General features: G+C 40.3%; 1 protein-coding gene across 1 annotated transcript; it reads right to left on the bottom strand.

The window, feature by feature from the left end:
• Positions 1-14,452: 14,452 nt before the first annotated feature.
• On the bottom strand, positions 14,453-104,118 carry Lgr5 (leucine rich repeat containing G protein-coupled receptor 5). The gene is made up of 18 exons (XM_035451361.1): positions 103,982-104,118; positions 71,179-71,250; positions 60,213-60,284; positions 57,307-57,378; positions 41,939-42,154; positions 39,411-39,482; positions 36,179-36,247; positions 35,008-35,079; positions 31,484-31,555; positions 31,255-31,323; positions 31,043-31,114; positions 26,700-26,765; positions 25,205-25,276; positions 23,070-23,141; positions 22,126-22,251; positions 20,995-21,140; positions 18,294-18,377; positions 14,453-17,012 (listed from the first exon to the last, which is right to left on the bottom strand). The coding sequence occupies exons 1-18, from the start codon at positions 104,116-104,118 to the stop codon at positions 15,925-15,927; spliced, it is 2,649 nt and encodes an 882-aa protein (XP_035307252.1). The 3' UTR covers positions 14,453-15,924.
• Positions 104,119-118,915: the final 14,797 nt, after the last annotated feature.

Genomic DNA, 118,915 nt, shown 5'->3' with positions numbered 1-118,915 from the left:
TCAGTGAAGCTAGGTATTCTGGTTGGAGAAGAGTGAGCTGATAGGTTTGCACTGCCATTAAGTACAGTGTTCTCAAAAACATAGTTGTGTCACTTAGTTGTAGTTTGAGTTAGCTACCTGGAGATGTTCTGGCTTCTGTTAAATGTGCCATTGTAAAGATAACCTGCTGGTTTACTGAGGTTTGTGTCTTGCTAGAATAGTTAGGGCCAACACAGTGCTTTAAATATGGCCTCAGAGCCAGCTCTGTGTAGCCTAATTGTGGGAGGCAGAGCAGCAACTCCTTAACATGACAGTCAGAGTGATACAACCTAATGTTCCTGTAGTGCTTTTTCCAAATAAAAACTAATTTGAAGAAACACTATGTTCCTACAAGATAGCACATAATTTGCTAGCTAATACTGTTTGGCTTGGTCAAGAGTGGACCCATTTGTCTAGTGTCTTTCATTTAACCAAAACACAAGACATCAGCTTTTGTTTTTGTTTTTTGTTTTTTTTTCTAAATCGAAAGCAATTTAGGAAGATAGGAATCCTAACAGGGTACCCTTCCACTGTATGTATTTCAATATTTGTTATTGCTCTGATTATTTGAAGATGATGCTTATGTGTTTAGCAAATTCTTCATCATGATGTTCTGCAGGGAAGCTGCAGCCTGAGCAAAGCTAGCAGCCCATGTAAGGGTGGAAGGAGAGAACTAAGTACACAAGTACCTGCCTTGGCTTCTGCTCTACATACATGTAGTAGTGTGCACCTTTCTTCACCATCATAGGCAAACTTATTTTCCATTTGCTTCTCTATAATTTAACAGTTGTAATTGAATCATCTCAATTTTTAGAAGGGTCAGGTTTTAAGCTTTAAAATGTTTTTCTTGGCTTTATTTTATGTGAATTAGTGGGGTTTTGTTTTCGTTTTGTTTTTGGTTTTTCAAGACAGGGTTTCTCCATACCTTTGGAGCCTGTCCTGGAGCTCACTCTGTATCCAGGCTGTCCTCAAACTCAGAGAGATCCACCTGCCTATGCCTCCCACCTGCTGGGATTAAAGGCGTGCACCACCACTGCCCAGTGTGTATTGGTCTTTTGCCCATATATATCTGTGCACAGCGTGCATGCAGTGCCCTCAGAGGCTAGAAGAGGTTGTTGGATATGGGACTGGAGATATGCTTGGCTATGAACCACCAAGTGGGTGCTGGGAACCAAATTCAGCCAGAGCTCTTAATTGTTGATCCATCTCTCCAGTTCCCATATTTTTCTGTTTTTTTGTTTTGTTTTGTTTTTTTGTGGTTTTTGTTGTGTGTGTGTGGTGTGTGAGTGTGTGTGTAGTGTGTGTGTGTAGTGTGAGTGTGAGTTAGTTTAGTTAGTTAGTGGTTCCATCCACAATAGTTATTTTCTGCATATACACACACCCATGTCTTTTGAACTGTTGCATGCAGAGCTCTACTTAATATTATGCATGAAATTCTGGATACCATCAATGAAGGATGTGCATGTATGTACATTGTAGTAACCTTAGGGTTTACCATTCACATGCCATATAGGAATATCTTTTTGTTTGTTTTTGTTTTGTTTTGATGAACAGGTGTTTTAAATAGGAAAGTACTCATGCGACGGAGTCAGTCCCATACAACCAGGTGGACCATGGAACACAGAGAGCCGCATGCATGCGACCCTCATATTTAAAGTCTTGCTATGTCTCTCTGACCATGCCCCAGTATGTGTGGTCTGCGGTCTGCATCACCTGTGCCAGCCCCAAAGAGGGTGTGGCTAACATTTCCCCCACAATTCCCCTTTTAGACTAAAAGAGGATTAAAACTTAACAGTATAAATTATCATTAACAGTCATAAGGGTGAATTACAAGAAGTTATAATAATCTACTAATGTCACATCTTAACTAGAACCATTCTAACTAAACCTTAACGTCATCTGAAAGATGTCCAAGCTTGAACACCTCCTTCCAAACCCAACCTTAAACAATAGGAAACTAGCCCTAACTAGGTGTCAACAGTGGGGAAGGGGGCATAGTATTCTCCAAGCTACTTCCTGCTGAACTGGGACGACCACAGCCTTGGGTCCTGTGGGAAGAACTGTTAGTGTAATGAAAGTCTTGAATGGGTTATATCCAGTCTGTGTCTGGTGGGAGATGCTTGATTGAAGGTCCAGGTTTAAGTCCTTATCTTTTTTTTTTTATTCAAATTAGGAACAAGCTTGCTTCACATGTCAATCCCTTCTCTCTCCCTCCCCCCATCCTCCACCTGTCCCTCCATCCCTCCTCCACTCCCCAGGGCCTTTGATGGGGGCTCCCCAAAGTCCACCACATCATCCTGGGCCAGGCCTAGGCCCTCCCCCATGTGTCCAAGCTGAGAGACCATCCCTTTATATGGAATGGGCTCTCAAAGTCCCTTCTTACACCAGGGAAGAATACTGATCCACTACCAGGGGCCCCATAGAGTTCGAAGGCCTCCTCATTGACATCTATGTTCAGGGGTCTGGATCAGTCCTGTGCTCACCTCCCAGACAGCAGTCTGGGGTTCATTTGCTCCCCCTTGTTCAGGCCAGCTGTTTCTGTGGGTTTCACCAGCCTGGTACCGACCCCTTTGATCTTCATTCCTCTCTCTCTGCAGCTGGAAGGGCCAGGATCTCCTGACCTAACTGGGAGCATGAGGGTAGGGGAGAGGGAGCTGGCAGGATGAGAGGAAGAAATGGAAGAGCAGAAATGTTGAGTGGAGGGAAGAATAAAGGAGAGCAGGATGAGAGATACCATAACAGAGGGAGCCAAGGAGAGATCTGGTACCAGGGAGATTTCCAGAAATCTACAAGGATAACACGAACTGACAATCTAGGCAATGGTGGAGAGGATAACCTAAATGCCTTTCCCCTATAATGAGATTGATGACTATATGTCATCCTAGAGCCCTCATCCAGTGACTGATGGAAGAAGAGGCAGACACCCACAGATATACACTGAACTGAACTCTGGAACCCAGTTGTTTGTTTTTTAATCAGTTGTCAGATTGCTAAACCATAAAGGTTTCTAATATTGCCTGTTTTCCTCTGTGGTTTTAAAGACACAGTCTCACTGTGTAGCCTGGGCTGGCCTCACACTTGTGGCAGTGCTCCCACCTCTACTTCTAAGTACTGTGATTGCAGGTGTGTGCTCCCTTTTTCTACTAATGGTACCATCTTATGTTGGCCTTTTTCCTGTCATTCACAAACTCACCTTCCATTTAGGCAAAAATAGCAAACATTCCTTAAGGATAAGGTTCCTATTCCTTCAATATTCATTACTTGTTTTTTGTTTGTTTGTTTGTTTCTTTTTTTTTAATTAAATGCTTTCAACAATAGCTAAAATTTAGGTTAAAATTGGAATGGATAACATGCTCTATGATCAAACCTAGAGAGAGGGGGGGGGGATCAGTGAGAACTGCATTCTCCTGCACCCTCTGCTTTGTCTGGAAAGACATAGAAGAGGCATTTTATGCTGTGGGACTTTATCTGTGGTAGAGGAAGTGCAGTAGTAGATTACCTTGAATTTTTATGTGTTTTTCCTCATTTTGGAGAATAGCTTAATATTTTTATTTGTCTTTTAACGGAAAGTGGACCTTGTAACATTTTTTTCACTGGATTATCTAGGGCGGTTTGCTTTCAATGAAAGGGCATATAAACCCACATCATAAAGTAAGCAAGAATCTCCAGGTGCAACATCTAAGAGTTAAAGGCGCTCTGCAGACAAGCAAAAGGTGATTGAGACTGACAACAAATACAGAGGGACTTTATTGGAGATTATAGTTCAAATATTTATTTAGGGCTTTGAAAAGGTAGGAACATGTAAGTAGATTACAAAGTGGTGCCAATTTTCTTAAGTCTGCTTTCATATTTGTGTGTTAACAGGAGTGTGAGGGGGAAATGGCAAGATATGCATTTAATCACCTTTAATGTTTGAGAATTATGCCTACAAATAATTAAATTCTCTTTTTTTTTCTGACTCCCCCCCCCCTTTCCTTTGCAAACCTTCCCTCCACCCCCATATGCCACCCAAATGTCCATTCTTCAAGCTTTCTTCAGTTGTGCATTTCACTATGGAGAAGGGGGCAGTGAATAGTCATCAAGGGTTGGCCACCCACCCTTCCCTCCTCTCCATCTTTCCCCGTCATGTGCATACCTCTCTCAGTAATGATTTATGCCTTTGGGCAGTGCTGTTAGGTGTTTGCACACATACCTCTCCACAGTAATGGGCAGTGCCTTTGTGCTTTAGTCTGTCTTCCACAAATAGTAAAATGGATGTGGTTTGTCTATACTTTTCTCTTTCATGGCCCTCACAAGAGGGATGCCACAAGACCTTCAGAGTCTTCTCAGAAGAGCTGGGCATATTTTCTTTCCAGAATCTGTTTATGCTCTGTGATAAATTCAGAGGTGAGTAAAAATGTCCCCATAATTACAGTTCAACAAACGAAGAAAAGAATATGCCAAGGAAACCTCCCAGAGCAGCTCTGAGCTTGATTTGGGACTTTCTGGTGGAAGTCAGATATTACATCTCATGAAGGAGGAATAGTGAAAGCCAGTGTTATTTGGGATTTAATATGCCATTAAACCTGGGTTGTAGGAAGGTTTGTATGGGTTTAGAAACAGACATTAAAAAGCAAGCAAGCAAAAACAAAAACAAAAAAAAACCAAAGAACAAAATTACCTGGGGACCACCTAGTGCCACACCATACTCAGGAGGCTGAGGCAAAAAGTTGGTGAGTTCTAGGCCATAGTAAGGCCCATCTCAAAAAGAAGCAACATCCTAGAAGAGCTTCTTTGACTTTGTTTAGAGTCATTTTCCACCTATTGCACATAGGGTGTGAGAATGCCACAGCATCCTAACTGCCAGAAAGGTGTCCTTTTGGCACCTTGTGCTTAGAAAGTCCACACAGATCTGACTGGAATCTAGGTAGGGAAAGTATGGTTGAAACTAAAGGTCCTACTCGCCTCATTCCTTCCACTTCTGATTTGTTATATCTTTCATGAATAAAATGCTACTGTCAGCATTTTTTCACACATAAAACATACAAAGCACTGTTTCAGTCCATTGGAAGCCATGTGATTGTTTTCCATTAAGTCTTAAGAGCCATGCTTATTTCTCTTTATGAAAGAACTACCAGAGTTGTTTTTGTTACTTATAAATAAGTTTTCCAATTTTAGCTCAGTATCAGACATGCCTTCAATCAGTTAGAAGCTAAATAAATCCAAAAATAAAGTGATTCTGTTAAACAAAATCAATTGCACAAGCTTAGAATATGTGCCTTTATGGTTTGGACTGTCAGAGGTCAATAAAACGTGATGTAATGAGTGCTGGTGGGTCAGATATGTTCCTCCAGTTCAAAGACAAAACTTATTAAATAGAGCCGGGCAGTGGTGGCGCACACCTTTAATCCCAGACTTGGGAGGCAGAGGCAGGCGGATCTCTGTGAGTTCAAGACCAGCCTGGTCTACAAGAGCTAGTTCCAGGACAGCCTCCAAAGCCACAGAGAAACCCTGTCTTGAAAAAACAAAACAAAACAACAAAAAAAGTTTACTTAGAATGTGTGGAATATGTGAGTCAGTTGTATTTCAAAAAGTTATGTATTGCTTGGCAAGTAGTAAAGGCCACACAAAGTATATAGAAATACATCTCTTCAAGGACCCCTTTCAGTGAGTTAAAAGCCTAAATCCAAATAAAAAATTTCCCAACCAACTTTAAAGAGTTTATACTTCATTCTCCCTTTTAGGTTGGTAATCTGAAAGCTTCAGGGCTGATTATCAAGTCAGCTGAACAAAGGTGGCTTTACATTATTGCTTGGTCAATTAAACAAGCCGAGTCATGTACATCTCATTACTTAGTGGAGTCAGTCAGTCTTGTGAAGATGGCGAGCCCACAGCTTGAAGTTGCTGAGTGATAGATTGCTGTTGGTCTGTTTACTACATTAGTGGAGATAATCAGAGCATCTTCTGCTAAAGCCAAAACACTCAACTTGGCAAATCATCAGTCAATAGACTGCCTGGGGATGGAGTTGGCATTTCATGCAGGCTTAGGTGGAGACTAAGAAAGCTTCAGGGAAGTGGAAGGGTGTAAAGCCATGAGTTGGGGAAGCACCTTTCTAGGAACATCTAGATATTAAGTAGACTGCCATCGGCCAGCTCTGTAATGACAGCCTACTTCATTGCTGCTTGTTTCATTTCCACAACCATATCTATAAAATATAAAAAAGAATGTACTTACATTAGGAGTGCTAAAGGGTCATATAATAGAAATTATCCTTAAAAAACCTAAAGCATAAATAGTATTTTGAATGAACAGGGACACTAAAGTAACAGTTTGATTTCCATGGGTGTAATTTCATTACTCTTACTCAGTGACAAACTTGATCCTACTAGGGATTAGGTGTGATTTCATTGCTCAAAAAAATACATTAGAGGCCTTGGGGTATGGGATACAGCTCAGTGTAGAACACTTGCCTAACTTTAAGTCCTGGGTTTTACCTCCAGCATTGCAAAACAGCAACTAAAAACCTATCTGTGTTCATGGTTTCTTTCTAACATGCAAACATCTATTAAAGGTGCTTCCCTTAGTTTATTAAGCCAAAGACAGTTGGTTAAAAAAACTTCTCATCTAAATTACCGTTGTGATGGTTAGACTGATTTTTGCGGTATAGGGGATTAAGACCTCTTAATTCAATAATCAATAATGGGTTAAGAGTAGCCTATCAAACCACTTTACACTTTAAATTGGCATGGCCAATTTTTTGCTTGCAAGCAGAAATCATAAAAGGACCTCATGAGGCAAGAAGTTTATATAAAGCTTGTGTTGAAGGCACATTTAAGAAAAATATTACACACCACACCACCCCCCTGCCTCCCAAACTATGACTTCAGTTATGCCAAACTTGGCTGAAATTCTATTCCTAAAGACCCACCAAATGTGGTTGATGCAGTCTTGCACATGGGTGTGTGGCGGAAAGGCTTCATAGGTAATGACAGAGCTAGACAGTTCTGACCTTGTTCTGTCCTGTGTGGTGGGCTCTGTTCCCACAGAGCTACTAAGTGTGGTTGGTATCATCTTACATATGGGTGCATGACCAAAAGGCTGAAATGGGGAATGAAATTAAACCTTATCTATTCAAGCACCATGGGGCCCTGCTAGTTTAGTCAACATGGAAGTGGGGTGCCTTCTGGTTCCTGAAGAGAACACTTGACAAATGTGTGTCTGCTAAACTACATCACTGTGGGAGATGTTGGTCCTGATGATTTTAAGTTGCTTCCCCAAGCCATCCTTTTCTCCATATTTGGTATGGCAGGTAAGAAAAATGAAAGTACAACAAACCCTGACTGGAACATTTCACGGAAGTTTGACACCATTTCTGTTCTTTTCCCTGTTACTCAGAAAAATCCCTTGGCCACTGCTGTGGGAGCTGCACATATATTTTTAGGTTCTATGAAGACAACAAAAACCCAAGTATGAATAGTATGTGTTTGGAGTACCTCTACAATATCACTGTTATCACCATCAATATAAAGACTCGTGAAATTAGTGTACTAGCTCTAAAAACAATGAACGAATTTCAAGCTTAGGTGGTTATGGGCTATTCAATAAAAACACTTGTGGTTTTACCCTGTTCTATGTGTTGAGGTTAAAATTCTCATACCCATATAAACACTGTAATCACCATTTTACAAATAAATACAAACTGAGTAACAAAAATATTAATCCAAATCACAAAGGTAGCAAATGAGTCTAAGAAGGTGACTTAATAAACTTGGTGCATTGAGAATTGGTCCTGAGACCCTTGAAGGAATTATTGAGAAAGACTTTCTTGTTAGCAAGCTAGTTGACTAGAACCCTGGTAGCTGCCTCAACACAGCACTATTGTTGGAGCCTTCTAGGAGAAGCAGCAGAATTGAGAGGCAACAATTCATGGTGACACTTGAATTTCCAACCTGAAACACATCCCTAGATTTTAATATTTTTTTTCACATTGCATCCCTTTTTACTGAGTTTCTGAGATTCCATGTTTCTTTTTGTCTTCTAAAAACTGGGTTAACTCCATTTAGCTAAACAGTTGTGGCATGTCCTGAATGTAAGGATGACAGACAAAAGTACATATTTAGATATGTGAGAGGCTAAGGCTGAAAAGGCTTTTTGATACTGCTAAAGGTCTTGGATGCCAAACTTACCTGACCTTAAGGGATGTGATCAGGTTGATTTGCTTAAAACTGCTGAGGACCCCGGGGATGGGGTGAGGTGGCACAGGCCTTTAATTCCAGAGCTTGGGAGGTAGAGGCAGGAAGATCTCGGCGTTTGAGGCCAGCCTGGTCTACAGAAGGAGTTCCAGGACAGCCAGAGTTGTTACACAGAGAAACCCTGTCTCCAAAAACCAAACCAAACCAATAAAATCTACAGAGGAAGATCAAAAGACCAAGTAGAAAGTGACTTAGTGTCCTAGGCAGACAGATCTCTTGAATTCAAGGATAACTGGTCTACATGGAGAGTTATAGGCCAGCCAGGGTTACATAGTGAGAACCAGTCTCAATTTTTTTTCCTCTTTTTTTTTTTAGCTTGTCAAAAGGAAGTTCTAATAAAGGCTTGAAAGCAAAATGATGATGAATGAGGTAACATGCAAAGAGATGAAAATAGGATTCTGTTGGAGACTTTCCAGTGTAAGGAATGCAATGTGCTAATGGTTAGAACATTGCTCATGTGGTTTGTACCTACAACATCAGGATGATAAAAATATAGACTTGAACATGATTCAGCAGGTAGAAAGGCTCTTGCCTTCAAGTCTAGAGACCTAGATTCAATCCTTGGGATCCACATGGAAGGAAAGGATTGACCCTTCAAAGTTGTTCTGTTTCCCATACATACACAAAGGCATTCTCATGCCTGCACTTAAAAAATGATGTCTGAACTTCACCAGATACAACTCATACAATCCTTTAGGCTTATTCTCCCATTAGCCACTGCTATCTGTTCTCAGCCTTTATGGGTTCAAGTGACTTGAGAATACTTTTAGAAAATGCATCAAGTTGGGCTTAGTGCAACAACACTTGTAGTCCCAGCAGGAGGTGGAGGCAGGAGGTTTGCTATGAGTTAAAGGCCAACCTGAACTATGTAGTGAATTCCCCTACTTCCAAAATCCAAAAACAAAAATGCAAATAACAGACCTTATATTATTATAATTTCCATGATACAAAAACAACTATTGCCCTATAGATACTGAGAGACAATTATACAAGACGTGGCGTGGCCCTGATAATTTTCAGGAACACAAACTCCTAATATTTACATTACCAGTACTTTTTAGTCTAAAACTGTCCCTAAGGAAAAAATCACAACTTCCAAAGTTTTAAACAGCTAAGTGATCTTGAAATTTAAGTAAGCCATTATGTGTTCATTCTTGGGAAAGTTCAGTTACCTACTGCAGTGTAATCAATTACCTCCCAAATTAGAAGCTTAAAGAAACAAACTTCCCAGATACTGGGTCAGAAATCTTGGAGTGTCTTAACTGGGTGGTGAGGTTGAGTATCTCATGAATTTGGCCAGGGATTTCAGTGTGTTCTTTATAACTCTTGATTTACTTCCCAACTTGCTTGTGTATGTGTTTGCAGGCTCCAGTTTTTCTATCTGTAGGCTAAAACAGGGTAGCAGATCTCTCAGAGGGAGTGGACTGAAAGCAGCAAAGCTAGAAGCTTCATTTTTTAAAACCTGAAGTTGAGACTGCCTTGCTACCTAGCCCTGAGAATGTCATACCATCACACGTTTGATCCATTATTGGCCTAGTGCAATATGAAAGGAAATCACACAGATGTAAGCAAACCAGCAAGTGGAGATGAGTGAACTCGTCTTGGGCCCTGGCTATGACAGTGGAGGGAGAGTCTCACCTGTGTGGAGAGGAGGGAACACACAAAATGTGCAGGTCACACATCCCTCTTCATATTAGCAGCAGAGCCATTAGTCAAAGCAGGAGTGGATTTTCATCTTAATTGGGTGTGGATGATGGAGTGTGGAAACACCTATTTGGTCAAGGCTGCCTTTGCATCCAAACAAAAACTATGCAGAACTCTCCCAGCTTTTCTGTAATTCATGACTGTTGTAATTTAAAAATGCAGCATGAGAGAGAAAGACACCATTTGACAGGTCTTGTGTGGAGGGTTTTTTTATTAAGGGAAAGAGAATGGGAAAAGAAGGGAGGGGAGGGAGGAGACTGGCCTCTGGGGACAGGAGCAGCAAAAAAGAAAATGGTGGGTGGGGGCAGACAGGCAGAGGGGATGGGAAAACAGACAGAAAGAGAGAGATGGGAGGTGGGCAGGGCCCTTTTAAAAGGAACATAGTGAATATGCACAGGTAGTGCTCTTAGTGGCAGCAGCTGAGGGTGTATCCTGTCAGAACAAGGGCAGGCCAGTACAGATGCCTGAATACTAACACTGGCTGTATCTGAAAATGGGAAAGGTTGTTTACTTGGGTGATCATTCTTCTAAACAGGCTATATCTGCTGGGCATTCTGAACTTTTTTCAAAGCTTGACATAAAAAAAAGAGAATACAGAGCCAAAGAACTAATAATAAATGACAAGTATAGTCAAATATTGGGAAAGCTTCTGTGACTACTGATATAAGTCCTGCAAATAGTGAAACAAGCTTCTATTCTTTGGTACCATTTCTCTTTGAAATGAGGCTGCACCTTTTGGCCTTAATTGATAGCACCTACTTCTTAATCATCTTGGTATATTTTTATCCTGTCCACACTAAACCAGGCATATCAACTATGCATTCCACATCGTGACCCTTTTATGACAGTTCTGTGGAGTTGTTCATCTCCATTTTATGTTGGCAGGGATAGATACTTCCAGTTATATGAAGAAACCTTAAAATGTTTTTATACTATCAAGGAATCCAAGGGAAACTGACTATTCCAGAGATTTAAAAGGGCAAAAATCAGCTACATAATCTTTTCCTAATTACTGGAACAAAGCAACATATGAAGAAATCTTCTTTTTCCTTTGAGAATTAAAAGTATTTCCTTAGAAACAGTGACAATTGTTCTAGTTTAGATCAAAGGCCTCTCTCAGTCCCAGAGGGCCAATTCTACTCTCATTGGAACAAAAGCTTTGAGTAAAAAGTACAAGTTTTTGGTTTTTATTTCTTCTTTTTTTTTCAGGCCATTTCCTTATTGTTGCTTCAAATGAACCTTTCTATGATTGACAAGTTTTGAATAAAATATCATGCAAGTTAGTTTGCTAATTGTGAAATAGAAATGTAAAATTTCTTCTGTTCATTGTATAAAAATCAGACATAAACAGCAACCCCTCCACCCAGGCCTAAACTTCTGTAACTACATATTTTACTTATTTTAGATTCTTTTTAAACACAGATAATCCTTTTGGGGATGCTATATCAAACAAACTGGGTGGCTTATAGGCAATATTTCTTACAGTCCAGGACGCCTGAACTGTAGGCAATGATACAGTTAAGAAAACGGCAGAGCCGGGCGTTGGTGGCGCACACCTTTAATCCCAGCACTCGGGAGGCAGAGGCAGGCAGATCTCTGTGAGTTCAAGGCCAGCCTGGTCTACAAGAGCTAGTTCCAGGACAGCCTCCAAAGCAACAGAGAAACCCTGTCTCGAAAAACAAAACAAAACAAAACAGAAAAGAAAAGACGGTAGATTTAGTGTCTGCTATGAGCCCACTCTTTATAGACAGCACTTGCTAGCTGTGCCCTCATACTGTGGAGAACTAACAAGCCACACAGGTTCTCTTTTTATCAGGGCACTAATTCCAGTCATGAGGGCAGAGCCTCCTAAAACTGCTAACACCTAGTACTATTGACTTGATAGCATATGGTTTTTGTTTTTGTTTTTTTGTTTTTTCAGCAGCACATGCATGCAGAAATAGCAGTTGGACAGTGAACTCTGCTGGTTGATGTAGTGTGATGTGGATATTCCATCAGTGACATTTTTGTAGATCTCATGACCTATTTTACACCCTGAAGAAAGGTAAACAAAATTGCCCAAGCACACAACTGCTGAGGACTGGAGTTGGGATTTGAACCTAGGCTCCCTGGCTTCATAATCAGAGTGGTCACTATGCTGTATTGCTCTTCAAAGTAACCATGCTGTGAATGCTCACTGAATAGTCTCATTATGTATTTAGAATTTATGAGTGCTACATAAATTCTCTGAAGTCAAGTATAACGTGGACAGAATTAGCATGTTTTAGAAATCCCATAGTCAATGCATCAGCCATCATTCCCTACCAGTTTTCTTTTTGTAACTTGCAATTTTTCCTGTTTCCCCCATTACTCCTTTTTTTTCTTTACTCTAAGTGACCACCTTTCTTTTCCTGTTCTCTGTCATCCCAAGAATGATAGCCCAGTTCCTCTTTGGACCCTAGGTCCTGCACATGTCAGACTGCACTGGCTCTCAAATATTAGCCTATAACAGTATCACCCCCATAGCACAGTAAAACACAGATTGCTGAATGCTACTTCTTCAGATTGTAAGACTGAGTGAGGCCTAACAGCCAACTCTCAGGGACTGTTCTTTGAAAAGTGTTGCTGTAGCTGTTAGCAGAAATGTATCTAGGACTCAACACCACGTGCAAGTTAAACCCCCCCTTTCTTGCCGCCTCCAAAAGAAACACGATAATGAGATCTATCTCATAGGCTGTCCTAATTAAATGACATGTTATACATAAAGAAGCCAACACAGAAGATCAAGCTCACATAATAATCATTATGATGGGCTGCCAATCCTAGACAAGCACACCTGATTAATAATTAAATAATTAATTTATTTAATTAAATAGCTACTCTCAATAGAAAGCTATTATTCATTCTTCACACTTCTCATTAGATGGAGCTGTGTTTGTGTTATGATCCTGCCTTCTCAGTGGTCTCCTAGGTGACCACTTCTCTCTTGACCATTTAAATGTATTTTTTAGGTTTCTGTGTGTATATTTAAGTGTGTGTGGGGTCTAGAGGACAATCTTATGTATCATCCTCAGAAACACTATTTCCAGACATCAAACAGGACAAAAACAATAACCAAATATTGAGGACTGGGACAAGCAGGTTCCCCCCCCCCCCCAAACAGGGTTTCTCTGGGTAGCTTCGGATCCTGTCCTGAAATTTGCTCTTGTAGACCAGGCTGGCCTCAAACCACAGAGATCCTCCTGTGTCTGCCTCCTGGTTGGCTGTTAGTTTTTAAAATTTGTTTTCACGACTGTTCACCCTGGAAATCTTCGTTGTATATTTTCCCTGCTGATGTTTTCATCTGTGGAGACGGGTCCAGTCTTTCCTACACTGCACTATATATAGTGGAGAACATTCATCAGACACTCAAGGGCAGTGTTCTGTGTGAGGTGTAACTAGTGTTTTGCTATGAAAGTCATAACGTGTGGGTAGATACAAATGTTTTCCCTTTAAAAAAATTACATTATTGGCTGTGCTTCCTTGAGCATGATATGCTGGTAGAACTTGTTGCTAACTTAGATTGCCCAAAAATAACTGGATTGAGAAGAAAGATTGAGGTCCATTCTGTGTCTGTTACCTAGGCCAAAAGGAATGGGATATAAGAGGAATAAGCCCCTATTGTACTCAAAGATTGAGTAGGGAGTAGGGACTGCTCACAGGATCCCATTAACTAGGCATACCTGTTATCTAGGTTTGGGATGCAGCATATGGGCAGAATCCCATTACCTAGGCATACCTGTTAACTAGGTTTGGGATGTAGCATATGGTTAAGTCTGATGGACAAGTGGTTAACAGTGTCAGGAATCCTGGGAATGTGCTGTTAAACATTGGCTACTTTTAGCAATAATGTTTACTTTAGCAATAATGTTTTAGCAATTGTATACAATGTCCATTGTATACAATCCAGAGAGGCATAGATCCCCATGGAAGCTGCCAGTTTGACACAGAAAATTAACTACAATTTCTGATGTTTTGGGCAAAGGTAACTGAAAAGTGCATTTCATTGTGTACTGGGTGTGCATGTTGTTGACATGATCATGAAGTATGTTTACATTCAATTTACATTCATAAATTAATAGAACACTCATGTCCATCCTCAACAATTTAAGATTGGTTTGTTTTTCACACTTTTTTTCTAATTGGATATACAAATGTTCTTTTCTTCTATCACTAAGAAATTTGGAACTAGTGTAGGCTATAAAATCCAAATTATCACTGAAGACAATATATTACCCATGACTTACCAGCTACAGGGAAGATAATTCAGAAGCTAAAATGTCTTCTGATTTACTCTCAAGAAAGATGTATTTAATATGAGTCCAATATATCTAAAGAATCAGAGCACAGGTCTATAGAAAGCACACACTAAAACATTAGATCATATATGTGTCTGTACTATCAATCAATAGACTGGAAGATATTGTTTGTTTTGCAAGTCACACATTTTATTAAAAATTTATTTTGTGCCCAGTAGAAAAGCAAATTTTGAGGCTATTTACAAGCACTATGTATTTACATATATTATATACATTTGATGCATTTAAAGAAAATGGGCAGAGAAACAATATATTTGGAAGAATATGTCACTGTACATGGTTTATTATCATGTTTTTTAAATGTCACTGCATCTTTGCTGTAGTAATAAATACAATTCTATATGTACACATCTTATAAAACATCTCATAAATGTATTTTTAAAAAATTCCACATTAAAACATCTGATCAAAATAAAACATGCTTATATAAAAATAAATCTACCTAACAGCCTTTTGGTTTGGGTGCAATGAAGCTAATGTATGATCACAGAAGTTAAGAATAAACATTTTCACTTTTCAAATTTAATAATTTGGATTAAAACATCTAACACCCGTGTTAATATGGAATAATCAGAGAAGTAATGTTCATTATTATCAGGTGGTTGATCCAAAAAGGACACAGCTAAAACCAAGCTACATAGAAAGAATAATACTTTGCCCAGTTTCTGTTGAGTCCAAAGTGCTATGAGGCATTGTTGCTAGAGCTACTAGAGATGGGTGGGTGTGTGAGGTTACTCAGTGGATGTATGGACTTATGTCCTGTCTGACTTTGAGAATCTTACAATGAACAACCATTTGAGGCAATGATAAAACGTTATCTCCAAAGCATGCTACCACTCAGAAACAAACACAAACCCTGCAATCGCTTACTATCTTTCCTATGTAGGTCCACTGCTGGTAGTGAACTTTCTGAGCTTTGGACACCAGGAATTTAAGAACGAATCAGATAAGTCAAATTTTACCTATACATAATTGCATTAGGAACAATTTAAATTAATAATTAATTTTCCTTTAAAAAACATGTAGCCAGTTTTATTTTATCAAGGGAGAAGCACCAAGTGCTTGCTTATTAAACCCAGTATCTTAAATGTATTTATGAATGAGTTAAAAAAAGTCTCATATTATTCATCCAAGAAACTCGGGTGTTGGAAGGTTCCTTTCTGACAAGAGGACAAAAAATATCTCCATATGGCCATTAAAATGAAACCCTGTGGGCCCATTTAACAAAAGTCCTTATATTGCCTCATACTATTAACTTTCTTCTAAGGAATTTGTCGATTTAAATATACCCATTGTGTCCGTTGATGAATCCCCCACTACCAGTGATTATGCTGGTGAGTTTGAAGAGGATGCAGTGGAAATGAGAGAGTTTATTTTTGGAAGAGCATTTCATCTGCTTTTCAGTTCTGGGCTCATCGAAGTAACGTAATGGACAGCTGAACAAATTATACAAGCAGTGTTTAGACTTACACGTCGCTCTCAAGTATCAGTAAGGCATTCACTTTTCCGTACTAACCTATAGATGTTTACGTATGTTATAAGCCAGGTTTCAGCTCAGCTCTTCTTAGCTACTGCTCTGATTTCAATCGTCTTGCAGGTTCCCAATTTTTGCAAACAGTCCCTCCCATATTGCCTAGAGACATGGGACAAACACTTCTGAAGAAAGGTGACAGCTTTCTGTCATTGGATAAGCTGACGATGACCCAGAGTTGGAAGGCAAGTCGTAGGCTATGCTGGCATGCGTAAAGGCTACCAAGGCTTGGGTTGAGTCACAGGATCGTTTTTCAACATCATCAGAGTTGATGGACAGCAGACTTGGGTGTTTCGATCTTGTCCAGAAACAGGTCTGCTTCCCTAGGCTGCCCATATCCTCCTTAAAATGGGGGTTAAAAACGATGTAGAGAAGGGGATTGAGGCATGCAGGAAGTGGGACGATCACCAGAAGGATAAACTTAATTACCTCAGGACTGATAAATGTGAGGTTTAGCAAAGAGGAGAATGATAAGAAAGCCACGGGACAGTAAAGGATACAGTTGGTAAAGAGCAACAAGGCAATGTGTTTCACCATAGAACAGTCCCAAAGATTCTCGAGATCGCCTTTCTCCAAATTGCAGTAGAGCTTGGTGTACGCAATGGTCATTATGAGGAAACAGAGGGAGTTGAGCAAGACGAGAGCCACCATGTAGCCTGTGGTGCTGGGCTCCCCAAAGGGCAAGGGCAGGCAGAGTGGCGAGGCATTGAACTCACTGCCTCCCAGCAAGGGGACAGTGGCAATGGTGAGGGCCAACAGGACACACAGCAAGATGATCACTTTCAGGCTAGACAGGGGAGTTTTCGTTTCAAACTTTGAAGAACATTTGACAGAAAAGCCACGTTCCAGGGCTGCCAGAGTGAGCAGGAAAACAGATGATTCTGAAGCAAAAATGGACAGGAAACCAACGACCTGGCAACCAACTCCATCTTCCCACCACGCACCGTGTTGCGCAAAACTACCGAATGTGAACGTATCCACAACGGCCAGCATAGCGCTGGAGACCCCCATGAGCATGTTCACCACTGCTATCACCCCAATTAGCAGTTTTATGGAAGAGATGTAGAGAGTGGTTCTGAACACTGTTGATGTCACCAAGGCATTACAGGAAAGCGCCAGCACTGCGATGGCCCACACTCCGATTCTGATCAGCCAGCTACCAAATAGGTGGTCACAGGGCTTGAAGGGACCTGAGGGTGGAAGGAAGAGAGAGAGTGAGAGACTGTATCAGATTGGGTCGAGAGATGTAGCAAACTGGCCAAGAAAAGGAGGTCAGTAACAGCCACTGTAACCACCGTGTCCACATAGCTTGCTCCTGTTTCTCAAATTAGCGTGAGGACCACCTGGGAGTTTCCATAGCACTGACTCATTGATGCCCCAGGTTCTTGTGTTCCCAGAGGATACATAGAAGAATAAAAATTGGAAACTTCAGTCCCAAGACATAGCAGTGTGGCCAATGTGAAAAGCCAGGTCCCCTGGATTTCTCAGCAAGACCTTCAGAATGATTTTTATGGCTCCACATTCCAAGAAAGAGACTCCCAGGAAAAGTTCTTTGGACATAGTGCAGGCAGCCGGAGTGTGCATTTCACGGAAATCTTAGGGGACAAGGAACATTTATTTATTGAAAATAAAATATTAATCACTGCCTTTCAATCACTAAATTATCCACTTTTTTTTTAAGGAACAGGAAAATTAAATGAATTCATTTTTTTTCAAGACAGGGTTTCTCTGTAGCTTTGGAGCCTGTCCTGGAACCTGCTCTGTAGACCAGGCTGGCTTTGAACTCACAGTGATCCCCCTGTCTCTGCCTCCTGAGTGCTGGGATTGAAGGTGTGTGCCACCACTGCCGGCCTGAATTCAATATTTTAAAAACTCATCTGTATATTATTCATTTTCACATTTTTTTAAAGCCATGGTCTCCCTACATAGCCCTGGCTGCTCTGGAACTGTGTAGACCAGACTGGCCTTGAGCTCAATGAAACCCACCTGCCTCTGCCTCTGAAGGGTAAGGAAGGGACCAAAGGTGTGGACCACCATACCTGGCAGGCCAGAGCCTTGAGCATGTTAAACAAATACTTTATCATTGGGCTAAATTCCCAGACCCTAAATAGTTATTTGTAGAAAAAAAAACTAAATTACTAAAAATATTTATTGATTATACAAAGCAAGGCTATGGAGTACCATCCCATGCTAAATAGCAATATTGCCTTCTAAATCATATATGCCTTTGAGTATATGCCAACTTTTTAGTATGTATTAGCCTGAATCAACAGTTCTCCACAAAAGTTCTACCTGTGAATGGAAAATGACTCTAGTGAACAAAGCTTGCTTGTATTTTATAAGTTCGGGTTGTCAGGGACAGTGATGACCCATGAGGTGGCAGAGAGTTTGCTTCTGAAGTGTAGCCACAGTGGTCTAAAGCCTCAGAGTCCAAGTGGTTTTGATATTGACAGTTTTGATGGCTCTCTCACCTGGAGACGGTGAACACTGCACTGAATGAAGGGATTTCAGGTCTTCCTCAAAGTCAAGAAGGAAATCTTCAAGGTCCCGTTCATCTGCAGGAATGAGAAATCCTGGAGTGGTTAGTTCTCCCATGAGGAGAGAACTGGGATGCCCGCAAGACATAAATTGTCACAAAGAGAAATGAAGGCAAGATTTTGCTGTAGGTTCCTTAGAAAGTCTCTTGTGGATGTTCTATTCACTCTACTCTGCCAGTGTTGCAGCATAACTGCTGTGGAGGAGAAATGGCCCTGTACTCAGGGTGAAATACCCTCTGATTCCATTGTTCCCTGGAGTTAGTGATGGTCCAAAATTTCACAGACCTAAATCCAGGGTAGCAACCACATTTTTTCCAGTTTTCTAAGGACTTGGGATGTAGCTCAGTGGTAGAATATTTGCTTAGCATGATCAAGGCCCTAGGTTTGGTCTCCAGAACCAACTTTCTTTAAGATGGGAGAGAGGAGCTGGGCAGTGGTGGTGCATGCCGTTAATCCCAGCACTCGGGAGGCAGAGGTAGGTGGATCTCTGAGTTCCAGGCCAGCCTGGTCTACAAAGCGAGTTCCAGGCAGCCAGGACTGTTGCAGAAAGAAACCCTGTCTCAGGAAGGAGGGGGTAGAGAAAGAAAAAGAAAACAAAAAAGACAGGTCAGAGGAGAGAACAATTTTCTAACACTACAATAGCTACAGTACAAATGTTGGATGGAAAATCAGTTTTGGTGCTCCTTGGGGAATTCTGCATAACAAGAGACAAAGTAATAACAAGGAGCTGTGGTGATATCTTTCTTGCACAAATAAAGCCTATCTGGGCATCAGAGAATGGAGCTTGCCACTAGCTAACCATAAAGGTCTGTAGAGACAGACAGGAAGTGAGATTGCTAGGCAGAAACAGGATATAAGCAAGGAGAAACAGGAAATTGCTCTCTTGTCTGCTGAAGACACTAAGGAGGTAAGGTGTGCTGTGGCTTGCTCCTCTCTGATCTCTCAGCATTTCCCTCTATATCTGACTCTGGCTTTTTATTATCTAGACCAATTAAGAACTCTTCTTACAAGATGCTTGGTTTAGGAAATTATCTTCTAAAAAAGGAGTTTGCGATTTAATACACTTTTCCTAAATATGTACATTTTCTTGGTTTTGTGTGAGACTTGGGCACCAGTATTTGTGTGTGTGTGTGTGAGTGTGTGTGTGTGTGTGTGTGTGTGTGTGTGTGTGTGTGTGTATACATGCATGCACGAGGATGTGATCACTCAAAGGGACACAAATGGACAGTGTGTTTGTGCATGCACATGCATGTGATCATTTAATGGGACACATGTGGATGGTGTCTGTGTGTACAAGTATGTGTCTGTGTGTGCATGCACAAACTTGTGATCACTCAAAGGGACACCTGTTCAATGCTCAATACCTTCCCTTCTTTATCTTGTGAGACAGGCTCTCTCTCTCACTGAACCTGGAGCTCACCCATTCAGCTGGACTGACTGATTATCCACACCACTAAGGTTACAGATGCTAGCTGCCACATCTCACTTTTTAAAACCGTGGACATTGGAGGATCTGAGCTCAGATCCTTGTGCCTGGGCACCAAACACTTCACTCACTCAGCTAGCTCCCCAGCTCTGGCATCACTGTTTTTTTCAAACCCTTTTGTGTTATTACAATACATGGCTCACAGTTGAGAATCATAGATCTTGAAAATGAATTCCGTGAAGGATATTAGCGCTATTATGCAGTCCCAGAGGCTGATGGAGTGTCTGGAACATACTGGGCTCTATGTTTTTACATTTTAATTTTTAATGAATAAACGTAGAAGAGACTAGAGCTGATGGGGCAGGAAGAGTCAGAAATACAGGAAGAAGAAGAGCAAGAATACTACCTAAAACGAACAAACAAACAAACAAACAAGGCGATTAGCTCCTTCAGCTGATAGGCAAGTGGAAGAGTTAAGGAAACTCACAGACAAGCTGAATTACACTTTGGAATCAACAAATCACCAAGACTCTAAGAATGAGCAGCTATTCTGTTAGGCCTTGTGCAAACTCGCAAGGTTGGCAGGGAATGGAGGGGGGTGCTGCCCAAGGCGCCTCTTCATCCCCACAGGTGTGGTGGAGATACATTGCTTTCTGTTTAAGTAACGTCTTACTGCAAGGAAAGCCAAGGCTTTACAGACATGATCTCATTTCACCTTCCTGACAGATACCCCTGTGGGGGACTAGAAGAACACCATTTGGAATTAGTTGGTCCAGAAGCTGAATTCTTAGGCCCTTCTGCTTGAATATAGAGGAATTAAAAATGTCTGTCTATCCACCGCCCCGCCCCCCAGCCCCCACTTTTTCCAGGCCAGGAAAATAGGCATGGATTTTTTTCCTCCTACAGAAACAAGTGCAGAAGGATATTTGAAAAAAAAGATAGGATCATCTAAAAAGGTATGAAAATATTGATAATAGTAATCATCTTTGGGGACTGTGATGCAGAGGAGGAGCTAATAAATACAAATGCCAGGAATTCACCCACAGGATAGATGGCAACTCCTTCTGTCCTTTACAGTCTTTACAAAGTTATACTGACTCTCCATTTGCTGGGCAATTACACGAGGACTCCTGAATTTTCCTGGTCTGTTTCATAATATTTTTGAGACCTTTCTGGCTACAATTTCCTCACCTCGGCAGCAGTTCTTACCTTGAACTTGCAGTAGCCCAGTGTCTTTCTTATGAAGATCATCCACACTGCTGTTATCACCTTTATTCCATGGAGTAGAAATTTTATAGATATTCTCACACACTCCAAAGGCACAACACTGGTAGGCATAAGGCATTTCAATAATCCTTTAAAGAAAGGAAGCAAAACAAAAAAAAATACACTTAAAAAAGGTAAATCGTGAAATATAATGTTTATCTTTTCACCCAATGATTCTACTTTTGGAGTCCAGTCTAAAATAAAGAATCCAAAATATATGCTATTTGAATAAAAATGTCCATTCTAGCGATGATGCTTGTGACCAGTTACTAAAACTTACCATCATGAAATGTTTATAGTTGATTGATGTGATTTAAATGATGGAAAATTCCTGTAATAAAATGAGTGAATCGTAGGAAATGAACAAAATGAATTTTAAAAAAATGAATGGTAGGAAAATTATGGCAACATTATATTAAGTCACTAAAGTATGCCATAAATGTCTATGCAGATGTAGGATTCTAATAACTTAGATGACATGAAACATAGCCCAGAAACAAACAACATAAAAATGTTTTAAGGCAGCATTTTGAAATAAACTTTTTTCTGTACGATCTTTTGGGGCTCTATTGCTTTCTTGGTATTAAAGACATGCAGACAGCACTCCGGTTTAAGGCATATATATGTACACACAGAATCTTTAAAACACTCCTTCCTTGCTAATATACATAGCAGGTTTTAAGGAGCATTGATCCCTCAAACAGGCATTAATTTAGTACATTTTATTAAAACACATGCACAATAGATGAATCAAATATTGTAAACAGGAGTGCAGTGATGTTACAACGTTATTTAATTACATGGCCCAACAAAATCCCATGGATCAATGCTTTTTAAACTCTTTCCATGAACTCTGTGATTCCAGGAGGCATCTTTGAGAGGGAAAGGAAATGTGGTCAGGAAGAGAGTCTCCCACGTCAGCTTGTCCTAACAGTGTTTCAGGGGTGGGGGACTCAGGGCATGAAATGCAATTCAAAAGGGTCTCATGACCTTGTAAATTTAGAAACTACTATAACATGTCTATTATTTCGCATGACCACAAATGTATCTTATTAGTTTCAATGACAAACTCACTTGAGCTCTGGGAAGTTTGAAGATGGTATCAGGCTCTGCAAGGCACGATTTCCTGTTAATTTTAAGTGAGTTAAACCATGTAACCCAGTTACGGGGAAAGAGGACAGGAGGTTGGATGAGAGGTCCCTGCAAAACATCAAACAATTGGCTTTTAGTAGTCTACATTAGCATAAAATGTTTATGTTTACAAAAGCAGACTGAAGATGCTTAAACTGCTCAATAAAAACTTCTAAGCAGAGTTCTTACTCTTAATGGTAAAACTAACCATTTGGGTTTCAGTTTCTGATAGTTTTTCTATTTACAGTCAGAACTGGAGGAGGACACATTTTTAATGCATTAAATAATTCTAAATTTGGCTGGGCAGTGGTGGTGCACTCAGGAGGCAGAGGCAGGTGGATCTCTGTGAGTTTGAGGCCAGCCTGGTCTACAGAGCAAGTTCTAGGACAGCCAGGGCTACACAGAGAAAACCTGTCTCTATAAACAAAACAAAACATTTGTTCTATATTTGGCCTCATTTTGCCAAGTGGGAGCAGCTAAAATCAAGGGAAAATATACATTTATTTGAAAAGTGATAGGAATGACCAGTGAAAAGTTTATGGGCTTCCTTCCTTCCTTCTCCCCTCTTCTGTCAGAGAGGGGAGAAGAGGGAGCAAATAAATGAATTGCCAACTTATTCCATTCTGACTGATTTCTCAGCAATAATAGAGAATTGCCTTTGAATAAGCAGTCCCAGCTGTCACTCAGATCTTCCATCATCCACATAAGGGCTCATATGGCCCCGGAGAAGCTGGGCTATCTTCCCTGGCCAGGGCATAGCTCTAGGCAGGGAGAACACAGAACATTGGCTGTGCATTGGGAGTGACTTCAAAAAAACTAACATTTTCACTGATAGATGGTCACTAATTATTGAAAGACATCTCATAAACAAGAAATTAAATACTCACAGCTTTATTAGCGATGGCAATGTAGAAAATGCATCGGGGTGAATAATGGCAATTTTATTCCAAGCTAAGTTCCTGTTTTTTTTTTTTAAAGCAAACAAGAAGATTATGTTAAAAAGAACACATGACATTTTATCGTATTCAGTCTCTACCCAAATTTAATTTCCATTCAAATAAGGAATAGCCTGCTCATCAAATTCTCCTTCAGATAAAGATATAGTGGCATAAAATGATGATAGACAGAACTTTAAATCAATCCTGTTTGAAGTAACCAGGTAGATGTTTTAGTTTTTATTCTCACTAACAAGGTTGACTTTATCATGAATGCAAAATTTTATTATTGTTTTTCTAAAATGAATGTAGATAGAGGACTAGGAAGAGGCAAACTTAAGAGTTTAGACACATGGCAAAACTCAATGTCGTCTATAAATATCAGGCCCTGAAATAAACAGAAGTGTTTCAAGAAAATTCTCATTAACAAATGTAGACAAGTAAACACCTGACTGGGATCTAAGTAAAAGAGGAGAAAACATGTTCCCTTCAAAGCAAGGAAAAATACTTTATAGAGAAATAAAGTATACTGTCATACATACACAAAAAAGTGAAGATAACTTAGGAGGAATAAAATCGCTAGCAAAGACCTCTCAAGATAATTCATCAGAGACAAGAACTGATGGATTATCAGAGACAAGTTCATTTTTTAAAAATGAACTATGAATTTAAGACTACCTCCCACTACCTCTCTCCCTTTCTCCTTCCTTGGTGCTGGGGATGAAAGCAAGAGCTTTACAAATTCTAGATAGGGCTCTTCTACTGAGATTTTACTTTTTCAATGTCTAAGACATTAAGATAAGTAAGAAGAGGGCATTTGGGAAAATTGGAAGTGCTCAGAATCAATGTTTCTCAGGTTCAGATAAGTATATGACACTGGGCCCCTGAGTTACTTCAAGTGAAATGAATTCATTGAATAGTTATGTTCTCATTTGAAAGGTCTTTTTACAGGCATCTTCTTCCTTCCAGCCAGAGGACTATCTCTGGTACCTTTCCACGAATGCCATCCACCATGTTCTTTGAGATGGGGTCTCTCATTGGGCTAGGCTGGTTGGCCAGTGAGCTCTACCCGTCCCTGTCTTCCACGCTGGGATAACTAACTGTGTGCCTGCATGCATGCAACTGTGGGTCTAGGAATTGAACTTTGGTCCTCCTGCTTGCATGGCAAACACTTTATGGACTGAAATACTTACTTATAATGTTTTAAATAATAAAACAAAATTAAATATTTGCATTTTGATTGACAGAGAAACAAGCATTTTCTAGGACAGTTGGATCGAAACCAGAGTAGGTTTGCTAAAACAGATTCCTAGGCTCTACTCTCCAGAGAGATGAAGCCTCAACATTAAAATATCTCACTATCAAACCCATGTGATCTTTAAAACACACACACACTTGGGAGGGGGGAGAGGGAGAAGGGATTGACATTATAATTTTGTAAAAATTAAATAAAAAATATCAAACACACACACACACACACACACACACACACACACACACACCCCACCCCAAACTCCAAAGCAAAACACCCCCAACCCCAAAACAGGCAGAGGGATTGTGTATGTTCATTCCGTGTGTGTGTGTGTGTGTGTGTGTGTGTGTGTGTGTGTGTGTGTGTGTGTGTAAATTCGCAGGCTGTAGACAGGAATTACACAGGCTTTGGAGCAGGTTATCCTCTGTTCTTCTGTATCAAGAATGCATTTTAGAGGATTGGCTTAAAGCATAATCACAAGTTTACTACTCCTATTTTTAATCTTTTAAAACTTATATTTCAAGAGGGTCTTACTGCCTAACTCTAGCTAGTCTGGACCCCGAGGTGCTGACCAGACTAGTCTCAAACTCACAGAGATCTACTTGCCTCTGTCTTACATGTACTTGAATTAAAGATGTACACACTATGCCTTGGGTAGAAATTTACTACTTCTAAATTTTTTCCTGGAAATGATGAGAAGCAAAATATTTGTATTTTTTAAAGAGAAAACAAACACACAGTGGTACAACAGTAAGAGCACACCATGAAATAAAACTTATGGAGGTCCAACAGAGAGAAGTATTCAGCACTGTGGGGTGCTGGAGGTAGTACTCACAGAGATCGGAGATTAAACAACTGCTGGAAAGTGCCAGCTTTAATTTCATAGATTTCATTATGCCGCAGGTCACTGAAAAGAAAGAGGTCCAAAGACTGATGTCATCGTTAATGTTTCCAAGAGATTTCAGAGAACTTTTACACTAGGGTTGTATGTCCTTAACCAAAGCAGCAGAGGGAGTATGACTATCTCGTAGGAAGTGAGACTGTCTCTCAATCAGGTTATCAATTATTTTTGTTTAATAAATAACACTGTAATTTTTACATTCAAATAAGTATTGATTCTTAATCAAGGAAGCTGGTTCCCTCAAGAAAGAATAAAACAATCTCCACATACGCTGTCATTGTTCAGTGGGAAGAATGATACCTTAGCATGCATGAAGGTCTGGGTTCTGTTTCTAGTACTGCATAAACCAAAGCCCTCCTCAGCTATGAGGCCAGCTTGGGATACATGTGACCTTTTCTCAAAAGACAAAACAACAGGGGTCCTTGAGAAATTTCATCTGTAAAAGTGCTTGCCACACAAGCCTGTCAACTTGACTTTGATTCCCCCAAACCCCTGGGTTACAAGTAAAGGTGGAAGGAGAGAACTCTCTTCCCAGAGTTGGCTTTTGATCTCTACATGTGTGGTCTTGTACTTGCACACCTGCCCTCTCTCCCCCTGCCCCCCCCCCACACATCCTAAAGCAAACCAAACAAAACCCAAAACCAACGATACAAAGAAACATTTGAGGACCTTTTTCTTTCACTGTTCCCTGAGCCCTTATTGTATTCATTGAAGGTCTTCACAAGTGTTATATCTATTTTAAATTATGCATCTGTGTGTGGGTATATGCATGTGAGTGCTGCTGACCCCTCCAGCTGGCAGTGAGAATGAATGGAAGTGTGACTAGAAAGCAATGTGGCTATTGCTTTGTGGAGGAAGTAGTTTGAAAAGAGGAACTCTAAATGCATAAGAGGTGGCCACAGTACCTCAAGTGACAAATGGGACTATCATGAAATAAACCCAAGCCCTGCCATATTCAAAAGTAGCTCCACCCATTGGAAGTGGGAGTTTTGTTGTATTTGAAAAAGAAAAGAACTTAGCCTGCATGGCACACACCTGTAACCCAGCACTTGGGAGGCAGAGATAGGAAGCAAAGGAGATCAAGGTCAGCCTGAGCTACATGAGACCTTGTCTGCATGAAAAAGGCAAAGTTCTCAAACTCAGACTCACCCAGTTTCCTATTACCCAGTTCCCTATTACACTGAGCTGGGAAAAACAAAGGAGAAGAGCAGATGTCTACCGACTACTTTGTTGATATTACATGGATGAGAAAGACACCATTTCCCAACGTTCTAGGCACTCTCCACTGTCACACCTTGTGCATGGAAGGACAAATGCTAATGTATTGCCAGCAAGCCACAGGGTAAAGTAACCCATGGCCCCAAAAAACTTGAGTTTGGGCTTTTGACTTTTTTTTTGCTGAGTGACTTAGAGACTTTCAAGGACATACATTTTCTGAAGTTTCTGGCAGCCCGACAAGCTGGGTAAGTCTTCCAGCAGGTTGTAAGACAAATCTCTGAAAAGCAAAAGGTGAGAAAGAGAAAAACCAGTTACGCATTAGTCTTAAGAAAACACATCTTCCTCTCTTTTTCCCTCAAGAGGATATGCCCCCCCCCACCAAGGCAAACTGTGACAGTTCCATGGCCCTGCCTGACATGCAGCAGGTAGACACAGGCATTATTGGATTAGGCAATAGGTTCAAATATTTACTGAAATGTAACTGGTATACTTCTTTAATTGATTTAAATAATTTACCTAATGAATTTATTTATTTTGTTAGTAACGATCTACAGTGTTCCAGCTCTTATCTTACTGAAATGAGTACAGATTAAATTAAATGCCTATGCTCCCATCTCTGGAAGCTGCTATTTCTCTACAGCTAACACAAGTCATTGCTGGTTCTTCCCTAATCAACTTAGAAACCAAACCAAACCATTCAAAACATAGCACTAACTTTGAAATCAATCACCATGAGGGGGGAGATCTAAGAGAGGCTTCAGCCAAAGCTCAACAAATTACAGAATAACAGAAACATCTGGACATATTTATACTATAATATAACTAATCTAAAACAAGCCATGGTAATTTGCAGAAAGTTAAAAAAAATAAGGAAAACTAGTAGATAGGGTAGCATAGAGGAAAAAAAATTCTTGTCTCAAGTTTTAAAAGTTATCAACTAATCAACTAAGCATTTTCATGCTTGATTCTAGTTCTCAAAACCACCAAAAAAACTGAAAAAAGAAACAGTAGTATTTTCTAAAAGGCTTTTCAATTATCTACCCTTATAATTGATCAATTTATCCTACATTTGTTGAATGGATGGGTTTTATATAGGAAGAGTTTAACTGTTGCATATAAATAATTCAAATGAAGTTCTCTGTGAGTACAATTACTGGAGGTTTGAAAGGTCACCCCCTTTCCCCTAAACAAACAAACAAACAAATAAACTCACTAAAGTGAACAAATGAAAAACCTGTACATCTGTGCAAAATATACCTGTTTAACAATGTGCCATGTAGCTTTGAATAGTGACTATATGAAAATGGATGCATACATTATCAAAGATGATAATGATTTGATTCACTCATTTCTTCAGGCTGCTCAGGGAGCTTGTCATTTCTTATGTTTATATTGTGTAGCCCATGCAGGTGTGAACTAGGGAATCTTTCCCCTTCAGCCCCCCCAAATAATTGGATTATAGGCTGAACCATCAGTGCCCCCTTTTCATTCTCACCTATACCTTAGTAGGGAATGTATAAAACCTCTACACAAGGACACAGTATTGTATTTCATCCACTTTTTACTTAATGATTTCAGGGTTGACGTGGACCAAGCATTTCTTGTATAGTGGCACCGTGTTTATAGCTTTACTTAATTTAATCCTGTGATTACCTTATGATGGTGACACTGTGGGTGTCCTTATACAGAAAGGAATGACTCACATAAGATTATCAGCTAGTAAGTGGAGAATACACATTTAGCCTAAATAACAGACTAGGTGATTTCTATGAAGATAAAACAAGGTGGGGGTCAATAAACACAGTGAAATCTCATATGTTAATAAAAAAAGAAAATGCAGGATGGTAGGCTCTCACACCAATGCTTCCAAAAGACTCTATAGTAGAGATCAAGGTCCTGGGTTTTAGCATCAAAATTAGTAAGTTTTTCTTGGTTAATATGGTGGCCAGAACACTGATCAGTTTTCTCTTTCTCTCTCTCTCTCTCTCTCTCTCTCTCTCTCTCTCTCTCTCTCTCTCTCTCTCTCCTTTTTGGTTTTCTTCTTAGAAAATAACTGCCTTATCTATTTTTCAGGAATATCATGAAGAATAAATGAATATTGTGGGTGGAATATTGAAAACTGCAAGATACTATCATTAATGTATTTGTGCATGAACACACAATTCAAGCCCCAGCAAGAAGGAATAGTATCTTTCCCACTTGTTTACTTTCTTAAGACAGTCTTAGTCCACAGCCTAGATGGCTCTGGAGTTTCTCTGTAGCCCAAACTGGCTTCCAACTTGTGGTCTTTTAATGCCTTTCCTTAATGCTGACACTACAGGCATGTGCTACTATGGCTGGCTTAAAAATAATACCTTGGGGCTGGACAGATGGCTCAGTGAAGCAGTTGTGACACAAAGGCAAGGCAGGAGAGTCTCCTGGGGTTTGCTAGCCACTAATTCTTGTTTAGTGAGGAGACCTTGTCTCAAAAAACTAAGATGGAGGGCTTGGCAAGACATCTCAGTGGGGAAAGGCAGTTGCCCCTGAATGCACATTAGAGAGAACTGGCTGTCATAAATTGTCCTTTAATCTTTTCTTTATGTATACATACTCGGTGGCACACACGTGTGCACACACATGCCTACACAAAAACACAAAAACACAAATACCAAAAATAAAAAAAAATATAAGATGGGGAGTGATTGAGGGAAACACCTGGTGTTGACCCCTGGCATCTATATGAATGTGCACATGCAAACACCACATGCCCCAAAGAAGCAATATTTTGCCGAAAAAGTAATGACATAAAAAAGTATGGAAGAATTAACACTGACCAAGCACCTACCACTGTCATAAACTCTAAGAGTTTAATATGTAGTCATTTAATCCTTAGGATTACCATCTGAAGGAAGTGGCTCTTTCGTTTTTATTGTCTTAGAAACTGAACCACAGAAGGGAAAAGAACTTGGTGAAGATAAGGGGCTACTTTCTAGGGATCTTGGAGTTGAACCAAGAAACCATGCTCTGGAGCCCTTGCTTCTAACTAGTTTTCCAAGTGGTCTTCATTCATCTCCATGGTTCTGGATGGACCTGGCTGTTTACTGTTAGTTTCCTATGCAGCATAGAAGAGACAGACATGATTTAAACCCCGACTCCCTATGAATCAACTACAGTATGTGAAATTCCTCTGATGGTATTGATCCACGTTAGCCATGGATCAGAGACAATAGATGGTTTTGTGTACCCTCTACTAGTTTCATTAAGAAATGGGAATAGAGGACTGGAGAGATGAATCAGTGGTTAAGAGTCCCTGCTGCGAGCTGGGCAGTGGTGGCACATGCCTTTAATCCCAGCACTCGGGAGGCAGATGCAGGTGGATCTTTTTGTGAGTTCGAGGCCAGCTTGGTCTACAAAACCACACAGAGAAACACTCTCAAACAACAACAAGAGTACCTGCTACTCTTGGTGAGGACCAACACCTGAGGCTCTCATCTGACCCCAATACATGTCTGGGACATTAGCACGTGAGCATGCACATACAAGATAAAAGTAAACAAAAATTGTGTTGCTTTCTTGCAGTGAGACTTTGATAGATATATCCCAGTTGCTCAATTCCTTTGTCTGTAGCGACACCCCATAGGGAAATGTGGGCTGTAAGGACAAGGCTTGCTTTATATGACTTTAGATATATGTCAATGACAAAGCCTCTAGTGTGCTGCTACTGTACGCCATATCACTGAGCATCTGCAGTGAGAGGATAGCGTGGGGAGGATGAAAAAGGGCAGAATCATGCAGCAGACAGGCCCTCCTAAATAACATCCACATTGTACTGGTTTTGCTATTAAGAGGAGCCTATGTTGAAGTGACAGGCGGCTGAGTGTGATAGGTGTCTACTCCACAAGAGAAGAGCATTTTGTAAGAGAGTGAGGGGCCTTTTAATAATAGTCCCAACAATGCTCCAGAGAACTAGAGGGCTGAGTGAAGTTTACAGGAAAAGAAAAGTAGAATGTCAAAACGAGGCTGTTCAAACCCCTATAAACTACTTTTTAGGAAACATGGGAAAGGCAGAGGCCAAATGAGATTTGAGTCAATAGAAATAAGATTCAAGCTGATTGACTACCAGATGGAACATTAGAACACACTATGCATAACTGCACCAAAGAATGTTTAGTCTCCCTACTGAGGTCAATGCCTGTTTGACGATTTTATTTTTGACATTAATACTGGGCTGTTGATCCACTATGCTGTTTTGTTGTATCCTGAAAAACCTTTAGAAGAGGAAATGTAGTTCTTTGGCTCGTTCAAATTCATTTTCTAAAGGGAAATGCATGCATGCCAACTGCAACTCTAACAGGCAGCTGTTTGCATTGGAAAACAAAGATATGCTATCATGGCTACCAGGGTTATGGCTGAGAGCCTGGCCCAAAGGAGGCAAAGGAGAAACCATGACCTTCTGGAGACCTGCAAGGGAAGAACTTTCTCCCATTTCCAATGACTATTGAGATACTGTCTGCCATTTTCCCCCTAAATGGAAGTTGCCTGTTTATACAACATTATTGCCTTACTGATACGCACAGTACTTGGAGATTAGGTAACTGATCACAGACGGCTTGGGGAAGAGATGAGATCTTTGCTCCAGTTAAAGTCCTGTTAAAACACAAGCCAGACATAATTCTTTCATTCCCGCATCATGCAGTGACATGTTTTGATTCACGGATGTTGAGGTTGATCAGTCCTAAAGTGAATGCATGTTCTGGGCGAAGCTAAGGGTCTACTCAAATACTCACAGACTCTCCAGGTTGCCAGTTCCAGTTAAGTCAGGAAACTCAGTAATTTGTGAGGCACCATTCAAAGTCCTAGGAGAAACATGTGAGTGTTATTTGGAGACAGTTCAAGAAAGGGGTCATTTTTACTAACATTTTTCTTTTAAAGTATCTCAAGCTGTAGCATCATTTGATCTTTGCAGCAATACTACAGGTTGGGTGGTGGCGACATTTAAGAGAAATAGACACTTACAGTGTTCTTAGTTCAGGTAAATGTTGAAAAGCAGATATTCCAACAAATTGGATGGGATTGTCATAGAAATGTCTGAAAAATCCAAATACCAATGTATTATAATAAAGCCGATGGCCAGAAGAATATATGTTTTAACAAATATACTAAGTGCATTTGTTGCTTTTACTGGTTACTTAACATACCTATCACTCAGTTTCAAGTGGACATCTGACATTTTAAGATTTTTGTTATATTTACTTGTTTGTTTGGTGTGCATGCTGTGGTGCTTTGTGGGGGTAGGAGGAGAACTCACTGAAGTGAGTTCTTGTGTGGGGGTGGGTAGGAGGAGAAGTTATGGATGTGTGTTCTCAACTCAAGTTGTTAGGCTAAACCCGCTGAACCTGCTCATTAGCTTGCTTTAGGAGATTTGGGGTAAGGAATCTTTATAAAATTTAAAGGAAAGAAAATTTTGGGGGTGGATGATGATTTAGTATAAAGTAGAATGACAATGTGTGAAGATGCCATGACAAAACCTATACTGTGTATGTCTGGTATGGATGGTTGTTACTAAGTAGAAAAGCACATGAACTAACTAACCGTTAGTTAAAGGCTTTGTCTACTTCAACCACTGAATACTCAGTAACAGAAATGTAACTCAAGTTGCAATTAAATCACTCAATCAATCTATCATCTGTCTGTCTGTCTGTCTATTATCTGTCATCTATCTGTCCATCTGTCTATATATCTAACATCTCTCATCTATCTACCCATTTACATTTAACTACCTATCTGTCTATCTATCTATCTATCTATCTATCTATCTATCTATCTATCTATCTTTCTATCTATCTATCATCTATCCATCCACCTCTATGTCTATGGAATGGTCTGTTGGTTGAATATGATTATCATAGTACCTACAAAGGACTCTTCACATTATTGAGAAGAAGTGATATACTCTGGGACTTACCTAATGCAAGAAATTCTTGTATTAGTCATGACTCTAAAATGTGAGACATTATTGAAACTTAAAGAACTTTTTGTATTATAGACTTTCTAATGTAATAAAAATATATTTGAACTGCTTTGTTAATGGAGGCCCACGCAGACTTCTTAGCTGAGGCATTGGGATAGTTCAATCAAATACAACAAATCCTTAGTCAGTGTCTATTATGCTGAAACTGTGAAATAGACATGCAGAGACTTAAAGTCTTGCCCATTAAAGAAGCTGCCATTGGAATTTATTCTAAATGCTGGAGGTTGAAGAGGAATGAAAAGATATTCCTGCCCTAAGGAGCTTAGAATCCAGCAGTGATAAAACAAGTAACAGCACATCACCTTCTATTTGACAAGGCAATTGATCTGCACAACACCTTGGATCTATGGTGTAGATACTATGTAGATAATATGTAGATACTGGAGATTGCCGAGGTTTTGTTTGGTGAGAAAAATTGAGGCTGGGATACCCAGATCCTCAGTTTAAGCTAAGATAATGAGGGCTTGTTAACAACTGGAAAAGCTAATGTAAGCACAACATCACACACAGCTGGTCACCCAGCACACCTAAGTGCTTTTGGATCCTACCACTTATCTATTCTTTCTCCTAAGGACCACATGATCATGAAAAGAACCGCAATGTGGATGGGGAAAATTCGGGTTGGACGTGATCAAGATATGTGCATGGATTTTTCAAGAATCACTGAAAGAAATAAAAAAGAGTAACAACAAAAATATAGGCATTATGGCTTAAGATGGAGCTTTCATCATGCACTTGTGCAAATACACATACACTGGGCAGGTATGAATATATGCGTTTGCATGTGAAAGGCACGAATATTGCAACTACAAATAAAAAGCTCTGGGGTTCTCTGGGGACAGCCTCTCATTTGTTTTGTGGAAGGGTAAAAAATTATGAAATACCATTTGAAATACATATGAAAGAATTCCAGTTGTCATAGTGCAGGGATATAATCTTTGTGTTTCACAAGCACAGCGTGGGTAGCCGGGTTATGGCATTGTTGCAGAGAGCTTTGGGGAAGTAGATTAGGAAGGCTGCCTGTGGAAGACTGTGAATGTCAGGTAAGGAATTTGTATTTAATCTGACCAGTCAACCCTGGATGTCTGCTTCATAGCAACATAGTGATGAGAAGGGGGCTGTTTCAAGTATCTGTGGTGACAGTGGAGAGACAGGGAGAGCAGCCTCATCTGCACTGGTAAACTCGAAGGAGTAATGGCTGACATTGGAGAAGTGGAGATAAAAAGAGGGCTTTGGACTGGAGATTGCAAAGGTAGAAATAAGGGCTGGGTCACCAGCTATCGGGCCTGGTGGTGATGAGAGATGGAAACTCGTGTGTGGAGAAAGCAGGAGGATGAGGAGAAAGTGGGCAGTACTGTGGAAAGTGGAGTGGCCTCCAAAGACTGCCAGGGCTGTCACTCAGGATGCATTAACATGCCAAAAGAGCGATTATGCTCCAGTCCTGGGGCTGCAAGGAAAGGGTCGCCAAGCCAATGCAATTCACTAACCTTTTAATATGTAAATGTCCTCTAATGAGGACTAATAGAATCCAAAGCCCTTAGTCTACCAAAATATTGCCAGGACATTTCAGAGGTGATGAATGGTTTTGTTTGTATGTGTATTAGCTGCCCCCCTCCGTTGTCAAGGCTAATTGGGGGCTCTAGCTCATTTGAGACAAATGCCACATGGTTTCAGAAAGTCCCTCAAAATCTCAAGTTAGCACAGGAGGAACCCCTCACAAGCAGCATCCTTAGGACCAGGTTCAACGGTTGCCTTTACTCACCTTCTCTATGATAAATCTGAAATCCCTCACTAAGGCCAATACAACTTCCTAAACCTACCTTGGTATCTTTTATCTTAAAAAAATCTAATAATTACACATTTTCATTTTCTTAATGCTGATGCAAATAAATGTTGTATCCGTATTAAGTGTGAAACAAAATTATTGATACTTTGTAGTTATAAATCTATTTTATTTTTATAATCTACAAGTCCTTATAGTTCCCATTCTAGAATAGATGCACCTTTCTAGAATTGCACCCTAGTTTTGTTTAAATGTGGCTCAAGGCTGGGGCTTGTTTACAGATAGATGGAGAACCTAAAATACTATTCCTTCCATTCAACTCTCACACCCAGCAACTTGCATCAGAGGTAAGTTGGGGGTTGAATTCCTAAACAACTAAGAGGCCTGCCATTGGATTCTCAGGTTTGTTCCTTGCAAAATATAGGTAACCAAAGATTAGCTGTGGAGTGTGACTTAACATCTGAAGATGGCAACTGTAAGGCAACAGACACCTCAGATCCTGAAAAATCAACCGTTAGTATCATTTCACTGTTTAGTTAAAACCTGATGAAATTTATCAATGAAACCCGATGAAATATATCACTTCTGTACAGATTTTTAGCAGACACTGAGACAAAACCAAGGCAAACTAATTAGCATTAATTACATTATGTTTAAATGTGCAATATATTTAAAACTGTTGTATGTCAGGAAGGCGAACTAAAAAGAGCACAATGGGGCACTTACATTGTGACAAGAGAAGGGTTGCCTACGAATGCTTTCTCTGGTATTGACCTGATGTTATTGCTGTGGAATCCTCTAGAAAGAGAAAAAAAATGATTATAGAAATTCACATGTGTGTCTGTGTGGGGAGTGGTGGCAGGGAGGATTACTTAATAGCTCTCTTTGCCCTACCGAGTAACTATAATTCGGTAGAGAATGGTTTTGTAACAGCTTGAGTGCGAGCTATCTTTAGAGAGTGGATTAAGATTACTCTGTTTGATGCCAGAGAAGGGAAAATTGACTTAAACTTCAGTGAAGTAGAGATTTAAGAAAAATGTTCAGTAATTCTGTAATAATCGATCAGTTACCGCTGTTGGGGCAGATATAGTCTGAGTGGCAGAGAGCAGAGTCAAGGGTCTTTGGGTTTTGTGTGATTATGGCTGTGTGCTATACACGGAGGTTAGGAACACCTTCCTTGGCCGATACACATGGGATTCTCTGAGGTGGAACCCCAAAGGCCTTTTCCTTATAAACAGCCTACTCTGTCTATGTGCTTTGTGGAAATAAGGTCCCAGACTTTTTTCCCCCCAAGAGCTAGAACAGTACCTTTTTAGGCTATTTGTCTTTTTAGATAAAAGGAAAAGCTAATTAAAATTTGTCATCTAAAACACAATACATGCAACGAATGATTGAAAGTTAGTTTATCTTTAGTGAAATTGTGCTTAGAAAAATTAAAAAAGGCTCACCCAGCATTTAAAATGTATGTAAGAAAATATATGTGATGGCATCTATTACTATACAAGGGACACACAATTTTAGTCATACAATTCTGTATGCAACTGAGAAATTTCTAGATTCATAGAAATGTTTAACAAATAACTAAATCCTATTATAGTTGTATTACAAATAAACAAAGAATGTAAATGGCACTAGAATACATATCACTTAGGAAAAATTAAAGTGTGTGTGTTATATAATATAAAATATGTTTTTATATACAAATATGGGAGGTCACTATACATTCAAAAATTATAATTTTTGGTTGTGGAAGTCAATTAAAACATACCTCAAATGGACTGAACTATTATTTATGTAAACTTAAAAAATTTCAGCCATTACACATGATAACTACACCAATTTTAAAATAAATTTAGAAAGAGTAAAAGTTCATTCATTAAACTTGTTTAATACTTACAGTTCTTTAAGGTTGGAGAGTGTCTTGATTGCAGTGGGGAATTCGTCAAGGTTATTATAATTTAAATCTCTAGAAATGAATACATGGTATTTTTAGTATTTCACTTAAAACTTCTATTTCCTCAATTTACAAGTTAAATATTCCAATGGGCCCATATCATAGATGGAAGTTCTTTTTCTTTCAGGAGATGGTTTATTGGCTTGCTGCCAGCTAATACTGTAAAAACAATTTATTGTATTTAGTGTGTGTGCATGTGCAAGCATGCACATGAGAATGTATGCAGGCATGTGTGTGTGTGTGTGTGTGTGTGTGTGTGTGTGTGTGTGTCTGTGTGTGTGTCTGTGTGTATGCACGAGCTTGTAGAAGCAAAAGAACAGGTTTTGGGAGCTAGTTTTCTCCTTTCACTGGTATGTTCCAGGGATGGACCTCAGGCAATCAGGTTGAGCAGCAAGTGTTTTAACCTCCTGAAGCATCTCTAAGGCCCTGACCACCAATAGTCCGCAAACATTTGCATTACAATAATTATGGCACCAGTGAACAGAAATTTCAGGCCAAGGATCAATGGCCACAGGTCATTTACAACAGGGAGGAAGGAACATGCAGCAGCTTTAACTTCCAAGCAGAGTTAATGCTTGCTTGGTCGGTTCTTCCTCCTTCCTGATGGCACTCTTCCTTGGGACCTGGTTCATGAAATTGTGGGCTGGTGTTTGCACTCTTCAGTCCCCGGACACATCCCCTTTCTTGTTCTCATTTAGGAAGTGGGGCATGAGAGCTGCCTCATTCCTGGTTCCTAGGGAGAGCCTGTGTCTCACCCAGGACAAGACATGTGTTTGGAAAGGTTTATTGTGACACACAGGACTTTGAGCAAGGACATGTAGACTAGAGTTTCCCCAGAGTCATACATGATTAACTCAAGTCTGGTGTTTGTCTTGGTCTGTGAGACAAAGCTTTGTATTATCCTTCATACACGGAGATGGAAGGGCCAGAGAATCTCAAACCATTAATTTCTCTATCTGTAATGACACAAATGGGTTTTCTTTTTTTTTCTTTTTCTTTTTCTTTTTCTTTCTTCCTTCCTTCCTTTTTTTTTTTTCTGGGTTTTTCGAGACAGGGTTTCTCAGTATTGTTTTGGAGGCTGTCCTGGAACTCGTTCTGTATACCAGGCTGGCCTTGATACAAATGGGTTTTCAATCCCATTACTCACACATGTTTTATAGGCTTACTCCTCTTTATACCTATATCTTCAGATGAAAAAGGAATTGCTGTCTGGTCCCCGGGAATGGCAGATTTCCCAAATGACACAGAAAACTCTTTTGGTAAGGCAATCAGATGTGGTTAGACCCTCCCCAGTAGAAAAGAATTGCTATTTAATTTTAAGAGAAAGATAATTTGACTGAGTTAGACATGAATCAAGATTCCTACTTGTCTGGCACAAGCCATCCTTAAGCTATTCTGCAGGCAGGAAACTCGTGTCTTTTGTGGACATAAATTTTCTTCCTGTTTGTAAATCTCTCCAGATGCTCTGTTTTGATTAAACGAGGACTGGACCCTTATAAATTACTTGGCTTTCCAGTCAGGGAAAGGAAGAGGTTGGGAATAACCAATTTACTGATCCTCTATAGCCCTCGGCAAAGCAGGGCCAGACAATAAGATTCACAGATTTTTGTCCTGAAATGTTTTACTTTGTGGTATGTATATATGTTTTTCTGTAAATCTGGTTCCTCACCCAGGACCAGGGACAGGAAAAGCATTCATGGAAGCACCTAGTAAAGCTGATTTTTTTTTTCTTTTTCTCCAATTGTTCTATTGAAAAGGATGAGAAAGTGTTACTTAATGGGAGGGATGTTCTAACTTTTTCCTAGTGACTGACAGAAACTGCTTTTCCATGTCATCAAGGTCCTGTCTGAATGAGTTCCTCTTTGACACCCGTGGAGAAGTGGAGTGACAAGTTGTTCTGGAAGGAGAGGCATGGGTGTTCATTTGTTATGGTCTCTCAGGAAGCAGGTTGATCCAGAACTGGTTAGAAACTCAATTGACCATGGGTAAATTGTCAGTCTGCATGAACAATGTTCCCTATGGTCATAGAAAATTGGTTTTGTCATCATCACAAAGCCTGTGTCATTTATTGTATTTCATCATTAAACGTGGGAAGTGGCTTGAGGCTATCCCTGAAACTACCTTCCTCTCCTACTACACTCAGAACTTTTGTTGTCTGCTACCCATCACACTTCACTGACTCAACAGGGCATTGATGAACACCTCCTCTACAAGGAGGAGGCTTGTGGTCTAGGTAGATGGTGAGATCCTCTCTGCCCTAGCTCTGGGATCTAGGATATGGTCAGTTGACTGGACTCATTTTTTATCAAAAGTGCCAACAAAAGCCTGAGTTAGTTTTGTTGTTTGTTTGTTGAGATGGGGGTCTTACTAGGTTGACCCTACTAGTCTCAGACTGCTGGGCTCAAGTGATACCCTGCTTCAGTCTTATGAATAGATTGAGACCACAGGTACATGTCACTGTGTCCTTTGGAAACTTTGACCTATTCTTTGAAAGTAGTATCTGGAGATAAACATACATTTAAGAATCAGATTAGAGAAAGAAGGAATTCCCAATTATGCCACAGACTAAATATGTAGCCTTGGTAAAGTAACTCTGTGGGGCCTAAGACAGGATAGAAACAGCTACTCAATAGGGTATCTGTAAAAATTATTTCAACAATGTACATCAGTGATCAAATGATAGTGTCCCTTGGATTGCTTCATAAAGAACATGAGCCGTGCTCCTTAAGCAGTGCTTAAGGGTCTTTGTCTTCTCTTTCTGCAGGGAACCAAACTCACACACAACTGGTAATTAGTTCTCCTGACAAGAGGGATTGCTCTCAGGGAGGAGAACACAGGTCCCTAAGCAAACAGTCACCGCTTCCTGAGAACGGCTCATTTAGCTTTAATTACTATCGCTAATTTGCCACTCTCAAGAGATTAAAATAGAATCCCAATTTTATTGTTTAGCTCTATGGTGTGTGTGTGTGTGTGTGTATGTGTGTGTGTGTGTGTGTGTGTGTGTGTGTGTGTGTGTGTGTGTGTGTGTGTGTAGATAAAACCTCTGTAAATATCTGTTTAAAGCTTAGGCAATTAACCAAACCAAACATCAAGTTTGGCTTTAAGGCCATTCGGGTTCCTTCAGAATATTCATGAAAACACTGGAAAAAGGGAAACAAGCCAAAGGTCAACTCACAAAGTCTCCAGGCTGTGGAGCCCCTCAAAGCATTTCTTTCCCAGGGAGTGGACTCTATTGTTATGGAGATGCCTGCAAGAGAGCATTAGCCAAAGTCAGGAACAGACACCAAGGCATACTACACAGAGAAAATTTAGGACCAACAAGATGGATATTTAAATCCAAAGAAAGGTGCGGAAAGCACTAATGATAAGAAATAAACGTTTTAAAAAAGCCCCTCTGCTGCCGTCACTCATACTGTAAACGACATAGAATTTAAGACGACTGCTGTTAGTATGGGTGACGTTATGAGTGATTCACTTTTGTTGTTGTGTTTTCTAGTGTGATTTTCTCCTTGTGACTTGGGCACATAGAGTGCTCAATGGAGTTACTGAGCATCACTGAGGGAGGTGTTGGGATGGAGGGAGGGTCTCATGTGGACCAAACATGTTTTGTGATGACTCCATTCCCAAGATTGGGCCGCAGGTCATCAAGAAAGGATTTCGGCTAAAGCAAATAGTGATCAGGCTTTTCCTGCTGCCCAAGATCAGTAGTCTTGACAAACAATTAGCGTGTGCAATTATCATCTTAGGCTCAACTGATAAACCAGCTACATCTGAGTAAATGAGAAGAGTTGTGTACACAGCTGAAAAGCAGACTAACTCCCAAAGAGGTTTTGGAAAAAGGGTTTAAAAGAGACAAAGATAAAAAAAAAAAAGTGGAGGAGGAAAAGAAAAAAAATCAAAGGCCATATCCAGCTTCTTCAGGATCAGCGAGATCATATTCACGAAAGGCATTCAGAGAGGAAACTTGTTAATATCCTGCTAAATTTCTTTTCTTCCGAGACTAAAATCTTTCTTGTGTTAAATAAAATTTTGGTTTCAGGTGAGATCTATGTGACACCTATTCACGGTCTTTTATATGCAACAAATGACAGAGGGGATGGAAAGGATAAAAAGAGAGCCCTCAGGAGCACATGCTACAAAAGAAGAGATGGGTGATCAACTGTAGTAATGTAGCTAGTGGGAGGGTGAAGGTGGGGGGGGCAGAGAAGTGCCTCTCTTTGCTCCCCAGTAAGGTTTGTGCCATAAATGACCCACCAAGATCCATAAGCTTAAGGCTTGGGAGCCAGCCTGTGGTGGGACCTATCAGAGATAGGACCTAGTGGAAGGAAGCTAGGTCATTGAGCCTCGTCCCCTAGCACTTCCTGCCTCTCTTTATGCTTCCTAGCTGCTATCAACTGGGCAATGTTAGTCTACCACGCACAACCTGTCACAATGCTCTGCCTCATCATGGGTTCAAGGCAAGGAGACCACTAACCGTGGACTGCAATCGCTGAAATTCAAAGTTCAAAGTGCTTTTCCTCCCTTTAAGTAGTTAATTTTTTCCTTTCTTCCTTCCTTCCCTCCTTCCTTCCTTCCTTCCTTCCCTCCTTTCTTCCTTCCTTCTTTCCTTCCTTCCCTCCATTTATTCCTTCCTTGACAAGGTCTTATTTGACTTGACCTATATAGCCTTGACCACATAGCTTGACTACCTATATAGCTTTGGTTGGCTTTCAAACTCACTGCTGCCTTCTTGCCTCTCAGGCTTCTAAATCCTGGGATTACAGGTGTGAGGACTTTGTTGCCAAGTTGACTTTACAGTCCTTCAAGCAGCAAGTGAATCCAAACACCAGCCTTGGATAAATGTTGGTTATTCTACCCCACACATGGGGGCATCCTTCTTTACTGTCAAAGAAGACCCATCAACTTCCAAACCATTACTTGAGAACCACTTTGATTTTCTAAAATGATGAGATTCGAGTGAGGCACTGGTGGTGGTGTATGCTTATAATCCTGTCGCTTGGGTGGTGGAGGCAGGAGGAGCAGGGCTCTAAGGTCAACTTCCACCGCACAAGTTCCAGGCCAGTCTACTTGAAACCTTGTTTCAAAAACCCAAACTAAACTCAAAGAAATCTAGAGAAAAGAAGCTGTAGAAATGTAGCATTGGTGTCAAGAGTCAATGTTTCCCCTCTCTCCCTTTGCTCCTTTCCTTTCTCCTATCTTTTTTTTCTGTCTTTATCAGTACTAGAGCTCAAACCCAGGAACTAGGATATATAGCCAGCTTGGTAGTGATCTGTCTTTTTCTTTAACAAAAAGAAAAAAGAAAAAAGTACACTTGTCAAGGCTTCGAGTGTAGTTCACTGATACTAGCATTTGTGGTGCCTGATTCAATCCCTAGAATTTCAAAGAAAATTAATCCCATTACTAACATATATTGTTAATAACCAAATTATCTTTCAATAATTTTTTTCATTATCTTTGTGGTGATTTCCTTTAAAATGTACAATGGATTCCACTAAGGTAGAGGTGCTATTTGATCTTTGTATGCCCAGCAATGTTTGTCACTAATCAGGGATTTGATAAATGTTATTTATAAGTCATTTTAGAGACGGTTTCAGCATTTCTTCCTCTCTTAAAATGCCTCCAAGTTTTGAGGTCCAACACTTTTAAGATCACAGAGGGAATTTAGAAACCGTCAAAACAGAGAGCAAAATCGATAAAACTCACAACACCACCAGGCTGGAGAGGTTTCCAAAGGCTAGGTCTGGTATGTGGTGTATTTTGTTCAGGGCCAAGGTCATGGCTTGCAGTGCCGATAAACTTCTGAAAGCCTGGACAGGAACCTCTGTCAGAGCGTTGTCATCTAGCCACAGGTGCCTCAGGGAGTGCAGGCCACTGAAACAGCTGGGTGGCACGTAGCTGATGTGGTTGGCATCCAGACGCCTGGAAGAAAGCAAGCCAGAATGGGAGACAGCAAAACCCAGGGAGAGTATGGGCTTCCCTGGAAGATTGTGTATGCACTCTTTGGCCTCAGCCAAAACAGGCTGGGGAGCTCCAGGCCCCAGGCAAACTGGACCATTTCCTTCTTTTGATCAGCCCTCTTCATTCTGGTTAGATCCTTAAGCCCTTCCTCCTTAAGGTGTTCTAAGTCTCATCCAGGCTTGAGGGTAGTGTGCTTATCCTGTGTGGAAGCAGTCTCTCGGAGTGTAAAATTTCATCCTGTTTGGACACACTGCAAGGCAGACATTCTCTCACTTCATTCCCACGCTGTGCCAAATGAATGACTTTGTAATCCCAGACTGTTTGGAAGACACTAAGTGGTAATCTCCTAGTTTGTTCCTAAGTGCTAGGAAGAGATTGCTTCAATATTTGAAAATAATCAGTAATCTTGAAAGACTGTTAGATATGACCTTGGGAAGAGCTTCAAAATGGCTGGCTGTATTGCTTAGCCTAACCACTTGCCTTGGGCATTGTTTTTCTGACTTTTTAAGACAAATAATAAAATTAGCAGCTTCCAAACTCTTGCTTCCTTTTTCCACTTCTTTCTTTCTTTCTCTATTTCTTTCTCTTTCTTTCTCTATTTCTTTCTTTCTTTCTTTCTTTCTTTCTTTCTTTCTTTCTTTCTTTCTTTCTTTCTTTTCCTTCTTTCCTTCCTTCCTTCCTTCCTTCCTTCCTTCCTTCCTTCCTTTCTTTTATGGGAAACACTTCCAAAAATAGGTCTGGTTAATAAGCTGTTGTTACCCCTGAGCCAGCAGAGGGAGCACAGTACAATTATTTTGTCCTAATTCAAGATAAATGGTAGCTGTAATTATGGAAATGACAGAATTGAGGTATTTTACATTTTTTGGGGGGGTGAGGTACCTGAACAATGGAACTATTACCAATCAGTCATGCTTCCAACAGCCTTCACTCATTTGTTTTAAAGACTTATATTTGCTTGTGCTTTCAAAAATAGAATTAAAAAAAACAAAACAAAACCCAAAACCTGAAGACTTGCATTTTACAAAGCTCATGTCCTAGGAAGGATTAGAAAATCTTGAGAGGATTTTAAAAAATGTTTTGGAAGCATTTAAGACTAAACAGATTCAGGAAGCACGTGAGAATTGCAAAATGATCTCCTAAAAACCAAATTTAAACACATAAGAGACAGAGAAAGCTCTCTGTGGTTAAAAGCTAATCTCTCTGGAAAGTGGCTTCCTCACTTTTGGCCACATACATCATCCTAGTCACCCCCAGTTCCTACTTCTATCCCATGAATGGGAACAAGTGACCCCCGATGGGCTCCAAGCCCAGTTTCAGTAATAACTGGGGTAAGGTCACTGGGAACAAATGTTAGGAGTTGGCTGTCTTAGCGAATACTCCCTCGCTTTTCCAGTAGACCAGCCATGGTTGTAGGGGCGGAAATGGCAGGGTTCTGTCAACAAATGAACTGGAAATGCTTGGGAAAGAAAATTCATCAAAGCCTTTCTTCAGAGATGTACCTATCACAGAGTACTGTTGTTGGCTGTTTTACTCTTTTTTTTTCTTTATTTACTCTTTTGGGAGTTTTGCTTTTTGGGGGCCTGCCACCCAGCTCCCAAATAAACCCCACACAGAGTCTTATAATTACTTATAGATGTCCAATCTTAGCTTGGCTTGTGTCTAGCCAGCTTTTCTTAACTTAAATTATCCCCATCTACTTTTTGCCTCTGGGCTTTTATCTTTCTCTATTCTGTATATCTTACTTTCACTCAGTCCCTGGCTGGCTGTGTAGCTGGACGGCTGGCCCCTGGTGTCCTCCTTATCCTTCTTGCTTCTTGATCTCTCTTTTCTCTTCCTATTTATTCTCTCTGCCTGCCAGCCCTGCCTATCCTTTCTCCTGCCTTGCTATTGGCCGTTCAGCTCTTTATTAAACCAATCAGGTGTTTTAGACAGGCAAAGTGACACAGCTTCATAGAGTTAAACAGATGCAACATAAAAGAACATAATGTATCTTTGCCTCATTAAACAAATACTCCTCAGCACAAACAAATGTAACCCATCTTAGAGTAATATTCCACAACAGGGTACAGTGCAATTTTGTCAAGGATGAGGAGGTAACCAGCTTTATTTGGCTAGAAGTAAAGCCCATGTTTATACTGAGTGTAAGTACTGTCCTAACTGCAGCCCCTCAGTTGTATCCCATCACACGGCACGGGCCTCTACATTCTAGTAGGCTTATCATCTTTCCATCACAGTTGCTTAGGCACTGACATTGCAAATAGTTACTAAAACTCTTGAAAATGCAAACCTCAGTGCAATGTTGGGGAACCATAGGAAAGGGATTTTCAGCCTGGAATCACGGGCCTTTCTCCTTTGATGTTTTAAGTTGTGACCAGCAAGGAGTGGCCTGATGTGAGTTCCCCATATGAATACATCCATTGTATATGGATGAATTCATATTTGTGTATATGAATACATTCGTTAGGGTGGGGAGCCTCTGAGATGCATCTTTTTTCCCCTCCCAGAGAGATTAAAATCTGGCCACGCTATTAAACAATTATCTGTCTGAAATGAATGAGTGATAATAATTAATTGCTCAGTGTCCTCATATCTTCAATCCTAACAAATACTCAAAGACCGAGCAGCCCTTGACATGGACGTTAGGTGTCCTGAGCCCAGCACTAAAATGTCATTCTATGACACAGCGTCTCATTTGAGAAACTCCCTATAGAAGAACATCACCGGATAGTGGCATGGGCATGCACTTTCTATGCATGTATGAAAGTATCATATAACATCAATTATTTTACAAACCAATATTCACCAATAAAATATATAGAAAAAGAAACTCTCCCAAACCATGCTCCTAAATAGTGTTTTAGAATTAGTAACTGCCTGGCCTCTGTAGTTCCAACTTAATCCAGATAGGAGGTTATTGTTTACACTTAAGGGTATTGTTTGGTTTAGTTTTCCCTTTCCTGCTTTATTAAAGTGTAATAGACAAATAAAAATTGTATACATTTGCAGGGTGCATTGTAATGTTTTATTGCAAGTATATAACACAAAGTGATTAAAGAAAACAAATACAACATATTTATTTCCATACTTCTTTTAACTTATTAACATATTTATTTCTTTCCATACTTCCTTTTCTTTTGTGGTAAGCACATTTGGGATGTAATTCCTTAGCAATTTCCAAGTATACATTCTTATTAATTATCGTCACCATGCAGTCGACTAGATTGCCATATTCATTCCAAGGGCCATTGTCTTTTATCGGGCCTTTCCCCATTCTTGCCATCAATCCCCAGGTCCCCGACAACCATCATTTTGCTCTCTCCTTGATATCTGACTTAATTTTAAACTGCCCCAAGGCTAAGCATGGAATTAATTACCTACTCACTTTGCAGGTGGTCCTTACAGAACAAGTTTAAGACTGGCAGGGCACAAGTTTTGCCTACTCAGTGACTCAGCAGTGGGGCCATGTTGTGCCAATCTGGTATTTTTTCAGGCAAGTGAATTTTTTATATATATGCTTGGAAAAATGCAACATTTAAGCAGAGAAGTATAGGGAAACCATGACTTTACAGTTCAAGAAAGTAAGCCCACACTTTGGGGATGGTGAGATAGGTCAGTGGTTAAGACTAACACTCTTGCTGTGAGACCATGAGCACCAGAGTCCAGACCCCAGCAGCCACCTAATAATATGCTCATCCTGCCTGTCTGCAATTGCAGTTCCAATGTATCCAAAGTCCCCGTCTGTCTCCCTCTATGCTCACACAGATACACATATCTGCAGACATGTACACATATACTCATGTTCACACACACACACACACACACACACACACACACACACACACACACACACACAACTTTATAAAACCCACATGTATGGAATATTATATATTTGTTATTAGGAACAACAAAAATAACTACACCACACAGCTCCACCTTCAAAGTGCTTCATTGTTTTTCTGTTTCATGTAAGTCATGAAGTGGTTGTTGTCTAGGAAGCTTGCAATCCATGAATTAGTGCTGAGATTCAAGCCACAATTGCAACTGTAGGGGCAGGGATATATCAGGGGACCTTACCTTTAGCATCTGTCAAATGGGGAGTAACTTCTCTCAGAGGGTGCTTGATGATAATGAACAGAGCATGACAGGACTTTGCACATATAAAGCACCTTGCATATATAAAGCTCTTATTATATGATCGGGGATAATGTGGTTTTGTCTTTTGACCACTAAGACATTAAGGGGAAAAAAGAGGTAAACTCAGACTCTGTTTAGTCAAAAGTCAATTAAAATGAGTGCTTTATTGTAAGTGAATTTCAGTTCTGAGAAGCACATGCTGCATTCCTTTTTTTTTTTAATTCAGAATAACACATGTATATTTTCTTTTTCTCGTTTTTTTCTTTTTTAAATTTAAATTAGAGACAACCTTGTTTTACATGTCAATCTCAGTTCCCTCTCCCTCCTTTCCTCCCCTGCCCCCCACCGACCGCCTATCCATCCCCTTTCCGCACCCCAGGAGGGTGAGGCCTTCCATGGGGGATCTTTAAAGTCTGTCACATCATTTGTAGCAGGGCCTAGGCCCTCCCCTGTGTGTCTAGGCTGAGAGAGTAACCCTCTATGTGGAATGACAGGCTGCATTCTTTAACTCCCACTTCTTTTATCATCTACAACATTGTATATAATGACTATATGGAAAATCAGAAAGCATACTAAAGTAGAAGAACAAGCAAAGCTAAGGGCTGGGATGTACTTCAGTGGTAAGGCACTTGATTGCACATTGCCCTGAGTTCCATTTCTAGCATTACAAAAACCAATCAACCTGGCAATCAGACCACCAACCAACCAACCAACCAACCAACCAACCTGACAACAAGGCCCCAACCAACCAGCCAACCAACAACCAGCTAACCATCAACCAACCAACTAACCCACCATTCAACCACCAACTAACCAACCCATCAACCAGCTAACCACTAACCAACCAACCAACCAACCAACCTGTCAAACAGGGCACCAACCAACCAACCTGACAACCAGGGCCCAACCAACCAACCAACCAACCAACCAGCTAACCACCAACCAACCGACTACTCAACAGTTACCCAAACAAGCTAGCAAACAACAAATTTAGGTGAAGAGCCTGTCCCTCATCAATTCTGAAATGTTAGGATATATTAATTAATATCTCTTTGGGTCAGTTTTCACATTTGTAAGGCAGAATCACAATATGTCACAGGACTACTGCAGGGATTAAGTGGAAATGTTTTTAAAGCCAAAAAGCTTTAATAATTAAGGGTAATCATTAGATTTGTGAGTAGTATCATTTTTCTCCCCAGAGAAGTCTATTTTTTCTTGCAATTCCTTAAGCCATTGTAATTTCACACTTCTCTGCAGGCAAATGCCATGTTTTTGTCCTACATATGAACAGAACTAGAGACTCTGTTACCCACTGCACACCACTTAGACTGTGCCTTTGGCAGTTATGCTGCACGTATTGTTGTTAGTTATAGTAAGCCTTCCGTCACAGAGAGCAAGAAATGCTAAGTGGCAAGTATGGAACTCAATTGAGGAAAACAGTACCATGTGGTGCAAGAACAGAATTCTTTCATGCATTAACATAGCTCTTGTTATAAGAGGCTCTGCAAAGTCACTTATAACAAAGTGACTTTGAATGAAGATAATGGTCTTGACATGACATTTAGGCAAATGTTGAAATAACTCAGTTCCTGGACAAAGGAATTGAGGTTGGGGAGTTCCACAATTGCCAAAAAGACTGAGCAGATCAGGCTGGGCAGCCAGAGGGACTGCCTCTTGTGGAATTTGTGGTACCTTTCCTTACTCCCACATAGTTGGTCAAGAGTATCCAGTTCACCCTGATGGGTTTCAAGAACTTTGAGTCTACATAGCTTAACTTTCAGAAGACTTCTGGTTCATCTGCCTATGAGAAATGTCTCATCTTCTCTAATAAGTCTTCAGTCCTTAGATGGGGATATACTGTCGATGTCCACTCTGACAGCAAAGTGAGCAAAGTGTAGGAGAAACAGGGAATGTTCACAGGGTGTTAACTAAGCCATGGGACTTGGTAACTCATCCGTGTAGCTAGAAAAGAAAGCAAGAGAACTATAGTGATTCAGCTTTCTGGTCTGGACAACTGGGTTGATAGAGATCACATGAGAGCATGGATGAATGGCACACTCTGTTTTATGTAAAATAAAAACAAAATAGAAGTAAGTGCTCACTGTGAGTGTAATTCTGGAATAGCTTGTGTTCTGTGTAGAAAAGCTACATGGTATCAAGCAAATCTTTAGTCTTTTCTTGCCAGCAATGGCAAAAACACTCTTTTTCTTCCTGTATGAAGTTTTAATCTTAATGCTTTTATGCACAAGGTAGTAGCTGCTCAACTTTCCTCTTAAGAGAAACATTTTGTGAGTCTGCTTTATTCTCCTGAAAGGAGCCCCTGATTTATAAGTAGCATTATTGTAGGGATTAGAGACGCTATGAGATCATTGTTGCTGTTGTTATTCTTGAAAATGGTCCTTTATCTATCTTCTATATGACACCTTGCCAACATATCATATAAGCTTGTATCTTTGTTTGACAATGTCTTTGATGAGCCATTAACTACAAGGAAGAAAGCCTTAGTCAAAAGATAAGCCATTGATCTTGGCTAATTCCATACCAAGACGACCATAATAGTGTCAATTATTAACATGGATGGCTGAGAGGAAAGAAGGGCCCAAGTGTGAAGACAGTTGCAGCTGTATTATACAGCTTGTAGGGACTTGATAATAAACAGAATTATGAAGTATGGCATTTTCATGACTGGCTTTTACAGAATAGCATTTCCCCATAAATTTCAAAGATATGACTGAGCACTCTTGTGTAGTAGGTGATTTTTACATTTTGTGAGACCATTTTGAGAAAGGCATGGATAGTCAGGGAACCACAGTGTTCTGTCTGGTTCACTGACAAACTCCGAGAAATGAAAGCATTCTCAATTATTACTTTACTTTTCTACTAAAACGAAAACCACCTGGCTTTAAATCCATTTTAAAATATAGTTTAACAAAATACACCAATTCCCTGTTACGGTAAAATTTTATTGTTTTGAACCGTTTATCCTGGAATCAATGGATGACTGCAGTTGAATTTGGCACAAGATCATTATACCAGTGCCATCAGGATAAAAGTTTATCTGTATGAATTTTAACAGATCAACATGAATTTAAATGGGTTCTGCATATTATTAGAACAGTTTTCCTTTTGCGGTTCCTATTTTTATGTCTGAATGGTGTGACCATACTGTGGGATTCTATCTTTTAATACATTTCCCATAAGGATTGGGACATTTCCTACATTTTACAAGACAAATGTGCTGGTTCATATAAAGGCTGCTAGTGCTTAGATGGGAAGTTTCTGCTTTTGTTTTTCCTTCTTTTCCTAATCTTGTAACCCTGGTGTGGTCCCCAAGGAAGAGAATCATTGCTTTAGAGATGTCTGAAATGGTCATGATTCTTTTTTCACCTCTCTTGAGAAAGGGAGTCTACAGGCTCACTGAAATGCCATAGTTCCGACTCTTATCGACTGCCCTCAGAGCTGGATAAGAAGTAGCCAGAGGGTGTAAGCCTCTACTTCTCTGGTGTAGTTTGTTACTGAAGATGGAGCTCAAGCATACCACCTGGTGACAGGCAGGGACTCCTCACTGAGCTGAGCCCCATCCCCAATGAAGAATGGTTTCAGGTCAATGTTCACCACTGCTGTGAGTTTTGTGACAAGAAGATGGCTACAGCAAAAATAATGAGGGCGATCACTTATTCAGTTTCACTTTTTCCCTATAGAAAACAATGACTCTCTGTCAGGGACACATCAGTCTCCCAGGTACCAACCATCAGGACTTGAAACCTAGAGTCTACTTTTTGGATCTCCCATTGCCTTCCAGCTAGTTATTCAGTAAGTTCTCTCCATTTATCTTCATCTCTGAGATGACTGCCCGGCTAAGGCCCCTTATCTCTTCACACCTGCATTACTGCCACAGCTTCTGAGCTGGCTCTTTTGCCTTTGATCTCTTATCTTTTCAATTAATCCTGCAGGCTGCTGCCAGATTAATCTCTCTGAAATCGTCCTCTATGTCATTCCCTTGGTAGGAATCTATGTTCTTCCAAATTACCATTCCTTTCAAATCTAACCCTCCCCCCATTCAAGGCCTTCTATCCACCGTATCTGTTCAAACCTTTCTCTTATTTCTCTGATCTAGTCAATTTTTTTCTACCTCTTTCCCACAGTAATTCTAGGCTTTGTGTTCATGACCACCTCTTGTGTTTAGAAGCCTCTCCAAATTTTATAAATTTTCCAATCAGCAGGTTCTTTCATATGCCTACTCTCGAAGTGGGGAGTCCTTGACTAACTGAATGGGAGAACTAATTCTGGTAAGCAAGTCAACTCCAATATCTCTGCAGAAACCACTGGGTTCAGCTTAGTCTTATTAAGACATGTGGAAAACAGCCACCTGTAGATTAGCCCCTGGAGCCACAGTGATGAGTAGATGCAGGTTACAGCAAAAGTAGGGAACCTAGATCAGCTGTCTTCAATACCACTTAGAGTCTGGATCTTCAGTTCATTTTAATAAATAATGCCAGAAGGCTGTCTTTGTATCTTGTGCTGGAGATTAACACTCAACCAGGTAGGCATGCTTCAACTTTCATGGAACATTTCAAAAACAGCAGTGAGACATTCTTATCATGAAGTGTTAGGGGAAGAGAAATATATGGTAGTGGGGACTAACTAGTGTAGCCTTCTCCCCCACTCCTTTAAAGTGTAGATCTGGAATTCAAATATCAAGACACATCTGTTTAGTTCTTTCTCTTAGAACACAAACTGAAAGAAACCCTGATCTGTCCCCTCTATTCATGCAGTCCTCTGGTATTTATCCCAGCCTCATTAGCCCTCATTAGCTACACTGTTGGAGAAAGTAGAAACTTAGAGATCATTCATGATATTTTCCCTCACCCGTCATCCTTCCCTTCTTGCTTGTCCTTTCCTCTTCCTCCTTCTTTTGTCTTCGACAGGGTCTTACTACGTAGCCTTGGCTGTTCTGGAACTTATTATGTAGACCAGGCTGGCCTCGAACTCACAAAGATATGCCTCCCCGGTGCTGGGATTAAAGGCATATGCCACCATGCCTAGCCCCTTCATTCCTTGTCGATATTTCAAACACTAGAAACTTCATCCTCTTAGCGTTTCTCAAATCCATCTTCTTTTCTCGATCTCTAACTTATTTCTGCCTGGCAGCATTACAACTTTGCTTTTTTCGTGTGAAAGTTTACAGTCACATGGCTGTACTGTGTGTGTTTCTACCACCCCCTCCCCATCTCTCACCAGTACCCATTCTCCGAAGGTAGTTCTCAGAGGGAGGAAAAAGAAAGAGGGCAGTGAAATGGGCAGATTTGGGGGTTCTGACAGACTAGACTTCTCTCAAACATACCTCCATCCTGACATTTTTTTTCCCTAAACTGTTTGACTTCGGAAGGGTCAATAGTCAGACAATTTTATCTTCTCATCACCAAGAAAGGGATGGATACTCCTAGTACCTAACCCATAAGGACACTGTGAGGATGAGGTAGGATGGGGACAAAAGTGATTAATAAATTTTGCCTTCTCTCATCACCATGGTAGTGAGTAAGTTCTGTAGTCTAATTTTTGTCTTTTCACTGTCATTTTCTCCTGCTTTCATCACAGATTTCCACCTGTCCTAAAACATTTTGATCCATTCCTGGGTTGCCTTCCCAAAGTTGTTATCCCTTTAGCTTTTCTAAAGAGCCCCCAGCATGGCTTTTAGAAATAAACAGCTCACCTTATTTCCCATACACGAAGACCCATCCTCCCACCTTAGCTTTTCTTCTTGTCAACTTTATGTGGAAAGAGCCTTTCCTCTGAAAACTATATCCCCCTCATGCTTAAACCGGGGGGTGGGGGTGGGGAAGGAGGAAAGAACCTTTTCTTTTTTGTAAGAATTCACTCAATGCTGATTTACATGTGGCTCCATGAACTCAACCTTGACAGTCCAGTAGACAGTCTCTTGCCTCTAGAATTTCCACATCTAAACCTTCATCCCAGTGTATCTTTGAGTGGGAAGAAACAATACACACACACACACACACACACACACACACACACACACACACACACACACACACACGTTGTATAAGCTTGTGATTTCTTTATCTGTTTTAGTGGAAGTCACTTTATTTTTAGCCCCTTTGATTCTATAATATCACCCTTAGCTTTATCTTCTTTTCTTTTGTCTGCTTAGACTTCCGTGTCTTTTGTTACTTCCTTCCCATTCTATATCCAGGGTCTGAAACCCAAGAGGCTCATGAATGTGAATAGGAGAAAATGCTGCTGTCCTAGGCTTGCCCTACCTCTGTTCAGAACTGTGCCCCACCCCTTTCTCCTCTCTGGCTCTTTTGGTAACTGTATTTTTTTAAAAAAACTATAAACAGAAACAAATTATGAAGAGTCTGGATGAAGTTAATGACAGCTATTTCACATGGTCCTGGGGTAGAATTTGTTGCCCCAGGAATGATATGTGTAGGCAAGTCAATCTTCAGGCAGGAATTGTATATTCAGCTTGGGTTTTAAATATACTCCTGTACCCTGCCAATGAATATTAGCTAATTGGAAAATAGAGGCAATAATAAAGATACACTTGATTCTTCTTGAATTTTGTACTTGGCAACCCATCATTTCTGTGATATGTATTTTACACAATTAGCTTTGCTAGTGATTTGGAATGAGAGATCAACATTTCCAGTGATCCTTTGACTACTTGGACAAATATGAATGTATGATTTTCCCAGGTCAGCTTAAACTTCATGTATAACTCTGAGATATTTGAAATCCATTACTGGACATAACAAATGAGGCAGTCATTATGCATAGATTGATTTCTTAACTAGTGAAGGTGAGAGGCATGGGGGAGCTGGGTTTTGAGTTACCATCAGATGACTGTAATCTGACCCCAGTCCTCATATGCCTACAATGCCAAAAGTTTCCGAGTGAAATACAACTCACTGTGAATTCTGATTACATTTCTAGTCCCTTCCAAAAATACAGAAAGGAAATTAAGTTATGTTTGATTACATTACAAAGATCCAGTCGGTGTCTGGGTAGCCATTGGCATGTCAGAATTCAAGGGCACATATTACACAGGAGTATGTTCTGTGCTGCTGGCCCCTGGCCCTTTTGCTTCAGCTGGACAGTGTGCAAGCATCAGGAGACAGTTAAAAGAACACAAACGTACCTATGCCATTTCATTAGGAACAAAACAGTTTTTGTTTATGGGGAACAAGTGGAGAATTAGAAGCCTTGAAACTCGAGAGCAATTTGTCTCGTCCTCATAGCAATGTTACCAGTTACAATAGATCAAGTTTCTTAAACTCCCTCCAAGAAGCCAAGTGAAGATGGGTGGGGCAGAGATGACAAATGGTTGGTTTTGCTGCTTCTCAACCTTTTGGGTGTGTTGACCACTCAGGAGAGTAATAGAAGACTGAACATTTGAGTTCCTCATGCATGTTTTGTGTACAGATCATCTAGAGTCTGGTGAAATAGATTCTTCTTAAGTCAGATTGAGCTGGGCCCTGAGGTTCTGCATAGCTCAAGAGCTACTGCTGTGGCTGGTCCAGACTTCACATTTGAATATCTGAGCAGTGCAGTAGCATGTCACTATTTATCTCTGTTTTCAATGTAGTCAGTAGAATTAACAGACAGAAATGAACTCTTTTCAAGGAAACACAAGGCAAAGCCTCACTTTTATATTTTACCTATATTATTAGCTCAAATTGGACTACAAAGTATGGATTTGGGTTTTTGTTTTTCAGTTTTGGAAAGAATTCAGAATGGTTTTTGTATCTCCCAAGGGAATATACCACCTGCAAAACATGTAATTTCCCAATTTTTATTTTAAGATATATTTACCTATACAAGAAAGCTATTAGAAAACACTAATGTATGGATCCCTGTAGCAAACTTTCTCTTTGGGCCATCAACTAGCTCCCAAATCATGACACAGTGACTTATTACTAGTTATGAATTCTCTGCCTTATCTTATGCTTGCCCCACTAGCTCTTATAACTTAAATTAACTGGTTACTCTTCATCTACATTTTACCTTGGGGTTTTTTTATCTTTCATTCATTCTGTATGTACTCTGTGTCTGGTCGGTTGGCAGCTGCCTGGCTGGCTGGCCCCAGGTGTCTCCCTCTCTGTTTCCCTCATTCTCTCCCCTCTCCTTTCTTCTCTCCTCTCCAGCCTAGATGCTTCCCCCTAAGTTGCTTCCTGTCAGGCAATAAAAATGTAACACACTCAAAGATTCTGATTTGCATTATTCTGGGGTGCAGCCAATGTTTTGGAACTCTCTGGATGATTATTATCACCAACACTGAAGACCCTCATGGGTGGGGAGACATGTACCATTGCCCATTGGAATACCTCTTAGGAGGTAAATCTAAACCACAAAGAAAATCTCTCTTCCTCTCTTTTCCTCCCTCCTTCCCTTTCTCTCTCTCTGTAGTATCTCCGTCCCTTCTTTTCTCCCTCCCTCCCTCCCCATAGTCTCTCTCTCTCTCTCTCTCTCTCTCTCTCTCTCTCTCTCTCTCTCTCTCTCTCTCTCTCTCTCTCTGTGTGTGTGTGTGTTGTGGTTGGGAAAAAACGGGGCTGAATTTACCAGAGTAGAATGAAGGGGCCACCATATATTAATGGGACTAAGTGATGATCTGACTCAAGTTCAAGAAAAGGCTGTGACTTGGTAGAGAGACTTCCTGGTATTGGCACAGTACAAGAGATGGAGCCTTCCTCCCCGCTTTTGTTATCATTGATACTGAAGCGGTACAAAGCTAACACCCTTACATTCCAGGTGGACGGTCTGGAATCAGAATGGAAACAGATAAGGAATGTGATGATTGTTAGTCCCACTCTAATATTTTCATGTTGGAGCTGTTCAATAGAAGCTGGAGAAAGACAATTTGGCACTTTAAGACAAGATAACAATACAATTAGAATGGGGTTTGTTGTTCCCCAGACCTCCAAACCAGGGCAGGGGCACCTTCAGTTGGTGCAACATGATCGATCTGCAGAGTTCGCATTGAATGTGTTTATGAATTCTCTTGTGAAGAAACTCTATTTGTTGCACCAAAGCAGCACAAACAACATCAGTGAGAAAAAGAAGCACACCAGCCCACACTGCCCTTGCCTCATACTTCACACTGTGTTCTGGGCAAAGAGACCTTGTGACCATCATAACATAATCTAGCTGACACAATGCAGTGTGAGCCAGGGCCTGAGAACCTGTCTAGACATTTCCTTTCGGCTGTGATGTCATGCTGGCAAAATTAACCCTTGACCTTTTCACAAGGAACACGTATTTCTATATTCATAAGGCTTCAGAAAGTAATCCCTTTGTGAGCCAAAAACCAGGAGACACCTGGTGAACAGTAAATATCTAGCCGGTCAGAAACAAAATCTGAACACCTTTATCAGAGTCACCACCCAGTTCAAGTGAACAAAAGGTTCATGGTTTTCTCTTTCTCAAAGAGTTCACTTCTGTTTGTGATCTCTCAGCCAATAGGGGATTTTGGTTACAAATGCTTATCCTTCTATCTACAGCCTGCCTCGCAGCTGTTTAAAGTTCGTATTGGGCACCACCATTATCTCAATTTCAATTTAGCCACGGGATCCCCATGCCCTGACAGCCCAACTAGAGGCAGTTGGCTTGCTTTCCTTTGCTTGTTTCCTTCAGGTACAGCTAGCTCAACAAAAGCAGAGCAATAGTGTCCTGTCATTAAGGAGTGGCTGGAAATGCAGCAGCCCCTCCCCAGCCACAAAGAGGCCCTTGTGGGCTTGTTTATCTATAGGCTGCTGAAAACCTAGGAAGTCACTTTGTTTGACTAGAATAAAAAGCTTGAAATGATCTCGGGCACAGATTTTCTTTCATTAAAAAGCAAGATCAAAGGATGGAGGTCTCATCTTCAGATCTCCCATCCCCTTCTCTCATGACACCGCAGTAAAAAGCATTAAGCAAACTGTATGTAATTATTAACTGATGGATTCCTTACGATGGTTTTCGGCTAGAACCTTCAGTATTCTCTGGCTTTGTTCATGCATTTATCTCCCTCATCAGTCAAGACTAGAGAGCAGTGCTTTGTTTGACAGATGAGGACCTCCAGTAGAAGTATAATTAGAGTGTATATGACTCATATGCATATCAGAGGTCATGCAAGATATTGCAATCACTCATACGTTCCAATGAGAAGGTAATTCGCTAACACAGCAGTTGAGGCAGAGACTTGCCAAGTAGTGATTGAGAACAATGGCTTCCAAACAAGTTTCCAAACATCTAGCTAGTATGCGTGTTCTTTAAGTGAGGAATTACTTTGTTTATGTGGGTGCTGGGAGGAAATCCACTGATGGGAAGTTGTGTGTTCCGAGCAAACAACATCAGCACCACTGCAGTGTGTGTGTGTGTGTGTGTGTGTGTGTGTGTGTGTGTGTGTGTGTGTGTGTGTGATGGTGTGTGTCTGTACAAGGTCTGTGAGTCCATGTATATGGGTACTGTGGGACTGTTTGTGATATCTATGTGTATGCAGTGACGGGCAGCCTGTGGTTTGAGGAGTAGCTGTGCTTCAGTAGTTGGGTGTAGGTCTTGATTTTGTAATCTGAATTTCCTTGACAGATGTGCAGAGTTCAAAACACACACCTTTATTTGACTCAGCAAAATTGGATTACAAAGAAACTCTGGCGGTTTAAAGATAAAACAAATTAAAGATGCCAAAATATCAGATGGTCCCATCTAATTTTCTAAGTTAAAAACTAAGTATCATTTCTGATTTAAATATAGAAACAAAAATATAATGGGGAGGTAGGATAAGATTGTGGAAGTAGATGCTTGGTCCTGAGACACATATAGGAGGCTTTTGAATGCAGGCATAATTAAATAACTGCTTGGAACCCTCAAACTCTAGGGCTAGGACCTCAAGTCCATATGGCTCATCAACTCATGGACCAAACATTTCAGTGATCCTTCTCAAAATGAGACTGGTGTTTTGTAGTCCCAACTGTACTTACAGGGATTGGAGACTTTGCAAGTTCTGTAGAGCTTCTGAAGGAACCTGTCTCAGCTGGTTATTCTGCAGCATCCTGCCCATTAAAACAAATGAAGAGAGGCATTAAAGAAAATTAACAATAAATGACCCTAACACAGCAGCATCAGACACTGCTCCAGGTGCCTTAAGAACATCAGAACATCAATTACAAGTTTTGGGGAGGATAAACTCCCAAGGGAGTGCAAATAAGAAATCAATAAATCTTTAAAAAAACAATTATCAGTTAAGCCTAGATCTCTCGTTTAGTTTTTGTTTGAGATACTTCAGTGGGAGGCAAAACAATTAAAGAGTTTTAGAGCACTACTGAGTGCAACTAAAAGAAAAAATTTGCATTTGTTTTTGATTTCTTTTGCAAACCCTCCTTAATGAATACATGGAATATGAACAGAGTTGAACATGACCTGAATAGGGGATGTAGACACATAACTCAATTTTATCATTTGTATAAGGGTACAGAGAGAATATGAACTGCTTTTGTTAGAGACCAGGTGTGATTTATGTATATTTTTAAAAATTTCTTTGTCATACAGCATCTTCAGGCTTCTCTAAGTATTCATCTTAGCTTATGCTTTCTTTTTCTTTTTCATCGAGTTTGTGATCAGCGAAGCTAAGTAAGAACAGGAATAATTTTTTTGTTTGTTTTTCAAGACAGAGTTTCTCTGTGGCTTTGGAGGCTGTCCTGGAATTAGCTCTTGTAGACCAGGCTGCTTATAATAGGAATCTTTAGACTTTCCTCCAAAACTCTCCTTCAAATACTGGAGTGTTAACACATTTGAAGCTACCTCTTCACCCCTGGCCTTTGTCACCCACATGCCTCTGAGTACATTGTCCTGCCAGTCAGCTGGGGTTATAGCTGCCATGTGGGTGCTGAGATTCTGGGTCCTCTTTAAGAGCAGCCAGTGCTCTTAACCACTGAACTCTCCCTCTAGCCCCTACAATATAATTTACTTAACAAATATTTTACTGTACATAACTTGACATGGGAAATCATTTTAGTCATCTTACTTAAACTTGAATTTCATGATGCATTTTGAATGGTTCAAATAACTTGCTGAGTTCATTGAAATATAGGTTCATTGTATCCAGTGTTAATACATGTAATAAGTAAGCATTAGGACTGCCAATATGACCCAAATTATTTTTGTTAATACCACAAATGATTCAATAGAAGGCAAGCAAACACAGTCATCTAAAAAACAATGATTCTTCTATAAACATAATTTTTATTCATCTATTTATTTTACATCTCATCTGTAGCCTCCCTCATTCCCCTGGAATTTAATTTTTAATAAAATATTAAATTTAATTAAACTTTTTTAAAGGCTACATATATCTTAGGCCACTGAAATGAAATTTTCATTAAGCATAAATAAATGCTTTTTTGGAGTTAACTTTTATCTCAATGGTAAAAAACAAAATAAAGACATTGTCTCGTGGATAAAATTTAGAATGACTTGCAACTTTTACTATTTTCTCTACTTAGATGCTCCAAACCAGAACACGCTGAAACAAAATTTGGTGGTGGGTATTAGAAGAAGAAGGTATTTGTGCTGGCTAGTTGGTTTTTTTTTTTAATTCTTTAATTACTATTCATATTTACATATCCATCCTCCCATGTTCCCCACTATGCTGGCTAGTTTTATGTCAAGTGGGAGGAGGGAAGTTCAGTTAAGAAAACCCCTCCATGCCGGGCATTGGTGGCTCACGCCTTTAATCCCAGCACTCAGGAGGCAGAGGCAGGTGGATCTCTGTGAGTTCAAGGCCAGCCTGGTCTCCAGAGCGAGCGCCAGGATAGGCTCCAAAGCTACACAGAGAAACCTTGTCTTGAAAAACCAAAAAAATAGAAAAAAAAAAAGAAAATCTCTCCACAAGATCAGGCTGTAGACAAACCTAATGGCTATTTTCTTAATTAGTGATGGATGTGGGAGAACCTCGCTTATTGTAGGTGGTGCCACCCCTGGGATGGTGGTCCTGGGTTCTATAAGAAAGCAGGCTGAGCAAGTCATGAGGAACAAGACAGTAAAGCAGCTCCCCTCCATGGCTTCTGCCTCTAGGTTCCTTCCCAGATTGAGTTCCTACCTTGGCTTCTCTCAGTGGACTGGGATTCAGGATACATAAGCCAAATAAACCCTTTCCTTCCCAAGTTGCTTTTGGTCATGGTGTTTCAGTACAGAAATAGTAACCCAAACTAAGAAAGTGTTCAATAGTACTGCATTTTATGACAATGAATTTGGAAGTTGGGCAATGAATGAAAGAACACTAATGTATAAACATACATTTAAATCATCTCCCATACTTTCTCCCCTGTGTAGAACTCTCCCCTGTTTAGAACCTAGGGCTTTGGGTATAGTTGGCAAATGTACCACTGAGCTACATCCCTAACCCAACATTTCATAATGAACAGCTGTCTATTTCAGTAGGCTGTATACCAGGTTTTCTACATCTGCTCAAACACACAAACTTAGTATACTTGAGTGGGTCCTTCTGGTATATCAAAGCAAGTTTGAAGCTGTGATCTCATTACACTAGCATCACAGTGAATTATTCACCCAGTGACCAAAATCTTTAGACACTTGCTCTCTAACTGTATGACATGGAAGAAGAGAAACATTCTTGCATGTGTGAATAGGTAAGGGGGTTATTTAGAGGCAAGAAACTTCAGATATAATGCTAGAGAAAGAGAGAGAGAGGAGTTGTCACATACAGGTTATGGCCAAACACAACAAGGTTTTATGACACCAGCGAAGGCAGAGAGGAACTTATATGAGTCACCTCAAAGATCCAAATTGCACCCGATATTTGCACATTAATTAGCTGTCATTTGGCTTGAAAATCAAAACACTCACCAACAGCACTTGCTTTACTTACAGAACTTTAAGACTGTGAAGGCCTGTGAATGCTCCCTTGGGAATATGTGTCAAAGCATTTCCAGCAAGACGTCTGTGGGTTTCAGTGGAGAGGGGAGAGAGAGAGAAAAGGAATTAGCATAACTTTCTTCAAATGGAATCCATTTCACTGATGAAAATGCAATACAATTATGTTCAAACCACACAAGCAACCGTAAGGAATCTTATTTTCTTATATTTTGCAAATACTTTGAATTTCCAAAAAGGTGTTGGCAGATGGGGTGCTCAAGGGAAAAATGAAATAAATTACTTTACACTAAATTATTTACTAGCTTATACTACATATGTATCTACTGCTCTTTAATTTTTTAAACTAAAACTACCACCACATAATGATTTGAAACAAACTTGTCTCATTTTTGAAAACTTTATTTTGCATCTTCCTGTGCATACATGACTAAGTCAGACTATATAATAATGCTACATGCAGCTTCTCCATCACTTCCTGAAAGGAGGTTGCTTGTTCTCAACCTCCTCTAGCTCCCCTTTCCTGAAGAGGTGGCTGGTGAAGCAGAATCACGGATTCAGATATGAAGAACATTCCATGAAAGGTAAAATGAGAAGAATAGAAAGGAGAGAAGTGGGCTGGGGAGAAGGCTCAGTAGGTAAAGTGCTTGACACAGAGTGTGAGGACCCAAGTTTAATCCCCAGGGGTCACTTAAAGCCGGATGTGGTAGTGCACACCTGTAGTGCCAGTAGTTGGGAGACAAAGACCAGAGAAACCCTGAAGCTTGATAAGTCAGCTAATAATAGAGACCACTGTCTCAAACAAGGTGACACTAGAGGTTGTTCCCTTCCTTCCACATGCTAGCGTGGTATGTGCATGTGCCTGCATTCATTCTCTCTGTCTCTCTCTGTCTCTGTCTCTGTCTCTGTCTCTGTCTCTGTCTCTCTCATACACACACACAACACACACACACACACACACACCACACACACACACACACTCATACACATGAATACAACCTCTCCCCCAAAGAAGGGAAGTGACCTGGGTCCCTGGATAACTTTGTGGAGTTGTGGATCCAAATTGTCCCACAGCATTGCAGTCTCGTTTGGACGAATAACTGGATCAGTGTAGACCTGGGTTATCTTCGGCAAACAAGGGGATGATTGAAGGCTTATTTAGCTGGCAAGGAAGTATCACACCTGCCTGTATGCTGGTCCCAAGGAATCATGTTTACAAAGCTGTTCCAATCGTCAACACTCACTGTCTTTGCTTTCTCTCCCTTTCATCTTTGCACTGTTAACTTGCAGTTGGCACACCTGAGCTAGCACAGTACCGTGGGCTTCTCTGCTCCTAACAGTCATTCGGAGTTGTGGAACAAAATGCACTTTATCATTGTTTCATACTGACTTCCTGTATCCAGCAAGCATTCATTGAGGGGTTGTCCTATCCAGCAACTGCTTTGGTGATGCAGTAGTGAATATGAGACCCATTAAGGCCCCAACTCACCATTTACATTGGTATGTGAGGGGACAGTCATTGGGCTCAATAACAAAGAGTATAACATGGAAATTCTCTGAGGAAAGAATAACAATGGTGAAGATAGGAGAACTGAGGGCTGTGGATGTGGGGTGATTATTTTAGATACAATGGTATATTGTACCTTTGTTCCTTTCTTCTAGGATGGCATTTCAACAGAGCTCTGAGCCATACTGTGAAGGGAGATTAGAATGGCATATACCTGGTATGGTCTAGATTCTTCTAGAGGATGAGTATGGAGAATAGACAGTGAGGAGAATGCCAGGGAGTAGGGCCAGAAGCTGCCCAGAGCTGCTGCTTAAATGACTTCTGAGGATTTCATATGGTCAGCTTGAGTCAGAATGCTGAACAAACATGTATTTTGAATGGATCCTTCTTAAGGGAATATCTTAAAAGGCTAAGAGTAAAAGCACAGGGGCTTCAATATTCAGACAGGAGAGCTGGTGTAATTGATAGTGGGGTAACAGTGGGGTGACAGGCTCCCTACACTGTTACTATGAATTCATCAGTAGAGTCAAGGTGTAATGTATACGGTTAAAACAGGAAAAACAACATTCTGTAGTGCTGAGTACATTATGCATTGCCCACCTGAACCTTATTAGTGATCCAAAGTATGATATGTAATTCTGAATTAAGAGTATGCATATATGTAATGAGTTGTATATGACACTAAAGAGTCACTTACTGAATCAAGATACCCAGAGCTAGTTGGCCACCACAGATGGCTTCACTGACCAGATCGAACTGATCAGCGACTGTGTCACTTCAGTCAGGATGCATTTCTTTCTTTTCACAGCCATGTCTTCAGTACAGTTGTGAATTTAGAATATAGTTTTTGTGCTTACTAATTCTTGTAAGGTAAGCTTTATTATTGTTAGGTAAGTTGATGGCTTTTGAGACATTGAATTTGGAAATGAAAAAGGAAATGTAAAAAGTTGTATTCTTAACCAGCCATGAAACTTTTGATCAACAATGGTGACCTGCCTGCATGATAGTGGCATGGATGTTATGGGAGTAGCCAACCACAATCTATCTGGTTGTATTTAAGGCCCACTCCATGAGATAGAACTCATGCCTAACACTGTTCATATTCTTAAGCACCTGATACAAGATATCCCATGAACCTAGAGGAAAACCAAATACTATTATTCTGTTAAAGGAAAACAACAATAAAATGACTCCCAATGACATTCTGCTATATCCACAGATCAGTGTCTCACTCATCCAGCATCAGAGAAGCTTTCTCCTGTAGTAGATGGAGACTAATACATAGACCCCAAACTGGACAATAGGCAGAGAGTGAGAGACCTGGAACAACACTCGCTCCTAAATGAGATGTCTTCATCAAACCTCTTCTGACAAGGCTCAAGGAATTATGAGGAAGAGGCGGTACAAAGATTTTAAGAGACAGAGGGGATGGAGGACACCAAAGAAACAAGGTTTTCTAAACACAGCAGAATTGGCCTACAATATGAATTTACAGAGACTGAGGCAGCATGCACAGGGCCTGCACAGGTCCAAGCCAGATGGAGTGCCAGCACTGAGAAGAGAACGGAACATGAATCCCCATCCCCCTAACCCAGAATCTATCTCCAATTGACAACTACTTGTAAAGGGAAAATAATTTTCTTCTACAGAGTTTCAATGGGTGTGCAATCCACACTTAAAGGGGGCCTATACATAGTTTTAGATGGCCAACACAAAATGAACTCAATGGTATTTTTTGGAGATGTTTTCTCTCATAATGTTTTGTTTGGGCATTTTTATTTTTACCTTACTTGTTTTTTTTTTGTTTGATTATCTATTATGGCTTCCAATTTTGTGTTTTTATGGATTCTCTCTCTCTCTCTCTCTCTCTATATATATATATATATATATATATATATATATATATATATATATATGTGTGTGTGTGTGTGTGTGTGTGTGTGTGTGTGTGTCTGCATGTGAGGTTTCTTTGTACTTTGATTCTTTTTGTCTGCTTCCTTCATTTTTTATTATTATTATTTTTTGCCTGTTTTCTGGAGAGAGTTGGGAGGTTGGATGGGTGGGGTAGTGGAGAGGATATGAGAGGAGATGAGATAGGGGAAACTGATCAGATTATAATGTATGACAAAATTTAAAAGAAAGATGTATTCTAGTCAGCTTAATTAATCAGGGTAAATACCTTTCAGTTGTGTTTCCAGAAATGTCACATAATTTTTTGTTCTTCTCTGTGTAGAGACTTCAAATGCCTCTGAGTCTGTATTGAGAACTAATCTATGAACAGTTTACCTTAAAACAAAAGAATTTATGATGTGCCATCAGCTGTTTTCTGGGATAGCTTGGTGGCAGATCTGTCCTATTGACAAAAAAATAACAATTTAAGCAAATAAGCATTTTTTTTTTATGGAGCACGCGTGCGTGTGTGTGTGTGTGTGTGTGTGTGTGTGTGTGTGTGTGTGTGTGTGTGTGTGTGTATGTGTGTAATTTCAGTTAACTTTAAAACTGGGAGATCTTTAACCACAGACTAATGAAGTTCAGTTTCAACTCCTCTGTGAAATTTGCCTTAATCACCTCAGTCCTCAGATAGGTTCTACACAGTACTGCCTGCAGAGCTTCATTGTCTGCCCTTTGATGTGGAGTCTATCTGATTAGATGGTAGACTCATAAAGCCAAGAATGTCATAGCCTACACAGAACTGGGAATTCAAAGGTATTTATTATCAACCAACCAATCAATGAACCACCCAAGCAACCATCCAACCAACCAACCAACCAACCAATCAACGAACCACGGTGTTGGCTGCATCTACCCATTTCATCTGTGACTTGGTGTCATCTTCCAATGTCCTCCAACTCCTGATATTAGCTTAGATGCCACATTTTTTCCTTTTCGATTTACTTATTTATTTTTAAAATTACATTTTAATTGCATTGCTCCTCCATTCCCTTTTCTCTTTCCAGTCCCTCTCATATTTCCCCATCTCCCTCTCAAATTCTTTTTCTTTGTCATTATTATGCATATATTCACAGAGATGTATAAATACCCAGCTGAGTTCATTTGGTGTTGCTTGTATGTCTATGATTTTAGGGATGACCACTTTGTAATAGATGATGATTAAGGGGTTCATCCCTGTTGGCGATTCTCCTGCACTCAGCTTTCTTTAGTTGCCTATAGTGCATTTTCTAGAGGTGGTGACCTATGAGATTTCCCCTTCCATGTAGTTTTATTTTCTGCGTATGGGTGTTTTACATGCATGTAAGTGTTCTGTGGCAGTGCTCATGGAGGCCAGAAGAGGGTGCCAGATCACCTGAAACTGGAGTTGCAGGCAGATATGAGCCTTCATGTGGGTGCTGACAACCAAACCAAGTCCTCTGCAAGAGCAGCCAATGCTCTTGATGGCTGGGGCACTTGCCTGTCCTAGAGATCACCTCCTTACAGAGACTTTCTTTATCACCCTTGTTACTTTTTATCTAAATTATGTGTGTGGTCTTCACTGCCCTTAACACAATTAGTGAGTTATTAGCCTCCCCTGGTGAATTTAAACTCCTCAAGGGTAGAGACTTGAATATTTCATGTCTCATTCTGTGGCTCCCAGTAGCTGCCCCCTCCCAACACACACATACTCCACATGTTGAATGGTGGATGTAAAGTGCACTAGGGAAAAAGGACAAAACAGAGAAATTTGGGTGGACATCTATATTTTATGGGAGTTGGGGAATAGAGGATAAAGGAGTGTTACAGCAATACAGAAGAAGAGGCGGAGGGAAAACTTCTTAATCACTGTTCCAATTGCCAACAATATACACACAATATAAGAAATCTAAGTGTGTATGTCTAGTTAGATGGGTTTGGGACCTAGGTAGTAGAATTAAACACAATTGGCAGCTCGATGTACATGAGAGGCCAAAGGGTATGACGATTGTTCACAGACATGATGGTGTTTTCACTTGACCAAGCAAAAATTAATATGTATTATAGTTTACAACAGTTCTTCCTTTACAAAAAAATTCAAAAGCCAGGACAGTTCTCACCATTTTCAGTAATGTGGTGAGGGAGTAAAAATAGCAAGCATGGATCACACTTCAGAATGCTTGGTGGTGTCTCTCCTTCCAAATTTCATCTGTAATAATAGATATCTACTATTTATGTAGAGGTTCATCAAAGCCAACCATAACACGAGCAAAGCGTTCCAAGGAACAATAGTAACTTAAAAGCAGACCTCCCTAGGGCCACTCATGTTTCTCTGTGAGTCAACTATTTGATTCCAATAGCACTAAAATCTGGGAAGATTTTAAGATGCAAGCTGGAAATAAAGACTGAAGACTATTTAAAATGGAAACAACTGCCTGGTATAATCAGAATTCCAATCTAAGTTTACTCTAACTTGTAGATGCCAGTGACAGACACCATCTGCTATTAGCTCCTGAGGTCTGAGCCACACTTTGAAGGCCAAAGGCAGCTGAATCTTTTGTTTGCCCACAAACGAAGAACATGAAGTCCTCAGCAAGATGGAGTGAGCGGAGCTGGAGGAAGGAATGTTGGAGCCAAATGCAGTGATGGCTCAGGCTGTTAAAATGTGGTGAAGAGCAATCTCCCATCACTGCCTGTATCTATTAAAGTTGGAAATAGACTTTCCTCCACTGATCCCATGTTCCTGGGTTCCTGCAAAATTGGGCTCACGAAACAAGAAAGGAAGAGCCAGAGCGGCGTTTGCATTTCATGGCAACTCAAAATGTAAGCTGTAGATCACCCAAATCCTTTCAATATCATGCCATCTGGTTCTCAGAAATATCCTGGAAGATGGGTAAAGTGGCTTTCAGCACTACCATCCACGGTCCAGTGACATTCAATGCCAGCAACTGGCACAGCCAGGTCAGGATATCCTGGGTTTCTGGATGTAGGACCTGTGCACCTCTCTCCAGGAAACAGACTCCATCCATGCAGGAAAAGACTCTTCATTTCTCCTCCTCTTTTAAATGCTGGCATATCACCCTGAGCAGAGTGATTGGCCCTATGCATAGCAAGTCACTAGAGTAAAATAACAGATGAAGAAGAACCGAATGTGCCAAAGCATGCAGCATCATCAGCATCCCCGGATGTCAAGAATGAGAGAGGGACATCATTTCCCATGATAGCATGTATTTTTTTTCTGAAATATTTGCTCCAGAGAGACACTCTACCTAGAGGTACACTTAAAATATAATAACTCCACAAGTATCTCTATGGTTACATGTCCTCATTAGATTTTCAACTATGGCAGCTTTGTTAGTGATGGATGAGAGGTAAACCACAGGTGATTGCATAGCTAACTATCTATGATGACTCTTTCTAGGGAAACGATGTGTTGGGTAGTTAGAGCAAAGGGGGAAGATGGTGACATGGCTTCCTGAGCAGTGATTTTTAAAGACTTATATGATGGGATTTTCTTGTTGATGCTATCTACAGCAATCTATTTGTCTGTAAAGAGATAACACTGCCTTGTCAACGATACCTTCACCATCATGAAGCTACAAACATACTGATTTCTAACCACCTGTGTCAGCCTGCATGGATAGCTGTTTATTTGCTCAAGAACACTTTATAAAACATGGTGTTAAGTATGTATTTTTATATGTAATGTTACTAACAAAAGTTCTGAGCCTGTGGAACAATGCCAGACTTTACACTTCCAGACTGTGATGGTGCCCTTCTCAGAGGCAAAGCATAGGGATTAATAGTCTGGACACCTGAACCCCTAGCTTCTGGATGTACAGCTCTTGCCTTGCTGTTCATTCCTCTTTTTTTTTTTTCAGACAGACACAGGGACAGATACATGCATGCATACCCACTGTTGAATGTCTCAGTCCCTTCACTGCCTTAAAGGTGTTCGATTGTGAAAAGTCCTGTACCTCAGGAGATGAAGAGCTCAGGTGAACTGTGCACACATAGCTCCCTTCCAAGCACAGCTCTGAAAAGTCACTACAAATCTCAGCTGTGACCTGAGCCAAGCTCTTAGCTCTAACATCAACCAACTTGTCTTTTTTCTTTCTTTCTTTCTTCCTTCCTTCCTTCTTTTTTTTTTTTTTTTTTTTTTTTTTTTTTTTTTTTTTTTTTAAGACAGGGGTTCTCTCTGTAGTTTTGGAGCCTGTCCTTGAACTCACTTTGCACACCAGGCTGGCCTCGAACTCACAGAGTGTTGTGCCACCACTACCCGGCAATATTTTCTACCTTTACAAGCACATTGACCTGTAGAAAGTTCTTGTGTTTGCTTTAAGACTATTATTTTAAATTTAAATTTATCACTTTATTTTCATACAGGCATACAGTTTATGTTGAGCATATACCCCACCCCAGGATTATGCTCCCAATCCTGTTTGTCCCTTTTGTTCCTGTGGACAATTCACTTCTGATATAATTTAAAATATACATACTATATATACATATATGGTTTTATGTGACTATATAAGATCTAGGACCCCCAAATGAGAGTACATATTTGTGTCTCTCGAAGACTGGCTTAATTTGCTTAACATGATTATCTACAGCTGTGTCCATTTTCTTGCAAATGATATAACTTCATTTTTCTTGGCGGCTAAAAACCACATCCCATCATGTATATTTGTCCCGTTTTCCTTGCCCATCTCTCTCAGTTTCTGGGCACCTGCATTGGTTCTGTTATGTGGTAATTGTGAAAAATGTTGCAAAAAAAACACTGATGTGCAAATATGTCTGTGTTGTATTGACTTGGAATCTGTGGATAAATACCCAGACATGGTAGAGCTAGGTCATCTTTCAAATCTGACTTAGTTTTTTGAGAAACCTCCTTTTGATTTTCACAGAGCAGACCAGCTCACCTTCCCATTGGCAATGTGTAAGTGTTCCCTTTTGTCTACCTCCCCATCAGCATTGTTGCTGCATTCTTTCCCTTTTTATTTTTTGTATATTAAATTTTATTATTAAAATGTTTTTATTATTAAATGTTATTATTCAAAATTTTCTATTTTTATAGTAAAATATTTTATTATTTTATTTCAATTATATGTATGTATGTGACTGTGTTGGGATGTGTGCACGTAGGCTCAGGTGCCTGTGGAAGACAGAGGAAGGTATTGGGTCGCTTGGAGCTGGGGCTATAGGTGGATGCTGATGTGGGTATTGGGAGCCAGACTTGGGTCTTCTGCAGCAGCAGAATGAGTTGTTATTGTCTGAGTTATCAACAGCCTCTGTTGCTTCTTCTTTTGTTTTAATTCAAAAATTTTTAATGAAATTCGTTTCATACAATATATTTTGATAATGTTTAACCCTCCCTCAACTCCTCCCAGATTCTCCCACCTACCCACCCATCCTTGTATACCCCCACTCCCGTGTGTGTGTGTGTGTGTGTGTGTGTGTGCACTCATATGCTTGAGTGTGGAGCTCAGAGGACATTTTGGAGGAGTTGGTTCTCTTCTTCCATCATGTGGGGTCTGGGGTTTGGATTGGTGGCAAATTTTTATTCCCACTGAACCATCTCATGGGACTCAAGTCTTAACCCTAAATTCTGCAATCCAGTCAGCTCAGAAGATGAAATTCCAGAAGAGAGAAAAGAGAGTGGAATAATTTTAAAGAGTCATCTTTAATTGTGGAATTCTGTGGTTCTATGACCAAGGTATTTGAGCTTCCAGAGAGCTAAATAGGAGATTATCCATAAAAAGCAGCGTTTTAGAATGGTTCTTTTCTCCCCCTCTCCCTGTAGTCTGGTTTTCTCCCCATCAATTATCTTTTGACAAACTGCCCTTGAAACAGAATTAACATTTACCTCATGAAGAAAGAGGAGTTATTTTGAATGAGCTAAGTCACCCTGGGGGAAACTCTATTAAAAGTCCTTGGGGAAGTGAATTATTTATTGATTCAGTTTGTGGTCTAAGGTTGAGGTATGTGTTGGGGAAAAAAGGAAGCATTGTGCCTTGTGATATTTAAAAGAGGAAACAATACATAATTCTTATCTTAGGAATATGATGGTACAGAGAGCTAAATTTTGCAACTTAACTGTGCAGGGGAAGGAGAATAAGAGGGTTGTAGTTAAGCACAGTCCCAAATTTGAAATTTACTTAAAGTAGCATATCATAACAGATAATGCTAATAAGTACAAGAAGCTCCTAAGTGTTTCACTTTTTATTTTTCAGAACTTTATCATTTATTATGTATAGGCCATGACTACAACAGTCATGCTCCTAGCTTTTTTTTTTTTTTTTTGAAGGCTAAGTTGCAGACATGGAAGTGAACTTGATATAGCATAGAGAGACTGAAAGAGGAGTCTATATATATAGACTGAATATAGTCTCTAAATGACAAAAGACTTGCTATATAAATTAATATTTGGATTCTTCACAACACCACTAGACAACCAATTGGTTACATTCAACTCTTTCTAGCAATAAGTCCAACAGTGTTCTTTAAACTGTAAAACCATCAAAAAGAAATAGATAAAGGTCTAGCATGGAAAATTTGGGAATGCTATCCTCTTGAAGAAATGATCAATGTCGTGCAATTTGGTTATGACAGAACATTCCACCTCCCATGGGGTGGGTCACGTGGTGCACCAATGATTCAAATTACTCCTCAAATTGGACCCCGACTTTAGGGTTTATAAAGGACGAATTTTCAAAAGAGGTCATTGCCAAAACAATCCCTTTAATCAACAGTCAGAGGATTTATCCAATGGATGGTGCCAAGCCTCCTTCACAGGGACCACGATGGTGCAGATCTTCCATCACTCAACAGGGTAAGAGGATCAAATGAATTTGTAAATGCAGATTTTTGGTTTATACAGTTCCTTTTCATCTTCTGGAAAGTGATCACTAGACTTAATCAAGGTTCCTCTGTGTATCATTAGCTAATTTTATCTTTCTCCTTAAAGATTTTTTTTTTAAATAGTGAGTTTAGAAGACCCCATTCTTAAGTCCTCTGGATTTCACATTCTCTCTGTTGAAGCCTTGAGGGAAGCTAAATTCAAAAGTAGGGAAATAGTAATTAAAAGTGATTAGGACAAGGAGTTTTGGTGCTATGCAATATGGACTCAATTCTCCCAGTTATAAGCCTAACCAAGCAGCAGTTTTGGTTTTCATTATAGCTTTACTTGCTATTTTAATAAACATGAACCAGTATTCAAACTTTTAATACCCTGCTGTTTAACTGTTTCCAGAGAGCCATCCAGCTCTTTTTAAAGAGTCTTTGCTTTAAAATTTTAATTTGTTTGGCTCAGTCTCACCTTAGAAAGTTGTAGCCTCATGGTAAACTCTTTTATAAGTTGATTTCCAGAATCATAGCAATTCTTCCCCCTGCCCCACCTCCTAAGTGTTTCTTCATATGTCAAAGCTATTGGTGCTGACGGCTTCCCTGACTTGTTTTATCTGGTTCCCACAGCAAGTATGAGAGACAAATGCAGGAATGTGTTCAGCATTGACTGGATGCATCCAGACAGCAGTGTGGTACTTACAGCTCTTCTAGGAAGCGGAGGCTGTGGAGGAGGCTTGGGGGCAGCTGACTGATGTTGTTCATACTGAGGTCCCTGGAGGGGAAAGACAGACAGCATGTGAGGAACAGGGTATGCCACTGCAAGGAAATCCAGCTGTTCGATTCACACATTTCCAAGCGAGACAGTGAAATGAACTCATTCCTCTGCTTGACAAATGAATGGTCATTTTCCACCTTAAGTATATAACCCGCCAATGTCAGGGCCCCCTTCTTGAATTAAACACTCTACGAGGAGCTTTCATGGAATTCAAGATTATTTAGCCCATTCACAGGCATAGTTGTCATTCTTCATGTTTAAAATGATGTCAAGTAGGACAGAAAAGGAAGCAGACGTAACTCAACTTTGTGTTTTGCTTTCAGCTGTGTGACAAAGAGAAATGTCTTCACCTGGCCACTCTGGAAGCCCAGTTTCTCTGGGATTTTAAGCACCTTGTAAAAACAAATGTTTGGATTCAAAGAAACTTAAAACAAAACAAGACAAAAAGCCTATTCCCTCTTCGAACTTGCTCCTTTTGCAGCTTCTCAGATTGCATTAAATAAGTGAAATGAACCATAAAACGAGGGTGTAAGGTGATCCTGTTCTGTCGCACACTTCCTGCTGGGCCTGCACAGTAGTTCCTGGCACAGGAAACAAGAAGCCACTTTGGGCAGAACTCAATCAATTTTGTTTTAAGTGAAAGTGCGTGTAATTAGATTTCATTCTGTTTTTTTTTCTCTATTTCTTTACTGTCTCTCACATCAGCATCACTGTTCAGCATCACTGGTTTTTCTATCTGTATCTCAGAAGCCCAAATACTGACAGCTGGGCAGACCTTAACCAAGACCAATTCAGACTTAGTATAGTCCTTGCAGGTTTGGGTAGGAAGTGACCTGTTGTGCTATCCTGAGAACAAATGCTGTTATAATATCAGATCTGGATTCTGTACTTAAAGCTCATCTGAAGACTCTAGGTTTCTTTACAATCTGAATTATCCCTGTTGTTAAAGTACATGCACCCATTGCAAATACTCAGTGGAGCAGACATTGAACATGGAGTTAGCATTTGTCAGATGTTATCATTAACTCAATGATGCTATGCAGAGTTATTTTTAAAATTAGCCAACATGGGGCTGAGGAGATAGTTTGGTGGATGATGCATTTGTCATGCAAACATGAGGACCAGGGTTCAGATCCTCAGTACCCATGAAGCCAGGCAGGTATGGCAGTCCGTTTTAGAGCTCTGGAGGCATAGAGACAAGGGACACTCGGGGTATACAGGCTAGCTAGACAAGTTGGAATCAGTGACCTCAGGGTTTGCCAATATACCCTGCCTCAGTAGAGTGAAGGGTGATTGAGAAAAATACCCAATGCCACCCCTCAGGCCTCCATAAACATGAGCACACATGTGCATATGCACACATACTTGCTTGTGTACACATGTATGTCCCCACATGTAAACACACATACACATGCATGCACAGTGCACAACCTATACATGCAAAAAAAGGTAACAAATACAGCACTCTCATATCTAGATTTTCCAAATGGAAAATCAATAAAGAAACATCAGTTTCAAACTATACCATATTTCAAACAGACCTAGCAGATATTGATATAATTCAGATTCCATCAAGTGAAAATCAGTGGGGGAGGGTCCAGCCCATGTGGGTAGTGCTATCCTTGGGTAGGTGGCCTTGGTTCCATAAAAAAGCAGGCTGAGCAAGCCATGTTGAGTAAGCCAGTGAGCATCACCCCTCCATGGCCTCTGCACCAGCTCCTGCCTCCAGGTTCCTGCCCTGCTTGAGTTCCTGTCCTGACTTCCTTTGGTGATGAACAGCGATGTGGAAGTGTAAGCTGAATAACTCTTTCCTCCTCAACTAGCTTTTTGGTCATGGTGTTTTGTTGCAGCAATAAAAACCCTAACTAAGACAAATCAGGAGTGGGGTATTGTGGTGGCAGGGTTGACCATGTTTTTGGGAGGATTGGGGAAGAACTTTGGGCTAAAAAAGCCTTTGAGTGTTGAGAGCTCTGTGGGAGCTTGGAAGATAAGAATTTTGAGAGTAGTGCAGAGGATGGCAACCTGGCTTGTAAAGTTTCAAAGGAAAGATTAAAGACTCTATCAGGGTCATTTTTTCTTTTGATTTATGAGTCTGACATTCTGGTTAGCTGGGGCTGAAGAATCAACTGTGATTAACAAGATACCAGAACTATTAAAGCGAAACCTTTGCTTTACTGGGACAAGAGTCGCTTGCTGGTCAGCTGGAGCTGAGAATTTAGAGATGATTAAGAAGAGAGCAGCAAGCCAGGTACACCTTTAATCCCAGCACTCAGGATGCAGAGATAGGTGCATCTCTGTGAGTTAGATGCCAGTATAGTCTACAAAGCAAGTTCCAGGACATCAGGGTGTTACACAAAGAAACAGTCTCAAAAACAAACAAGAAACTGAACAACAACAACAACAGTACCACCACCACCACCACCAACAAAATAAAAAATAAAAAGGGGACCAGCACTATTGACATGCAATCTTCTGGGAAGTGTTTTCTGAGAGCAGAGAAGCTGTGCTCTAGAGGCAGCCATGGTTGGCAGCAGGACTTGGTAATGTGTAAGCATCACCAGGTGGTACTGGATTTGAAGCCATGAAAGGGTCATGGAGAGCAGCTGAGGCTTGGCACCGTGAGAGGCCAGGAGAGGTCATTGGTGAAGGTACAGCCTCAGTAGCAGCTGAAGTCCCAGGAATGAAGGGGTCATGAAGAGAAATTGAAGCTTGGCACCAAAAAGAGAGCCTATAAGAGACTATTGGTGAAAGTGTGGCCCAGTTGTAACAGAGGACCCCAGCAGTTTTGGAAATGTCAATACTATGGGCCAGTTCAAAGAGTATATCAGAACTATCACAACTTTACATCCATTAGTGTTTGCTAATGAAACTGGGAACCCTAATATTTGGTGCATGTATATTTATAATTGTGTATCTTCTTGATGTATTGTTTAGTGTTTACATAAAAGATAAGAGAGAGATCACTCAGATAAATAACCAAATGATGCAATTAAAGATTTTTAGAAAAATAAGAAGTTAAACCCAAATGCATAAGTGACAAGGAACAGTAAAGATTGGAATGGAAATCAATAAAATGGTGACTGAAAGAACCACTAGGGAATGCTTTAAAAATATATTTCCAAGAACTGGAAAACCTAGAAAAAATGGATAAATTCCTAGACACATCTGACTTATCTAATTAAGAAGATATAAATAATTTTAATAGATCCATAATAATCAGTGAAATTGAGGCAGTAATAGAATTTATCTTCACAACAAAAAATCCAGGACCAGATGTATTCACTGTCAAATTATATCAAATACTTCTCCCAGTGTTCTACAAAATAGGAATGGGTGGAATACTTATTCTAGATGGCCAGTTACCTTGGCCAGTTACCCTGGCCCCAAACCAGATAAGGATGTAACAAAAAGAAAACTATAGACTGATTTCCCTGATGAATATACATATAAAATATAGCAATAAGATCCTTGCAAATTATGTTTTCCAGAACATAATAAGATCCTACACTATGACTAAGTTGGTTTCATTCCAGGGATGAAAGGTTGCTTTACCATATATAAGCCAATAAGTTAGTTCAGCACACAGGCTGAGGACAGAAATCAAATGGTCATTTCACAGCAGAAAAGATCATCAGCGAAGTTCAGCATCTCTTCCTGATAAGCCTTGAAGAAACTAGGAACAGAGAGAACAAAGCTGAGCATCATGAAGAGCTACAGTTAGCCTAAAGCCAATGTGACGTTGAGTGGGAAGAAACTAAAACCATCTCTCCAAATTCACTGTGGGAGACAAGGGTGCCCAATCTTACTGCTCATATTCAACAGTATTTGAAGTCTCATGTAGAACAACAAAAGAGAAAGGAAAGCATTAAAAGTAGGAAAGGAAGAAGTCAAAGTATCCCCATTTGCAGGTAATATAATCTTGTTCTTAAGATACCTTAATGACTCCACCAGAAATCTTTTACATCTTTTCAACAATTTTAACAGTGTAGCAAGATACAAAACCAACATACAGAAACAAGCAGCCCCTTTACATAACACTAATGAAGTTATTAAGAGAGAAGAAAAGAAAAAAACTATTTATAATAACATCAAACAATAAACAAAAAGAACCTCAGAAACAAACTCAGTCAGTTATAGCCTTCTAATTTTTGACTAAGGTGAAAAATATAAACTGGAAGGGAAAAAAAGACAGTCTTGTCAACAAATGGTGCTGGGAAAACCAGATCCTCACTGGTAAAAGAATGAAACTCGATCTCTGTCTTTTGCCCTGCATAAAAGTCAATTCAGAATGTCTCAAAGGTTTGAATGCAGGGCCTGAAACTTTCAAACCGACAAGGGAAAACACAGAAAACACTTCAGAACATAGGCATAGGCAAGGGCTTTTCCAAAACCAAAACTTGACAATGGGATTACATGAAATTAAAAAGCTTTGGTCTAGCAAAGGAAACAATCAACAGAATTAAAGAGATAACCTACAGAATAGGAAACATTCTTGTGTGTGTATGTGTGTGTGTGTGTGTTTGCATGTGTCAGAGTCAATGTCTAAAGTATACAAAGAAAACACCACTATTTGAATCAACTGATCAATGGGTAAATGAACTGAAAAGATAGTTCCCAAAAGAAGAAATGCAAATAACAAATGAATATTTGAAAAAATGTTCAATATTCTTAGTTATCAAGGAAAAACAAATTAATACTGCGTTAACTCAGAGGAGAAAACAGAAAAATAAGAACTGGAGGGTGGGGAGGAAGACTGAGAAATGCTGTCTTTGAGCCTTGACATGGCCACTGTGCTCATAAAGTCACTGCAGCTATTCTAATTGACCTAAGACCCACCTGATATCAGGCCAACAAAACCAGCAACATACCAACAGGCAGCACTGATTATACTCAGTTCATTATTTAAAAGAAAAAAAATGGAGAGGACGTGAAACGCAGGAGGGTTTGTTTTGGGGGTGGCACCTGGGAGAACGGGAGCAGGAAGGTGGGGTGGATTTAATTGAGACACATGGCTTACATGAATGATATTGTCAACGACTCAATAGAAGGTAGTCTATTCAGAAAACTGATGGAAGGTTCTACCTCACCCTAGTCAAAATAGGCATCAAGAAAACAAGTGCCCATGTGAAGAAAGAGGGACCTTCGTGTACTGTGGGTAATGATGTAAACTGGTGCAGACATTATGGAAGTCAGTGTGGAAGCTCTTCACAAGTTCTCCACCATAAGACCCAGAACTACCACTTCTAAGTATACACTCAAAGGACTTCAGATTAACAAACCACAGAGATCCTTGAAGATCTATTTTCAGTAAGAAATGGAATTAACTCCGATGCCCATCAGATGAATGAATAAAGGAAACATGGTACGAACACCAAATGGAATTTTACTCAGCCATCAAGAAAGGAGAAATCATTACATTCGCTGGAGATCATTACATTCCACATGATAACCAGTTGAGGGAAAACAATTACCACAATTTCTCTCCTATGTGCACTGGATTTAAGCTTAGAAATATGCATGTATGTGTATATGTGTACGTGTGCATATGCAGGCATAGGCCATGGAAGTAGAAAGGCCTTCATGAGCAGGGAGGAAGAGATTTTAAGGTGGGTGGGGGTAGTGGAGCACATGGGACATGAAAGCAGATGGGGTAGGCAGGTAGTCAATAAGAGGGGGTTTTGGAGGCTGGGGGAGGTTGGTGGGGGAGGGAGTCAATAGGAACAACACAAAATGGCCCACACGTATAAAAGTGCCAGAATGGATATGCTACTTTGCATGCTAACTTAAAAAAACAAAACAAAACAAAACAAAACAAAACAAAACAAAGAGATCTTCCCCTGTAGCAGTTGTGGAGAAGGATGAATGGCTTGGCAACTGTGGTTTGGCCCAGAGCTAAGGGCCTGAGGAGGAGCCTATCTAAGCAGGACCCAGCCTGTATCAACAGCAAAATAGATGTGTGGGATGGCTCTAACTCCCCAGGCTCAGAGCTTCTGCTGGCTCCTGAACTCCGTGAGGCTTAAGTGCTTCATGCTCATGTCTTAACATACGCTCTCATCTCCATTTCTGAATTAGTTCTCTCTTGTGTTGTTCTTCACCACTCAAGACACCATTCAACAGACCCCTAAATTTCTGACACAAATTTCTGTCTTTCCAAGTGAATTCCATATTCCTTGGATGCTTAGGGTGTCAAATCCGTGCTCCTGCTGAACAGGTTGGCTCAGATCACCTGGGTTACTGTCTATAGGATGCTGTGAATTCCTTAGCTCTTATCCTTTGCTTCAGTCTCCGGGCAAAACGCCAGTTCTGGAAAAAAAATCAGCATTTGTTTTCTCTGTGACTATTCCAGGTACTGAGCACTACTAGGAAAGATAAATGCACAAATGTACAGGGCAGTGTCTATAAATTCCTGGCCTTTGTGGGTTTCCAACTGTGCTACACAATCCTGTTCTTTGTTATTGCCCAACTTGCTCCTTTGGGAACCGTTTCCCCCTTTACGAGTTGCTGCCCACCTCTTAATCAACAACCTCTCTCATCATGCCCTGGGGATACCTTCCCTTTTACTTCATGGAAATAACTAGAATTCTTTGGACCACCAAAGATGAGATAGACCAAGTTCTAATTCTCTTTTGCCTCCTGCTTACTATAGCCTTCTTAGTCTTCCTCAGAGGTCTTACATACTTTAGTGTGTTGCACACAGTGGCACACTACTCTATGCTATTAGATGGAATTCTTGTAACCCTACTCCCAAGGCTGTTAAACCCCTAATCTTCAAGGACAGTACTTAGAGATGGGGCATTTTAGAGGTACTCAGGCCATGAAGGTGGTATCCTCCTTATGGGGTTGATGTCCAGATGAGAACATCCCTCAGGGCGATGTGAGGACACAATGGCCATCTCAGAACTGAGGAAATCTGACTCAACAAGTCTGTGATCTTGGATTTTCTATCCTCTTGAGTTGGGAAAAATAAACATACGTTGGTAAATCCATCTATTCTGTCATAAATTGGTATAGTTAGAATTAAGACCACCTATGAACACATTGTATGTGTTTGCAGCATCTTCCCTTTCTTTATATGAGCAAGAGCAGGTCTCTGCCACTGTTAAAATGAAAGAAAAACGAGGTCTTTTAACCTCATGTGACCACTCTTACTCTGTTTCTGGTCTGTGTTGGCAGTCTGGCTCTCTCATTCAATCTCTAGTCGGCAGGATGCAGGCACCCATCCCTCCCACATAGTGAGTGAAACTGGTCCTTGCCAAGGACCAGCCATCTCCATATCAAATTTCCTGAGCACATGGCTCATTGAATTTCTATGAATCTTAATGGAAGCTCTATTGGTTTTGAAGTCAGCATTCTCCTAGTATTTTTCCAACATGCCTGTGGACTCGTGTGGAATTTTCTTCTACCTATTGTGTAAATGTTGATATTCTCTGGAGTTTTTATCCTTAGCGAATACTCTACCCAGAATCCTCTCCCTCGCTTTCATTCTGTGGTTGGTCAATATATGTGTGCCTGTGTGTGTGTATCCCCATGAATATAGAGGTCAGAGGTTGAGGCCAGGTATTTCCACATTATTTTTTGAGACAAGATCTCTCATTGAACCAAAAACTCACTGATTTGGCTATATTGGCTGTTGTGGAATATTTAACTAGGCAAAGATGTATTACATTTGTTTCTGCTGCCTTTGTTAACAATGTAAAGATGGGTTACATTTGTTTATGCTGTGGAATATTACTTTAACTGTGTAAAGGTGTGTTACATTTGTTTATGCTGTGGAATATTTAACTGTGTAAAGATGTGTTACATTTGTTTGTACTGTAGAACATTACTTTAATGTGTTACATTTGTTTATGCTGCCTTTGTTTAATTATGTAAAGATGTGTTGCTGTTTCACCTTGCCTACCTAAGGCACCTGATTGGTCTAATAGAAAGATTAATAGCCAATAAATTAGACAGGAGAGGGATAGGTAGGGCTGGCAGGCAGAGAGAATAAGTAGAAGGAGAAACTAGGCTCAAGAGAGAAAGGGAGAAAGAGAGGGACACACCTAGGGCCAGAAGCCAGGCATTGGCCAGCCAGCTAGACCACAAGAAGCAGTCAAAGTATGACATACAGAATGAAAGAGAAGTAAAAAGCCTCGAGGCAAAGGATAGATGAAGAGAAATAGGTTAAACTATAAAAGCTAGCCAAAAAAACGATCCTAAGCTAGGCTGAGCATTGAAAACTAAAAATAAGTCTCTGGGTCATGATTTAGAAGCTGTTTTGTGGCAGGGGAAAAAAAGCCTGCTACAACACAATTTGCATCCCCTGGTCCATGTCCATTCTAGATTCTGGAACTGTAATTGGAATCCTGACCTACCTGCTCGTCTGAGATGAAAAGCAAATACAAAGGCTCACACCACATCTCCACTGTCATTTTTCCCCCCTCCCTGTTCTAGCTGAACTTAGTTTGTTTCCCCTGTAGAATAAAAGAGTTAACATTACACAATAGGCTTCTTTTTCTTATAATTTATTTGCCTAGAAATTTAAGGTATATAATGTACTTGTATCATGCTTATGGATTATTGCAAATTTTGACGTTAGGTGTAAAAGTCAGGATGTAGTTGGTCTTACATTACCAAGAAGCATCTTTGGAACTTATTGTGAAAGATAGCTTGTCTGTGTGGTACTTGAAAATGGATATCTGAATCCTGACAAAGATTGTGTTGTAGTTTATAATTCTCATGCTCACTTTAGGTGGAATATGTTCTTTAAGCTTAGAAAAATGATCAAATAACCAACTTTGGAACTGAAAGGATTTTCAACCTTTAGTACAATTGACATTATTGACATATTAAACTGGAAGTTTCTTTGTTGTGAGCCAGGTATCTTTTGCATTGTAAAGTGCTTAGCGACATTGCTGGCTCTATAGAACTGTGGCAACCTTTCCAATTATGAAAAGCCAGCATTTTTTTCTAGATGTTTGTGGGTTGAATTGTGTCCACCTAAGATTTGCATATTGAAATTCTAGCTCTGAGTAACTTGGAATGTGACCATAATCAGAGTCAGGATCTTAAAAACACAGTTAGGTTAAAAATGAAGTTATTGGGCTCTAACCCATTATAACCATCATTTGGCAGAGACATTACAGAAGAGGATTGTGTTACATCACAGAAGCTAACAACGCAAGGACAGGCCTTCAGAAGAAAGCAATTCTGTGGATATGGATCTTGAACATCTAGCCTCCAGAAGTGTGATGCAATCAACCTGTTTCATAAACCACAAAGCCCATGCACTTTGTTACAGAAGCTCTGGAGGAACAGCAGACAAACATTGCCAGGTAAGTGTCCCGAGGGGTTAAGTCACCATTGGTTAAGAATCACTGAACTGAAAGGTATGAACCACATATGGGGAACTATTAATTTTGCCTTTTCCAGAATAGAAAAACCAAATTCTTTTCTTTTTTTGGGGGGGGGTGGTTGAGACAGGGTTTCTCTGTGGCTTTGGAAGCTGTCCTGGAACTAGCTCTTGTAGACCAGGCTGGTCTCGAACTCACAGAGATCCTCCTGCGTCTGCCTCCCAAGAGCAGGGATTAAAGGTGTGAGCCACCACCGCCCGGCCCAAGTTTCTAAATAGTATTTTTTTCTGATATGGGGAGGATCTTCTCTATTTCTTTTTCACACCATAAAATCCTTTCTGAAGATAATTTCATCACTTTATAATTAGATAACAAAAATAAAAAGCACTCCAAAAGGCTATAAAGATATAGATAAGGCTATAAAGATATGATGTATACATTTATCTTGGAGTGACTCTGGGGCTGTGCCACTGAGTCTCTGTAGGGTAATTCCCGGCTTGTGGTTATGCCTAATGACTATGACATTTGAACAGAAAATACTTCCTTAGAAGCACTTTGAAGAAAATCTTCCAAAAGTGTCAGTGTTCATTGGAAATCCCAATAAATTTCATTCAAACAGAAATTCTTATTGTATTTCCTATCCTGAACAATAACTAGGGTATGGAAATACCGCACAGGCCACAAAACACAACTATGGGGCCCTTCCAGGACAATGGGACGAGTCTTTTTGTTTACCCCACAGTCCATCTGACACTCTGAAACACATGGAAGAGTCTTATTCATCATTATTAAAAAGAGTGGACCTCCTGCCCAGCAAGTGACTGGATTTGCCTTAAAACCCTGAAAAGATTATTGCATAAAAGTTTAGAAAGAGTACACATTAGATTAAGTTTCTGTATTGAAGATATACCCAAACACAGTAGTTTAACAAAGGTAGCCTGCTTTCTTTCTTTCTTTCTTTCTTTCTTCCTTCCTTTCTTTCTTTCTTTCTTTTTTTTTTGTTTTTTTTGTTTTTTTGGTTTTTTTTGCTTGTTTTCTTTTCACTCAATAGTCCCATGCTCACAAGGAGTGGGCCAGTGAGTGGACTAGTCTGCTTTGCTCTGAATGCTCCAGGGTCTTCAGGTTGCTGAGTTACTTTGCCATTATCTTTAGGATTGAGCCATTTGTTGGCACTCTCAACAGGCAAGGACAAAGATGTCCAAGTCAAGAAGTTACAGGCTTCAGAGAAAAGGAAGTTACATATTACTGTTGTGGACTATTAGTTTAAGATGTGTTACATTTGTTTATGCTGTCAAATATTTGTTTAATGATGCAAAGATGCGTGACATTCTTTTATGTTTCTTTTGTTTAACTCTGTGAAGCTATGATTCTTTGCCTGTCCAAGACACAGGATTGGTCTAATAAAGAGCTGAATGGGCAATAGTTAGGCAGGAGAGAGGGATAGGCAGGGCTGGCCAGCAGAGAGAATAAATAGGAGGAGAAATCTAGAGAAAAGAGAAGGGGAGGGTCGAGAAAAGGAGAAGGAAAGGAGGACATCATGGGTCAGCCACCAAGCCACACAGCCGGTCACAGAGTAAGAAGGAAGGAAAAATATATGGAATATGGGGTGGGTTGGTGGTGAACATGGGAGGATGGAAGGGCGAGGGAATTGGGGGGGGATGGATATGTAAATATGAGTAATTAAAAATAATTAAAAAAGAAAAATATATGGAATAAAGAAAGGTAAAAAGCCTAGAGGCAAAATGTAGTTACAGAGAAATGGGATAATTAAAGATAGAAAAGCTGGGTAGTAGCAAGCCAAGCTAAGGCTGTGCATTCCTAAGAAAGAATAAGTCATCATGTATTTATTTGGGAGCTGGGTGGAAAGCTCCCAAAGAGGAAAAAATAAAACCAACTACATGTTACCTCTAACTATATCCTCTTGTCTCTTGTCTAAACTTAATTCACCTAGCATATTTGGCTGTATAGGATCTTAGAATATGTAGTTTCCATGATGGTCAAATGTGCCGAAATGGTAGGGATTCCACCACTCCAAAGCAGAAGAGATAACTGATAGAATAATTATGAATTACTGATCTCTGCCATAAATACAGTGGGAGTTTGTGGTGGGACAGTGATAGCTGGTGAGTGTACACATACACGTGATGTGGGTAGAGCTTCCAAGGGGAGAGAAAGCCAGTCTCAAGAAGACTAGGAGACACCAACTAACTATCTCAGCCTTGGAGGAGAGGTTACCTTAAATGCCCTCCCCTGATTATGAGATTGATGACTGACTTATATGCCTTCATCCAGCAGCTGGTGGAAGTAGAAGCAGACACCCATAACTAATCACTGATCTGAACTAGAACCCAGATGCAGAGAAGGACCAGTGAAGAGCACAGAGGTCCAGACCATGGTGGTGAAACCCACAGAAACAGCTGACCTGAACATCTGGGAACTCTTGCTCCCCAGTCTGATATACCAGCATGGGACTGATCTAGACCCAAAGAACACGGGCTTCTGTGAGGAAACCTCAGAAATCTATGGGACCTCTTGTAGAAGCCCAGTATTTATCCCTAGCATAGGTGTGAACTTTGGGAGCCCAGTCCAGATAGAGGAATACTCCCTGAGCCAAGACACACGGGGGTGGGCCTAAGCCCTACCCCAAAGGAAACAAAAGACTCTGATGACACCTTATGGAAGGCCTCACCATCCAGGGGGAGCTGAAAAGATATGTGACAGATAAGGTTTTAGTTGGGGGGGGCGGGTAGGGGAGGACTGGTGGGAGAAGGGAAATGGGATTGTCATGTAAAACAATCCTGTTTCAAATTCAAATAAAAAAAAGTTGGAAAAAAAAGAAGACCAGGAGAATGCTACATTAAAATGGATGAATGGTAGGATTGTTTGTATAATTTTACATGTGAATAAAAACAGAACCATGCCTTTTTTTTTTTTTTAAAGAATGGATTTGATCTATGTTATCCTTCTTCCTCCTAGGGTTTCTACTGGGGCTTGGGTGCTGAAATCTAGCTATAATAATAATGCTAATAAGAGAATGGAGAACAGATCTGAGAAAGAGACGAGGGTCTCAGTGACAGCACAGACACCAAGTCATTGTTAGACCCTGGCCACTTTTGTGCCTCTGGGTCTGAATTTCTTCCTTTAAGGTGGTTTAGTAAGCAAGCATTAAATGAGGTTGTGTGAACACTTAGCGCAGTGTCTGGTTCCTGAAGGACTCTTCTCAGCTGTGGATTGGAGTCTCCTACATGGTCCAGTCCTGGTGTCTGGGTTAGATTTTCTCCCTCTGAACTTCTCCTCACTGTCTATATTCCAGCCCCAGAAGACTGATTTTTATTCTCCCTCCGAGTCACAAAGTCAAAACAAAAAGCATACTTCAAACAAATCCTTTCCTCGAGGGTTATGTAGAACCTTGCCCTGTGGTTTTCTGTGTCCAGGACAACTGTTTTTGTGCAGATTTAAGACACTGCAGGTTAAGTGCCATGAGGCTGTAGGTGTGGACACAAGACCATTGCTGTCTGGTCACACCTGCCAGTTAAGCCCACCTGTTCCTTGTTGCTGTGTGCTCTTCCACTGCCTGCACCTGCTCTCATCTTCCCCATAGAGTTCTTCACAGAGGAGTCATTTGAAATTCTAAACAGAACCAGATCATCCCTGCATTGCCGAAAGTCCTCTACAAGATTGCCATTTGCTCTTGGATGAAATTCAGATGTCTGAGTATGTCTAAGAAAGTCCTGCAGGAATAACCGATCCCCGCCTAACTCCACTCTCATCTGACATGTTCCCTTTTAGTTATTCCCAGCACCACACAGTTCCTAAATGCCAAATCCTTTCCTTTCTAAGGGCTCTCACTACACATTTACCTCCACTCCATAGCACTTATCTATGCCTACTCTCCTTTGCAGTTCTTGTCCTCTCTTGTGGCTTGAATGAGAATGGCTCCCATAGGGTCATAGATTTGAACGCTTGGTCACCAGGGAGTAGCACTATTTGAAAGGATTAGGAGATGTGGCCTTGTTGGAGTAAGTGTGTCACTGGGGGTGGGCTTTGAGGTTTTAAAAGCTGGTACCAAACCCATAGTCTCTGTCTCTTTCTCTCTCTCTCTCTCCTTCCCTCTCCCCCCTCTCGTCTTTCTCTGTCTGTCTGTCTGTCTGTCTACAGATCAGGTTGTAGCTCTCAGCTACATGCTTGCATACTGCCATTCTCTCCATCACGATGATAATGGATTTAACCTCTGAAACTATGAGTAAGCCCCAATTAAATATTTTCTCTTATAAGAGTTGCTTTGGTCATGGCATCTCTTCACAGCAATAGAACTGTGACCAAAACATCCCTTTCCTAAATTTTATTATCCAAGATAAGTCCCTTTTTCTTCTACTCTATAATAGGTTGTCTTTTTTTTTTTTTTCCATTCCAGGTTCTGCTTCCTGCCTCTGTTTGCCTTCACACCCTCTCTCTGATTATTTTCGTTTATAATAGTTTGTGGGCACACCTTTCTTTACTTCCTGTATTCCTTTCTTAACTGTCAGGAGAGTGTGGAGGCACCAAACCACCACCTTCTAACTTAGCTTGTAGCATATGGCTAATGCTCAGCAAATACTCTTGAGTGACTGCCGGTGAAATGAATGCTGTGTCCTCCTTTGTTATTCTTTCTTATTTTTTTATTTCTAGGAAGATTATTTTGAATCACAATGTTTTGTGAGTCTTGAAGGGTAGTGCAGCAGATATATTAGAGAATATTGGTACTGTCCTGTGCTTTCTTTACACCTTTACACCTTTATTTTTTTGCATTTGTTATACGTGCTGATCTGTTTAATCACAAATGCTATTACTGAATTTGCTAAAAAAAGGATGCAATAAAGTTCACTGACTATCTTTTGAGTTAATTTCCTACAGGATATAAAAGATGTGAAAATGCAGCTGTACTTAAAACTGACAAGACAGAGCCCAGTCTTAGTTTTGCTGTTGAATAGTATGTCAGCCTGCAATGGTAGGCAACCATTTCCCCAACTAGGGATTTTTCTCCCTAATAAATGGAAGAATCTTTACTATTCTTGTCTCAATGGTATGAGAAATGTGAGTGCAATAATTATAACACACAGTCTGGGCTCTTTGGAAGTTTACAGGATATACTTAATGAGTGTATTTCTATAATGTTTCAAGGGTTTTACACTCTAATCAAGTAGGAATCAAGAGCTGTAGTTCTCCAAGAGAACAAAATCCTACAAGATGAGCCTTGAATTATATTCAACTACCTAAGCTTTGGAGTTAGGCCTTCCTTTGCTTGGAGCTGAAAGATCCTGTAGATACTGTTATTAACTTGAAAGAGGAAAGCGAAAACTTTCTCCTGCCACAGTGGTAGCACTTTGTAGGAGTGCCATGGGAATAAATTCCAAGCTTAATGCAATGCTTGTCCTTGTTTCAATCTGAGACTGACTGGATAATTTTGGCTATTTGACTTCAGGAAGACATTTTTTTTTTCTGTTTTGTTTAACTGAGATTCCAGTAAAGGGAGCAGAATTAGCAAGTAAAGAAGAGAGATTTCTAAAACTCAGCTATGCAGTGAAAAGACCAAATGAATAAGTTCATTGGAGAGGCATATGAGACCTCATGTTAGCCACCAATAATGTGGCTTACTCACACTTTACAAAGCATTGCTGTCCTAAAAACAATCATCTCCCTTTCTTAACATCTGCTATTAAATGTTAATTTTTATACTGACAGTTGTCTCAAGAGCTAAAAAGACACTGATGCATATAAGAAAAAAAACTCAAAGATATTATTTGTTGTTATGGGTTCAATAAATTACTAGTCTTAAGACAATGCAAATTACAATATTTAAACTCTTTTAGGAAAGTCTGACTAGATATATAATTAGAACTTAAAAATGTCAGTGTGAGCTACATCAACTGTATAATTAATTGTTAGCTTAGAGAAGTTCAAGGCGGGGAAGAAGGGAACACTCATATCTCTATAGTAAATTTAACTAAAGGGACTGATATGTGGTAAGTCAATAATACATACTCATTATTAAGCTAAAATTCCTGAAAAGGTGAGGTGTTGAATGCACTATGAGAAGTCAAGATCACAAAGCTTGTTACAGATGAAAAGGTAAGAAGTAAGAAGCTGTGCCAACTCATGAAAATGCACCACTAATGTCTGTTATTTGTCAACTCGTTGCTCTAGAGTTGGGGTGTGCACAGCTGTGTGGCTGTCTGTGGCACTCCCAGGGCAGTTAGTAGAATACATTATCAAGGTTGATACATTAATATAACAGTCTGTAATTTTAAATGTGCAATCTAACAATATGAAACTCTTGTTATTTTATTTCTTGTTTTAAAAATTAATTTAAAAATTAATGTGTTTGCACATATGTGCACAGGTGCCACATGGGCTTGTGGAGGTCAGAGGACAGAGGACAACTCTCTTGGGGAGTTCTTTCTCTCCTGCTGCCTTATGGGGTATTGGTATTGAACTTGTGTCATCAGACTTAATATACCAAGTTCCTTTACCCTCTGAGCCAGCTCACTGAACTTTTTTATTTCTTTAAATTAAGACTTTATTTTAAAGTGTTACAAATATATATATATATATATATATATATAAATATAATTATATCATTATACATATAAAATACTATATGTATTGTAGTGCACACGATAGTATGTATATAAACTGATAAATTAATATTAAAAATGAGTTACAAGCCTTATAATAAAAATAAAAAAAACACAAAAATTAAAGTTTCCTCTGATTCCTGCTGTGAGGTGACAACCATTATTATCTCTTTGCTCTTAAGGGATCTATCTGCTTCAGTCTCATACCAGGATGACTGCTTGTACGGGCTATGTGGCTAGTGAGGAGATAGATGGTTGCCTGGCTGTGTGAGCTGAAGGATGTGTTTGTCTGCTTACTTCCAATGGTCTTCCTAATGGTACCCTGGTCCCAGAAAGGACATTTTCTAGGGTTTCACAGCAGGAGTTGAACTGTTTGTTGACTTACTCCCAGGCCATTTTTTCTCTACTAAGCCATTTTACAAATTTGTTAACACATCCTGTCCATTCTAATTTTCTTTTCCATTCTTTGTTTGTGTTGGTTTATGCTTTTAACTTTTTTTTCTGCCACTTGAGACACATCTGCTATTTTTTTTTTGTCTGATATATTTCTTAAGCTGGAACCACATGCCAGTCATTCAAATATCTCCTTATTTTAGGTATAATGTTTTATTTGCCCAATCCATGCCAACTTGATTAAAAATAGCCACAGTATATTTATCCCATGACTTTGCCCCTATTTACATGTAGGAACTTCAATTTCCAACAAAATTCCTTTCCCAAACCACTCTGCAAGCTCCAGTCTATGTTGGGAGGACTCATTTACATGTAGAGAACTAGTGCCTTTGACCAAAGTGTTGTCTGTTCTGTATCCTCTTCCCTGCCCTTACTCGTGATGATGAACATGATTCTATTAATGACCCATCCATCAATCAACCATTACAGACACTTGAGACGAAGAGGAATCCTGCTATTCCTCTGGAGAAGAATCTATTGGTCAATGCCAGAGTTACTACTCTTGACCATAACTTCTTTAGTAAAGTACCTTTGCTTTTAGAAACTACTCAGTAGACTACAGAGTCCCTCTATGTAGATTAGCTCTTCTTAGGTCTGGTTTGACAGTAGACGCAACTGGGTGGGGGTGGGCAGGGGAGTTAAGGAATTTACCCAGAATGATCTCACACATGAGATGACTGAAGAACATGTCTTTAATGCAGCCATAAAACTGTCAACTCATTGCCATCAGTTGGGGAGAGGTTTCTTGGAAGAGATGGCATTTTAGTAGCTTTACAAGAAGAGTAGTAAGAAAAGGTGGGGTTTTAGAGAGGGTTTGCTGCCCCCTGCCAGCCCAGACTGACACAGCTGGCTTGATAATGTCTAATCATCCTAACTTGAATTTGAACCCCAGAACCCATGTAAAGATAAAGAGAACCAACTCCATAAAGTTGTCTTCTGACTGCCATGTGAATGCCACACACATGTGCCCACCACACCATGCACAAACATACAGATAACAATAAAATTTAAAAAGAGTAAAACCTTCCTAATTAGAGAAATCCTGGGTATTATTCTGTAACACAATGGCAAATTTTCCATCCTATTAGAATCTTTACAGCATTTCAGGGAGTAAAAACGTCCAAGGAGGAAATGAGATGTACAGAATAAAGCTCTTCAATTTTCTAAGTCAGGTAATGCCGCCAAAAATGCCTTTAGTCCTGCAGTGCTCCTCATCACATAAAACATCTCATAAAGTGTCTCACAGGTCTTAGCTGGTTCGGAGTTAATCTCTTCTTCCATCAAACTTGCTAACAAGTTTCTTTCCACTTGTATTAAACAATTCATCGCCACTTTCCTACTGTTAGAGTTCTGAGAGGCGCTGACACTTGAGCTGTGTCTTGATGAGCTGTGATGGTTGGGATAAAGGGAAGAGCAAAATGGGGAAGGCACTTCTTTAAGGAGAGCAGCATGCATGAGGGCACTGAAGCATATGAGAACAGGCTGCTTTCCAGAAACTGCAGATCAGTTGGCATAGTTGAGTGGAAGAGCCTTTGTTGCAACATGACCCATTGTGAGGCCCCCCCCAATAAAACTTCAAGGGTTACAGCTAGCCCAAGCTGTCCTTTCCTCGTCATGGTGCAGTGCCCAGGCTCTCCTGGAGGGTCCTGGAGCCTCTCTGGGACATTAAGTAGGGAAATGACATCATCTTTGGATTTAGTAAACACTTTGGAAGCTTCTTTCTTTCCTTCTTTCTTTCTTTCTTTCTCTCTCTCTCTCTCTCTCTCTCTCTCTCTCTCTCTTTCTTCCTCCATCCCTCCTTGCCCCTTCCTTCCTTCTTCCTCCTTCCCTTCTTTCTTAATAAAAGGAGTGATGCTTTGATTTTGGAGATTATATATATATATATATATATAATATATGCATATATATTAGATGATTTTCTTTCTTGATAGTGAATATTTTGGGATTTTTAGTCATTTTGTGCACATTGAACATTAGCTTTGTGTTATACATATCAGCAGCCTTCGAAGAGAGCAATTCTTCATACATTTTTCCTTTTTTTTGTGGTTGAGCAATCTTTCTAGATGCATTCTTAAGAGAGTTAAATGTGTATCCTCAGAGAAGCTGTAAGAAACTTCTTGAACCATACTTTCAAGTTCAGTTAGTCACAGACCAGAATATCGATGTGGACAAATTAAAACAGGAGCCTCAACACCATCTTTTCTAATACTTCCTGTCTGCTTTGCAACATTAGCAGGGTCTTTTGCATCTGAACCCTCCAAAGGCAATTCAGTCTTCTCTGGAAAATGCTCAAGATTTAAAGCAACTCTATGCTAGGATAAACTTTTTCTCATTTCCCAAGATCAAGCATTACACAATTCATGTTTTATCAGCTCAGTTCCTACAGATGACCAGTTGCCATGTTGCTAATATTTTTTAACATCCTTTAGAAAACAAAACCCTATAGCTTAAAGTTAAGTAAATCGAGTTTCCCTTATTTTGTCTTGTGAAATTGTCCATGGGCAAGGGAATACGCTAGAGTATATCAGCTTGTTTCTTTGTATTATTTTTAATTCATAATAATATTTTAAAAGATTTTCCTAATGCCCATTGATAAACCTTAACCAGCAATGCAAACAATTATGCAATTCATTCCCTGGGCTTAAGACATGTCTTTCAGTAGATTTAGAGTTTCCACCTGAATTGAAGCTTACCTTTCAAAATGTCTAAATATTTTCAAAGTTAAAATTTCACATTGAAACAATTTTAAATTTTATTCTAGTATTCACTATCTTCTAAAAAAAAAGAATTTAAATTTTCTTGCTCATTCATGGTCATCATCACACAGACATTAGTACCCTCTCTGGACCATCCAAAATGACCAAGTGATGTCTGTGGGATTCTTTGTTTGCACATCCAGGTAGTTCTGTGTGATGTTTTGATGACTATTTGAAATTCTTTCTCTGCTGTTATTGGCTGGGCTCTTACTTGGCTAGTTTTGCAAATAGCAGTGAAAATCGAAACATGTTTTTTTCTTTGTAATTTGATCCTTATTTGACTGACCTGCACATCAGCAAACTGACTCTCATTTTTTAATGAGTGCAAATGAATATAGGATGTATTACTTAAGGGACTAATGACACATGGACATCTGTTTTGTAATTTAGTTATTTCATATATAGTAACAGGACAAATCATCTGGTTAGCTGAATTGCCACATTTTATAATTAAGTATAAGTTAAGGTATCACTCCAAATTTGTCCTTTTTTTTTTTAAAAAAAATTACATTTAGTGTGTGTGTGTGTGTGTGTGTGTGTGTGTGTGTGTGTGTGTGTGCACTCCCAAGTGCCACAATACATGCATATGCCAAAGTTGCATGTGAAGGTCAAAGGACAACGTGCAGGGGGTGGGTCTCTTCTACCCTTGAAGGTCCTAGGGATCGAACTCAGGATGTTAGGCTGTTGGTGGCTTCCCTTCCTCACTGAGCCATCTCATCAACCCTTGTCCTTTTTTCTTAACTAAATCTCAACCACATGCTAAAATGAATTATTCAGAAAGAAGAGTAGAAATTAATGAAAAAAAAAACTCTATTCATTTTCCAGCCTCTTTCTGAAAACTTAGCTTGCCATGCTAACACATTGTAGGTCTATTTACTCCCCACTCAGCAAATTACTAATGAACATTTTTATACAGTTGGAAAGTGTGTGACCGTGTTTTGTGAGCTCAGCATTACCTCACTCATCCGTTTACTTTCACCAAACTAACATTATTGAGAACCGTTCATACGTCAAACATGACAAATACCGGGAAAACAAGAGACAATCAAAAACACGTTCCTGTTAAATTCCTTCAAACTAGATGATAATCTCTTTGAGAGGAGAGACTTAGTGAGAATTAGACACTACACTATGACTGTATCCATCTATGAATTATTTACAACATACGAGATGTGGCTGACCTACAATTCACGAGATACTCGTGAGAGACTTGCACAGGAAGCTGTAAAGTGGGCACCCAGATGTTCCAAGCAAACTCAGCTGTCCACCAAGGATTACATTCGCATTGTCCTTTTTGATCATAAGATGTGCTTCACATAATCAGCTTGTGCTGTGGTATGCACGTGCCATGTGCACCATATTTTTTCCCTACTGACTGAAATGATTGAAGTCAGATGCAATATACTCTTCTTCTTCTTCTTTTTTTTTTTTTTAAACAATGTTATAATGCTAGTGTTGAGAGATGAGGATCACACCTTGTGGCACAGACCTCCCAGAATTATCCTTTCTCAGTTGTTTTCGTTTAAGAGCATTCTTCAGACAAAGCCTCTGCTATTTTCCATTTAAAAAGAATATTTCTTGTAAAATCTCAGACAAAACAGGAGGGCCAATGGATATAGGAAATGTGTTTTAATAAGGGAAGCATTGTGGAGCCCATCATAACCTCAGGTAGTGTTCTCTGGCTGTGTGTGTGCCTGTCTGTATTTGTTGATCATGTATGTGGGTACATGTACACAGAGACAGCCCAGTGAACAGAAGAGGGAACTGACGTGGGGAATCGGATGATCCCAGTTCTGCTATGCTTTAAACATGGAAACTTGAGCAAGTTATTTTCTATAAAATAGTGCTAACACTACTCCCAGAGGTTTGTTGAGACAGATTTAATATAATGTACTCATAAGCTGATGCTGAGGATTAATGGCATCATGCTAGCTGTGTACACATTGTGCGTATGTATGTGGGTTTTTTTTTATTATGTGTTTTATATAGAATGCAAAGGATAGCTCATAGCTAAGAATGTTATATATGCTACAGGTAGATTGCCATTTGAAGATGGAGGTTTCTGTTCCACAGGATCCTGCCTAGGATTTTATCTTGAATAAACACACAGAAGCTTATATTAATTATAAACTGTCAGGCTTCTTATTGGCTAGCTCTCTCTTAATTATTAACCAAATTTTTAAAGATTTTATTTATTTATTATGGATACAGCATTCTGCTTCCATGTATATCTGCACACCAGAAGAGGGCACCAGGTCTCATAACAGATGGTTGCGAGCCACCATGTGGTTGCTAGGAATTCAACTCAGGACCTATGGAAGAGCAGTCAGTGCTCTTAACCTCTGAGCCATCTCTTCAGCCCCCAATTAACCCATTTTTTTAAACTATATATTGCCACGAGATTGTGGCTTACCCGTAATGCTCCAGCATGTACGCCTTTGGTGCCTACATGGTGTGTCTCTCTATTTCTCTTCCTGGCCTTCTCCTAGTCTAGTAGCCCCACCTATACCTCCTGCGTGGCTACATGCTGCCTGTCCATTGGCCGAAACAGCTTTATTCATCAACCAATAAGAGAAACATACATTCACAGCATACAGAAGGACATCCCCCATCAACCGTTTTCATTCAATTACTTTCTTGAGACAGGGTCTTGCTCTGTAGATCAGGTTGGCTTTAAATTCACAATCCTCCAGCCTTAACTTCCTGAGTAGTGAGATTATAGGTGTGTGCCAGAATGCTTAGCATGCCACCATTTTTGGAAGAACTCTGACACAATGTTGCAAATATATCAGATATGCATTATTTCCCCCTGTGATGCAGAATATGCAACATAATCTTTTAGCATTACTGACAACTAATATTTCTTGAGTGCTAATGGTTCATCATCAATATGCCAGACACAGTCAGCTTTCATAATATCCCATTATGCTGGGACTAGCCTCATTTCTCTCTCTCTCACACTTTCTCTCTCTCTTTTTTAAACAGGAGGAAAACTGAATCACAATGGAATTAACTATCTTATTCATGATCACTGAATAGTAAATTTTAGAGAACTCAGAACCAAGCAATATTGTTTAGAGGCTTCACTCTTCAGCAGGAAAAGGTCTTACTGAGCAATCGTGCACAGACATGACTGATCCACCTATTTAAATATAGAAATCATTGATTTTTTCATAGGTACAGAGTTGTTTGGTCAACATAAAAATCTAACATTTATACGAATCTTCACTCCAAAATGGGCCTCGGTGTCACTAACTCATACTCTACCACCTCCAAGCCCCAATCTTAGGAAGGAATCTAGTTCTTGATCCATACATTTGTCTGTTCTCATGTCTGTGTAGTAAGTAGAATCACACATAACACTCATTTATGTGGGATGCCCTGTTGTGGAATATTATTTTAACTGTGTAAATGTGTGTTACATTTGTTTATGGTGCATTCGTTTAATGATGTAAGGATGTGTGTTTAACTATGTAAAGATGGTTTGCATCTGTTACACCTTGCCTGCCTAAGGCTCCTGATTGATCTAATAAAAAGTTGAAGAGCCAATGGCTAGGCAGGAGAGGTTTAGATGGGGCTGGCGGGAAGAGAGAATAAATAGGTGAGGAAACCTAGGCCTGAAAAGAAGAATGAGAGGAAGAAGGGAGGAGGAAAGGATGAAGAGAAAGAGAAGGTGATGCCTGGGGCCAGCCAAGCAACTGCCAGTCAGTCAGACAGAAGCAGTGAAAGTCAGATATATAGAAGAAAAGTAAAAAGCCCCAAGGCAAAGGGTAGATGAAGAGAACCATGATAATTTAAGTTAAAAGACCCAGCCAGAAATGAGCCTAAGCCAGGCTGAGCACTCATAACTTACTATTATAAGTATCTGTGTCATCATTTAGGAGCTGGTTGGTGGCTCAAAAGAAAAAGTCTGCAACAATGCCCTATGAGTTTAAGTCCTTTTTGTTGCAGAATAGCACCCCGTTGCATGGTTCTATTACACTGCAGTCACCCATTCATCAACTTGTGGACATTTGAGCTCATTGTTCTAATTTTCTGGCAGAGTCCTCATTCTTATCAATGAAGGGGAACTGAATTATAACTAAATTGTTTACCAATACTAAATTTTTGTATTTTGATATCTCTGACCATTTTTCTCCCTGAATAAAAAAAAAGCCAAAAAAAACTTGTTAATTCACCATTTACTGAAAACTACATGCCGTGTGTTAGAGATCTGAACAAATTTCCTGTCCTTGTGGGGTTTATAGAATAGCAGGGAAAATGTAATTTAAGAGTCACAGAAGAGGGAAGACCTCTAACCAAGACACAGCCAAGATGCTGTGTGAACTCAGAGAGTGGTGAGGGCTCTACTTCAACTAAGGGCAGCATGGTAGATTGGTAAATCAATGGGACAGGCTGGCCGTGTCAAGGGGTGGCCTTGTGTTTGCTCTTAGTGGGTGAAGAGGAATAACTTAGATAGACAGCAGCATTAAAAACAGCCTTGCAGCAGAATATCATTGGGGAGCCCAGCATGTGCTGGGTGGGAATCAGAGTATGGAGCTAGTTAAGCTGACCTGTGCGTTGGGATGGGAGCAAGATTAAGTCAGGATTTATACACTGTGTAAGGAGAGTGTACTTTTGTTCCTTGTTTAGTGTCTTTCAACTTCTCATTTTCCTATAGAGGAGTGGTATTTGATTATTTTGTGTTAGAAGTGTACTTTTTGGCACACACCTGTAATCCCAGTGCTTAGAAGTGGATGCAGGAGAATTGGTAGGTGAAGGACAGCCTGGGCTACATGGAGAAACCCTGTCTTAATAAAACAAAGTGTGGGGATGTAGTTCAGTAATAGGCTGCTTGATTAGCAGGCCCAAGGCTCTGTGTTCAATACAAGGTGGGAACACACACACACACACACACACACACACACACACACACACTGCACATGTAAGAGTGTACATGCATGTAGGCATCTATGTATGGTATTATTGAGAAATAAAATGACCCCAAAGGCTTAATCTCCAGCTGCTAAGTGATGATTTGATCATGAATGCTTCACTAATAGCTTAATCTCCTGATGGATTTATTATATGATGACATCATTGGGAGGTGGTAGATAACTAGGTGGTGGGACCTAATTGGAGGAAGTGGACACAAAGAGAGACCTTGCTCTCCAGCCCCCCTGAACTTGCTTTCTACTTGGTGTTTGTTCTACCATATACTCTGAACCATGATATTTCACCTCCCAAAAGCAACGGAGCCAAATGACCATGGCTAGGGACCTTTAAAGCTGTGAGCCAAACTAAATCACTGTCTCCCCCTCCCACCCCCCCCACTTTAACAAAATGTTACCCACACATTGTGGTATAAAGATATCTAATAATTCAGAGCACCCAGTCAGGTTGGCTAAAGTGGGAAACTTCTGTCATTACCTATAAATGGCACACCAATTGTTGCCTGTTATAAACAGAGGGAAACAGAATTCTTTACAGTGTTGAGATACAATTGTAATTAGGTTCTCCTCAGATTTCTAGGTAGAGATGCCAAATCAAGCCCATGCCGGTTGCCCGTTTGGTAAAGAGATACTGGTGTGTTTAAGAGAGAGGCAATGAAGGAATTTGGCTCATGGAGACTTTCTCATTGATGAAGCCAGAAGGGCTGAAAGGGAATTGGAACTGTACTGTTACTGTGATGTTAAATTTTGAGACCCAGTAGTAAGATCTCTGTGGATGCTACTAGTATTGTGAGCACAACAGAGAATCAGTTAAGGTTTTGACATCACCCCTGGGGTGGCCTGGAGGATGAGCTGGAGGACAGGCCACACACAGGGAGCCTTGCTGATAACCCTGGTGAGAAAGGAGGAGGAAAAATGGGCTGATGTGCTGGGACTTGTGGTGCCTGGACTTCTTGTGTGGCATTGGATCTTTAATTGTTACCAAGACAGCTAAGGGGCACGATCCTTCCAGGGTTTGGGGGAGGAGTGGCTGACAGACGTAGACTAAGAAGCAGCTCTAAGCCTTTTATATGTTTATCCTTTCAGTTTCCATGACGCTGGATTTTCTCGGTTTCTCTGCTCTAGCCTCGCTCTCATCCCTTGCCTCTCCTGGCTTCTTTGTGCCAGTGCCGCTTCCTGTCAGATCACTGTCAGCAGCCTACAGAAACGGGCAATTAAGGCCAGGGCTCTAGAACCCCACAATTCCCAATTCCCTTAGGGCCTGGGGCAGTGACAGGGCAGTGGGGAATGACAGGCCCGCCCAGCAAAGTGACTCATTTTACACCTCTTTGGGATCAATGGAAGGAGGCACAGGCTCCCTGTTAATGAGTGAGGTCACCTCCAGATTTCACTGGCGAGAGCGAGGCGATGGCAAAGGATGAAGTGGGAGTAATTTAAATCTGCCTTTACAACTGGATGCCGTTCAAAAGCTGCATGTAGACTTTTACTCTATGAAGAGGAGTTTGATCGAATCTCTGGGACTTGGTTACTTTACAGACTGAGCACCCCCTACAAACACACATACCCCCAAACCCAAAGACAAAATAATACACCTAACAATGAAAGTGGAAAGAAAAATGCTGCCTTACTAGCATCTGATTCACAGGGCAGGGATGTTGATCAGTGGTAGAGAGTATGACTACCCTGGACCAGAGCCTTGGCTCAACTCTTACTATTAAGTCAAAAGGAAACAAAGAAACCAACAGAAACTCCAAACAAAAATGTGATCAGTAACTCAAAGGTATCGGCAATGATACTGTAGACCTCTAAAATAATCTATATGCCTAAACTAAACCAAAATTAACACCAGACAAAAATATCAAAGCTGTGAAAAGGAAAAACCACCTTAGAAGGCTCAGATTCCTTATTTGGACAATTTTATATCATAGCTTCAATGCTGGGGTGGGAGCTATTACAACTCTTATATTAACAGCAAGATACTGGACAAAAACATCCTGTTTGTATATAATTGTCTGGCAAGAGTCTTTGTACTCCTAACTAACAAATCATAGCATAGGGATTAAAGGAGGCTCACTGTCCCCTGTTGAGCCTTGCATTTTTGGAACTCAGAGAAGAAATTGCAATAAATAAAGAAACAGACACCAGGAAAGACAGAACTCACCCACATGCACGCACCTCTCCATCCAAGGCCAGCAGCTTCTATAGTGAGAGGACTTCCTTTGAGTCCCTTCAAAAGCATATGGCTGCCTCTGAGAGCTTAGGTGGCATTTGTCAACCATCACTAAATCTTGAATATTGTCTCAGCAAAAAGGCCGACTCAGAGTTTCAGCTTTCCCATTCATCTTTGGGGAGGTCCACTGAAGACTGTTACAGAGCTTAGACAATGCCTTCATTAGAAGGCCCACTCAAGAGAGGAGACCAGCATTCACTTTGAGTATAGAGTCATTTCTCCATCGTGTTCACAGGCTGTTATTTCAACACTGTAATTGTGTGCCAAACAAGATTTTTTTTTTTTTTGCTACAAAGTTTACAGTACAGGCATTCTTTAGTGAATTACTCAAATCTTGCCTTTCTATTTTTTGTAGCTTGTTATTTTTCCTATCAGATATAATCAGTTCAGGTTGAAGCCTTAGGTTGACAACTGTGCAACTGTTACAATTTAAAACATATGTCTTATTATATTTTTCTAAGTGTCCGTACTTTTGCTAAAGTACATGTACCTGTCTGGGTATTGTCTTATTCACTATTTTCTTATTTATAGTACAGTTTCTGTCAATCAATACAGGAGCAAATTAAAATAGGTGAAGATAAAAATGTTAAAAAATTGAATGAACAATTTTAAACTTTCCTCAGTATTTAGCCTACCACATTAATTAATTAATATTACCTAGTGTCATTTGTTTCATGTAACATGTTTAAAAGCATCTCTCTCCATTTTACATTTTACAGAAATCCTTAAGGTTAAGCTCTGTGAAATCTTTGGTGTGAATTGGTGGTTCACAACACAAACCTCTGGAGCCCCAGGAGGTTAAGGTTTACCAACTTAGGGAATCACTAGAGGGCAAGACAGGAGTCTCCTGAAAGAAAAAACAGTTTCTGGATACAATATTTAGGATCGTGGCAACTAAAGTCACGGTCCATTCCATTGTCATGTGACCTGCAGAACTGTCAACAATTAAAAAATAGCTTTAATCATATCATAAAGATATGATTTTAAGATATTTTTGGAAGTCACCAATTATCTCTGAGATTACATGCAACTAACGAACAGAACTGGACAGACAAACCGGACCACTTTGACTTCCATAGAAAAGTCATGATAAAAGAGACATGATGAAAAGACAACCAACCATCCCTGGTGCAGATGTTAAAAATGACATCAAAGAGTTTCTAGGTTTGTAGAGTGCTTGCTTTGTAAGCATGGGAACCTGAGTTGTGTCACTAGAACCCATGTAGAAAGCCAAACGTGGTTGCTTGTGTTTGTAATGCCAGTGTTGACAAAGTTGAGAAAGGAGAACCCCTGGGGCTTACTGGCTAGCTAGATTAGCCTATTTGGTGAGCATCAGACCGCTGAGAGACCCTGTCTCAAAATACAAGGTGTATGGTGCCTGAGGAAGTTTGTCAACTGGCTTCTGGGTGCATGTGCACAAACCCACTCCAACATGAATACACATTTCATGGACACACCGGCACGCATGCACGAATGCAAGCATGCATGCATGTTTGCCAAACAATAGCTATCAAGTTCTTATCTTTAGGACTAAGTCCTTTTTTTTCTTTTCAAGACAAGAGTTTCTCTGTGTAGCCCTGGCTGTCCTGGAACTTACTCTGTAGACCAGCCTGGCTTAGAACTCACAGAGATCCACCTGCCTCTGCTTCCCAAGTGTTAGGATTGAGTAAGTCCTATGGCATCTATTGTTCCCCCAGTTCTTCATGTTAAAGTTATTACAAAAATACTTCCACATCAGTATAATGTTGAAGAAGACTTTTTCAAATGTATAATTGCCCTTACTGCATTTAATATAACTTTAAAGTTTCCACAAGATGGTAAAACGGCCATCATAGTTGATATTAAGATCAAGTTGCCATTTGGAAAGTCCTCATGGAATCTTGGGCATTGGCTTTAGAATTAGTTCTCTATTCAGTAACTTCTTCACTATTCATTATGCTGGAAACCCTGGAAAATTCCTCAACTCTCTGACTTCATTATTTATGGACTAGAAGCAAACCCCACTGGTTTGCTGTCAGGAATAAATAAGTTAACATATGTGAAGTCTGGCATATCATAAATGGCTATTTTCATTTTCAAAGCTAAAGACACATTATTTTCTTTTTGGCCTTCACCATCTTCCAAGTATTCAGTCCCTACCTCAAATAAATATCTTGGTGACCTTCATTATCACTCAAGATCCACTTTAAAGTCAGCAGCAATCTTCTTACTTCCAAGGACTGCACCATACTGGTTTCACTAAATAAATAGCTCTCCAAAGAGCCAAAGCTATTTCCTAACTCTAGTTTCTTTCAATTTGGAATACCTAAGAATCTTAGCAATGAAGGGAAGCATCTCAATTTTTCAATTCATTATAATTTTCCAGATCTCTTTTAGATACAACTCATAAAAACCCAAGACAGACAGGGGAGATTATAAATCAAATGTATAACCTATTTTTTCATTTTGCAGAGATCCATGCCCCCGCAACTGCAAAATAATGTTCTCGAAAAGACTCACAGATGCAGAGCATCTTTTTCTATTACCTTCTCAGTCTCCGAACAAGTTGATGGTTTTTAAATTTAATTCACCATCCATGTTTCGGTCCTGTTCCCATCTGATATAAAAGTGTGAACACAAGATGACTCCCCTCCCCCAACCCCTTCAGTTCTGCATCATCCAATATTTACAAGGAGTCAGAAATGATTTCAAGTTTAGAAAAATGTTTTTGAACTCCATTTAGTAAGAAAAAAACTTTGCTAAAATGAAACAAGGGAATGTTAAGCTCCTTCAGGGTAGATGATACAGAAGTAACACAGTTCCTTAGTCCTCCTTGCTCCTTCAATTCTCTTGTTGAATCGTAAAGTAGGATTATACTGGTGGTATATTTTATCCTCATTAAAAAAATACAAACAGGAAAACTGTTCTATTCAATGGATAATCCTCATAGCAGTCTGTCTGGATGCTGTGATTCATGACTTTCTACTTCTACATAAAGGCACAGGAATCACTGACGAACACCAGCCTTCAAGTTGGTGGCAGCCTGCCAGCCTTCCCAGGTGCAGTGCTGGCTAAAAAAAATTATCTCATTCTATTGAGTTCTAACCGTGTGCTAGACATTGTGCAATGGAAAGCAGTACAGGACAGGTGCAACTCCTGCTTTTTAAGACTTCATAACTGAAGGCCAAGGAAACATCCTTGCTGCTGCTGACCCACAGAATTATTTTCACGTAGGTTTTCATGAGTTGTCAGGAAATGGCCGTTTGATAACCTCTTCACTGTGGGTTACTACAGCCTGTTTGTTTTCCCATTTCCAGTTAATCAGTTTATGTTACCCGAAGAGGGTGTTCTGAGTTTCTAATAGAGGAATTAAGAAACATGCTTTTCCAGGTGTTAAATCACAGGAGCTTACCTGTGGACAAAGAGACTATAAAAGCAGGGAGAGAGGAAGTTTATGCAGCTGAATGGGAGCTGGGGGTGAGCTACTGTGGTAGCATTCTGGGGCTGTATACTGTGACCTGCAGAGGAGCTCTGGGATATAGTATTTTGTTTTTAAAAAAGCGGAGGAAGGAAGCCAGGGAACAAACTCATCCTTTGGGAGATTGAAGAGGCACAAATGTATACATGTGATGAAGACGGAAGGGTATTGGCTGTGAAGTTTATGGAGTTTAAAGAGCCTATGAGATAGATAGCAGTGGAGGGGGATTACATTGTGAAATGGAGTAAGACTTGAAATCTTACTGATGGTAGAGCATTTTTAGAGTAGCATTGACTCCCTGTGAGACGTGAACTCTGATGCCTGTTCCTTTCCTCTTGTAGACCAAGTTTTTCTAGACCACAGGTAGGAGAAGTTATGCTATGCTACCCAGCCGAGTCCTTTCAGGACTGAAAGCTAGAGCTAGAGCTCCCAGAGACTATCCTGGTTGCTGCTGTCTCTTTGTTCAAGGTCAACTCTGAGGAGGAGAGAGAGGGACTCACAGTCAGTATGGGATTATGGAGGGACACTCTTGAGGGCCACCCCTACCTCAATATTCCCTGTAGGACTGGATGTGACCTCATCTCAGTTCAATGGCGCCTCCTACCCAATCCTGCCTCCATGCCAATCTTCCTACAGATGAAAACGTTTCTGTTCTCAAATCTCCCAATCTAAACCTGTTTCCAGGAAAGGTTTCTTTTCCAACCTACACTCCTGTCTTACTTACTTATTTATTTATTTTTACTTATTTACTTACTTGCTTACTTTTTGTTGTTAAAGATTGGGTCTCATGGATCCCAGGCTGGCCTTGCACTGTAGGATTGCCTGAAGTCCCAATCCTCTTCCCTCTACTTCCAGAGTATTACTGCAAGTTTATGTGGTGCTGCAGTGGGACTCACGGCTTTGTCTATGCCAAGCAAACATGCCACTAACTGAGCTACACCTTCAACTTTCATATTTCAAATGTAAAAATCCAGTGAAAACTAAAAACAAAATTCAAAGAGTTTTCAAATTAAATCTTGCTGAAATTAATCAAAATGATATGACATTGGATGTACTTGTTCAAACAATGCAAATGTCCTCCCAGCCTCTAGCCTATTAAAATTCAGTTTACTTTGGACTTGGGACTCATTCCAGTTCTGTGTGTTCTAGAGTCGTAATTGCAGTATAGGCAGTATACTCCTGATTTTCTTCACCTCCTTGTGATTTTTCTCTTTCAATCCTTTTCCGGGTCAGTCTGATATCCTCCCACCCAAATGTTTCTAAGTGATGCTAAAACCTAGGTAAAGAAACGCACCATCAGAATCTAGTCTGTGTTGTCTTCCTACAGCTAGCTGCCCAGCTGCATCCCACACAGTTCAAGGACTTGTGTAAATGGGCCCATCAACAGCCAAGCAGGGCCTCAGAGGTCACTACCTCACTGCTGAACAACTTTGGGACCATAGATTCAGTGAAAGGGGGAAGTCATTGCCTTCAGCTGTGTACACACTCATGGTTCCACCTGGCTCCAAAGGATAATCCCCACCTGATGGTCACACAGATGGCCCAGCTGGGCATGGTGGCACATGCCCATAGTCCCAGCACATGGAAAGCAGAAGCAATGGATTTTTACAGCTAAAGGCCAGCCTGGTCCACATAGTGAGTTCCAGGTCAGCCAAGGCTACAGAGTGAAGCCCTGTCTCAAAACACAAATAATGTGTTTCCATATGAGTGTGTAGTCACTTTGTATATATCTTTGTAGGATTTCTAAGAATTTTAATTTATTTATGTGTAAGTATCTGTGTGTATTAACCCTAACCCTAACCCTGAGTCACACAGCAAAACCAAAAGTCATGAATCTGAGAAAGAAACAGGCATGTGGTTATGTGGTTAATTAGTAGAAGGAGGGAGAGGAGATAAGAGAGGGGCAGGGAAGAGATGGTAAGGACAATTCATGTATTAAATTATCAAAGAAATAACTTCATTAAAAAAAGACCAACAGTTTTTGTTGCTTAAAAAAAAAAAAAAAAAAAAAAAAGACTGCAATCAGCAATCCCAGGAACCTGTGTCACCGTCTAACAGCAGGTGCTCCAGTTTATGTCTAGAGCTACCAGAGCGACATCTCTGCAGGTGGTATCCAGGAGTGTGACTCTAAACATAGCCCAGTGGTCCTGCTTTGTTGACACCATTATGAGCCAGTAAGCTGGAGTGTAATATGCAAATGTATCCAAATTTTTATGGAAAGTTGCTTCATCTATTGATAAGTGATGAAAAGGGCTGCAACATTGATAAATTGAGATTTTATTCTCACTTAAGGTTAACATATAAAGTCACTAATCTAGTTAATAATATAATTAGCATTAAGAAGTTCAAACCCTACACAGCTTCAGCCTCTTTGGCAGGAATTTGTCCTGCTGACTGGTTGACAGATGGGAGACCTGACATTATCTGGAACATTTGGATGAAGTTCTGTGAAGCTCTGGATAAGGGTGCTGGGTTTGAGGAAATGAATCATGTTTGGGCATGGCATATCTTTAATAAGCTACAGCATGGCCAAGGCTGGCTAAAGGAAGACAACCTGGCCAGTGTGCAAAGGTTCAGCTGGTGGGGCAGGGAAGAGAGAGGAGAAAATTTTAGTGGTCCCAAAGAGAATATTTGACATCAGTGGTAGGACAAGCGTCCCAGCTATGAAGAGGGATGGCACTTGAGGGGAGTCGGACACAGTTTCCTACCTGGAGGTGGGAATGGAGCCATTTCAGCTAGAGGACAAAAGGGAGGAGGACTCATTGTTAAATGGGAATGGGGCCCAGTCCAGTTTCCATGAACAATGTAGGAAACTTGAATGAAAAAATGTGGAAAAATTAGGTTAGAAAGGTAACAATCATCACGGTTTTAGAGCTAAGCCCTTTAGCTTTAGATGAAGCGAATATGTCATTCTGATGAAGAAGATATACAGTTACTAAATGACAGCTGCTTTACCAAGGGACATGGCGGTGGAGGGGGGAGGGTCGAGGGGCGGGGGCGGCGGCTGTCAGACTCTGAGGTTCAAAGGTGTTCCCTGTTGGGTTGCAGCTGTGCATTCTCTGAGCTGAGGCCTGGAAAGCGGAGCTCTGCATGTGTTGTTTCTAGTCCCTGGGTAATGATGCAAACTCATTGACTCTAGAAAGATGAGTTTGGCAGCAGGGTGTGTGTGTGTGTGGAATGAGAGGGAGTAGAGAGAGGATCAGAAGGCAAACCAGTCGTGTGCCAGACACAAATGACATAACTTTATTAACCCCATTTTACAGATAAGAAAACTGAACTTTGGACTCTGGCCATATCCAGAACCTACACATTCCAAAATGTGTACTATCTGAAACTGGAACCTTCCATGAACTCTGCTCAGGATTGGGAAGGAGGCCTGGCAGCAGGATCCAATATTTCACAGCCAGCGTGGAAAATTGAGCGCAGAAAAATGGCCATCTGGATTTGGCAATGGGAAATCATTGGTGGCCTTTAAGGAGGGTGATTTCAGTTGAATGGCTGCTGGGGGTGGCGAGCTGGTTTCAAAAGGGGTGAAAGAGTGAGTGGGTGGTAAATGAAATGGTGGCACGGAATCTAACCTCCCTTTCAAGGATGTTGGCAGAGACAGAAAGGACACAAAAGGCTTGAGGAAATTGCAGAGCAGAGTGACAGCATTTGATTTTTGAACTGTGGAATCTGCCATTCCATTTTATAGGTGTTTATATGATACCAGAATGTGTCAGATACTATGCTGGACACCAAGAGACATGATGTTGAATAGGTGATGACAAGGAACCACAGGATCATAGCGATAATGTCCCTGGTGGCAGCATGGCAAGTTACCAAGCCTAATACTGTTGGAAGGACACCAACATTTTTCATCTCAAACTTCATTTGTGTCCTCCCGTGGCATCTTGTAAGGCGCATGCTTGGTAAAAGTTTGCAGAAGGAATAAGCTATGGGTCCCAGAAGCTAAAGGGGAACGGGATGACAAATTTAAGATAGGATTTGGAAAGAGTTAGGACATGCCATTTTTTCGACATGAGAGAAGAGGGACGGTGGGTTCAGAGATCATTGGAAGCCCAGAAATGTAGACAAAGCGATTTATAAACTCCAGCGTACTGCTCAGGAAATCAACTCCATTTTGTAGGGAATGGAAAGGGGGTGTAAGGATGACTGAAAGTAAAGTTACTGTGCAAAGGAGATGGAAGAACTGAAGGTGGGTGAGTCTGAGTAAGAAAGCCATTTATGGGCCCCCCTTTGTACTGGCTCAGGGGCATGCAACATCTGTGCATTAAATGTGGCTGGGCACTCATGCACAGGTTAAATTGCCTTATTAGTTCATCCGGATCAACGTTCCCACGAAAATGGGCACTGGATGCATCTTCTCATTTACAGACGACATATCAGACAGGGTAAATGGTACCTCTTAGGCATATAATTAGCCAATGGCTACTGAAGATAGGGGTGCATAGGCATAGCCTTAGTCTTGGAGAGCTGTGAAGGGCCCTATTACTTGAAGAAAAAGTTGAATAAAGACCAGGAAACTCTCTTTAGCAGAGAAAAGTTGTGACTGGTATTTAGCATTATGTTTAGTCAAATTATCCTTTAGACTTGCAGTGTTTTTCTTTTCAGGAGGAGGTGGTGTGTGGTGTGTGTGTGTGTGTGTGTGTGTGTGTGTGTGTGTGTGTGTGTGTGTGTGTGTGTGTAAGAGGGGGCATTGGCATGTTTCATTTCAAATCATTTTCTATTCATTCAGCAAATCTAAAAACATTTCCTCAAAGAGAAGTGGCCTTCCTATATCTTTGCTGATGTAGATCCAGCCTGCAGGACGACACACCCCCTCTGTATGCTATCTCTCTGTAGCAGGGTGTGTGATTTGAATGTTCCTCCACAGGCTCCTGTGTTACAGGCTTGATTGACAGGTAAATGGCTCCTGGGAAGTGACAGGATACTGAGGATTTGAATGGAATCAATAGATTAATCCCTTGATGAATTCTTAACCTGATGGCACTGCCAGGAGGTGATGGAAACAAGGAGCTGGAGTCTAACTGGATTAAATAGGTCACTGGGGCACGCATTAGAAAGACACCTTGTTCCTGGCTCCTTCTCTCTTCCTCTGATTGCCATGAGATGAGAAACTCTTTCCTACCATACCTTTCTATCATCAGGTCTTGCCCTTCAATGGTCCAGAGACAATGGAGACAGCCTGACCTGAAACTTCTCAAAGCATGCGTCAACTTCATCTTCCCTCCTTTCAAGTTATCTATAGTGGTATTTTTCAAAAATTGACTAATAGACATTATCTCTCATGAATCATCTCAACTTCAAGTACAGACGCATTTCGCACATAACCTGTTCTCTCTGCAGGGAACAGGGAATCCGACCCTGAGATACATTCCCTGGCACTCTAGGCTTTTCTCTGGAAAACTTGGCATAAAACTCTATGACCCTATAATTCTTGCAGTCTGTATACCAGTAAAATGGGCATCATATGGATGATGTTGGTTCCTCTATCATCTTGAGACCTAACCAGGCCCCATTGGGTCATGGCTACAGTGGCCTCTGAGTGTGTTTAAGTCTGGAAAACACTCTCCTAGGTGGACTTTTGCCAACAGAGGGCCCTATAGCATCTCTCTCTCTCTCTCTCTCTCTCTCTCTCTCTCTCTCTCTCTCTCTCTCTCGTTTTCAAATCAGGGTTTCTCTGTATAGCCCAAGTTGTCCTGGAACTCACTCTGTAGACCAGGCTGACCTCAAACTCAGAGATCTGTCTGCCTCTGCCTTTTAAGTACTAGGATAAAAAGTGTGAGCCACCTCTGCCCAGCTAGCATTCTCTTTTTAAAGAAAAGTCTTTGAAATGAATTTCTGTTTTTACACCCTTCAACCCCTCAATAGGTGAGATTTCACTGTCCAAACACTTCTGCTATTGTTCCAGTGCAGAATGCAATAGCTTCACATCAACAGTGTTAATTGTTGCAGCAAACACAACAGCACAGTCTGCTCATGCTTTGCCTACAGCTGAAGACCCACACACAGTACTTTTCACACCCTGCTGCTCAGCTCTTCTCTTTGCCCCCAATTCTCTCTCTCTCTCTCTCTCTCTCTCTCTCTCTCTCTCTCTCTCTGTCTCTCTCTCTCTCTTTTTGGTTTTTTGAGACAGGAGTTCGAGGCCCCCAATTCTCAGTGTAAAGCTGGCTAAAATTATGCCATACCTCTATACTGCTGCCTGTGTACCATGCTGTCTTGAAAAACCGCTCTGCCAAAATTTCAAGACATGGGTAGAATGTTGACAAATTCTTCTCCAGAGTACAACAGGGATGCCTCTAGTCCAATTCCCAATAGCAACTTTCCCATGTGAAACCTGATGCTGTCTTCACCATCTACATTTCTATCAGCATTCTGGTCTTCTACACTCCGACTACAATTGTTAAGCTCTTCTTACAGCATCTTAGGACTTGTCTAGTTTGTATCTCCAAATGCTACCACATGCCTCTTTTGTAAACCAGTTCTTAAGACTTAAGAGGCACAGAGGTTTAATCATAGCAGTGATTCCTCTTCCTGGACCTAGTTTTTAGTATGGCTTTTGGCTCATGGTGATGTAACACCTGGCATAACAAGGTAGGAAAGATATATTTCAGCTCACAGTTTCAGAGGGTTGCAGTCCATCATGTCAAGAAAGGCATGTGAGGGGCAGCCTAGTTCAGAGCAGAGAGAGCATGAGGCAGAGGCTATTTTTACGATGACAGATTAAGAAGCAAAGAGATCAGGTTGGATCCAGGATTGGGAAGACTTTTCCTTGTCACCTATTTTACCAACTAGCCCCCCACTTCATAAAGCTCTATAGCACTAAAATTAGCACTGCCGGCTGAGAGCCACACATTCAAAAACATGAATGAGACCATGGGGGGAATTCTCAATTCCAGATTGAACGAATGGCACATGACTGAACACAAGCACTTTCTTGACCACTATGATCCACTTTCAGCTTCTTGGCCCTCTTAATCAGTAAACTGTGAAGATCAGAGTTCTTTTCTTTATGCAACGTTGCTTTTTTGTTCCTACTCTAGAACCTGATATGGAGTGAAACATAAATCTTACTTGAGTAATTGAATCAAAGCATAACTGTGTATCCTTAGGTTTGACTAGGTTCCCCCCCAAACAAAAAAGGAAGAATTTACTTTGAGTTACGGGGAGACAGAGGTAAAATCTTGCAAGCTACTCACAGTACAAAGTAGGGTTCTAGCTCCCTGTGTTTTGTGTTCCTATCGAAGGTAAGAAAAATGTATATAGGCTCAGACAACATGATTACCCTTCCTCCCAGACTACAGGTACAAAGACATGAATTTTTAATTATGTTTCAGAAGTACTGAGAAAAATGGTGGCATGCTAGTAAAACTATAATCCAGTAAGGCAGAAGGCACATTTATGAGATTAAAACATAACTGCAGAGCCCTTTCCTATAAAACCCATTTTAAAATATTTGTGTGGCAGGGCTTGTAGTGATAATAGGTCAGGTCTTATAGGAGGATCCTGTCCTGGAGGGCTAGCTGTGTTTAATACCTCCCTAGTACAGGACGCTTGCTGGTTCTGACCTTCATGCTGTACCGAAGTGACAGAATGCATAGATGCGAACTGAGCCTGGACGAATCCATTAGGAACCTTAGCTCATAATATTTACCCTTCTTTCAACTTTCTCTCCAATTCATGCTCCAGGCTCTAGATTAAGCATCACTTTCTAAGGGAACTCTTCTTCAGCCACCAGGACCAGGCCAAGTTTTTTTTTTATTCTCCTCCAGTTCACCACCAGAACCCTTTTACAGTCTTAAATTTTTAAAGATGTTGCTTAACGTTGGTTTTTCCTACAAATTGGGTCCATATTGCACGCTGTTACACTCTTAGCATCCGGCACCCAATAGGCAATAATAAAGTGTCATTTTGTGAATGAATGAATGAATGAATGAGTGAATGAAGGTGCAGGAACATGATGAGGTCATCAACATTAAATGATTCTTTCAAAGCCTTCTGTTGACTTTTTATTTGTACTGGTTGCCATTGTCTTTAGAACTAGGAATGCTGGCAAGAAAGTAAAAGTAATCTTATTTGCATTAAAAACAATTATTGCTAAGAACTTTTAAAACAATGATAAAAATATTTGTTGGTTACAGATTTCTTTTTTAAAAGGAGAAATACACTAGTAAATGTTAACTAAGTTGTGATAATCAAACAAAACAAAACAAAACAAAAATACAAGGTAGGATAGTGCCCTTGAACCTGCATCTTATAGCTTCCTTTGGAATCATTCTGAAGTAGTGGTCTCTGTAGATATATTTTTATTAGAGGAGACAAAGCAGCATTGCAACTTAGTGAACTCCAGCCTTCTAAAAAAGATCCACTCAGCTTATTAGACATATTACACCGAAACCTGAAATGCACTTTTTGGTGTTTAAGAACCTTAGCAAAGGAGATTAGTGGAGGGGGGGTTGTGCAATTAAATTTACAGCAGGGTTACAGATACCATATCTAGTACAACAGTTTGGTTACGGAAGTAACACAGAGGTCATACCAACAAGAAAAGAAGTAACGCTAAATGCTAGATTTCTCTGAAAGAAACAGAACAGAATCCCATACTCAGGAATCTTTCTTTATCTCACAACTAATTGTGTTTGGGTTCACAGAAGCAGGAAAGGAGGAAGCAGGGTGTCTGAGTTGAACACTGGTGCAGACACAGCCAGCCAAGCTGTGAAATGAAAGAAGCATCCTTGGAGTCAGGTTCCTGATTAGCGCAAGCAGTTTGATCTCGGATCCTATGCTAGCGTATCCACGACAAACTCTTACTGGCTATGTCCGTGTGATTTAGAGACGCGACCGCGACAGTTAAGGGTTCAAAACAACGCAGCCAACTTCTCAGCTCGGGCAGCTTCCTTGCAGAAAACGCTGTGCTTCGAGAAAAACCAAGACAGTTTTCCGACTAGCAACAAGGTGTACCTTTTCACACAAAGGTAAAGAGGTCCTCAAGAAAGAACAGGGCTACATGACGCAGACACCAACTATCAATCCCCTTTAATACTTTTGCCGTGTTTCAGAGCATGGCAGATCCCTGGGTCTCTGTTTTGTAGCTGGCGAAGCTGTTTGGAGCTGGGAGTTCCTCTTCTGTGTTTGTATCCTATTTTGAATGAACAATGCTCTCAGATGAGCCAAAAGGATGTGTGCGGATCCCACCATTAGTTTCCGATTCCCTTCAGCCCTTTGAAACAGCATGAAAGTTGCACCAATTGTTTTTATCTAGTCCATAGAAAAATTAGTTTAGCTTCTCGATCAAAGCAAATTAGGCAGATCACGGCTGATTAGGATGCAACAGTAAAGTCTCCATACTTTCTCTTCCATCCCGTTTCTCTCCAAAATCCGGCCTATGTCAAATATGTAGGTATTTCCCACGGCCAGGCCAGACTCTATTTCCAACAGGGTCTGTGGTTTGGACAATGGTTCTTACAGAGACACTGAAGTCCTTTGGTTCAGTCATTGTGCTAAAAAAGAACTAGCAACCCCTTAGCTAGCATTTGATGAAACATCTAGATTTACATATTTCCTTAATTGCACTTTTGAATGTGAGTGAGATTTATCTGACTGGAGTTAAATGCTTCCTTTATTTTCCTACCCAAGGCAAAATTTAACTGCATGCTCTCTAAAAGAAGTGAGATGGGGGTGGTGTATGGAATCTTATTCAGTTCCCACCTGAACAAATTTTAGGGATTCAGCAAAGTGGCACAAGGGAGTTATATTACCAAGGATAGAAAGATATATCTTTACCTTTTAAAGCAGAATGGCTAGTTTTTAAGGCTTGTTTGCCCCTTTCAAAAACAAAACAAAACAAAACAAAAAAACCCTATGTCGATTTTTTTAAATGAATGCTATTCCTTGTTAATGAATTCCACAAATCAGTTGTTAAGAAGTTTCAAAGTTATTGTCCATAATAATTTCTTCCCCACCTTTCTGCTATGTGGCTGCAAAGACTGGAAAGTTAGTTTAATTTTCATTATTTATTTACTATAAATTAACAGTAAATCTTGCACTTAGCTCCATTTAAACCTCCCTCTGCAGCTGCCCATTTGAAAAATAAAATGGTTGCCTTCTTTCACTTCAGTGGGCACAATACAAAACATCCATTGAGCGTTCCCTTTATTGCAGCTGCCAATGCCCAGCCGACTTTTAACAAACCAACCAAGCGGAATCACAATGCAGCTGCAACATTTTATGGTATTTCTGTTGGTTCTCTTTTGAGACTGAAGGTGTTAATTAGGAATCAAAGAACACAACCCCGCCAGCTTTCTTTCACAAACCGTACCCTGGTCACTGCCGTTTTCAGAAGAAAAAATAAATCTAATAAAGGGATAAAAATGTTGTTTGTCACACCAGTAGAGTGTACTTAAGACTCTTTGATCAAAAGCTTTTCATGTAGTCTTGTCAGATGGTCTGGAAATATTGTATTTTTTTCCTTTTCTCCTTCACTCAGCATTCTCTGAATTCAATTTAAGGCTGCCTGGAATTTAAAAAGTATCAACAGTCATGAGGGAATTCTTTAGGGACAGTGTCTGGTCTAATATAGTAGACAGAGTTGCTTCTTAGGAAAAAAGTTACATTCAACATTCCATCATGCCATAGCTTCACGCCATGTACCTCCTATTAGCATATTTATGGTAATCTAACCATACTTTTCCCTGCTTAAAATATACATACATAACCGTCAGTGTTATTTTATAGATATAATTCCCGCTCAGATTTTAGGAGTGTCCCCTTTAACATGCACAGAACTGAGTATTTTCCCAAGCATAAAAAAATCATATACGACCTACAATGTTACTTTACAAAATAGTTTGTCATTTCTTATGTAATTTTTTTTGATGCATCATGAATAGCATGCTGTCACACATAGCAGTGTGAAGCCATTATCTTTACTCTTCAGGTCAAAGTTAAAAGCTTCAAGTGAGTTTATGAAGTTAGCACTTCTGGGAATTAGTCAAGCCTGCTAGCTTTCTCAGCAAGAGGTTTAGCTCCTAGATGCACAAATCATCCCCAAATCCATTAATCCCGCCAGAGAGGAGCAGAAAACAAGTCAGCTTGTTGATTTAATGTTAATGAAATGAAGGGGCTCCCGAGGCCACCTATGGGGGCCCTCGAAACTGTAAAACAAATAGAGTCATTTAAAGTAGTGTTCATTGCAGGCAAGGAGCCCCTGCTTTTGGCTGGGCTGGAGGAACCTTGGGCTTTCTGTAATCCAGCTACACCTGCCCACAAACACTAGGCTGACAGATTCCTAGGACAAGGAGCCTTCAGAGCGGTGCTTGCTTCCCTTATGGCACAGATGCAAACGTGGAGATGGAGGAAAAGTCTGTGCTAGAGGTTCTGAGGTGGGCTAGTGGAGCCGTGGTTCTTCTTTCCCTTTTAACTCTTGCCCTTGTTTTTTATAAAATAAATAATGTCTTTTTGGTTTTGTATATCAAGATTCCCAAGGAAAATGACTTTTAAAAGATACATTGACTGAGTTTGCTTTTCTTTTTTGATGTTCAAGATTTTAAGTTTATTATTTGATATAAACCTTTTTATCTTTCTTTTTTATTAATTAATATTTTTACATTCCAATCCCAGTTCTCCCTTCCCTCCTCTCTTCCCGATCCCCCACTCCTCCCCACCCCCCATCTGCTCATTGGAGAGGTTAAGGCCTCCCCTAGGAAGTCTACTAAGTCTGTAGTATCATCTCAGTAAGGCAGGACCAAGGCACTTCTCCACCCCCACACCCCTGTGTCTAGGCTGAGCAAAGTATCTCTCCATATAGAATGGGCTCCACTAAGTCAGTTTGTGCGTTAGAGTTAGATTTTGGACCCACTGCCAGTGGCTTCGTGTATTGTCCCAGTCACACCATTGCCACCTATATTAAGGGAGTCTAGTTCAGTCTTATGCAGGTTCCCCATTTGTCAGACCTGAGTTAGTGATCTCTCACTAGCTTGGGTCAACTGATTCTGTAGGTTTCCCCATGAAGTTTGTTTTCTAAACTGAGTACCCAGCACCTCATTGGACTGAAACAAACTCATGGGGTAACTTGGGTGAACTGTGCAAACTTGGTTATTTTTGATTTTTGTTTTCTTCTGTTTATGAAGCCATTCTGGTTGCAGAACCAAGCTGGACTTGAACTTGGAATCCTTTTGCTTTAGCGCCACTGCACCAAGTGCTAAGATTATGGATGTGAGTTACCACACCCAGGCTAGACCAGAGGTTTTTAAACTTGTCTGACAAGTTGAATTTGTCTTGGAAGCTAAAAGACATTTTGCTATGTCGCTCCTTCCCCACCATCCCCCAAGCTTATGATTTAGTTTCCTTATTGTATAGTCTGAGCTTTGAGATTGCCATATTAGTTTCTAGGTGAGCAAAGAAGCTAAGAACCACAGACTGGGGTATTTAATATACCCTGCTCTCCACATTTGTTTGGAGTTTTGATGCATCATGGTGTTACTTGTCAGCACCTTGGAGCATGTCAGGTGCTTTAGCATCCTATACACAGAACAACTTCATTATTTTGAGATTTTTTTTTCTCTTCCTAAATGAGCATTTCTCTGATTTTTTTTGTTCCATGTGTAACTGAATCTCTTAGTGTCTCTGTCTCTCTGTCTCTGTCTCTCTGTCTCTGTCTCTCTGTCTCTCTCTCTTACACACACACACACACACACACACACACACAGAGAGAGAGAGAGAGAGAGAGAGAGAGAGAGAGAGAGAGAGAGAGAGAGAGACTGATTTTGACTGGTGCCTAGGGATTCCAAGAAGGACCGTCTTTCTCTCTTCAGTGAAGCAGCCCATAGAGGAGGGAGTTGCTTGGGTCTAAGTTCTGCAGCCAATTCCATTCTCCAGTGTCACTCTTCCTGTCTTGAACTTTACCATACCTTGGAATTCCGTTCACTCTTTAAATCTGTCACCGTTTCCTCTGGCTGTCACTTTCTTCTTACCAGCCCTCTTCACCTGGGAATTGTCTTTAGTCTGGTAGCCAGCCTTCCAATTCTTCACTTGAAATCATTTGGATTCCACTATCTTCTGCTCTTTGCTTTGGTGACTATTTAAGCCATTTTATTTTATTTTATTTTATTTTTTTAAAGCTAGGGCAACAGAATCCCCTCTTTTAGTCAGTGCTTCTGGCTAAGGAGCAATAGAGGTGTGGCTGAAAGTTCCCTTGTTTGTGCTTTGAAATTATAATATGAGCCTCCTGCTATACAACTTACTTCTTCCGCTATGTGGGAATTAAGAATTATATTTTTTACATGCAGGAAGATATACGATTGCCCCTCTTCATTTTAGACCTGTTGAGTGGCTCATGCCTATGGATGCATAGATCAAGATTCATGGGACTTGGCTCAATATAGGTTAATATAATTTTATAAGGGAGAAGTCACACAAGAAGCAGATGGCGGCCGCAAGTCATCGCTCCCAGGATCCACACAGGCTGCCCTCGGTGACCCTAATAGAAGCAAGAAGCATCCATCCACCTGTGCTCCTACCCCAGACCTAAACCCACTCTCCATCAAGTCCCCACCTGTGACCATGCCCAAATGGGTGCAGATGGGGTGGATATCTCACTGCAATTCCCCTTTTAGTCTAAAGAAAAAGATTTAGGCTAGATACAAACCTACATACAAAGATAGCAAATATCAAGTGTGCTCCAGAAGAAGGAAAAGTAATAACAAACACACTTAAGACCTATTGCCAGTGAAGCAACAAGAGCAAATGGTAAGAACTACAGATGTCTTCTGCAGAGTGGTCCAGGATTCTTCCAGGAAGGCATTCATTAAATCACAGGTAGGATTTAATGCAATACTTCAGATCATCATCCACTCTCTGAGGTAAAATGCTCACTGACCTGTCAATTATCCTGGAGACTTTTTGTAAAACCTCTATACCTCCCTGCAAAAATAAAACACCATTTAAAACCTAGAGGCTTTATCTGTTTGAGCCAAAGGATAAGAGATGAACTGTTTTTTCATTTCTAACAGATGCTGGTGATATCCAAATCATTTGAAGCTGTTTCCTCTTTGCTTCTTTCACTTGCACTTCTTTATCTGCTGGGGACTCCACTCTTCTCTCCTTTTTAACACTATAAGTTCCTATTTTATGAAAATTGCATTTGTATAGAAAAGTTTCAGATCAAGTTACGTAACTGTTTTAGGGAGTAAGAAGAAAAGGCAGCATGGTGTGACCACTGTAATATCAGCAACAAAAACAATAGCATCTAGCATCTCAATCAGTGGTTCTCAGCCTTCCTTATGCTGCGACCCTTTAATACAGCTCCTCATGTTGTGGTGACCCCCAGCCATAAAATTCTTTCATTACTACTTCATAACTGTAATTTTGCTATGATTATGAACCATAACATAAATATCTGATATTTATGTCGCAACCCACAGATTGTGAAACCATTGCTCTAAAGGCAGCTCCAGTGTGAGGTATGAATTATTTTGCCAGTCTTCGAAACAACTCCATAAGGCAGATATTATTTTGCTCAGGTGCACAAACTGGCTTAGTGGAGCCCATTCTGTATGCTCAGCCTAGACACAGGGCTGTGGGGTGAACAGGTGTTTCGGTCCTGCCTCAGCTAGATGATGGAGAGACTTAAGACTTCCTAGGGGAGGCCTTACCCTCTCTGTGGAGCAGATGGGAGGAAGGGGAGATGGGGGAAGCAGGAGGAGAGGAGGGAGGGGGAAATGGATTGGAATGTAAAAAAATAAATTAATAAAAAACTTTAAAAATATATATTCACATCTAAAAAATCGTCTTATCTCTGGGGTGGGGACAATAATAATTACTTTACTGTTGTTGGGAAGTCAAACGAGAGGCTAGAAATATGTGTGTGAACACCTTCTGAGTGTCTTTTCCTCTCTGTTTTGGTAGTTTACCAACAAGGCAGTTTACAAAGTTTTGGACTGGCTCTTTGCCAGTCCAGCCTAATCAGACATTATACCAAAAGTCCATTCTCTGTTCTAAGTTTATTTTGTGACCAAAAAAAAAAGGCATCTAATATCTAAGTATGGACAAAGTGCAAGTCTTGTATAGAGGTTAGCTCAACCTACAGGTCTCGACCACTTGGGGATTGAATGACCCTACCATAGGAGTACCCTAAGACCATCAGAAAACACAGATATTAACATTACGATTCTTCACAGTAACAAAATTACAGTTACAAAGTAGCAATAAAAAATTTTATGGTTGGGGATCACCACACCCATATTCAAGGGTGTATTCAAGGGTGGCAGTGTTAGGATGAACCCCTGGTTTAGGGGAACAGGACCTGGCCTCCTGAAAGAAAACAGTGCTCTCTCTACCTTTGTGTGGCCAAATCATGTCCTCTTTAAGTAACCCAGGAACAGACACACATGAGCAAGGGAGTGCTTTTCAAACGTAGTGTCTAATATTATGCAGGTCTGATGAGGCCGACAGAGCAGGGGACATCTGCTACAGGCAAGACAGTGTCTCACAGTTTCCAAGATGAACGAGTACCACAGGCTACACATGGCCACACAGACAACATAAAGATTGGTAAAAAGCAGAGGGAACAGCAAAGAATGATGGGCCATGAAAGTGTTATTGTGGTTCCCCTTGACAAAGCAAAGTAAAATGGCTCAGGATGGAAAAAAATGTCAGTGAGTTCTGAAGCAAAAGGTGAGAAGACAGGAAAGGCATGCAATGTCAGTGCTGAAGGAGAAAGAGAATAGATGACCAGAAGCATCTGGTCAAGTTATGGTCACAAATGTGAATCATAACAAACCTATTTAATTATTGTGAACTGAAAATTTGGAGATACGTGATCTTTGGATGAAATCTGAGTGATTTTTGGTGGCTTGTTTTGTTTTCCTCTACAAGATTTTTGACAACATCATATAGGGATTTTTTATAAACCAGATAAGATGATGTTAAAATTCAGGAACACGTGTAGACACAAACACATGTCATAGGATGTAAGCAACATGGCACTTGGCATCACCTAGGAAACTAACAGTTCAGATCTCATTTGAAAATTGAAGCAAAGAGGCCAAGAAAGGGAACACTGGCATGAAGTTTTCAGGACACCTGGGCTCTGGGTCCATTTCTGCCAGGTGTATACTTTGAGGGACACAATTTGCTTCTTCCAAACACAGATTTTTGTCACTTGTGAAATGACAGTGTTAGACTCTCTATATTCTTCCTATTCTAAGTCCCAGGAGTCAACATGGCTCGTGTCTCATTGAAATGTTCTACAACTGTCACAGTGATTTTAATTCAGTCTACTTGCGTAGAGAGGGTAACGTTCTACCATAACAATCAGATTTCAGCTCTGTGCTGTATGATTTGACCAAAGCTTTGCTAGTCTGGTGATTTGTGGATAAAATGTTTTGTCAGAACTTTAAAATGTTTATATTTATGTATTTGGGGGAGGGGCTGTTCAGTACACCCACGGAGAGCCAATTTTCTCCTTCCACCATATGAGTCCTAGGAATGAAACTCAGGTAGTCAGGTTTCATGGTAAGACGAACCATCTTGTCACCCGACCCCCCCTTTTAGTTCTTTATAGAATTTTTCATAAGTGTAGTTGGCTGTTACTTCAAGCTCTGCATTGGTTTTTCTTAATAATTAACATAACTCTACCAATGTGAGCTGCTCCATCCCAATATTTTTTGTCCTGGGATATTTCTACAGCTAAGGCAAACGGCTTCAAATTACTACATCATCGTCATTTGGGACCAGACTGTATCCACCTAGCCCTTCTCACAGTGGAAAGACCCTGGGGAAATGCATGTTTTGCTAGAAGGCCAGCAGCTGTAAGGTGGAAGTGGGTTACTTGCTGTTAGTTAATCGTACTGCTAAACCTTTAGAGTTCTCCAAATGAGATATGCTTACATCCTAGGAGAATCGGGCTTAACCGGGATTTCCTTTTGCTATCTGAGCTTGAAGACTGAAAAAAGAACTTGAGCTTGTCCCTGTGTTCTGTTGTACTGAGTCTCAGAGAATAACAGCTGCCGGGCATAGGGGCTGTGGAAGAAGTGAGATCACTCCAGGGAGGGTGATGGATGTAGTGTTGCCAGGGTAGAATCAAAGACTCCATGTTTGGTGCACTTGGAGTTGATATTTCAATCCTAAGGAGTTTTCTTTCTGCACTTAGCATATGAAGGCCAGAGGTGGGGGACAAATGTCACAGATAACGAAGATGCAGCCTTCTCCTGATCCTCTGTCACCACTCATAAGTAAGGGCTGGGGAAGGATAAAGGGTTATACCACCCAAGGACACTTGTCTGATAGAATCCATTCATGGAGTCTCTCAGTTCTGTCAGCCTGCATAGCCCATTTCCTTAGCTGGCCTTTTCTCCTCTCTTGTTAACTTTTACTTGGTTTATTCTATGGGGCAGTTGACAGTATAACAACTGTAGAAGAGGCCTATTGCAAACTGTTGGCATGTTGTTTAAGGGACCCCTTATGACAGGAAATATAAAGAGAAAATGAAGATTTCTTGTATCAGACTTTACTAGATGACTTCAAGTTTATTCTGAAAATTTAATCACTGTGAAGTAGATGTTTACTGTGATGTCTATACATAAAAGATGACTAAATAGTGCAGTTCTTTCCACAAAAACTTTTATTTTGTCTTTCATAATCAAATGTTCTTTACTAACCATGTATATAGAAATAGGGCAGTTACTTTTTGTCTGTAGAGTTAAAGATTGATTGATTATGTAACAGAGTTCCTTCAAGTGAATGCCTCATAAGAAAATTTATTACCTAAAAATTTCAAGCACCATGTGGTGTTTTGTGTGTTGAACCAATAAACTCATTAAAATAACATCAAGTAAACCCAAACACAACACAATGAAAGTCCTAACACAGCCCACATTAACCAACCAA

The sequence above is a fragment of the Cricetulus griseus genome (assembly GCF_003668045.3).
Source record: "Cricetulus griseus strain 17A/GY chromosome 1 unlocalized genomic scaffold, alternate assembly CriGri-PICRH-1.0 chr1_0, whole genome shotgun sequence".
Classification (NCBI taxonomy): domain Eukaryota; kingdom Metazoa; phylum Chordata; class Mammalia; order Rodentia; family Cricetidae; genus Cricetulus; species Cricetulus griseus.
This window is presented reverse-complemented; position numbering and strand designations above follow the sequence as displayed.

Excerpts from the sequence above, each read along its gene's own strand:
- Lgr5 (XM_035451361.1), bottom strand. The coding sequence starts at position 104,118 with ATGCAGAGCTCCGCTTTCCAGGCCTCAGCTCAGAGAATGCACAGCTGC. Across the intron at positions 23,142-25,204 it reads TTGTTTAATCTCCGATCTCT|GAACTTAGCTTGGAATAAAA; the intron begins GTGAGTACTACC and ends AAAAAAAAACAG. Across the intron at positions 21,141-22,125 it reads TCAAACTTCCCAGAGCTCAA|GATTATTGAAATGCCTTATG; the intron begins GTGAGTTTGTCA and ends CTTTCTTTAAAG.